This window comes from Lonchura striata, chromosome Z (assembly GCF_046129695.1).
Source record: "Lonchura striata isolate bLonStr1 chromosome Z, bLonStr1.mat, whole genome shotgun sequence".
Lineage (NCBI taxonomy): Eukaryota > Metazoa > Chordata > Aves > Passeriformes > Estrildidae > Lonchura > Lonchura striata.
In genome coordinates, this window is record NC_134642.1 from 48,806,359 (window position 1) to 48,950,537 (window position 144,179).

Genomic DNA, 144,179 nt, shown 5'->3' on the forward strand with positions numbered 1-144,179 from the left:
GAGATGTAGTTTCTTGGATATTCCCTTTGGCTAACTGCTCGTCCACGAGCTCCCGGAGCGCTTTTAATTTTTGTTTGTTGAGCGGCCATTGCTCCACCCACACTGGAGTATCTGTGAGCCAATTTAGTTTTTGGGTGGGACGCTCCTCAATGGTCGCTGCCCGAAAAACCTGGGGGGTCGGTATGTCAATTGTGACCCCCCATTGGGCCATTAGGTCTCTCCCCCACAAGGGCTCCGTACAGTCTAAAACGAATGGGCGTAAATATGCCGATTGCCCATTCGGCCCCTCAATTTTGACGATGTTCTTGGATTGTTTCGCTAATTGGGTGCCCCCTACTCCTTGAATTTTTCCCGCCACGTTTTGCAGCTCCCAACGCGACGGCCAATCCCGCTCGGGAATGACCGTGACGTCCGCCCCTGTGTCCAGGAGTCCATTGATGTGTTTGAACTCCTGACCCTTCCACATGTAGCATCCCAACTTCGGCCTTTCCTTCCCGATGACCTGGGCTCGGCACACCTGATAATCTTGCTTTGCTGACTTTTTCCATAAATCTTCTGGGTGTACCGGAGGCCCGGATATAGGAATCGCTTGGGCGATGATTTGGCCCTTGGGAAGGAAGACCGGAGGATGGGAGCAGTGGAGCCACAAAACTAACTGATCAGGGTCCCTTGATGTTAAACAGGGAGCGATGGTGATGTCCAATGGCGTGTATTTTGTGTCCCCAAGGACGATGTACTTACTGCGGATGTTCCTCCAGGTCCCTGGGTCCTTTGGGTTGACGGTGACAAAGTGCCAGTGGTCGTCTTTCAAAAGCAGAGCGTCGGTCAGGGCCAACCTATATGGGGAGAAGCCAGAAGAGGTGTTCAGAATTGGCTTAGGATGGTCGGGGTTCCGACCAAGCCAAGCCGCAGAGATAAAGCTGACATCTTCCCGCATATAGGTTGGTTCGTTCGTCCGGTGTCTAGATGTCCTGTCCTGCGAAAAAGAGTCCTCAGGTGGGGAGCAAAAGTTGTTATTGTCCCTCCCCTCCTCCGATGGTACATTCCCCACCTCACTCAGGTGGGGTGCAAAAGTTGTTATTGTCCCTCCCCTCCTCCGATGGTACATTCCCCACCTCACTTCTGTCCACACGCAGGGAGGGACTGCGCTCTTGAATCAGTTTTTTGGTCTAGCCGCCAGGTTGGGGGTAGACCTCCCCTGCTGCTGCTTATAACTTAAAAACTCCTCCCTCAGGGGACACTTAGTGGCCCAGTGTCCCCCTTGCCCGCAGAGATAACACTTTTCCGGCTGCGGGGGTCCTCTCGGGGAAGCTCCTGGCGGACGGCGGTTGGCTGATGGTGTAGCCGGCGGCGTCGGGGCAGCGGCGAAGGACACCCTCCTTGATGGTGCTTGAGGGGTCCTCCGCGGATCCTCTGCAGGGACCGTGACCTTCCTTGCACAGACCTGCAACATCGCCTGCAGGGTGGGCTCAGGCTCCAGAGGGAGGCTGAGGATTGCCTGCCGACAGGGCTCGTTAGCATTCTGCCTGGCCACTGTGGCAAGCATCCCCTCCCTCAGGCGCTCATCCGGAACCTGAGCTTCCATCGCCCTGTGCAGGCGGTCCACGAAGGCCACGAATGGTTCGACTGGTCCCTGCTTAATAGACAAAAAGTCAACGGCCGCCCCGCGCGATCTTAAGGTGACAAGCGCTTTTTCCGCCGCCCTTGCACTGACCTGCAGTGCGCCCCGTGGGATTTTCTCCGCTTGTTTGCCCCCCTCTTTCCACTCCCTTCCCCGCACAGATGGTCTAGGGATATAACCGCCCCATCCCCATCCCTGGAGGTCTCTGCAGAGGCCCAGAGGTCAGGGAGAACATCCCTTATCTCCCGCTTCCATTCAGACTCCCATATCAAGAACTCCCCATGCGAGATGAGGCATGATATGAGGGTCCGAATGTCTGCGGGGACATATTCGGCCGCGGAAAAGGTTGCTTTTAGCAAACCCCGAAAATATTCGCTTTCGCGGCCAAACTCCCTCTGAGCCTTGCAAAGCTCCTTGATAACATGCTGTGGGATGGGGGACCACTGCGCGAGGGGCTCGGCCCCCTGCCGCGGTGTATAGGTGACTGGCGCGGCAGAGAAGGCCGGAAGGGGTGGAGATGGTTCCGGGTTCCCACGCCCCCCCCCTCCGGAACCGATACCGTGGGAACCGGAAGTCGGAGAGTGGGAACCAGGGGGCGGGGCGGAAGGGGCGTGGCCAGGAGCGGGGGGAGTGGCTGGGTGGTAACTCCCCTCCCCGGAGGTGGAGTCAGGGGGCGGGGTAAACCCCGCGTCACCAGGGGCGTGGTTGGGGTAGGGTGGAGGAGGGACCTGGGCGGGGAGATCCGGGGAAGGAGCGGAGTTTCGGGAGGCGGGAAGGAAAGGGTTATGGGAGGGGGGAGCACAAGTGGCGGGAAAAGCCGCGCGGCCTCCGCCATCTTGTGTTCGCGGGAGAGAAGGAGAAGGGCGGCCATTTTGTGCCAGCCCAGGAGAAGGAACAGAGGAGGGATTTTTGGGGTCTGGGGACAAACGAACCTGAATAGAACTCCTACGGGACGGGGCTGTACATTTAGGGGAAGCAGGGGAACGGGAAGAGGCAGAGACGGCACCAGTCTCGCCCTGAGGGGAGTTAGGAGCAGAGGGAGAGGAAAGAGGTTTAGGATTGCTAAACCCACCCGCTGAACTGGGGATTTGTTTGTCAGTTGGCTGTGGCAGGTTTCCGTAATTGTTCTTAACGATGTCGCGAATTTGGAGAGCCAATAAAGTAAACTTCGCGAGAGAGAGATCCGACCTACGTAGAATCTCTCTCCCGACCTGGTCCCAAAAGGGGACTTGGTACAATTTAGCCGCCGAAACCTCGGGGAAAGCCTGCGACAACCATCTGACAAATTTTTTAACTTCATTCTTTTTAATCTTGACCCCACCCACTAAAAGGATACCCACAACTTGGATGTAAAGGCTTTTCTGGGGCACCGAGAGCTTAGCACCCATAGCTCGTTGGTAAGTGGTGCCCCAGGAGGTAAGATCCGAAAATTACAAAAGAACCGAGAAGACTACCCCCCCCGCTCTTCCCCTACCCCTGACGCACTCCCGCCCGGGAAGGGAGGCAAACCCAGTGAGGGCTAGGGGAGAGCCGGACCGTCCCTACACCGTCCGCACGGCGAGGGCCCACCAAGGGAGGGTAGAAAAGAAAAAGCAGACCTTACCTGTCCGCCGAGGTGGAGACCGACGCCGGTGGTGCCTCCGATGCTGCCGGCTCCGTCCCCCGGGAGCGCAGCTCTCTAAAACGGAGCGCGCTCGAACCAGGGGTGGTTGACGGCCACGAGGGTCAATCGCAGGGGTCTGGGAGACCCCCAACTCCTCTGCCGCAGGGTCCTGGATGCAATTCCAGGGCCCCACGTTGGGCGCCAACTTGCCGCGCTCCTCAGCCCCAAATGCCCACTGATCTCACGCTCAACCCCGGCTAGCTCTGCACCTGGGGTGAGGACGGGCAATGAGGCACCTCTCGCAGCTCCCTATCGGGGTTTGAGAGGTGTCCCCATGGGTCCTGAATCACACTAGCGATCCTGCGGCGGTGAAGGAAAAGCCGGAACCAGCTTGGGTAAAACCTTCTTTAATCCAGGGCCAACGTGGCCAACGCAAAGAAGAGACACTGACAAACTGGAACCCCCAAGCTGGAACCCCGAGTGGGGTTTGACACAGACTATTATAGGGTTTGGGAGGGGAATGGGAGTGGTAACCAGGGAGGGAAAACCAATGGGAGACGGGGAAGGGAGTGGCTCCACGGTGGGGTGATTTTGCCTGGTCCAATGGGGAAGGGACATGGGAGTGGCCCCCGGCCCTCGTCCAATCACTCGGTGTCCTGAGTGGAAGTTTCTGGAGAGAGGGGAAGGAACACCGAGTGACGGATAAGGTACCTGGGAGGGGACAGGGGAATACTGACAGGTATGGGGAAGGCGGGAAAGGGGGACCAGGCGGGAAAACAGAACAAAAGGATGTACCAATATATCAAATAGGGGGGAAACAGGGACAAACCATTGGGGAAATACAAAATTGTAAAACTGTACATAAAATAAATAGAAACGCACCACCACAACCTACTTGGTTCATGTGAGAAGCAAAGGGACTGACTCTAAATTATCCCGCTCAGAAGTGGATATATTTATTTTCCTAGCACATCATGATGGTGAGACACTGTATGCCACTAGCAGGATTGATCTTAATGTAAACCATATTTCTGGAAAAAGACTAAATACATTGTGTAAGATAAGAAAGAGTGAAAAGAAACTGATTATTGTTTATTAATGTCATTATTTGGGTTTAGAATTTTTTTTAAAGACTTAAAAGATCAGTTGCTTAAAAGAAGTAGCTGGCACTTTACAATTCCTACCTACTTCTTTGCACTTTTGTTGGTGGAAAAAACTTAGAATGAAGGCAATTCATGCAAAAACATCTCTACCATTGTCTGAATGAAGCATACTTTCTTGTCAGATGCTAAAGACAGATATCCATACTGGTTGTTTTGAGGATGCTGGAACCAGAAAGGAAGTAGAGTCCTCTGTTGGAAGATACATATATTTCTGTTGTAAGATCTCCTCAGTTGTCTAAGAATGTCTTCTTCCCCTTGCTGAAGTGAAAGCAGAAATTTATGGAGTCAGTACCTATTTTTCTTTCTAAATGTTAAAACTATCAGAAAGAAAGCTTACTTTTTTTTTTTTAAATTAGAAATGCTAGACAGTAATCACATGAGCATAAGTATATACCTTCAAAATAAGGATGAACTATCAATTACTAAAAAGAAAATGATATATTAGTGGAGAAATGTTACAAACTAAGGCAAACATTTTTGCCATTTGCTGCTACACAACGGGAAAGTGATTAACGAAGATAAATTCACAATCCTTGAAGTTCAGGAATATTTCTATTTTCTTTTGTCAGAATGAAAATTTAAGTTTCATTGGAGACATTAATTCTTTGTGACACCATAAGAAGCATGCTATCCACTGTTGCTGTGCGAGACCGGCTCCGGGCGGACACCTGCAGGACACGGCGGGAGGAGGGGAGAGGCAGCGGCCGCTTTTCCCCTTCGGCTCTGCGAGGCTCAGTTCTAGCGCGGGGACAGACGAAATGGTGACACGGGGCTCGGGTGCAGACACGTGTTTATTGTGGGAGCGTGTTCCCGAGACCCCGGGACACCGACCGCGGGTGGGTTATACCCCGTGCCGGGGCGGGGGGAACCTGAGCCACGGACAGTGGGATGGGAGGCAGGGGAGAGGGGCAGGGAAACCCTGGAAACCCCAGGGACAGCGATGGGAAAGGCGGGGGGCGGGGGGGTAGGGACAGACCGCGTGGCGAGGGGGAAGGACAAGGGCACAAAGGGTTGGGACAAGGGACCATGGGGGGAGGGGGAGTGATAAGGGAAAAAAGGGGGAACACGGGGGAAGGGGGGATGGGGGGGGGGAAGAAGATAAAATTACAAATCCCATAATCCACAAAATTCTTTATACAGATTGCTTGTAGAAGTGTCAGTCTGGAAAATCACCTGCAACATGAAACCTAAGAGGTGAAGAGCAGCCAACTGGCATTGTCAAGGATCAATGGCTCATGGAAATATATTGTCCAAATACTTACTTTTATTATGAGAAATAATAGCAAATTCTTGTCTCAAAAATCACACCTAATTGTCAAAGTCAAATAATTTCAGAAGAGTCAAGGATCTTGCTGACCAAAATATTTCATTGTTGTACATCTTGGTGTACTGATCCTAGATCTCATTTGCACTGGAGGCTTATTAAGATGTATTTATGCTTTTATCTACATCACACTTCCAAGCTAGTGAAGACAGAATTCATTCCAGGTTTACAACATTCCTAGGTTTGGCAATATAATTGTCTTTGACTGCTATACTTAATAGTGATTCTAAATATAAGTACAGGAATGTATTTGTACTGTAATCTTTCTTTCATTGGTAGAAAAAAACAAAATGCAGTTGAAACCTCAAGATAAAGATTTGGGAAAAACTAATTGCTTTAATCCATCTCAATCCAACAGATAACACATAAGGGTTAATACTGCTGTTGGAGTTTTCAGCAGTAGCTTCATCTGCTCATTACACATATTAATCTTAGTGGAAGTATATTAGCTTTTCCTAGCAGAAATACACTTTTACTGTTTCTAGTAAATTAAATTTTTTCACATTAAATCTGCCAGCACTTTTATTCTCTTTAGGAGAAAAATGAAAGTGTATATTTAGTGGGAGTTTTGATGGTGGAGCAGGGTGTTTTGAATTTTGTGTATTTTATTTGATATCTATAATTTCATTAGAAGAACATTTTCATTTATAAATTCATCAAACTTGATTTCTCTGAAGTCCAGTATTCATTTACAAATAGAAATTCATCATTACACAGGAAAAACCCCAAACTTATCCGTCTTCATACCAGAGGATAAATTGCATTAGGTAATCTTTAATAAAATGTGGAAGAAATTCAAAATTGTGATGCACCTTACAAGATATCAACACCTGATTTACAGTAAAACATTTTGTTGTCTACTCTGGTTTAGTAAAGCTGTTTCTATTTTGTACTTCTACAAGCAATGCTGAAGATTACCATAAAGAGGCCAAGTTAAAAAAAAAAAAAAAAAAAAAAGAAAAAAAAAGAGGCCTTCTATGAAAAAAATTGCAAATTCAAAAGAAAACAGAACAAAACTAAAATTTCATTGTTTCTGAAGGAAATAGGAAGAGGAGATAGGGTCTCAACTCACTACTACTTGCTGAGTTACATAAAATTACTTCCTGTATCTCCAGTTAATCACCAGATCCGAAACAACAGCACTCTGCAGTACTGATGTGACATCCATGTCACAAGTTTACAGGTAGAAAATTCAAACCTTGTGATAAAATATATCAAGGCATCTTTTTGTTTGGGACAGAGAATAAATAATAGATAGAACAGCTGGAGGACTGTAGAGCACAGTCTTTTGGCTGAATGATGATGGCTATGATGGTTATGAATGCTGGTTTTGCACCAGCATGTATCTTGGTGCTCAATGCTCAAGTGAAAATGGATTTATATTCTTTGAGTAACTGTAAAGCTTGCATTTCAATTTCTAAGATGTAACAAATTGCTCTTCCCATCCCCCAAAACCCCAAAGAAACATACTAAAATAAAATTTAAAAACCCACCAAAACCAAGCTGTAAGCATCTCTGTTTTATGATAGTAGGTAAATTTAGAAATCTAAATTTACTTCAAACACTAGACTTTGATTGATGGCTTCCAGCAGAAAAAAAAATATTGACAGCAGCTGTCACTGCTAACAGAAGAATCTAAAAACAAACAAGGAAGAGTTAGGAAAGATGTCAAGAGCATAATCTCTAGTGTAACAGTTTGATCATTTATCCTAGAGACAAAACAGTGTCACTGATTCATCTTTTAGTATAAGAATGAGCAGCACTGAGATATGAGGATGAAAAAACTAAAAGCAAACTTCGTATTAAATCCTTTCAATTGTGTTAGTGAAATCTCAGAATGTTTTAAATGACTGCAAACTGCTACCATGTCTGTTTTAACTGCCACTTACCATTTCTCCTTGGACATTCTATTAACATTTCTGACAACATTCCCAGATAATGAGAGATCTGTGTTTACCATTCCAGCCTAAGAGTAATAATAACAGTAATAACAGTCATATTTTTTATATATTTCCACTTTTTGTCCCTAGAATACAACAATTAAGAAACTGGACTTCATCAGAAAATTTAGATATTCAGAAGAGACAAAGCTCCAGTAGAGCTTTCCATATTTATTTTAGGAGGGTTTTAATTTCAAGTTTAAATTAACTTGTGTCTAAAAAGACTGTTCAGATCTTGTTTAATGCCAGTCACATTAAATATTAACTGTTTTCTGCAGCCAAACTAAATCTAGAGAAAAAATAACAAAAACATGCTGTGAAATACTAATGTGTAACTTCATATGTTACCCCAATCCCCAGATATCTGACAGTACTTAAAAAAAAAAAAAAAAAAAGTGAAAGCTTTCAATGAGAGGATTCTGATTTTTTTGAAGTTTTCTTTTTATTGGCAGATGCCTCTTGAAAGAAAGAGTTTTGTATTTAATTTATGTGCTTGGTTATATTTCATACTTTCTTTTCTTTTTCAAAAATCCACTAATCCATTTAACAAATTGTCCAACTGAAATGTGAAAATCCACCTCATTTATGCCTTTCATTTAAATATTGTTGACAAATAACTGCTATTTTAATGTTTGAGTCTTTCACTGGTCTGCATTTATATTAATTTATTCCAGTCAATATCTCCTCCATTTAGTGTCCTGTAGTTCCTAAAAGTTAGTGATCTTTATCAATGGGCTGGTATTAAGGATTTTAATGGTAGTTAGCATAACACCTGAAGTGTTATGGAAATATTTTTTTAAAAAAAGCTTAATTATCTACATATTTTATCTTCACACACTTTGGTACTTGAATTTTCTAAATATCTGAACTTTGCCTTAAGTATTAATTTTATTCATCCTTCCATCCATCCATCCATCCATCCATCCATCCATCCATCCATCCATCCAGGAGACATATTTGTGTAGTGATTCTAAAAGAATTTATACATGAAGCCCAGAAAGCAAACAATGTATGTGTTCACTTAAGTTTTCTTATGTTTTTTTGACAATATTTTTTCATGTTCTATTTATTTGAGTCTGTACAGAACATGCACATCAGAAATATCAACACAGAAAGAGTACAAAAATGTGAGTAAAAGCTGCAGTGTTACAAAAGCAAATTACTGACATGTTGTTTACCACTAACTTTGGTAGTTTATTTTTGCCAACAGAACAATGACAGTAATACTGTATGAAGTGCACTCAGACAATAAAAGCATTTGTATCAGGACCTGAACATCATTTAACTGTATCCACCAGTAACTTATTCTAAAATATAGACCACTAAGAAGCAGCCTAGAGCATAAAAGAAAAAACTATACTCTAAAACCTGCAATGCAGAAATATGATATGTAGAATATTATATTTCTGGAGGTGGTGACTTGACAGAGTATAGCACTGGCTTGTGGCAGGTAAAGAAAATGGACATCTGCTGTGTGCAGGAGGGGACCTACTACCAAAATTTGCTCAGAAAAGAACATGTATTTTTATGTTCAAGGTTAAGCACATTTTAATTCAAGATTATTCTCACAACTCTCCATAAACCAATGGATACTATAAAAATCAGTAAGTCACAAGCAAAAATATAAAACAAGGCATAAATTTCAGGCATAAATGGAATATTAACAAGAGGGGATTTCATTTAAAATGGCCTGACAACATAAGTCCAGCTTTTGTGCAGTCTGTGCTTGCCTATATCCAGACAATCCTCCTTAACATTGCCAGGGAGTAAAACACTGGTTCTGTTTGGAGAATGTGTGTTTCTCATTAAATTTTGCCAGGCCACATTTTCAACTGAAGTGAGCAGTGTAATACTAACATTATTAATTTTGCATATGACAGTAATAATTTTTCATGTTTCATCTTTGTTGTTTTTTTATTCATTGTGCACACACATCTTAGTGAAGCAAACTTCTGGAGAGGATGGCCTAATTATTCTGATTTTATAGCCTTAATTTGAAATGAAGTGTGTGCCAAAATGCACATGGATAAATAAGGTCTGAGAAAAGTTATTGGAGAGCTCACAACAGGTTTTCTGCTTTGCAAGATAATGAGCCTAATAAGGTACAAAACACTGAAAATATGTTTTAAAGTGTGGGGAAAATAAACTGAAATATTCGTAGTTACTTGAAAGGAAAGAAATTATTTCAGGAAAACACTACACTTCTCCGTATTAACTTAGGTGACTCATTCTTTTTAACAGATTGTCTTCCTGTATTGCATTAAACCTTTACAGAAGATGAAACAGTGCCTTAGAGTGCTTCTGTTAATATTGTGAAGAGGCATTTTATTTCAGCCACATACATTTGCCTCATCATAAGCACTGAAACTTGGAAGAACAAAACTAGTATAATATGATAGCACACTTTAAAATAGTGTTTGGAGGTTTAATGCTCTAGTGAGGAGACTTGAATGGTGATGTCATTGTATATAATTTCCTTATGAAAGGTCACATAGAAATATCTCTTCTCTCTGGTGTCTGGTAATCGGATGTGAGCTAATGTCATGAACCTGTGGGAAAGTTCAGCTTGGATATTAGGAAAAAGTTCTTCACTAGGAGGTTGGCCAAGCACTGGAAAAAGCTTCCCAGGAAAGTGGTCATGGCCCCATGCTTATTGCTGTTCAAAAGACTTTCAACAATGCCTTTATAATTTATCTTTTAAAGTTTATCTTTTAGGTTCCCCTGTGTAGAATCAGGAATTGGACTTAATGATCCTTGTGAGTCCATGCCAAGTCAGGATGTTCTATAAGCATTTAATCCAGCTGTTTGTTAAAGCATAAGATTACTGTATAAAATTGATTTTCATTAATTAATAATGAAAACTGTACTTAACAGGAAATTTAATATAGAAATTTATTTTGATTTGTAATTTCAGTAAATTGAAAAAAGTAAACTTAAACTTTTGGGGTTTTTTAAACATATATATTTATATGAAGAAAGATATTTCACCAAAGGCATTACAGATATACTCAATTTCAGAAGAAAAAATATATTCCTTTGAAGTTTTCAGTTTCAGGGCTTTGGAACACTCTTGTTTGTGTTTGGGGAACCTGCTTTCTGATTCTTGCCTAATAAAAGGACTTCATCACATGCGTGTGTACCTGTTATGCACATGGAGGATACTTAATTCTTCCCTTAATATGTCAGAAGTTGTAAAGGATAATTACCCTTTCTGTATGACCTCCACAGCTGCAGTATATACATGGGCAATATTATATTATGTGGCAGAAATTTGTTAAGTAGAATTATTTTTCTAAAATTTTTTGCCTTCCTATTTGCAATAGGTTGTAATCCTCAATTTAGTCTTTTTAGAATTTTTTTTTTCTGGATCAGAAAATGAAACTTACGATTGGTTTTACTCAGTGTTATCAAAATAAGAGCTTGTATAATAATATATCTAGAAAACAAAAACCTAATACAGACAATTATTTTTGATAGCCCAGAGTGTAAGCATTGCAATTCATGAAAAGTTCTTTGTTCTCCTTGCATGAAATTGAGATAATTTTTGTGAGTTTATATGATATTTAAGATTCTATGTCAACTCCCTATGTGGACCACAGTATGCTCTGGTTGTTGCTGTGCCATCACATTGGTGTGGGCTCCTAAATCAAGAGCCCAGACCAATGTGATAGCACAGCTATCACCAGAACACACTTTCAAAAATTAAGCTCAAAAGCATAACAAAAATATCAAATTTTTTATTATACACTTTCTCATTACAAAGTCTGACAGGGAGCTTGTTCTACTTTCAGATTCAGAAAGGATATATAAAAAGATGACATTTTTGAAGGTTCTGATAGATGTTTTTTAGTATTATTTGCTTATCGGGTGAATTTTGAATAATATGGAAGAACCTGGTTAGTTGTAACCAGCTGCTTGCAGCTATATCAGAAATATACTAATTACTAAGTTGAACAAAATAAGCACATTTAAATGCATAAGTCTTCACTTTAGGAAGAGGGTGTTCTCAAGCATAATAAAATAAAATGGACACACTAAAGAGTCTAAGACCTATGAAAACACCCTCTTAATAGGAAAAAACATTTAAAATATGAATAAAGTTTTGGTGGTTCAGGTACCGCCTCGTACAAACACTAATTTTAGTATTCTGATTTCTCAGGAGAAACGCTCTGTGTATGACTATGCAAATACCTGATATTTGCATGTCTAGACTGAACACACACCCCTGAAATCCTATGCTTTATTAATAGCTAGCTATTGAAATGAGACTGTCTATTTGATCATGGCATTTTCTTTAATACAGTTAAACAACAGCTATAAACAGCTATAGCTGTTGTCAAAAATGCAGTTCATGAAATTGAGAGCTGTAGCTAAGTTTTGAAAACAAACTTTTTTGAAAGATATAGATTTTGAGGGTTTTTTTTCAAGCATAAAAATCTTAACTAGACAGATTTTATGGGCAGTCTTCTTAGGAAATTAAAAGCTAATTTCAGCCTGAATTTGAAGTACAGTCACAAAGTTTTCTGTAAATTTATAGCTTGTTTATACTGCTTATGGTTATTGTATAGTATCTCTTAAAATTGATATGATTAAACTTATAACCAAAATGTTTCTGTCATATTTAAAACTTTATGAAATAATGCATCAGCTTTCCTCTTGCCCATGAAGTATAGGATATGCATTGACAATGAATGCACTGATGATTTTTGGTTGAATTTTAACATAACTAAGATAATTATGATAGACAAATACTTGCAGACTTAAAACCTTTTCTCATGCATAATTACATTTTTTCTGTGCTAAATGAACTACTTGTCATTATTCATAAAGCTACAATAAAAACTATTGCAGAAGAAAAGCATGGAAACAGATAAAATGCTGAAAGTAAAAAAAAGTTTAAAAAATAACAAAAAATCAACACCACAAAACCCACTGCCAGCATCAGTATTTGTCTGTTTAAACAGAAAAATTTTATCTGAAATAATATTGGTTCTAAGTTTACTTTTCATATACTTCTATCTGCCTCTTCCTTCCTTCCTTCCTTCCTTCCTTCCTTCCTTCCTTCCTTCCTTCCTTCCTTCCTTCCTTCCTTCCTTCCTTCCTTCCTTCCTTCCTTCCTTCCTTCCTCCCTCCCTTCCTCCCTCCCTTCCTCCCTCCCTTCCTTCCTCCCTTCCTTCCTTCCTTCCTTCCTTCCTTCCTTCCTTCCTTCCTGTAACAAGCGAGTTTTAGAAAAATCCTAAATGGACTTTTTAGAGTCTTTTTCTCTTTGATTGTAAAAGACTGAAGTGCCTTTACAAGACTTGCTCTGACTGTGCATTTGGAGAATGAAGTGAACTCAGAAATATAAAAAAAGAAAAGCTTGAAGTGTTTTTTTTTTTTTTTTTCTGAAACACTGCATTAATTTAAGAAAAATAAAATTCAGCCATATTTCATTCTAAAGTAATCATGCTAGTTGCAGCTGTCTAACATAAACTTCATCAAAAGCAAGATCCAGACAAAATGTACATAAGTGTAAATTCAGATTTCAGATGTTGGGTACCACCACAATGCACACAATTAAATCCTGTAATCAGTGAAGATATTGCTTATTGTTAAAAAAAAAAAAAACAGATAAGCCTTTTGTTAGTATTTTGGCCTTTTAATAGGGTTAGTTTCTCTCACTCTCTTTTTTTTTTTTTTTTTCGATCAATAATAAAAAAAACTTTCCAGTGCTAAAAATAAACAATTTTCTCTCTTTCTAGATTATCTTCCAATTTTGACTTCTGGAATGACCAAACTAGGGCAAGTTATTTTCAACATGAATAGAACATTAAACTATATATAGTCTCAGTAAAAAAAGGGTTTTGGGCAGAAAAAGAATCAAACCTTCAATGCATAGATGTAAAATAATGAGATGATTATTATTAGACATGTATTATACATACATAGACATGCATGGAAATAATTTTCAATTCCTTAAAGTAAAATAAAATGCTTTAGAATAGATTTTGGATAGAAAAGTTTCCATTATAGCTAATGGTGGGATTTCTAAAACTATGCAGCACTCTTACATAGTCAGCTACTCATATAAGTCATGAATCAAAATTGATGCTTTAATTTTATTACATAGTCTAGTATTGTAAGTCATTTTCTGTGACACCAGTTGGTTTACCCATACAGTGAGTATATGGGAAAGTGCAATTGGCCAGGAAAAATGACTTACAGCTGCTTTGAATTCTCAGGGACTTAAATTTGCCAAAAAATGCTGGATAATATAACCTTCAGTTTCTAAATACAGAAAAGTATCACTTTCATTTTGAAAAGATATATAGATCCATGTACGTTGTGAATACATATTCTGAATGAAATGTCATATTCAAATGACTTGGCCTAAAATATAAAGAAAAAATATGCAAGAACAGGACAAAGTAGCATAAATACTATACTAGTGAATTTTTTATTTTCAAAACCTAAAATCCATCCATAATATTAAAAAGGAAAGCTGCAGTGACAGACAAAATTATTATTGAAATAAGCAGTAGATAGTCTGATTTTATATCACACAAAGATTAAACTGATACACAGTGGAAAATAGCATAAATTTTGGATGTAGATTATACAGAAAAATTGCTAGTTGAAATAACATATTTGGAATCCAAGCACATCTTCTCAAATATGAAGAATAACAACAAAAATAATGATGAAAACTACTCTTCACAGCAATGTTGAAATAATTGAGATTCAGATCATAAAATTATGTGAGATACATCTGTTCATCTGAGGTTTTTGCATGTAAGTTTCAATGATTATTGAATGATTCAATGATTATTAATTTGCTGTCTCTAAACCTTTCACTCCTTAAGACACTTCTTGTATAGTAAGTTTCAAAGAGGTAGGTACCTACTATGATGAAAATTAAACCTTGCTGTATTATTGACAAAGTAGTTTTGTTAGTAGTTTTCCCCATAACACTTGATGGGAGAGACATACATATGTTTAAGCTAAAATTGAGCATGATTGGCTTTTCAAGAGATTATGGAGACCAGATGTCTTGTTGGAAGAACTGTTCAATGAACTTCAAATTAATTACCTTTATCAGAATTCTTTAAGGAAGGATTTGTACCTTTCAAATAAAGAGGGGGTGCTATTGTTTCCATTTCAGTGAGTAAAATGAAAAATTTTTAGAGCTTAATTCTTCAGTTAAGAGGTAATTTTTTCACTTTTTTTTTTTTTTTTTTTAACAGTAAAATGCGCCCTATCACTTCTCTGATGTGTGGATTTAATTAATGCATAACACAGATTTAACCTGGGATCTTGGCAATGGAAAGTGGTCAATTTAATTGGAAAATTTGACTCCTTATCCTTATATGAAATGAATAAAATGGTGCACATTGTTTTCACTAGTGAATCTTTGAATTTTTACTATATTTTATTTTTCAATATATATTTTTCTCAATGCAATTTGCATGACAAGAAGCAAAGTCTTAGATGACTTAATTATGATGGCCCAGTTGGAAAGGATAAAATGAGCTCAAGCCTATTTCAGTTCACAAAGGAAGCAGTACTACTTATTTAAACTGTGACAGTTATTATGATCATCATTTATATGGAAGAAAAACCCAACATAGTTTCAATATGACTGCCCAATCTAATTTCGGTGTAGTAAAATAACTTAGACACACTCTAAAATGAAAAATTGTATGTTTAAGGTACTGTTCATTTGAGCAATGATATGCCTTTAAAATAAATTATAAAACCTGTTAAATTATGAACTTCTGGATTTGGCTAATTAGTCAGAAGTTGCTACTTATTTATCCCACCAGCAATCAAAATTGTAGGCAATAAAATGAGAATACTTCTAACAGATAACATGGATAAAAGAACATGGATAACATAGTTAAAAGGGGCTGGTAGCTGTTAGTTTGTTAATTTTTCCTAGATAAATATCATGCTAAATGGGAGCTTCAGACAAACTTTGCTGGAAAAGTAATTCTGTCGAGTCACAAGGTACAGAAAGGGCCCTTTTGCTTTCTAATTTCCTTAGAGTGGAGACTGTGTCTAGGTCCAATCTTAGAGCCAGTTTTAATAATATCTAAAAGATATTATGGCAGTAACTGTGCCTTTATACAACTTTGTTCTTCAAGATTAAGGATGGTAAACAAAATGGCATTCATTATGATAATGAATAGACTAAAATATTTTAATTAGAATTGTTTACTACAGAGTATTACTATTATTACAACACTATGCAGTTATAACTACTATTTTTGAAGCAATATTGAAGCAATTAAATGAAAGGTTGCAAAACCAATTATTAAGTAGAACTGGATTCACCAAGCTATATCAATGACTGTGGGCAAATCTGTTTCTCTCAGCCTTGACAAGTAATGTTGAGGGACATCTCTACTGAAAGAAGGAAAGGAGGAATCTCCACAAATGCTCCAAAAAGAGGTGTGTTATGTTAGAGCTGTAATGAGGGATGCAGGACTCCAGGCAGCTCTTCAAAATGCAGTTTATTACATCCAATACGTTACAGCAGTCCAGGGTCATGGGCAACAGAGCCTGCACCTACAGCAGCTCCAGCTGCAGGCAAGCCTGAAGACAATTTAGTTTTGTTTACAATGCATTATACACTTTTCTTTTCTGAGCATCTTAATACAGAAGAATCAATCTGTACCTTAATCTTTTATCTATAGCCTATCATAACTACTATAATTACCATATTCTTGTTACCATTCTCCAGTCATTAAAAGTTAGTACATTACAGTTTAAGCTAGAAGTTGTTTTTCAGTTTTCTTGCAGTGGAAAATTCTGAGCCATTTTTCTACTTGCAACATGGCAGTCTTGTTTGCCTGTGCTATCCTTCTGCTTGGTAAAAACATCTTCTTGTTTGAAGTGGGTTTATCCTTTGCTCTAAGTCATAAAAATCCCCTTCTAACTAACATACCCTTTGCCTTCTTAGTTATCTAGTAAGACTGGCTCAGCAATTCTTTTCTTCTATATCAAAACTTGCTTCCATCTCTATTTCATTCTCAGGTCTACATTCAAATATCTTTCTGCCAAGCATTCATATCTGTGGGATTTTCTGGTCAAACTTTCATCCTTCCTAACAGTGTTAGAAGACCCTTTGTTTAGAAGAGTGATATTGGGCTTCTATAGAATAAAGTGATTGACTATCCATCCATCAGATGTCTCCAGGATGAAAGCTTTAGATCAGTCATTGGTACTATCACTTGTTGGTTCCTATATCAGCTACTTTATTAAGTACATTGTTCATACTCAGGATTTTAACTGTGCATTTGATGAGTCTGGCTGCCTTCAACACCACCAGCAGTAATCCATTCACCACTGATAGCTTTGCAAACAGAGCATTGATCAAGTTATTTTTCCCTGACTCTAGGCAGAATATGTTGTTATAATGTGCTTTAGAATTTATTTTATTTTATTTTATTTATTTTATTTTATTTTATTTTATTTTATTTTATTTTATTTTATTTTATTTTATTTTATTTTATTTTATTTTATTTTATTTTATTCTATTTTATTCTATTTATTTTATGATTTTTTTTTTCTCCTAGTTCAGCTGTTATATCATATTAGATTTGCAGGAATGGTTTATTACAATTAAGAAAACCAAACTTGATCTGTTTCAGGGAAACAAGCACAGTTTTTCATGGCTCTGTTAGCCATACTGGAAATGAGTCATGTGTAGTAAGGCTACTTAAAATTCATATTTCAAAGAAAGAATTTAGGGGTGTTCTTCAAACAGCTCTCATTAGTGAAAATATGCATCACTTCAAATGTTATTTCCTGAATAAACTCTCTAGCATTTTTAAGTGCTTTCCAACTTCTACATTTCCATGTCATTGTATAACACCACCTTTTTCACCAGTTTCTGTATTTGTGATAAATATTTGTAGATCAAAATAATGACTTATTTTATCCTCAAAAATATAAAATGAATAAATAAGGGATTTGAAGAGTAGTCTCATGTAAGCTTTCCCATGTGGCTAACATAGATTAATACCACTATTTGTTGGTTTTAGGAATTTAAGTTGATGTAATTGGTTTTGTGGTTAAAATGCCACATATTTCTGTGTAATAGTTGAATGTTTGTTTTTCTTAACAAAGCCTAATTTATGTTAATTAATTGTATTTTGAATTTCATTTCTTTTGAATAAAGTGAGTAGTCTGATAATTAGTTTCATTTTTTGGTGTTCTAGTTCTTAAGTGTGTGATTTTTTATTTCATTTGTGCCGCTCTTTACCACTAGAAATCATGGTCTGAGTGTGTATGAAAGATTAGGTAGGCTAGGAATATTAAATGGTGTGGTGGCCTTCACTCTACAGGAAAGAAAATTTCTCCCAAATTATTTTTTACATAGCATGTTTTTTCTGAGTAAAAATTTTGAATTTGACTACATTTTTAATGCAATTTTGGTAACCTTCATGTAAAAACCAACACATAAAAGTTGTAAAGGTGATTTTGCATTTGGAAAATGCTTTACAAATATGAACATTAAAGATATGGATGGATGAAAGATCACAGCTTACAACTGCAAAAATAACCCTACTTTGCATAAAACTAAAATCACACTATAATTACTACTCTGTTATATGTTCTTTTTTAAAAAAAGGTGGTGAAACAATTATTGGAAGTTTGCAAAACCTTCCAGTTTTAACACATCTCCCTGAATAGACGATAAAAAGTTGAAATTATACTAAAGCCAACCTACTCCATTGTGTCATCATGCACCAGCAAAAACCTTTCCTAAACAACTAACTGAGTAAATTAAACATAATTTAGCTGCATTTACTCATGGGTAGCACTACTACATTTATGTATTTAATGAAATTTACTATGTAGATCACAGAGATCAAACTGCTACAGAGGGACTTAGAAGTATACAACTGAGGGTTCAGGGGCAGTTGACATGCCCTGCTTCCATCAAAGACTGACATACATAGACAACATATATATATATATATGTATATATGTATGTCTATATATGTCTATATATGTCTATATATGTCTATGCCTTATATAAAAAATATATTACTGCTTAATCAACTGAGAATTGCACAAATTACTCAACAGCTTCAGGGAATGAAAAGCAGAATAAATATACTAGGTGCATCTGGCCCAAATATTGGCTTCATAAGCAGTACATTGACTAGTTACTAGCTTACGGACATGGTTTTTGTGATACTCATATATGATATTATTATCAAAATAGGGTTTTCAACATAAGTAAGATCAGATATCTGGTTCACCTAGGTCTTCTAGTCAGATTTGAAATGCAACATAAACCTAAGAATCACACATGTAGATACCAAGTCAACAAAGGTACACAGTAACACCAGTTAGAAGTATCAGAATTTTGCACATTTGTGTGAGAGCACATTTGTATTCTTAGAGGAAATAAAATGGGATAATACAGCAAGCACTAAAACCCAGATAAGAGTCTCCTCACATAATGGAAAATAAAAACTGTCCTGGGAATATTTTTTGAAGGCCTTATTATGTTTGGAAATCTTCTGAACCTTGTGATCTGAAGGCTGCTCTTTTTCTCTCTCATAAAGAGGGTGCAGCTTTGCCTGGTTTGATTTCCCAGAAATTATTTAAATTTCATTCTTACAGAGATTATCAATAGTTGGTTTATGAAACCTGTATTGGTGAAATGCCATCTGATCACTGATCTGAGAAATTAGTGTTTCTGATTTGATTTGATAGGACAAAAGGAACTATTTGAACCCCTTTAGGTGTCAACATGAATGTTATTTCAAGCAGTGGATATATTACGTAAAAGTTCTGGGTCTAAGCTGGAAGGAAATATTAGGAAGCTAAGCACAGCCTGCAAGTGTATGGAAAAGTATTTACATGTAAATGCTTAGCTGCACATGCCATAATTTCATTGCTGCTCATGCACTAGTCTCATGACTTTCCTCACAGTCAGTCAAATTTGGAAGATGTTTGTCCTTTATTTTGTCTGATAGGATAGACTTTGTAATGAGAAAGTCTAGAAAGATAAAATGAGGAATCTCATCTGGCCATAACTGCTATTTTTTACTGTGATGAAGCAGATCAAACATGTTTCAAGAAAAACCCACTTCAGACATAGGCAGCTGAATACAATTTTTACAGACTGTAAAGAGTTGCACTGAAGAGTGCCAAATTCATCACTGCAATTGCATATGTCAAGTAAATAAAACAAGAGTCACATTTCAAAGGGTAAATTTTTTTTAAAAATTGAAACACAGTTAAGCAGCTGCAATTAGCCTGTGAAAAAGAGCAATGCCTCCCAAAACAAAAGCCACAGAAAATGCTTTTTTTCAAGTGGTTATTGAAAAATTCAATCCTTGATGAAATCTCTAATCTGTACTACTTCTGCCTCTATAGGAGTTCCTAAACTGACAATTCTATGATTTCTGTTAGTGTCATGGTCCATATGCAAGGTTTATATTCCAATTACCCAAGAAGAAAGGGCTGAGAATGTATCAAATAATTCATTAATCCTTTCAGCTCCTTTTACTTCTCTGCCTTTAAATTAATCCAGCTGGTATGGATTTGTTAGTCTATATGTAATTTTGTGTTCCTCTATGTACATTTAAGGTAGAAAAAATTTCTAAATATACTTGGCAAGTAGGGCAGTTAGTTATTCCTCATCAATATGTAGCTCATTTAGATCTTGTTCATTTTTACATCTACCATCTTCTCTTGTATAGGTGAAACAAAAAAAAGAAAAAATTGTTTGTTTGTTTGGTTGGTAATCTGAAGTTCATACACAGCCTAACTGTTTGCCATTCACCAGACACAGAACTTTTTCTTATATTGTAATGTTTATTGATACACTTAAATGTTTTCCTGAAGGCACATGTTCACATGGATTCCTTGTGACTCTAGACTCATAATTGATAGAAGTTAGGAATGCTTTGAATAACTGACACAGATGCTAGAGATAAACTGTAGGGGTTAAAATATATTTGTAATAATTTCTTGAAATAATAATAGGAAATGGGGTACATAAGTGACCCCTTAGTAACAAGATCAGCTATTTTTAATTATAGTTAAAGAGAGGACTAATGAGGAAATTGTAAAAGCTCTTTATAGAATCATTATAACCAAAGGGAGAAAAGAGAGGTGTTGGGGTGTGTTTTAAGTTTCCCCCCAGTTATGGTTGCTCACTCTCCCTCTCTTTTTGTAAATGGTCCAGCCTCCCTTCTCCTCCCCCCTCTGTCTGCCTGTCATTCCTCCCTCCACCCAGTTCATTGTATTCCTGCTGAGTTATCCCCCCAACCCCACCCCAGAGCCTGTCTGTCTCTCGGAGACCTCTCCCTTCCACCTAGAAAGTTCCATCCAGGGCTTCGAGTGATAGGCTGGTCTCCGGGGTCCCCTCCCTCCCTCCTTCCTCATTGGAAGTTTCCCCTGCGTGTCACCCCTGTTACCACCCCAGGTGTTATCCCATTGGTTGGCTGCTGTTTCCTCCCCTTGGTACCACCCGCCTTTAACAAGCAGGGCACACGGTGCCCATCGCCTTTTGGAGCTTATGGTCTTTGAGCCCATAAACTTGGAACACAGGTACCCCCAGAAGGACGGCTCCTTGCTTTTGTCTGGGTCGCTCTGCGTGTCTTTCAGTCTGGTGGCTTCATCTTCCCACTGGCCGTACCTCGTGCCCACAGCGGCACATGAGAGTGGCCTTTGCTGCCGCAGTGCTACAGGTACTGGGCTGGCCGAGACGTGGTGACAGCAAGAGCCTGGTGGCTCTGTGGTAGAATTCCCATCTGTCACACTGGCAGCTTGGGTTCTAATTCCAGCAGGGGCACTGCCCTAGTGCTGGCTGAGACTGGGGTGGGCACAGTGACAGAGAGGCAAGGGGAAATAGCTATAGTAGTTAAATGTTGATGCTATGCCCTGAGAAAACTCTTAGAGAGTTCATCCCCTAGCATTCATTGATTTTGTTTGGCAGAGGCCTCCCAATTTCTGAACTATTTTTTGCCAATACACAGGTTTGCAATTTTGACTTAATGATTTTTTCCAAGACATACAATATAGCAATGGATCACATAATAAAAAATCTCTTTTGAAGGCTGTGAAGCCAATTAGATAGTTGGACCACATACCGAGGGATGATCTCAAGATGAAAAGGTAAAATATTAGGGTATCTATCCTTAGCCAAATTTTGTTCTATAAACAAGGTAAGTTACTTCACTTTTCTGCATTTTTTTTTTTTCTCTTTAGTATCCTGTAAGCATTTAATTTCTATTTCATTTTTTGGGGCAGAAATAGCGTTCTAGGTCAAGTTCATACTCCCTGAAACACAGCAAGATTTATCTAGGTGGATTCAGCACGTGCATAAAAGAGAGATCTGTCCCAGACTGAGCTAAGAAAGTGCAGTGTTTGAATATTCAGTCCCAAAGTATCTATACAAGATGCAGGTAGAGTGTGCACATACCCCTCAATTTGTTGTAAAATTTATTTGCTGCAATAGTGATAGAATCTGATTAATTAGTCTTTGTGTTGATTTATGTTTTAATGTTGGCAGCTTATTCACTTTGATTTATCAGTGTGTATATCAGAGTGTGTGGAGGTTGCTGTCTGATCACCTGTGACCTCTTCAGCTGTTTAGTATTGTAATGTTTGCTCTCAAGGTTAAAAATCTGCATCTCACATGTGATTGTACATGTTTTGCCTTTTTGTGAATTTTGGATTGGTATGTGTTTGGGTTTTTAAGCACTTCCTGGTTTATGGTCTAATATTACTGTAAACATCATTGGAACTTTAAATGAAAATTGGCCCGTGCCAGAATGCAATATACTGATTTAAAAAATATATAAGCAATTACAGCATATCAGTTTAATAAATGCTAGACATTAGCTGTCATTATGCATGGTTCTAAGTCACTCAAGGGTATACAATATTAGCACACTGATGTTGTCAGCTTGAAAACTGCTCTGGATCTGTCACTGCACTTACATCTGCTCCAACAGGTCCTTTCTATATCCAGCTTCTCCTAAAAGGGGACTGTTGATACTCCTTTGTTTTTCACAAATAGCCTTACAAATGAATTATTTAGAAAACTTACTTAATTACCATTTCTTCCTTTCTTTCTCCATTCATTATGATTAAGTACATGATATAGCCTACATTTATAGACATGAGGAGACTGGAGCTGTGAGAAATTTTGATAATTTATACTGATGTGTGTCTTAATTAAATCAAATCAACCTTTGGAATATTTAAGTGAGGGAGAAATGAATACCCATGCTCAGAATTCCACATCCTTTCTCTCCATACAACACTTTATTAAACTGATATACAGCAGCACCACCAAAGCTTAATCATGATCTTACATGTACAGAATACTCTCCTATAAAGTTGACTAAGAATTTGAGGTGGAAGCTCAAGTGGTATAGAATGGAGAAAAGACCTTTGAAAAATCGTCACAGTCATAGGAAGCTAACTGATGGATTTTAACTAAATGTGTAGTTTATTTCTGAAGGAGGGGAGCAAAAAGAGAAGAAAGCAGGTAAATACCAAATACAGTAGTTGTTAATTAAAAGCCATCAAAGAGACTTGAAACATGGGCTCTTTAAGGTCTATCTGTATTTTCCTCCATGTAATTCCTCCACTAGATAGGATGCAGCTTTCTGACCATGAGCTGTTCTTGGCTGGGTACATGAAGGCAATCTTGAGCCCACTGACTGGTCCTTAAGGAGTGAACTGATAGCACTGAATGATATGCCTAGACTGATATATCAGTCTGTCGTGCGCTTGACCAGCAAGATAGGACACCTTGGTTGAGGGATAGGTAACTTCTTTTTGGGTTTTGTGCTCACATAATCCTCCTACGAAAACCATTGCTGGAAAGGTCAAGAAGACAAGAAAACAATGTTGTGTGCCAGCACTGAGCCAAGACACAGATACCATCCATGTGGCCTGGGAAAATGGAATCTTTGCTGGGCTTAATATTGAGGTTTAGTTTAAATGAAATAGCACTGTTTTGGAGGTCAGGTACAATCTGCAAGGGATGCAGCTATGAATAACTTATTTTACTACACCTTACATTCTTAAAAGAAGGAAGATGAAGCACCTTTTGACTGGGAAAAAACATAATTTGGCTATTTCATAGCAAACTTATGACAAAATGAACATCAGCCAAGGAGCTGATGAACAGCCAGAGGTTTACTCAATAGCAGTAATTTCATGATGGTATTAACAAAGTTTGTGGTAAGAGTGAAGTCAGGCTGTAGATTGCTCATGTGATAGCAGTGATAGCAGTCATAGTAACATCTGGAATACAGTGTGCTGCTCCTGATTGTGGTCTCACAAGCTTGATTATGTCTTCATGGATTTTTGGCACTCCTTAACTATGTCTTCTAGACAGAAAGATTCCTTTCTTACTCTCTTTACATAAAAGACATGTACCTAAAAAATATTTATCTAAAAAAACATGCTCTGTGTGCTCTGTGTATGCTGTTTTTCATTTCCAAAACAAACCTTGAGAATTCTATCACTGCAAGAATTTGCCTGCAGTGAAAGGACAAGAGAAAATAGCCCTCGGCTGATACAAGGAAGATTTCAGATTAAATATAAGAAAAGATTTTCACTGTCATGGTGGTCAGACATTTGAATATGTTTCCCAGGGAAGTGGGGGAATGACCATCCCTGGAGGTGTTTAAGAGGCTTCTGAATATCTTTGGGTGATGTGGTCAAGTATTTTAGGGGTTTATTTACAGTGGCAGGCTCAGATGTGTAGTTGGATTGGAAAACCTTAAGGATCTCTTCCAATATTGATGATTCTTTGATTTTATGATTCTGTAATTATGACTCTGGGATCAGAGGTTTTTCTTTTTTTTTTTTAACCTCCAAATATGCTAATATTCATATAGTCTCACAAGACCATGTACAGAGCATTTTGCACATGCATGGTAGTTTTGTATTCTCATTTGCGTAGAGATTGAGCAAGTGAAAAAAGCATCCATCAGGCCATAAGATACATTATCCCCTTCTAAAATATTATTTAGGCTGTCTATTAACCTTTGCTAGGGAGTTTTAGTAAGAAAACCTGAGCCTTACAATACAGCATTTATCACATTTTCAAAGTTAGGTCTCTGGAAATATGGAAATACTGTTTTGGTCTATGACCTCTTCCTCTTATTTTATGTTTTTCATGAACTCTAGTGATATTCAAGCTCCAAGAGAATGCTATCCCAACAGAAGGTCCCCATTTATTCTGAAGTAGTTCATTGAAAGTATTTGTGTGCTTGAAGATATTCTTTTCCTTGTATGTACAAACCCTGTACATTATTAAAGGTATTCCTTTAAATATTTCTCCATAAGTGATGGAACTTCACAAGAAGCATTTCATTTTCATCAAGGAAAGAAGAGGAATTTTTTGACAATGCCCCACTAAAAACAAACAAGATAAATATTAATCAAGGAGATGCAGTTCAATTTTACTTTATTTAATATAAGGTCTCCAGCTCTTTTTATCATGTGTGAGGAATAAGCTGTAGTTTATTTTATAATATTCATGCTAACTATGAGAGTTCTAAACAACAAGAATAATTCAAATATCACATTTTCATTATTATTTTGCTGTAAATGTTTCTTAAATTAACAGCATGTGAAACACTTCAAAATGTACACCTCTTGTACACAAATGTACACAAAGTTTGTTGGAGGGTTTTTTTCATGTGTTAGATAAACAAAAGATTTATTATAGCCACTGGAAACCACAGCTCATTTGGCTCCCTTTTACTGTGGGTGGGTTTAAAAAACTCCTTGATTGAAATTTACTTTTCTGCTTCATAGATATTTTCATATAACAAACACTGTATAACAGAAACATTTAGTGAAATTAAATAGACTAATGTTGTCTGAATTTGAAATAGATTCAATCATGAGTGATGGAAACATTACCCAGTAGATTTCATAATACAAGTATCAAATCAAGTTATTAAGTAACTTGGTTATGCAGCACGTTTAGAGCTCCTTAAATACACCAGATTTTTATAATGAATAATTAATTTTTGGATCACACTGCCACAGGACACTCTGGAAACCAAAACTTTATTGCAATTCAAAATTAGATTAAATATTCTTATGGTATAAACATCTACCAGAGTAATGGAAGGGGGAGAATATGAATGAATGCCTAAGGACATATTTTCTTAATCTGAGAACATATCTTGTGCAAACATAACTCTGCTCTCACAGCTACTGTCAGAAGCTTGATATTTGCACTGAAAATCTTAACTTGGATCAAAAATTGCCTTTTTTTTCCTCTCCAAAATGGAAAAGACACAGCCAGTATTCTGTCATTTAGGTACTTCCTACACAACCTCGTAATGGCCATAACTTTGTATTTCTCATGTAATACACTACTAAAATTTTAATTTTCCTTTTTAAAGTCTCAAGATCAAGATTACTGTTTATAGTATACTGTCTAGACAATTACTTATTCTTTCTTTTACCTGTTTAAATTTTACAGGGGAGTATTATAAATTGCACTAACTTTATTGTATTAAATGATGAATTATTTCTAAATTACAGTGGGGATTAGTTTGTCTTATTTTTAGATGGAAAGAATTATTTTAAAAGTAAAGTTAAAATTAAAAAAGAATAAAATATCAGAGGAATTTTTTCATGTCTAGCACATATTCTAAGCAGATATCCTGATGGTCCTCCCAAATCTCCTTGACAGTTTCTGTCCCATTGCATGCCAAACCACAAAATGTCAGGAAGAAGAAACCTTCATGGAAGCCAGTATCAGTGTCGCAGAGACTTAATCAGATTGTTGAAGGTGGTTCATTGAACATCCACGGCCAGGTGGTTGCTAATGTGCTCCCACCATGGCGCTGTCTGTCTCAATGTCCTTCCCTCTGACCCTGACTTGACACTCTCACATCTGGACTCTATCCCACAGGCAAGCCCTTGACAGCTGAGCTCCTCCATCTACAAATGACTCCATCTTCCTCTTCCTCCCTGCCCACTCATACTGAAAAGCTTTTGCACAACTACTGGTCTCCATAGTTTTGCAAGCTATCTCACCGTCTCAGTTTTTGCACAGCTGCACAGCTCCCCTGTCTCTATCTTCTGAGGGCCTTGCTTGAATTTTAAATCAGTTCCGGAAACAAGCCCTCATTTCAGCTTTTTTTTTTTTTTTAATAAGGCTACCTAGATATAATTTAGCTATCTGGCTATTATTTAGCTATTTAAAGCTAACGTGCAACATTAAGTAACTTTACAATTACATTGTTTGGAAGAACACAGGCATGGTCTAGTCAATAGCGGTGTGTACGTGTGTCTGCTTAGCTGAAGGTTGTTTCCTGTGAGTATTTGCTGCAGGCATGTGGTCTCCTTTTCATTTCTACTCCCATCTGCACCAGTAACATCCTGATGAGTAAATAAAGAGAGAAAATTTTTCAGTTCTTGCAAGAATTTTCTGTGGAAACCAGCAGGTTATGAAACAGTACTATGTAAACAGCCCAGAGCATATGCACAAATTTTTCTAGTCTAATGGAATTACAAAACATCAGCTGCAAAGGATATTCTTGCTTCGCATGGGTCAACATAGGTATGATAAAAATCACTCTGACATCTTTGTCAGGATGGCTCTGTAACTATATTAAATCCTTTGACAGCTTTTCAGTGGAATCCAAATTAAAGATTTTAGTCTAGAGGAGGTAAAATGAAGAGAAGAGCAAGGAAAACCTGGCTGTTTCATACATCTCAAACAATATCACTACTGTTTCAATAGTGTATAACATACTCTGCTGTATTGCCATTTTCTTATTAATTTTATGACTCACCAGTAATATCAAGAACCTACATGAAGATAGAAGGGATGATTTCAGTTTGCAGCGAGAAAGATTTTAAGTATCACAGATTTTTTGTGGTACAAATTGGTCTTGAAGGTGATACTTGAGTAGCTGATTTGAATAAAACAACCCTTCTGTATTATGACCTTGTTTTATTTCACAGAAAATTCTGGCTTCCTGGTTTAGATTTAGTTTCAATTCTAAGTTCTTTACTCATTTTACTCTGAACCCATATAGACATTTTGCATCTACACATTCATATCTATTGCTCATTATGGGTTGAATGTGATATTTTTGTGTATTTCTACTATTTACATTGGTAGTCTCTGATTCTTACACCAGAAAAAAACATTAACAGTTAAGTCATTTTTCTACAGCCTCTATAACACTAGATTTTTGTAGAATTATGGCTGCAAAAGACCAAGTTCAAGACCAAGGATAAGTTCAGCTATTTTTTTAAAATTGCTCTCTAAGTAATTTTTAGAATTCCATAGTATGGGCAGGTATGCACATATACACATACTCAAGCATGGAAACATATTGTTCATGGGGACCATGTTCCTTCTTCTAGTGTTTTGAATAAGTAAAAGGCCACCATAAGGAAGTGTCTTTTTGTACATACAAGTCCTGTTTATTAGTTGCCTGTTAGTTGTTCTAAAAAGACATTTAGAAATGTTTGGAAATTATTTACATATAAATAAAAGAGCCTAAACTATCTGATAGGTTCATCTTGCTTCATGCCCAAAACTAGTTCACAAGCGTGAAAAGTTAAAACAGAGCTGGAGTTATCTGCTAAAACCCAAAACTTAAAACATGGTTTTTCTTCTTCTGTGACAAGAAATTTCCTCACGTACAAGAAAAGACAGCTGACATGAGAACAGTTTGAAATTTTTTTGCATGTTTATTGAGATGATTTTGTATTGTGATATGAAATCATAGAATATTAACTTGGTTGTGATTATGGCTTCAATTTGTCCTTCATCCATTTTAATAAGTATTTCCTCAAACTTCCTAAATCAATGCTAAAATGACTACACTAATAATTCATCTCAATAAAAGGGTTACTTTCAAGTTATGGTGTAAAGGTAGTTGACTGATGGTGGTCTTTATCAAGGAAATTTCTACTTATCTCACACCTATCTTCTACAGCTGAAACTGTACCAACACCAGAAATAAAGTTTAAAATACAGATTGTGTGTCTGAGACTAGTTCTTCTACATGAGCAAACTGACACTGCTGAAATTTCTGAATATCACCCTGGTGTTTGTTGTATGAGTCAGTGTGATAAACTGATCATAAAGTCATATTTTCCAGTTTCAGCCCATCAGTTTTAAATTCTACTGCCCTTCTTTTTTCTGAGTAGTGCTGTCATTTAGTTGAATTGTTCTTATTGTGATCATCAATTTAAATATTTTCACATGGTTTATAGGTCAAGAATTAGACAGCATGACTATGGCAGAGTTTGTTCTAGTTATGCTAAGCCCTCCAGATATTGTCCACATGTGAGAAAGCATGTGATAAAAGCTTTATCCTCAGAAGTTTCACCCAGCAATACCAATGCCTCTTTACTATCACAGGTCAAAATACACCAGACCTAGCTGGAGCATTAAACTCAAATATGGTAGTTTGAGCTAATTTCTCCAATTATAGCAGCTGCAGTTTTTCTCTACCATGCCTGTAGACTTTTGTTTTAATCCCTCAGAATTCTCCTGTACAGAAGTAAGCTATGTTTCTGTGCACCCCAACATCATCAGTATGTAAATAAGTTCTTCCAAAGGAAGACATGTTCACACTGAAATTTTCTTATTCATAATGTGTTAAATAAATAAATGTCTGTTGAAGATGTGAAATTTGATGGATTTATATAAATATGGAATATTCATTATTACAATGTCAGGATATAGGTATATTTAATTTATAAATATTAATTTATGATAGCCCTAAAAATTAATTAAAATGTAATTAATTTAACTGAGATAATTTACACTCTTTTAGAAAAAAATAAAGGAAGTAGAGCTATTTCAGTAATATTTTTATGGCAGCATAGTACATGATATTGTAATCAACCTTGTACATGAGTTTAAGTTCAGAAGTTTGGAACATGATTTGGAAGATAATTCTAGCAGCCTGAGATTCAGGTAAAAGATTTTAAAGAACCCTTTGGTCATGGAGTTAATTAAATTGAATTTTCACAGTCTTGTAATTCTCTCAGATACTTAGTGAGTCTAGTAATATTTCTTGTCATAGACCTTGTATTTAAAATAAAATAAATATCTAAAACAAATCAGCTTTTCTTTTTAACCTTTTTCTAACAAAGTTGCAATGCAAAGCTTGAAAAGATGAATCTTAAAAGACCACAAGAAATAAAAAAAATCCTCCTCTGACTACTTTTTAAAGCAAATCATAAGACTTTTTGATAATTTTGGATTAATTATTTCTAAATACTGAGGTATGACATTTATATTACAAATTTTGTCTCTAATAACATCATTAGATGATCTGTCAGACTTCTTTCTTTGTCAGAGACATAGTCTTTTTAATATCATTTGTGTAAAGGACAACAGCATTCTCAATGCAGTAATTTGATAACAATTGTCTGGTTTCTTGGAGGTAATGCATTTTATAGTTCAGAGAACGTACCAATCTACTGGAAAATCCATATATATGCAAACCTTTATGTACATTTCTCATATGGTTATAGGAAGTAGCAATGTTTAAAATAAATGAATTAATTGTCCTATTTATAGCTAAATTAAAAAGCAAAATCAGAATGACCATGAAATCATAGAATGGAAGGGACCTTAAGGGTCATCTAGTTCCAGTCCTTCCTACCCCTGCTGTAGGCACACACTGACTGGATCAGCTTGCTCAGAGATCCATCCAGCCTGGTCCTATTGCCAGGAATGGGGCATCCACAACATCTCTGGGCAGCTCATTGCAGTGCCTCACCACCTTCACAGTAAAGAATTTCTTCCTACAATCTAATCTAAATATCTACTCTTTTAGTTTAATACTATTCTTGTTTTCCCGTGACTAGATTTTACCTGTGTAAAAAGTTGCCATCTCTTGTTTTATAAGACATTTAAGTAAAGAAATCCCCAATATGGTCTATCTGGAAGTATTTCTTCTCCTTACTGAAAACTCCAATTCTGTCGGCATTTCTTAGCAGCAGAGGTGCTCAAGCCATCTTCAAGGACATTGTCTGGACTTGTACCAAGAAGTTCACATCTTACCTGTGCTGGATGCAGTGTTCCAGATATAGAGCAGAGGGGCAGAATCCCCTCCACTGACCTGCTTTGGGTGCAGCCCAGGATACCACTGGCTTTCTGGGCTGCCAATGCACATTTTTGTCTGATATCCGACTTCTCATAAATGAGAACTCCCAAGTGCTTCTCTGCAGGGCTGGTCCCAATGTCTTCTTCTTCCAGACTCTCTGGTATTGCCTCAAGCCAGGTGGCAGTACCTTGGACTTGCCCTTGCAGAACTTTGGGAGATTCTTGTGGACACACTTCTCAGGCTTGTCCAGGGTTCCTACTAGCTGGCATCCCTTCCTTCTCTTTTGTCCCCTACATCTCACAGTGTTATGTCATCTGCAAATGATCTCACTGTCTGTGTAAACGGTAAATATATTAGCCAGCACAAGTTCAAGACAGTCCTGAGGGACACCAACTCATCACCTTGAGGGACATCTATCATCACCAGCCTCCAACTGGACACAGAGCCACTGACCACAAATCTCAGATTTTTTTGATACAGTCATCCTGTTTAAACCACCAAGGAAAAGGGAGTCTTAAATATCATAGGTAATCTAACCATAGGAAAATTCTTCTTATAGAGGATGTATAGAAAAATAAGCAGACTGAGGTCAGGAGATCTATGGTGCTTTAAATGAAAATATTTAAAAGTTAAAGATGCTGTAATGTTTACTCACTAAACTAATTGCTGAACCCATTTTATCTATAGCTTTATTCCACAGACAGAGCATTTGTACCATGACATATGGCATGGAGACTCCATAGAGTAGCTGTTTCACTCAAAACTAAACAAACAGTATTTATCTTGAGAAATGTGGCAGTGCAGCTCAACTAGGAAAACCAGGTCTCAAGAAAGTGTTTACAAAGAGTATTTTTGTCTTTGAATTTCTGTGAAACAAATCAGTAAATTAAATAAGGAAAATTAAAAGTTTTTACTAGTCTTCAAAAGGAAGAAATAGCTGTGATCATTTAAACCTAAATAGCAGAAACAAGGACTGCCAGCAAATATAATCCATGTGCAAGCAGTGACTGTGCAAGCAGTGCATGAATGGTTTTTAGCCATTCAGAAAGAGAAGAAAGTTAAATCTGCTTCCCCAAAGGCTCATTAAAGTACATATGTGCTGAGGGCATTTCAGTCATTATGTGATAGGAATAACTTCTGTGATTCTACTACATAATGGCCACCTACAAACTTTTGGCATTAGAATAGTAGCAAAAGCACAGCCAGGGGAAGAAACTGAATGCTCTGAAAAAAAATCTTCTTTAGGTTATAAAATATTACAGGCAAGTAATCACTAGGATAAGTGTGTGTTTTCTTTTATTTCTAACATAGTCAGTAATTGCAATTTTGTTTTGATCTTACTTTCTCCTTTCCTTTCTTACTTTCCTACCGCTCCCTATTTTCCATTAGAATACAGCACCTAAAGCCTGTTAATGTTCGGCATTCCTCTAAAGGATACGTGAAAGATTATGTGATCTATAGCAAAAAAACCCACAAACAAACAAACAAACAAAAAAAACCCAAACAAACAAACAAACAAACAAAAAAAAAAAACCAAAAACCAAAAAACCCCAAAACAAAACAAAACAAAACAAAACCCAAACCAAACAAAAAAACCACTGTTCAAATTATATTTTGTAGCTCCATTTAGGATTGCTCTGATGGGAATTGCAAAATTATCTTGAACAGTGGGGATGATTCCTATTTTATCTTGGTTCGTACTTCTCATTTGGTTTAGTAATTCAAGAGAGGAGGCAAACACAAATTGTTCCTAACCATTTCATCAATTCTGTTCCTGCTGCTAATCACTCAATTACTGCATTTTGTAGAAATTACTTTCTAGTTTCAGGTCTATTGCTACCTCATATTCTTACAGATTTTAGCACTAGCAAGAGATTTCTGCTAGCAAGTAATCTCTTCACTGTAGGTGTTGTGATAGAATGTAGTTACCTTTAAAAGTAATGAAGCTTTTATATTTGTATATTATTCATAATTTTTTTTATGTAATATACCAAGGAAAGCTTTTGCATCTGGGCATTCTCTGACAACAGAATACTGCATAGAGACACCCAGAAAAACAGACATCAAACTTATTAGCATTTGTTTTTTTCTTTTACAAATCACTGCCAGAAAGATCTGTCTTGTTACAGTATTCAGCAAAACTTGCTGTGGCAGGTTGGATCCTTACTCTACAGAACCTCACCCATCTGACATTCAGATTAGGGAAAGCTCTCTGACCAAAGGGGACGTTACTAATACCCAACATTGCTGAGCCTCAAAAGGGAAGAGTCCTTGCCAAGACTACTTAGTTAACAGTTGTCTTCTGCAGGCTATATATACAAGGAATCAATTAATCTCAGAAGCTGTGATGCTATATTAATAGGTAAAATATTTTACACTGCTTCTCACTGACCTTAGTTCTTTGAATGTAGGAGGGTATAAAGCAAAACAAAGATAAATCACCTTTTCCTTATGTACATTAATATTGTTTGATGACCACTGCTAAAACTTAGTTATGTGATATGCAAATGTACAAAGTTTTTTCTGTGCCTTAAAGAAATTCAAAACAAATCTTTGGCTGGTAAGTCCTATTAATCACAGTTTACAGCTGAGCAAACACAGATTAAAGAAAATAAATTCCCACAGTCACATGAAAAATTTTTAAACAGGCAGGAAGGAGATGTAGATCTGCATCTGAAAGAGCACTATAAAACATATGTTCTACTCTGGCCAATCTTTAAAAAAGCCTGTTGTCAGAATTTCCTTCTACAAAACAAATAGTTTATAATTAAATAGTTTTTCATAAGATTCTTAAATTGAAATGAAAACTTACACTGGAATACAGAAAGAAGTAATGACCAACATTTTGGTACCTTTGATCCTTTCTGGATGGAGTAATTGAAAAGTTAAATTGACACTGTTGCCTATAATAGCTTTCCATTCTGTTCTTCCTGTCTTGCTGAGTTCTCCAGCCCAGATCTAATCTGAAAATCAGTCTGCAAATAGAAGCACGTGCCTAAACATTGACAGCAAGTTAGCCTTCATGAAGTCTTTTACTATTAACCTTTTGCAAAAATCTATGCTTTTTATTGCAACATATTTGAGCCATAATGCAGCTACAAAGCACACACAGTAACAGGCCAAACTGTGGATTGTGTTCAGAAGAATGTGGTCCAGTTGATATCCTTGCTTGAAATATTGAACTGTATGCAAACTCCATATATCTTGGTTAAATGTGGCAGAGTATATGGAAGCTATGTGTGAATGCAATTAAATTGAGGTCTATAAAGTGCCATGTTCTCACAGATTCCCTTCATCTGACTTCCACTAATTTAAGTGTGGTTGACATGTAATTGCCTTCTCCTAAAGCAAGCTACATTGTATAGGAATCTGAAAGAGAAACTTGTTTAATCAAAATAACATAAAATGTTGGTTTGCATCAAATCTCACTGAGAAATCAAAGCACTACAGAGTTAAGTAATTTCCTACCTAAGATAACATTTTAATTGAGTTTACATGTGTGACTAAAGTATATTCATGTACTAAAGAATAGTTACATGCTTGAAAAAATCCTTTTCTGAGTTACACTGAATGCAAATAACATTGGATGGGTTTCTTTCCAGTAAGCAGATGTAGAGCCATTTAAATTTGTTTCAGTTTAAGATATAAAATCAAGTGTGCAATTTCCTTCCTAACTGTAGTGATATGTTCATAATTAAATATTTAGGAGGAAATTTATCTGAATATCTTGAAAAAACTCAGACAAAACAAAAAAAATTCAGTCTTGCAGTTTTTAAAATTAATTAATCCCAAAGCTCCCTCAAAGTCCTAGTAAATAGCCATAAAATAAAACAGTAAAATAGCTAAATTAGTATGTGATCTATTTGATGACACAGCATATTGCAGGAATGAACAATCTGTTCTTTGTTTTGAATTCTCACAGAAAGAAGGTCAAGAGGGAAGAAACCAATAGTGTAATTAAATAAATTCTATTTTTGTTGAACTGTTTTACTAGTCTTCTTATTTTACTGTTTTTCTATAATTATTACCAAGAATGATGAAAACACTTATTGGTTTTGACTGGAATAGAATTAATTTCATTCACAGTAGCTGTTTTGGATTTGTGCTGGAATGAGGGATGTTTTTGCTACAGAGCAGGGCTTACTCAGAGCCAAAGCCTTTACTGTTCCTCACCTCATTCCACCAGTGAGAGGGCTGGGGATGCACAAGGATTGGAAGGGGACAGAGCGAGGATAGCTGACTGCAAGCGACTCAAGAGATACACTGCAGGACACCATCCTCAGCATATAGATGTGGAGGAAGGTTGGTGCCAGGCTGCTGCTTGGGGACTGGCTGTTCAGTAGGCAGTTGGTGAGCAACTGTTTTCATGTACATTGCTTGTCTTTTTTGAATTTTATTTCTCCCTGTTATTTTCTTTTAAAATAAATTACTGGTTTTTATAACTACTATTATAATTATTAGCATCCTCATTATTAGGTTCTATATCAGTTTTTAAGCTGCTTTTATCTCAAATAATAAGCTTTGAAACTTTCACCCTTTTTAAATTTTAAACTTTCACCCTTTTGTTCCTCCACAACCAACTGGGAAGGAGTGAGAGAATGGCTGTGTGTGAATTAGCTGCTGGCTGGAGTTAAACAGTATTGAGAATATTAAAGAAAGAAATGTATTATATGGAAAACAAATAGGAATAGCTGTTTTAAAAAAAATCCTCTATAACCAGAAGAAACTTCTTACTAACATGGCAGTAAAGTGACAGAAGGACTCAGAAGAGATTTTTTTTGTTGTTGTTGTTGTTATGTTTCCGAAAGTATTTCCTGCTATTTATTTTTGCTGTTTTAAAAGACTTGTAAGCCCTATGCATAGTGTTGAAAACAAAAGAAATGGGGAAATTAAAAGTCTGTCATTTTAAAATTTCTTGTCCAAAGAATATACAGCTAAGCCGAGAACTTAAATATTTTTATATTGTGTGATACAAATGTGGGGTGGAAAATAAATCCCCCCAGCAAAGGGATTCTTAGCAACTGTGCAAATAAAAGTAATGTGGGAAAATACACTTCCAAATCTTGAGAAGAAGATGTTGGTCAGCAATTTCTTCTTGAAGGTGCTCCCAGCATGTTAAACCAGAACAGACAGTTTTGAAATGAAAATAAATAAATAAAGCAAGCAAACACTTGTTTTCAAACAACACCACAGTGGGGAAGTAATTACGTTAATAGTAACTGTGGGCTCCAGGCAGAGACGTATAGGAATAATTACTGTTTCCTGTGGAGCTGATATGGATTGCAGGCAGCAATCAGACAGAGCTAAAAAAGTGAGTCACTTGAAAATGCCACACAGAGAAGGCTGTACCCTCACAGGGCAAATTATTAGAAGATAATTTATTGACTTTTTAGAGAAGCTAAATATTCCTTGAACTGAAAGCATTTTAGCCTTGTATGTCATAGTTCACCCACTTTTTCACTTTTTTCTCTGTGGTAAGACAAGTCCCATGTCATGATACTATGAAACTAGAGAATGGAAAACAATATTTTTAGATAAGAACAAAGTTATAGAATGAAACTTTACATACATAAACTATGCAGATTTTATCTAGTAATTTATGGAAACTGTTGAGAATATGAATACATAATTAAAAAAATGTATGTGGTTAGAAGCTGATAATGAGCAGTAGACTTTTCTTGACAATGACCTAAGTCCATATGAAAATGGCAAAACTCCATTATGTTATTACCACTTCTGTTGTAGCAGATTTTCTGATGATTTTAATGTAGAAATTACCATTACTAACACTAATGGATTGTTTTGTTATAAACACACATAAATAAATGGGCAGGGAAAGGGATGGAGTTTGTTTTTTGCTTTCACAAACATTTAATGTGCAGTGCAGTCCTGTATAATAAAAGTTTCAGAATCCAAGTAGGTACCCATTGGACATATCCCTCAGAGCAACACACTGCAGCAGCAATAACCAAGCTAGCTGGTGTAAAAATATCCCAATAATGTGTACATAAGTTACACATTGGGTTATTTTAGATAAACCTAATCCCTTTATTTATATTATTTATATTTATATTTATATTTATATTTATATTTATATTTATATTTATATTTATATTTATATTTATATTTATATTTATATTTATTTATATTTATATTATGTGGATACAGGAAGCAAAACATTTTTTAAAGTGTATAATCCCTAGCAACAAAATCTCCCAAAAAGTAATACAATAAAATCAGAATACGTGATTTATTATCTTCTTTTAAGTCTGCATCTTATGTAGAACCAGTTCAAGAATTATCAAATAAAAATTCAATGGGAAGATTCAACACCAATTCAAAAGCTTTAACACTACATTTCCCAACAGGAATATGAGAAGTATGAGGCTACAGACTGAGATCATAAGGATGGATTGCTTATATATTACAGAACTCACAAGAATTATATTCTTTTTACTTGTATTTAGTGCTAAATGAAAAGGTTGCAACTGGTGATGACAGTGACCATAAACTATGAGTTATAGTCCAAAGTTTTCTTGTTCATCCATTCTCATGTTTTCAGGATGGTACTCTCTCCACAGCTGCAGGTGGCTATATATATATCCTTGCCATAAAATGTCAGGAAATATATGATCAGTTCAACCAGAGCCATGGGTTGACGGCACTCTGCCAGTACAACACAGACATAAATGCCTGTCTGCTAGGCTGTTTTATATCCTAAAAGCTGATAACTCTACCTGAAGGAAACCAACAGTTTTGGTTTTAGCAGTAGAAGTCTTTGACAGAAAAGATGGGCTAAACGTAAGAATTTTTAATTTAATATAACAAATCAATAGTTAGTAAGTGATTTGACATGTTTTAGAAAGTCTCTCTATATAGTGTCTTACTTTCTGTATACCAGATGGTTTGAGCTGCTCTTTTTTGTTGTTGCTGTTGTTCTGACCAATGTTTTGCAAGCTTGCTTGAACATTGGAGTTTCATACAAATTTTAGTTAGTCTCTTTACACACATTTTTTTCTTTGATCCAGACGCCTAGTGATGTAAATAGATATAGCTCAACCCCAGCTAATAAAGCCCTGTGGATTTACATCAGCTAAATGTCTGTAACTTAGGTTTTAGCAAGAGTTTATAATGAAACATTCCAAAACTGCACAGGGTGGAATATTGAAACATGAACAAAAACTACTACAAGGCTTTCAACTACTACCAGCTTTCAAATGTTACTACAAGGCCACTGAGAGGCAATAGTAGACTCTGTTCATTTAGAGTCGTCTCATACTGTAAAGTAAAATAAATTAATTTGATGGAGATTCCTGGTGTTCCTTGAAATTGAAGTGCCTAACAATGTGGATATTTTCTGTACTGCACCACAGCTAAATATGCTGATTTCTTTCCACCAGGTAAGTCATCATTTCTCTTTGCTTGAACGAACTTCACAGGTTAAACTTATATGTAAAAGGGGTTTAGAGTCAAATCACTGAACCTATTGTCCATTGTTGGGAAGGATGGATAAATATAATTATTCATAAATAATAATTATTCATAAATAATACAGACAGGATGAGAACAGTCCTCTCTGCTAGACAGAAAATGCCCTTGCCTATGGATGGGTCCAGGGGTCAAATGGACTGTTCCATCTCACCCCCAAAATGTGTGGTTCACCCCACATCTGTATCCCTCCCCTAAAACATCAAGTGCCTGTAACCCCATTGGCCCAAGCCTTGTTCCAGCCCACCTTGAATCCCCCTGATAAGGGGCTCTGAGGGGCCAGACGCTCTCTTGGAACTTCCCCTCCTCTTGGAACTTCCCCTCCTCTTGGAATTTCCCCTCTGTTGCATCTTCCCCCCTCATAGGACCTCCACCCTCTCCTAGAGCATCCTCTTGTCTCTCCCCTCCCCCATCCCCTCAAGCCTCACCACGTGCTGCATCTGGCAGCTCAAGGCAGGACCTTTCTCCATCCCTAATAAACCTTGTACCCCAAGAGCAGCCTTCAGAGATCGCTTGTCTCCATTCACCTAAACCGTCCTGGAGCACAGCCCACCCTACAGTCCATCTCATCCTTCTTTAACCAATCTTTTCTCTGAATCAAGGGCAGATAGACCATACAGGAGATTGATGGCAAACTCCCAGAGTCTGGAGCATGGTGTGTATTGGAACCTGAACTGACATAATATTAAGTGAAAAAAATGTTAATCTGCAGCATCGCAGTAAAGTAATCCTCTGCCTCCACTTTCAGTGGGAGACCTATCAGAACTAGGATGGTCTCTGGGATCCCTGTGAGTTTCTCTGTCCATAATCTGAAGATTAAGGTGGTGGATACCCCCTTCTGCTACCTGTGTGGTCTAGCTGAAATCAAATAGCTTATGTTAATAAGCCATTTAGACAATCACATTGAAATCATCCAGAAAATACCTCTGCAGAAGAATGACTTTCACTGGATCTAAGATTTTCCAAAGAGAAAGATTTATGCTATCAGAAACATTTAGAGAAATTTCAAAAGTCAATAATGTGAACTCTCATGTGTCATTGGGTTCAACTAAATGATCTTGAAGGTCTCTTCCAACCTAGTGATTCTGTGATTTTTATTTATATGTGGCATCTTCAAGTTTATATTCAGTTTCCAAACAAGTTAGCAATACTAGTTTTTTATTTTCTTAATTTTACAACCAAGTTTCACAACACTTTATATAACTGGGGGAGTACTGTGATTTTTTTTTCCAGAACATTTGATTTATATACTCAGAATCTGCAATTTTCCATTACTTGTTTTAAAGAAATGTATTACCCATGATAGTCAAAACTGAAACAGGTGAGAATCCATGTAGAATTGGCGAAAAACACAGAAAGATTTCAAAGCATAACACAATAAAAATGTTTCAGGGATTCCAAAATTTTGTGAGTCGTTCTACTCAAGTACAAGATGTATAAAATAATCCCAATAGGGAAGACAAGCTGTATAAATTCAACTTTACTTACATGGGGGAAAATAAATTAAGCTGACCAAGAGCCTTACCAAAGGTACTATTGATTTATTTGCTTGAGGTTTTGAAGTAGACAGTGTTCTCGGACTTTTTTTTGCCAGTTTGTCATTCTAGCCCATGCCCAATGTCACAGGGCTTTTCAGTTGAATGTGAATGTTTCAGCTCTCATTTATACTCCTATCATTTCAACCTCCCCAGCTGATATAAAAGGCTTCTTATAAAAGGTAAGCAGATTATATTAACCTATGCCTCTATTAATCTAACAACTTATTCAGTGACTGAATAAGGTTTTGGGTTAATATTCATCTAAGAACCCCTCAGTATACTCTCTGTTTTGTACTTGGAAGACAAGTTAGATTCAGGCAGGACACACAGACATGATAAAGTGTGTATTTCTATGGCTGACATAGAAATCAAAAGCTGTGAATGTGTAGAAAATGCTTCCTGTGAGAGTCATGCAGATTCATCTGTAGTTCTGGCTCCATGTTCTATGACTGTAGATGCAACCATATGGTCTCTCTTCAACAGGCACCTGAGGTCTTTTAACTATAAAGCTCTCATGGCCCAATTATGCTCATTTATTTCTCCATTTATGTTGTATTCATTGTTCTGATTTCAAAGTAAGCATTTTTGTTACTAAATATATATGTATTTACCCATCAGAGAGTCAGAAATTACAGATGGTGATCATGCTGACATGTAATTGATCATAATCACTGCATATACAAAACTGTCCTTACCACTGATATCTTAAATCAGATGTCTACATGCAGTTCCATGGAGCTAGTCCATGTGGTTAGGATTGACATCTGTGCCCCTGATGGTCTCAGTCAGAGATCAGGCTTACCCCTAGTCCTGGCTAGCTGGGTTCCAGACAAGTGGAGGTTGGACAATGTGCAACTACAGGGAGGGTGGTAAGGAAGATCTGGGGAATTACAGGCCTGTCAGCTTGACCTTGGTGCCAAAGTCATGAAACACTGCCCTAAAGGTTGAAGGCAAGGACTTGGATGTTGTCTACCTGGAGTTCAGCAAAGCCTTCGACACCATCTCTCACAGCAATTTTCTGGGAAAGCTGGCAGCCCACAGCTAGGACAGGAGCACTCTTTCCTGGATTAGAAACTGTGGTAATCACATATTCTCTGAAGAGAGAGAGACTGCTTTCCCAAGGTTTTCCTGGGAAGCTGTGAGAAGCTGTGAGAAAGTTCAGAGAAAAGAATGAGAAACTATATCTTCACCTGTTGCACCTACTGTTGTGCACATGTGGAATGTGTTATGGAGATTTGTTTACTAAAGGGTGATTTCTTAATTGGCCAAGGGTGATGATGTTTGGATTTCAATTAACCAATTTGGTCTGTCTGTTCGGACTGTCTGTAAGAGCAAAGTATGTTTCTTAGTAGTATAGTCTAGCACAGTATAATAAAGCAATTGATCAGCCTTCTGCAATCATGGAGTCAATTCAATTATTAGCCAACAGGTAACCCTGCTATAATAAGAAACTGCCTATAGAGCCAGGCCAGAGAGTGGGGGTGAATGGGGCTGCATCCAGGTGTGCTCCTCTCACCAGTGGTGTCTTCCAGGAATCAGCACTGGGATGAGTAATGTTTTATTGATGATCTGGATGACAGAATTGAGTGTACCATCTCTAGGTTCATGGATGTGGAGGACTGTGAATCTGCTGGAGGATTGGAGAGCTCAGCACAAAGTTCTGGAAAGGCTGGATCAATTGGCTAACATTCAACAAAGCCAAGTGCTAGGTCCTACACTTGGGTCTCAAGAACCCCATTCAGAGCTGCAGGCTGGAGCCAGAGTGTTTTGGACTCCGCCCAGCAGAAAAGGACCCAGTGGAGCTGGTCAACAGTGCCTGAATATGAGTCAGGAGTGTGTGCCAGCAGACCAGTGGCATCCTGGCCTGTATCAGCAATATTGTGTCCATCAGGGCCAGGGCAGTGACTGTCCTTTTGTACTTGGCACTGCTGAGGCCATACCTCGAGTTCTGCATCTTGCTCTGGGCCCGTCATGACAAAAAACATATTGAGGTGCTAAAGCAAGTCCAGAGCAGGTGAAGGGTCTAGATGGTAATTCCTATGAGGAATGGCTGAGGAAGCACTAGTAGGCTGGAGAAAAGGAAGCTCAGAGGAGACCTTGTCACTCCCTATAATTCCCTGAAAGGAAGCTGTAACCATATGGGGGTCAATCTCTTCTTCCAGGCAGCTAGAGACATAAGAAGAGGACACAGCCCCAGCCTGCACCAAGGGATCTGGCTTTCTTTCGACCTACTTATCATAGTTTTGCTTCTTACTTCCTATGCATTTCCTCCATATTTAGAGTTACTTGTGCTTATTTTGCTCTTCTTTCTCTTGTAAAGTTTGCTGTTTAGCCTGTTTCTTATCACTGTTTCAGTATAAATGTACAAGTTATTTACTCTCCTAGTGGTAAAATTGCTCTTATAACTAAACACATGGTGTATTTACAGGGTATTTGACTATGCTATTGCAGTGTACATATTACTGTTAGCGCTAGTATAGCACTTTGCTTTCAAAGCAAGTGATTGTATTGACAATGGTGAGAAAGGTACTTACAGTTTTTAAGTTTCACAGGCTACATTTGTGTTGCCATGTGAAGGCATCCACAGTCTAGCCTTCCCTATTCTGTCTCCTGTAATTTTATCTCCACATTTTCATCTTCAGTAGAGATGCAGAAAATTAGTGTAGCAGATAATATTCTAGTCCCCTACCCCATTTCCATTTTAACCAGATAATCTTACATATTCATCCTTTTCCCCAAAGAACCACATCGCACTGTAGATTTCAAGAACTTCCATCTGTTGCTCCAGAGTTCATTTAAAGGTTACTGCTGCTTGCTATGCAAGAGTTTGAATGAAAATGTGTTCTTAAAGAATTTGTCAATTTTGGCCTATATTCTTATGGTCAGCATCTGCCATAGGTGTTGCCATGCCAATGAATGCTTGATGCCTAAGTAATCACCTCTTACTTATCACTGGAAAAACGATGACATCCCTGTAAACCATGTCTTGTATCATTGCTGTTGTATTCTTGTATCATTGCTGTTTTGTTTTTTTTTAATGTGCATTTGTAACAGATGAGACTGACATTGCCCAATGTTCTGTCTTTACTCTATGTGTCTTTGCAAACTGGTTTCTGATGCTTTGAAGGGAGCTACTATATAAAATAATAATGAAGTGCATATTCATCTTAAGATATTAAGTTCAATTCAGCAAGTATCTCAAAGAAATCTTGTATAAGTGAAAATCTTACTTTCATTTGGATAATTACCAAAATCACATCAGCTCTTCTGTCTGGTCATGCTTATTCTATACAATTCTGTCATCTCAAGCATCTTTATTTATGATCAATCACATAAGATTTTATTACATTGTGTTGTAAGACTCATGCAATGACTTGAATTAAGTCTCATTCTGAAGACATGTTATAAATAATTCTGAGGAAGATAATTTTACAAAATGGATACACCTCTAGAAGCATGAGTGGGGCTTGGTTAAAACTAAAAAAAAAATAAGTGTGAGATCAAGTCTCTTTTTTCTACGAAGTTACCCTTGCAATTTTTCATCAAGTGAGTTTTATTGATAGGATATAGAGGAGTGTATTCAGGTGGTTTAGGCAAATCTCCAGTAGTCTTGTAATAACACAAAGTCCAAATCCAAAAAAGGACAGAAAAAGAGGATTAGAAACATTATTCTATGGAGGAGAAGATGACAAAATGGAAAGGGAGAATGTAAGATATAATACTTTATGCCCAGATGCACAGGGGTGAGAGAGGCTGCTGAGTGAAATAACAGCAAAAGCAAGTTCAGCCAGCCCAGGAAGCATTCCTGTGGTCATTGTTGCTTATATGCTTGAGTTCACGTTTGAGGTTTTTCAAGGATTCAACGTGGGTTCAAGCATAGAAAAACATAGGTGACAGTAATTAAATGTCATCAGTCCATTTAATTGCTTGCTCATTAGCTTCTCCTTTGGTGCATCCCCTATTCTTTCTTTCTGGTAATAAAGGAATGATGTAAATTAATTAGATATTAAAAACCAACTCCCTGCTTAGAGGCTCCAAATAACCTATCAAAATAGAAAAGCTAATAATATGATTCCACATAAGGCTTATTCTTATCCTGAAATACGAAATGAGTCTGGATTCAGTGTCAGTGAACTCACTATAATCAATAAATAACACTTCATAGTGACACAAAACCTTTCACACAGAAATAAGAATTATGAGAGTCAAAATATACAACTGTGTGTAAAGTATCCTTTATATTTGCTGACTGCTCACAGAGATGCACATCAGCAAGAAAAATAATATTTCTCCTTTGGAAAATTGCAAAAAAAATTAAAATAAAGCATTCTGCTTCGCTCTCTCTCTTCCTTCCTATTCTTCCTTCCCCTCCCCCAACCCCCCACCTGAATTTAGAAGGATGGAGTCCATCCAATCGTAATTATTATGGAAACAGTGGCACACACAAAACATTTGGTGATATTTGCAGAAAATGCCTGTGACATTTTCAGTTTGTTAAAATCAATGAAACAAGGAAAAATATTGCCAAACTGGGAGAAAATGAGTCCTTGGAGAACTAAATTCTTAAAATGTGATATAATGTCTCTATTTGTCTGTGGTAATATGCTAACAAGATAAAGCAATCTCCTTTAGGCTCTCACAAACAAGATGTGTGTTATAAGTTGAAGATCAACAATGGCGTATAGTTCATCCAATCTCCCACCCGTTTCAGAGACTTTCAATTTCCTTCAGTTACCCCTCTACTGACTCTTACATTTTGTCAAAAGTAAAATTCTGTAAGAGGCTCCAGTTTGACCAGAATTTGCAAGAAACGGAGTTCAATATTTCTTTTGATATTTTGTTTCCAAGGTTAATTATCATTACTTTAAAAAAGTTGTTCTTCAAGTCTAATTTGAAGCATTGCTTTTCTGGTTGATCAAGGGTCCTACAAGCCCTCTGTATTCTTATTATGAGGATAGTCAGTCTTTTTCTAACACTTACCAACAAGTTTCATTTTAATAGAAATGGACATATAAAAGTCTTTCAGCATACTGAGAGCTTTAAAGGCTTTTGCATCCCTTCTCTTTCTCAGTTTCTATTAATATGCAGCTACCTGAACAACATTTAATTACACAGAATGCCTTACTTGGAAGCAAGGTCTGTTCCTAAACTCTAGTGTTCTTCTGCTTGTGTCACTTTTTGTCACAACAGTTTATCCAGAGAACCTGCTGTGCTGTATAAGGTGTAAACCCTTGGACTCCTTTCAGACTCATTATTTTCTGAATATGGTCACTGCTTCCACAGATATTGCATACTAGACAGTCAAACAAAAGAAATTTTGCACATATGTAAATATTTTTTTTCACTGTTTATTAGACAGAATTGACCTTCTTCTTGAAAACTAGAACTTTATTGTTTATAATTCTGAAAAACCTTTCTACCTTTCTTTTCCTTCTGCAAATTTATATTATCTTTTTAACAATTGAAGGAAATTATTCAGATATAGTATCAAGTTTTATAAAAACTCATATTTGGTCACCACTAGTCCTTGCTTATTTCACCCATAATACCTATCTACCCTTCACACTGTGCAAAAGTCTTGCTTCAGCATGATTGGCCTCATGGCAATGAAGTGTGTATCACAGTATTTTTACTATCCACATATCTGAAAAAGACCTTGGTGCAGAAAACACCCTTAACAAAAAAACTTGTTGCAACAGCATTTTGAAAAGCAAAATGCTAAAAGTAAGAATAATGAACTACATTCAAAAGCAGAGGAAAAAAAGACAATAAACGACTCCAATAGTGATATTCCACATGTTTCCAGAGGCATCTTCTCATAGTGTATTCATTAAAGCGATAAGAATTTTGTGAATGTCACTATTTCAACTACCACTTACAGGGATGTTCTAAATCCAGTCTGAAAATGATGTCATTCATATTTTGCATTATGAGCATATATTCAGTCAGTTGTGTGGCCTGCAAATGTGTATTTGAAGCCAGATACTTCTTTCCTCATTCCACATGAATTTTATTACAGTTGCCAATGTAACACACTTTATTTGATGCATATTCTTAAATTTTGTCAATTTTTCAATTGTTATTAAGTGTTCCTCAACAACTGTAGCTTTTTCTTTTTCACTAATTAACATGGTGGGACAGTATATGGATTTAAATTATCTTTGAAGGAATAAGTTTGCACTTCGCCACATGTCCAGGTGTCAGATTCCGCAGTACTGTAGTACCATAGATGGAGAATTTCTGAGCTGGCTAATGAAGTTTGTCTTAATATCAATGTCTGTGACATTGATAACGAAATTAATATTTTCTTAATGCCATATCAGAGCCTACATATACAAAATAATTACTGTGTTAGAAGAAAGTTATTTTAACCTGACACCTTTTCTCTCTTAGACCTTTGCTTTCCCATTATTTCATTTGTCAAGAGTTTTGCTGCAAGCATTCTTTTTCAGCTTCTGAAATATTTCCCATCAGTCTTTCTGTTACTATAGCCAGAGTCCCTAGGTGATTTATTATACTCTGGAATCACTGTCATATTTATCTTTCAAATTTTTTGATGTTTAATCCAAGTGCTTTTACTGTATCTCTTTTCTACACTATTTTACCATTATATATAAAAAAAAAAAATATTTTGGTGATAGTCTGGTAGATTGGAGCTCAGTTGAATGCTTGGTATGTAAAAAGCTGTAGATTCCATCTGTTAACTCTATCTTCAAGAGTGTTATTTTCTCTACTTGTGTTCTGGCTAAACCAGAACTCACAAAAATATTGCTATGATTTTCGTACACTATGAACAATATCTGGGGTTTTTTTATTAATACTGTTTAGCTTTCCCCCAGCCCTCAAGTATCATGTATTTCCATACAAATTAGTTTTATGAAGGAAAAAACTCTACAATGAGGACATATGTTCACAAAATCATGTGCTCACAAACATTATCTCTCAGAAAAAATATCTCTCAGAAACAGGATGAGCTTAAAAAAATCTTTCACTTAAGAATGGGACTCAATTTGGATGATGTTCAAGTTTCTAACAGTGAAACAGACTAAAAAATCAACCTGAATTCTCAAACTAGAGAATCCAGACATCTGTGAGTTCTGATTGCCCATGAGCTGTGGCCTAAGACTGTGCAGTCACCTTTGTGTGTTAATAATATCAGTAAAATACCTGTACTTCACAGGGCTTTGTTTTCAACTTCACAGCAGATTTGCACTCACAGATGCATCAAAGCAGTAGCAGAGCTGATCTTCACCTCCTATAAAACAATATTGTCTGATCCAGGATTGAGCTCTGTTGAGTCCATATATTTTTGGGGGTACAATATACTGGTAGGGGGATTTGGGCTTTGCTTGTTTTTCAGTTTCAAAATCACTTTCATTAGTTTCATCATTTTTCCTCCATATATTCCAATCAATTAATTTTTAAACCTTGGAATAATTTCTAGCATGTCCAGCAAGGCAGTTGCATGTTACAGTAATAACTTTTATCATGCTTCATTACACAGCTGACAGAAATCATTGTTACAAATTTGGAAAGCCCACCCAAAGTGTCTCTCTCTGTCTTTAGGAATAGAAATGTAATCACAAATCTAGTTTATAATCTCTATGCCTTTGGCTTTCCCAAGATTTGGGAAATACTGTGAGGGAGAATATCACTACTATGACTACTACTACTACTACTATAATTGCTACAGAAATATAAGAATGCAGAAAAAAAAAAAAAAAGAGCCATTAATGTTTGAAAGCTTGGTCAATGAAATTTTGATACACTTTTACCTTGTTGTTTCCTTTCCTTACTCTCCTTGCACCTTTGCTATTCAAGGAGAAATCAGGAAGATGCCAGTTTATCATCAAGGTAACAGCAAACACAGAATTTCCACTCTGTTCTCTTGCATGCTCAACACCTCTTCCATTCAGAAAGCATTGTGTACTTGCACTTGCACCAGAACAGAACTGGTTATCTTTTGCCCTCACTGTATCATCCTTCAGTAAACATCAAGTAACAAAACACATTCTTTCTTTTCATGAGAAACATACTCTGAAGCAGAGCAGCTAATATATACTCATTCTAAAATGATCTGTAACAATATTTAGGGGTTTAATTAACATAATATGGAGAGGAACCAATCAGACCGTATCTTTATATTTTGCTATATAATAATTTGTTGCTCTTTTGAAACAATTATGTTGTCACTCAAGGCTCAGGACTCCCTGGTTTAAGTAATAATCTTAATCACTATACCATGGCTAATAATTCTGGAATAGAATTTGCAGAACTTGAAGGTAGGAGAAATGAATATGTTACTTTTGGTATTTTTAATGACTTCCTGCAAAATGTCCAGCTTTACAGAGAGGAATATGAGGCATGCTGCCTTAGAAAATTTAGATCACTGTGCAGATAACTTTTACTTACAGTAAAAAGAAAATTTTGAAAATGGGGAGAACAGGGATTATGAGAGGTTTTTATCAGACAGGGTTACTGTAGTGGTTTTTGGGCATGTGGTACATATTCCACTTTTACCTGATGTGTTTCTGAATAAAGCTCTTCATGTTTGAAAAAGAGACTAGTAATATCAGAGTATTGTATGGCTCAGGTGAAACTGACAATGCAGAGGTCAAGAGATTTATCTACATTTGCCCAGTGTCCAGTGACATAAAATAGGATCTGTACTAAGAATTAGATTTTTTGTACTATGCAGTCACTTGAATAAAACACTAAAAATATTGCTATTTTTGCAGACTTAACAATGGATTTTGCTTCAAGTATACTGACAGAAGCTGAATTGAAGCACATAAAGTCAATGCAGGTTTAATGCTGAAGATCATTGGATAAAGTTCATTTCTTCAATATCAGCAAAATGTGCAGGTCTTTTACCAGGTTGCAGTCATTATTTGTCTGTCTGTCTGTCTGTTTTATGAAACAGACAGATAGTATAAGGATTTTTCAAGAAGGTTTAAGCCGTAGCAAATTCAAATCCATTAATACATTTTGCAGAGGTGGTATACACACCTTGTCAAAATTGAAACACTTATGATAGATGGTCTGGGAAAATTGTCACTAACAAGGTGAGGGCAAGCTCTTAGTATTTTCTTCTGAGGTGATCCAAAGGGATGCAATCTAACTGCATTTAAGTGGATGTTTTAGTTACACTATAAGGTAGTCTGGAAGGGCAACAGTCAGTATTGATGTTTTCCCACTGTTATTAGTTTCTACCAGGAAGAAGCACACCTGAGGTAGCTTCAATAAAGTCAAGACAAAAATTAGCCTCTAAAAATATGTCACAGGTCAGATTAAGGCTAGTCCAGTCTTCTTTTACATATGGCAATCAAGTGTTTGCAACTGGAAGCAGAAAAATCAACATCAATATAATCCAGCTATCAAATTCTTCAAGATCAATCTACTAATTTTTCTATGCAAAATAAATTGCATGATATATGTATTTTCCCTGTTAGCTCTGGGCACTCCTTTGGTTATTTCAATATGGAAAGAAACAGCAAATTCCAATAAACCTGTTCATTTATTGGATCTTCTATCACTCCTACCCTCTTATAATAGATGTTTACCTAAGTCCTTTGCACTGCAGATTTGGGAATGTATACATTTTTTTCAGATGACATCAGAATTCAGGTTTCTCATTGCCTCAGTAATTTGGAAAGATCTACCTGTCAAAACTTAGTTTTAATTTGCTAATTCATTTGTCATGGGGTGACGTTATGATGCTGGTATCCCCAGTAGTCTGTTCTGTTTGTGTTTGATATTATGTTCTGTGCTTTCAGAACTTACTCTGAAAGTGAAGGTTTGTTTTGCCTTGTTATCAGCCGGTTCACCTCCCCCCATGGTCTGTTGTCTAGAAGAGGCTGGTGCTGGCTGGCTTGCTTTGCTTTGCTTGCTTGCTTCTGCTTTTGCCTTTGCTTCCTAGTTAGTTTAGCTAAGCAGTCCAATTCTTTCCCTGGACTGTTTTTTTCTTTCCCTTTCCTGAATATCACTCCAACCTGCTCCAGACTGGGACCTGGGAAACACCGAGGAGCACCGAGAGCCTGTGTTTTGTGATCTGCAGCAGCTATTCCCAGTGCCCAGAGCAATCCCCAGCGTCCAGACCTGGGCAACCACTCCCAGGAAAGACTTTCTGGATTTGTCATGTCTTCAGAGTGGTGAAAGAGTTTTGTTGTCATCTGGTGTTCATTTTTTTTGGTGCTGGGGAGTGCTTTCTTTGTTAAATAAACAGGTTCTTTTCCACTTCTCCCTGAGAAAGTTCTTCCCAAACTGGGTGGGTGGGGAGGGGCTGTGGGGGTTTGTTTTCTAGGGCCTCCTCCCAGAGGTTTTTCTCCCAAATTTGCCCTAAACTAGGACAGCATTTTATACTCTTCAATAACAGTCAAACAGAAAATATCGGACCGAAGTCACTTTACTTACTTGCCTATGGGTTGGGCTGTCTAAACAGTCTTCATCCCCTGCCCAAGTGTGCCTCAAGCCTCGAAACCTAAGAAGACTATTGATACACAAATGAGTCCAATTTATACACTATGGAAATTTAGGAAAGTCCTAAGATTAGTTATTAATAATTTTGATAACTCAATGACCAGAGGACAAATGTCACATCAATCTACAAGAAGCACAAAAAAGGGGACTCAGGAAATTATAGACTCATTGGTTTTATAGCAGTCCCTGGGAAAGTAATGAAATGTATCCTTCTAAAAACTATTACAAACAAAACCAAAGGCCTTGATGGAGAAATACCAGCATGTATTTAGATATGGGTATTGTAAATCACATTCTACCACAAAATAATGTCTTTCATGGACACAGGGACAGTACTGGATGAATAAGTTTATGTGGACCCCAGCAAAGTGTTTGGTGCACTTTCCTACAGTCTTAACTGGACAAACTGTCAAATTACAGATCGGATGTTTGGCCTAGGAGATGGGGGGTGAATTCATACATGACCTGGATGATGGAAATAAAAGCATCTTCAACAAATTTACTGATGACACTAAAGTGACTGGTGGGATAGACATATCTGAAGGATGAATTATCTTACAGATAGACCTGGACAAGTTGGAAGAGCGGGCTAACAAAAACTGTATGAAGTTTAGCAAAGAAAAGTGAAGAATCTTGAGGCTGGGAAAAAGAAGATAAAGAGCCCAGTACAAAGTAGGAGCTGTGTGGCTGGAAAGCAGTATTACTGACTGGGACACAGGTATCCTGATTAATCACAGGCATCAAGCTGAATATTAGTCAGCAGCATGCCACAGCAACAACAAAGGGAAGTCATATCCTGCTCTGCATCCAGAGGGACATTATAAGCAGAAATAGAGAAGTGTTCATCCTACTCCCCTCAGTGCTGTTCAGGCTGCATTTGGAGCACTGTCTCCAGTTCTGGTTCTCATAATTCAGGGAAGACATAGACAGAATGCACATCCAAGGGGAGGCCATAAACATAATCAAAAGTCCATAAAACATATTCTGTAAGGAAAGACGGGAGGAGGCTGATCTCTTCTCCCTAGAGTCTAGTAAACTTAGTGGGAACTCAGCATAGTATTCCCATATATAAGACACAGCTACAAAGAGATCAAAGGCTCCTTCTACACAAGGAACCATGTGGAGAAGACAAGTCTCGATACAGCTTATCTCAGGAGATGCTTCAACTCATCATAAAAAGGAAATATTTTACCGTAAGAACAGTCATTCCCTGAAAGAACCTTCCAAGGCATGTGGCAGAGTCCCTACTACTGGAAGTTTGCAAAATAAAAATGGAATGCATACTAGAAAATGTCATCCATTCTTTCTTTGCCACAGAATGTTTGACCAGATGACCTTTTGAGATCTCTTCCAATTTGGCCTGTTCTGTGATTCTATAATTGTATGAATATTACCTGTTCCCTGAGCTAGAACGGACATATTAGACCTGGTTAAGGAGAATAAATAAGTGAATGCAGCAGAAGCACAGTTAAATTTAAGCACATTCTTAATTTTAAGAACAGGAATTGCAAAGTGGAAAATAATGATGATGGGTTCTGCCTTGAAATGATGCTCTTTAATATCTTTATGAATAAGATAGTGAGATTAAGTCCACCCTCAGTAAATTTGCAGAGGACACGAACCTGAGTGGTGCAGTTAATACAAGAAAAGGAAGGGATGACATCAAGGGGGACCTGGACATCCTTGAGAAGTGGGTCAACAAGAATGTAATGTGTGTGTGTGTGTGTGTGGAAATGCTCCTGCTCCTAAGAGACTGGAATTTGATCCTACCCCTCTTGTGTTACTAATAACTTGTCCCTTGACCCAAAACCTAACACCACCACTGTGATACCTTATAAAAACCCCACGACCCTGCCTTTGCCTGGTCTTTTCTCTCCATCCCACCCCTCCTCCCCAGGGGTAATAAATGGATTCTCAAGCTTTCTGAAACAAAGACCTGTCTCGTTTATTCCTACACCTGGCACTGGCAGCTGCACCCTCCCTGGATGCAATGAACCCAGTTGCAGCACACACTGCAACCCTAACCCTAATCTCAACATAATTAAAACAAATGTACACCTTTCTTATTTGTTCTGATGAGGTACAGAAAGCCATGAAATTATCCTGAAAAGAAAGACCTGGTACAGTAATTTTATGAAACAAATGGCAAAAAAAAAAAAAATGGAGAAAAATATTTCCTTTTTTACTGGTTTATTCACAATAGCTCAAATTCATTTGAAAAAATGTTTCAAAGAACCAAACCAGTTAAAAGCAAATGGAAATATCCCCAGAGCTCAGGGAATTTGCTGTATATTAAGAATAATTCCTTTGCAAATGCTCACATGTTTTTATCTCAGAAATTTTTCTCACTTATCTCACAGGATTGTAGTATTTTTTAATTCTAACTACAATTTCTACAAAACTGCTGGTCCTCAGTGGGTAAAACAAAGAGTTGGTGTTCTGAACCCACCTTCTTTCTCTCTCAAAAAGAGAATTTATTTTTCTTTTATTAAAGGATCTGTAATCACTTCTCCTGAAAGATAGAAATATAGCATAGCAGTAACTTAAAGATCACAAAAAATCCTTCATTTTCTTTGACCTTTTCCTTAAATGCCATCACACAGCTCTTTTTACTGCTATATTTCAAAAGGCAAGATAATTCTTAGGAAGATTTCTCACAATTCTTGGGGAAAATAACTTCCTTATGTAGCTATTCATGATAGAATTTTATTATTATAGTTAATTTTATAATTATAATAGTCATCTTTGTGTGTGTTGTTATTTTACTACTATAGTTAATATAATGTAAGACAGTACTATTACAGAATTTTTTCATGGGATTGTAATATTATGTCACAAAACATGATCGAGTACTTGTAATGAGCAGTTAAATCAGCATGTGGAAAATCTGGCCATCCTTTCCTGCCTTTTCCTTTTCTGGGGCTGAATGGGAACCCTCTGATCCCAAAACTGGAAGAAACCAGAGTAAAGACTTTTTGTCTAGATAGATTAATCTTTATACAATCTTTTTTTCCTCCTCTTCTCTTTGAATTATATAAAGATACTTTTCAAAATAGAATGGGAAGATAAATATTAGGAAATCATCTTAAGACAGTCTGGAATTGAGGGAGGCTGAAGCAAAACAGTACCAATGAAATATACAAGATGCTTGACTTCCTTTTTTTTTGTACTATTAATTTGAACTTTTTTAGGGAGTATTCTGGAATATGTAAAGTACAGAGAGTCAGTGGAAAGGTAAGAAAAAGAGAAGCAATGTTTTTAATTTTTAACTTATCTTTCTTTCTCTTTTGTACTATGAATTTCTGTAAAATAAGACAGACAACACCCACAGCTCTGTGAAATGTCAGGTGCAGCATTCTCTTAGCACTCATCCTGGATAATGTTGATTACCTTTAGGGGTTGACATAGGTTGTAAGGGGGCTCCCTTGGAGATGCTTTTCTCAAACACCTATGAAGAGATGCAATAAAAGTATGGAATTTATTTGAAATAAAAACTTTTCCTAACTATTGTAACTTTTAAACTTATGGCTGAAATTCTTGCCACAAAGGATTATATTCAGAAAACAGAATAAAACCAGCACAGGCTTGATTGCAGAGCCTGCATTGATTGCCTAAAGGTTTACATTAGCAAAGAAGCAGTAAGAAACAAAGGTCAGATATGTCATGCTATCTTTAACTGTTCTATTTGTCACAAGGAAGTATAGACATTTGTTTTGCACAAAGATCAAAAGCAATAGAAAATCTCTTATTCACATGGAAAATGTTGTGCTTCTGAAAATACCTAAATGCTCTCAAATGTCTCTTTGGAGTGGTATTTAATATTTTTGATGGATGTAAACCACAGAAATTTTTCTAAGTAGTACTGAATCAATTTACAACAGACATGATTTTTTACTATTCTCCTTAATTCCATCCAAGACACATTCATATACCCTGTCCTTCCGCTTCATTTTTCCTATGCCTTATCTGTACTTCAGCTGTCTGTTCAATGTGTGTTTTAGACAAAGTATTTCAAGGAGACATCGATGTGCAGAATGGGTATGAAGTATTTGACATTAGTTCATATTTTCTTTAGAACAGACCTAATTATTTACCTCAAAGTGTTCTATACATGTCAGTAAATTATAATACTCACAGTACTTTCATATGCCTCTATTTTACACACAGTCAAGCTTATTTAAAGGAAAGGTTATGAAACTAACCTTTGTTATGAAGCACATCACCTGCCCAAAATGAAAGTGCAATGTAATAATTCTTCTGGTTCACAAATGCTTTCTTTTTTTCTTTCTTTCTTTCTTTCTTTCTTTTTTTTTTTATTTTGTTTTGGTTTTGTTTTTGGGTTTTTGTTTGTTTTTGTTTGGTTTTTTGTTTTGTTTTCTCTTCTTCTTTGTTGGTTTGTTTGGTTGGTTTTTGGTTGTTTTTTTTTTTAAATTTTTAATTTTTTTTCCTCCTGTTAATTTCTTTATTTCAGCACATCTTTTTCTTCCCTCTCTTCTCTAAAGTAGCTCAGAGAGGTGAACAGATAAGTCAGGAAAATGGCAGAAAGCAGGGAGGAAAATCCAAGATGACTTCTTAGACATGAGGATGACATCCTGTATGTGCAGATATAAATGCAATATTTGGATGTTGACAAGCAGAGTGCAATAACTTTGGTATACTAAAAAAAGTCCAGTGTTTTTTAGTGAAAGAGGATTTAGTTGGGGTTTTTAAAAATTATTTCTGATTTTTTTCTTATTTTTTTGTTTCTTTAACTGATTTAAAAACTAAACTTCTGAATTAAATTTTCCCCTTTTCAGTATGTTTATACACACTAACTTTTTTTTGGGCCTGAAGAGTAAATAAAAGAATTTTAAATACATGTTAATTAGATAATTCTGTAGCTGATCCCTAGATATAAATATATTGCTCTAGTAACAAAAACAATAAAGCTGAAATTCCATTAGAAAAGACAATGCGTAATATAAATATTTTTAAAGAAAAGAATGTTTAATTTTGTTTCATAAAATGTGAACTGCCTTGAAAAATGATTGGAATATACTATACAGAACAGTTTCTCAGGATTAAGAAAACTAGTTCAAAGTCTTCTGTCTAGAACAAAATAATTTATTTTAATTATAGCTTAATTTTTAATTATGTTAAAACATTCTTGGCTTAAGGCATAAAAAATTGTGTAAAGGGGAATAGACCCTTCAACAAACCTTTAACACTGATGACACATGCTACATGCTTTCCATCTGATGTTTTCCAATTATGTTAACTCTGATAGAATCTTAAAGTTGAGGTGCTGAAATAAAGATTTGTGGAAAGTTGCAAAATAGAAAAAAGTGTTTGGGGGAGAATTATATACATCCTGAGCTTCATTCATGAAGGATAAAAAAGGCTTTCAACTTGGCCTGAGATTGGGATTTTAAATACTTGATCAAAACCTGTTCTCAAATGCCACTCTTCACTATACAGATCTGCATGTCCTTGTCCCCGTTTTGAATAAATTACAATGAAAATATCTTCTGCTATGAAGAGCTAACAACTTTGAGCTCTACCTTTAGCTAACAAAATAAAAGGTTATGTTTAAGGTCAGGGAATAGATGAAGAACAGTCTCCAGTGTGAGATACTTCTGGTATTCTCTGTCATAATCTGGTTTTTAACATGTACATAGGCTTGATCGAGTCTATCCAAACATCATGATGAAAAGATAATTCCAGAATGAATTTAGAGACCACGCATGTGAACTTTATTGTACATGATTTGAACTAAATTCAGGGAATGTAGGAAATCCAGAAATTATTTTCTTCTGATGACAGGACCTTCAATCACATCTGCCAAAATATATGTGTGTGTGTGTGTGTGTGAATATATATGAGATGAACTAGGAATGTCTTTCAGATAGCAATGGCTGTTGCATGACACATCTATTTTCAGCTCTCCCGTAATTGCTGTCTGCCTTTAGTTAATCTCAGACCTGCATTTTGTCTGACAGTTTCTCTTCAGAAATATGAGCCTGAAATGACAAAGTAATATATTTCTAGTATGTGTGAAGAGTTCATCTTGGCCAGAGTAGCCAGAAGGTGTCAGGGCAGGAGCTTTTCCCTTCATTTGGAAGTGACCATGATAAAGGGCACTTACAGGACCATCCAGGAGAATAAGATTTGTTCTTAGGTGGGAGAGTATGTGCTTCAGTGGCGTCCTTACTGCAAGTAGGCAACTTCATATTTCTCATGTGGAACAGATATACTTTAGAGCCCTTCAACCTAGTAAATTGGTTCATTTCAGTTTGGGGAAAATCTCAAACAAAAGACAAAGCAGAAATACAAGATTAATTCGTTAGCCTCTGTCATTTTCTCAAAGGTAGTATAATTTACTGGGGAATTATATAACCAGGAGAAGTAAAGGTTATTACATGTCAGAAACAGAAAGGCACTGAATGACTAATGGGTATGCTAATAGGTATTTATGGTTCCTCATAGTCTATTTAATATGAAAATATCTAAAGGAGGTGAAATTCCAGCTACATCTTCTGTTGTAGTGTGGTTTTATTTAGTCAGTTGTTTTTACTAATGTTAGTTATCCTTTGTACTTTCCCATTTGTCCCCTCACAGCTGGTTTCATCCAAGTTGTTTACCCTGAAAATTCCCACCACCTGGCTCCCCAGTTCTCTCCCAATCTTCTCACCTCTCCCTGATTTCTCCTTATTTGGTTCCATCAATCAGAGTTTGTTCACACCCTTTTGGTTGTCAATCCTGTAACCACCCCCAGTTTCTTCTAGAAAGTTCTGTATCAATCACCCCAGTTTAGCTTTTCTATTTATCCCCTGACTTTGTACCCACCTTTCTTATCATTGTTTTTTACAGTTGCTATCGTCTCTCTGGTGTATCCTCACTGGGTGAAACAGATTTACACCCCTGTCCACCCGCTCCCTATTTAAGTTGCTGTAACCTTTGATTTCTTGGGCATTTGTTCCTGCACCCACTCAGAGAACACCTTTGTTCTTGCCCCACCTGGGGAAATAAAGACTCTTTGGGCTGGCAGACAAGTGTCCTTCTCTCATCCCTTCACCTCCTCTCAGTGTGCAGAGCTACCCAAGCTGCACAACCCACGCCGCAGCACTCAGCACCACCAGGGTGGCAGATGCCGTTCCCCTGGGGTGCCTCTCTCGTGGTGGCCACACGGCCTCACACGGGCAGTGCCGGCCGGCTCATCCCATCTGCCTGAGGCCGTGGCAGGTACTCACTGCAATCTTCTGACACCCAGATGAAACACAGGTTCAACATTTTATTTTCTATTAGGCCAAGCAGTAACCTGACTTTGTATCCAGTGCAAAGGATGTCAGAAAGTAGCAAAGAATATAACTTATCAGTAATTAATTAGTCTCATCTCTTTAGATATATATAAAAATTCTCAAAATGGTCTTACCTCTCTTTAGCAGATGCATTTAGCCAGTAGAGCCTACAAACCTTGCATAGGTATGACTCAAAAAACTTGCAACTGCAGAGGAATTCTTATTGGGACTTTCTGCATAGAATCTTGAAAAAAAATTTTGTGTAACTTTAGACTAACTGTTTTGCAGAGACATCAGAAGCTGGTACAATCTCTTCAGTCTGGTTTAGACCACTGACAATTTTTCTAAATCTGTGACAACTCACTCCACACTGACTCAGATGCTTTGTCCACTACCCCATTCCTGGGATAAACCACCCTCTAGGCTAGGATGTAAGAAGGAATACCTGGAAAGCAAACTATCTTCCAGAACACACTGAAGGTATTTTCAGCTACATGAATATTCAGTTTAACACTCCCACTCCCACAATGTCCCCTTCAGCTTCCTTCTTTTTTACAAGTATTTGACTTCAGCTTTCATTTATTTTGTTTTGAAGAAAACAGTGTATCTGCAGGGATTGCTGTTCCTCTGTGCTGTCAGCTGGTGGTCAGACACTCTTTCTGAAACTCTAACTCTACCTGTCCTGCCTGTGATGTAAAGCCAGAAACATCATTGACACAATCACCAGGGAGATGTGCCAATACATAATAAATATATACTGCGCTAGCTCTGCTGCTGTCAGTCTTGGTATTGTGCACTCTCAGCACTCTGATACACTTTGACTGAAAAAAGCCCATCTTCTCAGGTAAACTATAAGGTTTTTAAAAATACAATAAAAGTTCTTGAAAATTTTGATAGGAATTCCCCTTTTGGTGAGTCTTTCAAGCAAAGACATATTGCCTTGCATGTAGTTCTCAGTCAGGAACCTCATTACTTTCAGCAGTCTGTTAAATGCTGTATTAATATTTTCTGATATGCTGAAGTCCTGGGGTTTGGGTTTTTAGTAAACACAGGGTTGATAATATAGAGATGTTTTAGTTATTGCTGAGCATATTACACAGAGCCAAAGCCTCTTCTACTTTTCAGATTGAAAACCTCATGAGGAAGTGCATGGGAAGCTGGGAGGAGACACAGCTAGGAAGGTGACCCCAGCTGACCGAAGGAATATTCCAGCAGGTATGACATTGATTTGGGGAGAGAAAAACTGGGGAATGTTTGAAATTATGGAGCTTACATTACTAGCAACTATTATGCAGGATGGAACACAGTTTTTCTGGAGATGGCTGAACATTTACCAGTCTATGTGAAATGGTGAATGAATTTATTTTACTATTTTTACATTTACCTGTTTTATTATTATTATTATTGTGTGTGCAGCTTTTGGTTTCCTAATATACTGTCTTTGGCTCAAATTATAAATTTTCTCATTTTACTCTTCTGATTCTCCCTCTGGTCCTGCTGGTGGGGGAGTGAGTAAGAAGTTGTGTGGGTTTGGTTGCTGGATGCAGTGAAACCACAACACCTTCCCTTTTCCATGACAGCCCCATGGAGCCTTTTGACTACCTAACAATGGAAGGATACACCTGCCTTGCAGAGAAGGCTTTGGCATTTGTGGTTGGTTCAGGGAATACCAGAGGCTGCACTGTCACATAGAAGACTCCAGTGCTGGGATCATGGGTCCTGCAGCTCCATGGCTCACTCAGAGCTTCTTTCATATTCACCCCAGATATGGTGATATGACACAGAGAATTTTACCCAAGAAACAACAGATGTTGCAAGAAAGAGAAAACCTGGGGCAGTCCTGAACTTGCTCTCAGAACAAGAAATTCCTAGTACAAATGGAAATATATTTGCTGAAAAGCAATGTTCCTGGTTTGCCATACATCCCATCTCTCTCCCTTTGTCTGGGAAAATCCCAAAGGTGTAATCTGCCCACAACAGGAGCAATTTTTCAGTTAGGAAAGGTGAAAATCCTGGATGTATCTGCTGAGGACACATCCAACTATTTTTAATGCAGCATTGCTTGGGAAAGAGGTAGATGATCTCCAACATTAAGACATAATTAAGAATTTTAGGGGACATTCATTCCTTAGCTAAAGTATTTGTGATGTCTTAGGCTTTTGGAGAGTTTATTTAGTAGAAATTGTATAGGCAACTAGTATGTAAGTCATTGTAAGAGAAACTGGGAAATCCTCAGCTCATTTTTATCCCCTAATTTCACTGATTTATTAATAATTAATAATATCCAGCATTTTTATCCTGATCTTCAATCACAGAATTCAAAATTGAGCTGCAAACACTAACTGAGTTTCAGGGTACCCTTAAAACAGAACCTAGAGTAATCAAACTTTAAATTCTGTACTTGTATAAGCATATGTATGTGAACTGTACTTGTATAAACATATATATGTGAACTGACAAGACAAGAAAAATTTTGTATCACTTCCCTGTTTCTTCTTTTGTGACAAAGAGTTGAAATTTAGCCATGACAAGGCATTATATGTTTTATTATTAAAAAACCAATAGGACACACTTGAATAATAGTTGTGCTAATATTTTATCTAATTGTTGTGTTACTGTAATAGTTTGGCTGTTATCCATGAACTGAAAGACAGAGTCCTTTTTAAATAATCATGTGATAACCTGTCAAACATCTGTTTGTAGATACCTTATATTATCTCTCTAAGTACAGCTTCTAACCCAAAAGAGAGCAGCTGTCAATAGGAAATCTAAGAGCTTGAAACATGGAGAACATGAAAAAGCAATCCCTACAATGAAAGAGGTGCAAAAAGCCCAGGAGAGAGCCCTTCAGGAAAAGAGTAACTTATTGACATAATAAGAAAGTTACTGAGGGGGAAGTTTTGAGAGCAAAAGGTAATGGTAGAGGTGGCTGGGAGAAGAAAAGAGGTTATAAAATGAATGTTTGAGGTTTTTCCTTTAAGTATTCAGGAAAATGGTTTCTGCTCAAAATAGAGCAGAATTTGTACTGCGAAACATCTTGAGAAAAAAGGAAACTGAGTTTTGATTCTCCATTACTAAACTATGAGCTCCTTTATGTATGTGATACATTCATCTTATTTCCTTCAATTTTTTATTAGACACCCTAATTTACAATAAATGCTTCCTATGTGCCAGTGTACCATGTGTTTGTAGTAACAATGCTATCTTATATTTGAAGGTACTGGTGTGTCAAGTACATTCATATCTACTTATGTTTAAATTTTTCAAAGTTTTTTTTCTTTTCTTTTCTGTTTTGATTTCTTCAAGAAACATCTCTAAGAAATTTCATGTAAGTTTTTGGGCAGGGACTTACTTTATTTGACCTAATCTTGAGGTACCAAGAGAACAAGTCACAGTGACGCAAGGTGCTCTCATAGGATTGGACAGGGCTCACCCATAACTTAAAGCATTTGAAGTGCATTTGCTTTTTTATAATTATCTTTCCTTTTCAACTCATGCCTTGTCAAAAATGAGCCTTTTTGACTACCATAGATGAAATAAGTGCCTCTTCTGTGACTCCTTTTCAAATATTTTGGAAACAATAAAATTTGATAATATTGTTTTCCTTTCCTTTAGAAACATGAATGGCAAATGCTTTCTTTCCAAGAGGTGTTATAACAGACATGCTTTGATGAAACAAATTTTATTACAGTAGCCCTTCAAAAGGCAGAGATAGAATGAAAAGTACATTTTGAGCATGAAACCTGGATCCATCAAGTATATAAAACAAGGAAGAAATTGAATTAATTATAGTGAACGCAAATTTCACAAAATACAAAGAGGATCATGTTATTTTAATAATTTGTGATAGTCATGAAGCATAGAGTTTTAAGAATATGCTTTCTCTGTGTTGGTGGTAGGTTTTAGCACCACTTTTAAAGAAGCTTAACTAATTGCTCATGCATCTGTTTGAAATATAGTCCTCTTTAAGAAGTACCACGTAGCCACAGGTGAAGTTGTAGCTGAGAAGCAGACTGCTTTGTGCTACCTCTTTATAATCACCTCTTTGGGGAGATCAGCTGTGAATCAAGTAGTCTACTTCTCTCATTTGCTGAGAGCTCTAAATGCCCTTGTTGTAAAGGAAAAGGAGAGAAGATAAAAGCCAGATGGATGTTTTTGTACCACATCTGTAAGTAATACTCATTCACATTGTATATGTTACATTATATAGAATTGATTACGTATACAGGCAATATTCAACACAAGTCTACAGTGATACATGACAGATGTAGGAATAAACCCAATACATATGTTTCCTAAGAAGTTCAGATCATCAGGACATTTTGACTCCTTCAATAAAAAAGCTGAGCTGACCAAACCAGTCTTGATTTGGAAAAGAAATATTCTACCAGTCTATATGTTTGAATGTGAAGGTTTTGAGATAACTTATGTACTAGTTTAAATATGCAAACAACTAACACAATTTTTTTTGATTCTCATAAGTACACCTGGCATGCAAGGAACCAGTAAGTATTTTTTATATAGATAAAAGGAAATGTGAATAGGAGAGGGAATATATAAGAGGACAAGCTATTCTGAATGCTGGCATGGTTTTGATTTTTCTAGCCAGATGAAAATGAATCTGGTACAATTTCTAGCAAAACAGTGATGAAACTGAATTTGATGGAGCAGGAAAATATTTCACTTGCTGTTATGCTGTTACAGCTAAGCACTATTAGAAAAATTAGTGTAAAATGGAAGTTAAAGTCACCTTTCCCAAAACTATTAGTATAAAGAAGTGTAAGTTATGTATTCTGCAATGATGAAGATTTATTAATAACATGAGCTGCTGTACTTTGCTCTTAAAGATCTGCTATTTATTAATATTTAAAAAGGACATACAAATTAAAAGGTCTGCTATAATAACCCCTGCATCTCCTCATGTGTATTGAGTGACAGAGCAAGTTAAGCTTGAATATGTGTGAGAATGTCCTTGATAGCTGTTCACTTTTATCCTGTGTAGAGTCTTCACATCCTTTGTACTCCTTTTGAAGGCTGCTTAGAGGTAGGCAAACTGGATCTCAGCCATGAATGTTCACACAAATATGTGTCTACAGAAAGAGCTAAAGAAAAAAATAAAAAAGAAGTTCAAAAATATTTTCTCCAGTGTAAATCAAAGTATCTTTACATGATAGTTTCACAGCTATGTGTTTAGAAATTAACCACTTAAAAGGTTACCATATAAGTAGTTATACAGTGCAGACCCTGATACAGTGAGAGAATCTCCAAGACTACTAAAGACTATATTTTGTGCTATATAGTAAAAACTCCTATCCTCTGTGTTTTATGATTTGGAGTCTGAACACAACATGAAGCTATGTGATAACTTATTTAATTCTGCATCTAGTGCTTTTCAGAAGAAAGTCCTTGTCTTTATAATGTAAAACACATCAGGAAGACAGGAAAAATATAGCTCACTAAAAGATGTATTTGACTAAACTTTTATTAAAACATTTCTTTCAAAAAAAAACCAAAGCCTCTTCTTCTGGATATATTTTCATGACAAAATTACATGTGATGGGGTGCAGAGTGTAGTGTATTGACAGATGCCTAGAAATATATTTTTCACTGTCTTCTCTCTTTTCAACTGAAACTTAGACTCAATTACTCTTGACAGTTATGGATGTATGAGTGCAAACTAAAACCAGGACCAACTGATACTTATCCTTTACTGCCAAGTTTTTTTTCATTTCCTATGATCAATCTTTCTCCACCATTATGTCCAAGAATAAGAGCCCAATACAGAGCATAAGGAAGCCAACACTCCATGAGGTTTAATATTCTTCAACAAATAGGTAGAATACAAGTGGTTACTTTTCTGGTGGAAGATTTAATTCTTTAACACAAAGTAAACAGATTAATGCATTTTAGTATAGAGGATACTATTAATCCAAGCTGACTTGCAGACCAATATAGTCAATTACAATTATATGACTCTTTCATGCTCTAACATTTCTTTCTCTGCTATTTTCTTGCCATTTGAAGAGGGGAGAAGAGCTAAACTGGAGCCTTCCTTTCAGCGCCTTACTTTGAAAACTATAAGGTACTTCTGCCCACAAACTCCATAGTATTTCTATTGCCAGGAAGATCTACTCTTGAAGCTGAGAATTCCATGCACCTAAAAAATCACAGCTTGGTACCTCAAACATATGTATCAGAACACTGAGGTGAATTCTGACAAAGAAGCAGGAAAGCAGGCAGGAATAAACACATCTCAGTAAGGTTTCCACACTGTAGGAAACATTTATGAGTTGCAACAGCAAAAATCTATTTGAACTCCTACAAAGTTAGAGTTTGTAATGAAACAGGTAAACCAAAAACACTAGACAGTAGACTGGGTACTTCTTTCTTACCAGTTGAAAAACTGAATGTTCCCAACCACAGAACTTGACACAATTAATGGTTTAGCTCTTAAATCAAAAATCTGTGTATAAAATCCATCACTCTTTATCCAGATCTAGACTTGTTGTCATTGCTGCTGTCCTTAAGGATCTAGAAAACACTTGAAAAATCAATAAAATGTGAAATTCTTATTAAGGCTTTAATTTATTCTTTAATTTTCTCTACAGTTTCAGGCTGTCACATAGAGAAACTATTTCCTATTTTGTCTTTTTGTTGTTGTTGCCTATTTGTTTGCATACAGGAAATCACTATTGCATTTAGAGGAGGTTTTTTGTATCTAATTATTTTAATACAAAGTATAAATCAGAAATAACTAAGACCTCTTGTCTGCAAAGCCAGTATTGTGTGATATAACACAATCAGAGCCCACATATATGTCTCTACCTTCTGACCACATCTGTTGTTTGGTGTACAGTGTCTTTTGACAGTATGTTGTAATACTGTTCCACCCACTCTTTGCACCATAGTGAAGCTGAACCTTCAAAGCTTAGTACACAACACCTAAATCCACAGGGGAAACAGAGAGCAAGGGCTACAGTTTGCATATCCTAAAATATTCCTTAAATAAACTCATAATGGACTATATGAGACACAAGTCATGAGGCACAACACCTATTTTATTCCAGTGTTACAGCAGAGCCAGAACTCCCATTGTTTAAATAGATTTTAAAAAATTATACAAGAAATTTGAAAAGCACTTGCACAAACAAGGTATTTTTTAATGGACAAGGGTATTTTTTAAGACTTGGAACACTTGCACATTTTAAACCAAGTTTGGTGAAATTTTTTCTGTTTTCAGTTCTGTCTTGTAAAAGTACCTTTGAAATATACTATTGCCATTGCAATGTCATTTACTTGAGAAGTTAGATGCAAAGTACAGCAGCTCAGTGATGAGTAGATAAAAATTCATTTGCTCACTAGGAAAGATAATACTATGTCCTTTTCAAGAATTAGATGTTAAGCTTGGGAAAAAAAAATAAAAATTTCATGTTCTTTGTTTAAAATTTGAAAAGCTGACAGAAACTTCAGATTTCATATTTTTAAAAATCTCAGCAGTTTTTTATTGTTTTCAGTATAAACATTTCCAAACCTTAGTCTGACAATCTTGTCTTTTTGGCAAAAAAGTCATATTAGTTTGAAGGGACCTCAGGTACCTTGGATGTGGGTACACAGTGTTTCAAGTACATATCTATGGAAAATCTACTATAAGATTTCTCATATCTTTCTAATCAACAAGAATAGTTGTGGATTGACTGTGAAGCAGCTTCGCTTATGCTGTACATTTGAAATCTGTCAAAATCTCTTGTCTAGTTTAATGAAAACTAATTATGCTGTAATACCACTAGAGCAGCAGGGATGTTTTCTACTAAAAATATTAAGTACTATTAAGTAAAAATATTAAATAATACCAGAACTGAGGTATTAGCAGAAAACACAATCAGCTCTGTATGAGAAGATTCATAAAAGACTGCCATAGCATCACATACATGAAAAGAAATTGCCATCAGAAAGTTGTGGGTCTAATTTCAAAACCAACAGCTTGTTTTGAACAGATTTTATTATATTAAGTGTTAGATAAACAATGTGAAAAAGACCCATACAAGAACTGCTAATTTTTTCTTCAAACTTTTGTAAACCTTTATCCAGAAAGCTTCATAAAGCTAGTTGTTTTACAAACACTTCCAGGTGAGCTTTCCTCTTTAATATAGTCACAGAGTTTTCACTATGACTGAATATTAGTTCTTCTGTATCATTTTGTCATTGGACTTCACCTGGCTTGTCACACTCACTCTATATGCACTTATGAGGGTCATGAAAGACAGTAGGGTCCTTGTGTTTGTGTCTGGTCCCTCTCCCCACTCCAACAGTCTCTGATGGGCAATGTGGTTTGTGCTAGGACAGAAACATCAGGCTGGTATTGCTGGAGGAACTGTGCAGATGTTTACACAATTACTGCATTCCAGAGATAGAGAAGCTGAGGAGTTTTCAATTGACTTTGTTGCACATAAACCTGCAAAGGGGTATAAAAGGCTAGTGGAGATTGAGTCAACAGTGAAAATCCATCTCTCAGAGGATGCAGATACGTTCTAAGTGAATATCCACCCTGATGAAGACACCTGCAGTGTACATCCGGTCCAAATACAGAACTTTAGTCACTTTTGCATAGGTGAGTAAAAAGTGTTAAGACCCAGTCAAATATGGAGATAAAATACTTAAGTAGCTCCATGGGTGCTTTTTTACTTCCTTTGTAATTATAAAGTCTTCAGAGCCAAATAATGTAAACTTGTATGCTTCTAGATGAGCCTGCTTGTATTATAATCCTTAAGACAGATTGTTGAGGAAGTCTTAGACTATGTGAACCCAGGCACAGGCAGGTGTCTCAGAAGTTTAGAGAACAAGGGGGTCTTACTGAAGTTTGTGACTCAACAGGAGAGACTATGTCCTAATGTTACTATAACACATACTAACAATAGACATAATAGTTAGATAATGAATTGACATCATTTAGATTCTCTTTTAGCAATAACTCTAATAATAATCATCCACATAGTCACTGTGTTCTACTTTCTGCACCTGTCTGAACCTTACCTATAGGTAGGGTTCAGCATGACAGCTCCCTATGCTTCAGTATTTGGTGAGGCCAACAAATACTAAGAGAGCTAAAGAACTATAAAAACTTCTTTTCAAATTATTCAAGAGCTTTCTAAAGTATTTAGGCTAGGAAGAGAGGAATGACAGAATAATTTCCAAGAACAAAAAGAAAACGAGCCAAGATATGTTATTTTGTTTTGGCTAAAAATGCAAAATTACCTATTTTTTAGCTGCTTTCATTTCCAGGTTAAACATAAAATGCATAAAATGAACTAGCACTGGAAGATTCATTCTTGTCTTTTAGCAGGAAAAAGTCAGTGAGTTTTCAGGGTTTTCTAAATGAGTTTAGGCATGTTATTCATGGGTGTCTGAACTGATTTCCAGCTCAATTCAAATAGGATCTCACATGATGAGTGAAAAATCATAATCCTATACTAGTTCAAATGTAGTGGAATAAAATGGATGCATGACAAAAAAAATGAATAGGGTAATAATTAGAAAACTACATTGTAAGGAGCAAATGGGTGGGCAAGACTGCCAGTTGTAGGTCTCATAAGGTATGTTCACATACAGATTTATATTAGTACTAGATGGCATCTACCAATGGGCTTCACTCCTTGCAAAGAGTGGAGAAAGAGGGACACTTCAGTGTCAGCTTCTCTAGTTTTTATTTTTTCACATTTAAAACATCATATCCTACTCACATCCTCCAAATTAAAGATAGGATTTACAATTTAAGATGCAATCATAGATATTTTGTTAGGTCACATCAAAAGCAAAGTAAATTAGGAATCTCTGGGTATCAAACAACATTTAGCTCTGCCCATATCTTTGCAGAAGAGAACACATCTGTGTTCAGTGTGGCCCTTGAACACATCTTGACTGGATGCCAGGTACCCACCAAAGTCACTCTTACCATCTTTACTCCTGTAGGGCCCAAATAGCTTGTTCAATGAGACTTTTAAAATGACTTATGGATCTTCATGTAAATTCTGAGTTAGATGCTGCCACTACCCACTGAAGTACAGGCCAGCTCTCTGATGTTCCAGAGCAGTGACGAGAGTAGGGAACTACCTGGCTGGGATAAAGCCATGGGCAGATCCTTAGAGCTGTTGCAGCTCTAACCCAAGAAGCAATGCTCCAAGGCAGCAAGGCAGGGACTGCATAAAGAAGGCAGAGGAGACTTTCCAGGTCTTGAAGTTCCAACTGGCTTATTGAAGCTGAAGAAGTCAGGACACAGAGAGAAGACCAAGCACCCCTGTGCATGGGATTATAAAGCATCACAAAATAGGAGGGGGATACAACAGGACAGACAATGGGGTCATATTTGAGATGGAGTTTAGGGGCAGAAACCAACCAGGACAAACGTAGAAGAGAGAACTCAGTTAGGAATTGGATCAGGGGATGAATGACACCGGAACTTTTCAGAACAAGGGGCAGGGCTACCTTGAAAGGCAGGGAAGGGTCTGAAACAAGGGGAGGGGTTACCTTGAAGGACAGATGGAAGGGAGGGCACAAATTAGGAAGATACCACCTTGGGGAAAACATGGAGGAGAGCAGAACAGAACATTTAGCAATAACTTAGTAAAATAAACATAAACTGCAACAAGATGCAAAGGAGAGATAACAAGAAGATAGTCTGAAGAAGTCAAAACAACAAAAATAACTTTACTAGCAACTTTAGAAAATCAGAGAATTCTGGGAAAAGTTTAGTGCCACATTCAATCAACGACAAACACTTCTCAAGGCCAAATTAATACTTGGCCCGTTTAATTTAGCAAACTATAAGACCATTCAAATTTATGTTAAAAATGACAGGTGGGAATTATAAAAGAAGAAAGAGAAAGAAAGTCAGACAGAAAAGACATGGAAAAGCACACATAGACCTACTAACTCCTGGATTCCAGCAGTTTTCAGATAGAAATTTCAAAAGGAGATGAATTGAAGACATCTAATTCCCTTGTGTTTGGCCTTAAATAACCCTTGAGTTTTCTGGGCCCTTCCTTCAGGTAGGATTTCTGGTCATTTGGCAACTCAGGATCTGGACTGGGGTTCTAGGGGTGGGGTGCAGAGAATTGCCTCTGGTGTGCCAGGGATAGGCAGCTGCTGTGGGGCTACTGGCTCTAAGGATGGGGTATACACTAGAGCTCAGATCCACACATGTGCTTCCCAAAATGCCTTGAAACATCTTTGCAGTCTCTCACAGCTCCTTAGCTGGGCAAGGGAGAGAAAAGATAAGGAAAGATGAGTTAAGAACAGGGAAAGATCACTCATCAATTATTGCCATGGGCATGACTCAGGAGAAATTAGTTTAGTTTTTTAGCCATCAAATCAGAACAGGATAAGGAGAAATAAACCCAAATCTTAGAAGTCCTTTCTCCCTACACCTCCATTCTTCTCCACTGAACTGCACAATTTTCTCTTCCTCCTTCCCTGCAGTAGTGCAGGGAGATGAGAAATGGGGGCTGCATCAGTTCATCAGAAATTGTGTCTACCACACCTTCCTCCACCAGGCAGGGACTCCTCACACACTTCACTTCCAGCATGAGGTCCTTTCCCACATGATGCAAATCTTCATTAACTTCTTCATCATGGATACCCCATGGGCTTACAAATTCTGCCAGCAAACCTGTTCCAGCACAAATTCCTCTTGCCACAGGTCTTCCCAGAAGCCTCCTCCAGTATATGATTCCCACATAGTCACAGTCTCCTTCCTGCCAGGTGCATCCACCAGCTGCAGCATGGGGACATCTGTAGGCTGCAGGTGAGTCTCTACTTCATCATAGACCTCCATGGGATGCAGACCACAGCCTGTCTTATTGTGATCTGCACCACAGGCTTCAGGGGAATTTCTGTTTCACTGCCTGAAGCACCTCTTCTTCCTCTTTCTCTGTTAATCTTTGTGTCTGCAGGACTGCTGCTTTCACATGTTTTCATTCCTCTTTTTCCTGATTAAAAAAGTAATTTGACAGTAATTGTTCCCCTTAAACTTATTATCCCAGAAGTGCTGCCATTATATCTGATGGACTCAGTCTTGGCCAGGGGCAAGTCTGACTTGAAGCCAGAATCTTTTGGGTGGCACTGAATCTTTTGGACATGGATGAAGCTTCTAGCAGCTTCTCACAGAAACCACCCCTGTAGCCTCCCCATTGTCAAAATCTCGCAATGCAAATTCACTATAATTTCTCCACTAGTGAAGTATTCAGATTCAGGCTGAAACAAAAGCTTTCTTTTGTTAGAAGCCAGCTTTTCCCTTTGCATTTCCCCAAAGTGGTCTCCAGGTCCCTGAATGAGGCTTTAGCATGATTAGTGGAAAAAGCTGATGCAGCTTCTTTTAAATGAGCCTTTAGGACAAAAGAGGATAGTACAGATTAAACCAAACCACAGACTTATGGCAGCTAGATGTTTGCTTATTTACATACCTATAACTTCCTAAGCAAACAGGTTGGCACTCCATTACTGTATTATATGACTGAAAATAAGCTGAATAATCTAACCCAGCTCCAGGAATACTTTATGTTACCACCTGAGACTCATTCTTCATGCAAAGAGTGTGCCATGCTGGAGGAGAAATAAAGTTAACAAATGCAGTTAGTATCTCTTCTTGCTCAGAAGATGCCACTAAGGCAAAATGCTGATCTTTTTATACTTGACAGGGATTTTGCTATTGACTTAAATAAGTCCCATGTTTACATGTAATTTAGCAAGCTTTATTATATATATTTCCTTGAAGGCACCACTGACATTTTTTAAAGATCTGTGAATTAATGTCATTTATATACCTATAGCAATTGTTAACAGAATAAAAAAATAAAAAGGAAACCTAGTCAACAAACCTAATCTACTTTGTCCTTCTAAATGCTGTCTTCTGCTACATTAAAATCTTGGTTAATTTACTAGTACAGTGTATTGCACTTGACAATAGTGAGACTTTTCATGCTCTCAAAACAGTGACTGTTTAAAAACTGAATTTATGTACTTAAAAGGAAACTTGAGGGTAGGTGTTAATTTTTTTCTGTTAAAATTACTTATGTGAATTAAACAGCTGCAAACTGTTAATGAGATATTTGCTGCTGACCTTCTTGAGCTTCCCTAGGTTTTCAAAATTTACTTTTTTTTTTTTTTTTTTTTTTTTTTTTTTTTTTTTTTGATGGTCACCTCCTTCACTACAACCTTCTTTCAGGGAGCAGTAGAGACATGAGGTCTCCCCTGAGACTCCTTTTACACCATGCTAAACAACCCTCAGCCAATCCTCATAGGTCTTAGACTCCAGACCATTCACCTGCCTTGTTGCTCTTCTCTGGCATCTCAATGTGTTTCTTGTAGTAAGTGACCCAAAACTCAGCACTAAACAAGGTTCTGCCTCACCCTTGCCAAGTACAGAGGGACAATCACTCCCTGGTCATACTCTCCACACTATTGCTGATACAAGCAAGGATGCCCTGGGTCTTCTTATCCACCTGGGCACCCTCCTAGCTCATGTTCAGCTACTGCCAACCAGCGCTCCCAGGTAATTTCTCAAGGGGCAGCTTTCTAGTCACTCTTCCCCCAGCCTGCAGTGCTGTGGGGGGCTGTTGTGACCCAGCTGCAAGAAACTCACTTTGTCTTGTTGAACCTCATGGAATTGGCTTCTATCCATCAATGCAGCCTGTCTAGATCCCTTTAAAGAACCTTCTTAACCCCCAGTGATCAACATTCACGCCCAAATTGGTGTCATGGGCAAACTGACCAATCACCTTGTCCAGATCATTGATAAAGACATTAAACAGGACTGGGGAGCATTACCTGTGACCAGCCACCAGTGGGGCCTGGCCATCCATCCAGGCTTCTGCCTAGTCAGGACAACACCCTTTCAAGCTGTGACAAACCAGTTCTTCTAGTAGAATGCTGTGGGAAATGGTATCAAAGGCTTTACTAAAGACAACATGCACAGCCTTTCTCGCATCCATTAAGTGGGTGACCTTGTAATAAAAAGAGATCAAGTTGGATGGGCAGGACCTACCTTTTATAAAACCATGTTTGCTGGGCCCGATCCCCTGGTTGTCCAGCATGTGCTGTGTGATCACACAATGTGATCTGTTCCATAGCTTTTGCCAGCACTGAGGCTAGGCTGACAGATCTGTAATTCCCTGGATACTCCTTCCAGCACTTTTTGGGAGTGGGTGTCATATTGGCCAGCCTACAGTTAGCTTGGTCCTCCCCAGCTATCTAGGATGGCTGATAAGTGCTGCAAAGTAGCTCACTGAGCTCTTCACACAGGTCCCTCAGTGCCCTTGGGTCAATTCCACACAGCCCTATAGATCTGGGCCTGTCTAAGTGGTATAGCAGGGTGTTAAATAGTCCCCTTGTTTTTGATAACAGGGCATAAGTTGACAGCCTCAGCAACATTTCCAAGCTAGATGAAACATGATTATTTTTGAGCTACACATGGAGATCCTCATAGCAATTATGCAAGGGCCCCTGGGAAGGTGGGATAGTCACAGAGGAGCGAGCTGCACCTGCTCCTACAGGGGGTAACTTTTTGCCATTGATTCCTATCCCTTTAATCAGTCCCTTTCCCAGTGAAGCAAGGGTGCAATTCCAGTAGTCTCTCTACAGAACTCCCATCATCTGCATGTTGATGTTGGTGTTGATTTATAATGCTACAATATCCTTATGGATGTTGGAAAGTACCCATGAAGATTGTTGAATTGAATTCCTGACTCCAAGCTGGGCAACCTAAAATTAAATTATATATCTAAGAGCATTGCTTATTTGCATCTTGAATACCCACAGAATTGGGGTGATAATAGTTTCTTTGGGGGAGTTTGTTCCACTGCTGGATCATCCTCTTAGGGAAGAACTTAGTAATTTTCTTAAGCTATTTTTTCATGTCCTAGCCCTGACCCCAGAGGAAAATGATCAGTACAACCCTAACAAATTGTATTAATCAACAGCAAAGTCAGTTTATACTTTGCATTAAATTATTGAAAATGCATAGTCAATACAAAGTTCCCTAGTCATCCATGAAGTAATTTTAAATCCAGGAAAAACTCAAGGAAAAAATAAGGAGAGGTGTTTTTAAAAATTTACACCACTGTAGCTGAATGTAGAAAAAGTAGAAATGGGGATTTAAAACTGAAGGAAAGAAGATGTATCATCATCTATCTCAGGAAGACATGGATCAACAAAATAAAATAAGAATAACCTTCTGCCTCTGAATACCTGGTTTAAAAATGCATAAGTAAAAAATTGTGTTCTATGGCTTCCCTGTTTAGCTAGCATTTGTACTGTTAAATGTAAAACAAAAAAAAGCAAAACAAAGAAACAGCAACAACAATAAAAGACATAATTACTTAACATGACTGTCAGGAAGAAGAGAGTTATCAATAGCAGGGTAGCAGACTAGGAAGAATATGGCAGGGCAAAATTGAAGTATACTGGCACCTGTCTGCAGTGAGTTGAGCTCTATTAGTGCTATTAGTTTCTCATTTTTAGCAATCAGACATCCAGTACACAATCGTGCACTATGAAACCTGTAAAGCTGCTGCACAGGAATTGGAGAGGTCCTATGGTGGCTCCTGCTGAGAATGGCCTGTGGCCAGCAGGGATGCTGGTAAGATTTCTGGCTGCTTGCCTGTGAAACAAAAGTGGCTGTGTTGAGTTACTTTGTCTGTTCACTATAGGTGAGATTGCCATGGCACCGCCTTGAAGTTAGAAAGACAGGGACCTTCTGATGATGGCTCCTGGGTGGCTTTTACTGAGCCTTAGAACCAGTGGGGATGGTAGTACCAATTTCCACTGCTGTGCAAAGAGAATAGGTTAAAATTCTTTTGCACTGGATTCTTCAGACCACAAATTATGGTAAAAAGAATTATACAATTTTAAAGATACTATAGCAATATGCCTCTTCATAAAATTCCATTACAGAAACTCCACACTGGGCAGCTTTTTGTTTTTTACATTCTAGCATTAGAAATGACACTGAAAGTGAAGGAAAGCTTTTGTTATATTTTCACTATTTGACCATTGTCACTTTGTCCAAAGGAGAGCTAGTGTTGGCTTAAATTTTCTTGCCTTCAAGCAAAAGGTTAGTGTATGGATGCATCTATTGCTATGGCAAACTGCAGGTCAGGGGAAAGTACTTGAGTAGTAATTAACTTTGGAGAGTTGAAAAGGAGTTGCTAAGCACCTACTTATTTGTTAGAAAACAGTATATATAATAATTCAGGGTCTGAGGGGGTCAGCTGATAAAGGGCAGAATATGGTGTATAGTAATTAGAGAAATTGAAATAAATTTACAGATTTTTTTTTTTTAAGATGCAAGTGTACATAATCATAAGTTTCTAACCATATATAAGGGTCAAGCCAAGAAACAAGGAGATGTGTATTATAAATTGAAAATGGGTATAGTGGGGCATTTCCAAAGTGACACATGGAGAATTTATCTGGCCTAGAACTTTATAGCAATAAATGGTTCAAGAAAATACTCATCCTGCAGGGAAGCTGGAAATTATAATTGGAATTAGTTGTATTGTTTCAGGTGAATGCACTGCATGTACAGAATAAGTAGGCTAACTCAGCTGACCTGAAGATTGAAAACAATTCAGTTGCCCTATAGCTGTCCAGCAGGTCACATAACCAATGAGTGATGAATGGCAGGGTTTTTGTGTTTGTTTTTTTTTTGTGGGGGGATGGGGTTGGGGCTTTTTTGTTTTGCTTTTTTTTAATTATGGTTTTAATCTTCTTTTTATGCACAGGAGGCTGGATCATACAGGGAAGTGAAGATTTTAATAAACAAATTATATTTCAATTTCTACAGACTATGTCTCTTCAAATGGTTGGATGCTCTCCGTGAGGCACTACATCTGGTTCCAGTGGGAATTCCGTAAATGTTTCGTTGACACAGTGCCTCTTCATCCCTGCTGTCTTCCTCTTCTGGACCCACTAGGAATTCCACATGGGGTATTTCTTCTCTGACACAACCTCCTTCTCTTCCACCTGTCTTACTCTTGCCATAAGATTTGAGATGGAAAAGACACAGGTAGAAAAATCAGACTGTAAAAGCTTTGGAATTGGCTCACCTCAGAAACACAAAAATAAATAATTTCCAGCTAAAATTAATCAATAACTATAATTTTCCATATATTTCCAAGGTACAATGACCACAAGAAAAATTCTTGAACAGGCACTTACAGGCAATTAACTATACAAGAAATACCAAGAAATACTGCTACAGCTATCATGCTAAGTCAATTAAATTAAAAGACAAAACTGAAATAATTCTAAAATTTATGCTTAAAAAAGTTAATTTTTAAACCAAGAGTGAAACCCATGTAAGACAATACATACATTTTAGTTTTTATTTTATGAGGTTTGATACAGCTATGATTAAGGCATGATGACATGGATTTATTAATTACTTTCTGCACATATTTTTTTTGTCAGATTTTTGTTATCATATTGCCATACAATAGTGCCCTATTCTGTGTTTTTGTTAGGAAATGAGTCTCCCTGTCAGTGGTGTACACATGCTGTGAAGCATTTTCTTAGCAATATCATGGGTTTTGAGACTCCTTGCCTGTCCTTTAAAACATTATTTGTTGCAATTAATCGTTTGCATTTCAGAATGAATCCTTCAACATAAGCATAATTTGTAATCCAATGTTCTTGCTCTGACAAGGGTATTTTCTGCTTACTCTGATGGCATATTTTCTTGCAGTCTTACGTCTTGCACATTTTGAGACAGTGCATACTGCTTGAGAGAACTGCATTTGCAATGTGCAAGTGGAGCTCTGCACAATGAAGGATCGATTTACAACAGAAAATCTAGTAAAATAATTTATGGAACTCATTATTTGTTTTCATCATTATGAGATACAAAAATGTAACAGGGTGAACTAAATAGCTCCTTCCTTAAATAACCAGTTTAATGATAAAAAATGTAGAATTAAATAAGGAAATTAATTCTATATCTAGCAGTAGTTTAACTATTCCTCTGTCAAAAGTAGATGATAACCTTCTCTACAAAGGTATTTAAAAAGAGATTAATTTTTCTTTTAAGATTAACCAAGGTAAAGATTCTATTTAAGAATTACACCACATATGGACATATGAGATCAAATAGCTTTGCAAACACCACAAGAAAAAATAAAGATACAGCTGAGATTTCAAATCCTAGTAAATGTATTCTGGAATATCTTGTCACAATGTCAAAATTAGAAAACCTTCAAGTTGTGGAAAAATACTTGTAAAGATGGAAGCATAACACCTTTTCATAAGTTAAAACAAGCCAAGCAATTTTATGAAGGTGATGAGAAAATGAAAGGATGACTGTCACATATACTTTAAATTGGGCAAGCCATGACAAAAATATGTTTTCCTCTTTCCAGAAGAAAAGAAAATAAAATGCTCAGCAACGAACAAGCAATAAAATGCTTTGATCCCATCACTCAACCTACAGTACAGCTCTTTCCTGTTCATCTCTGGCAGCAAGCCACTAACAGCAATCAGAGTGAACAAACAGAAGATGAGAGGAACATCAAGAAAAAGAAGCCTTCCACTTCAGTGACACAAAATGAATTTTGCAATATTGGTGATAGCAAATGAAATTAATATTTTAATTGTAATCAATTTTATTTGATACTGAATTGTTTATAGTATACTGATGGCTTATTCTGTTAGTAAACTGCCTTTGATTTACTTTTGTGAATGGGGAGGATTATGCTAAATTTAGCAAACAGAAAAATCATAAGATTCATTTCAGTGCAATATTCCTGATATTTATTTCTGTCTCAAGGTTTGACCTTTAAATATTCCTTCTGAGAAAGTAGGATGGATCATGTCCCTCAGCCTTAAAGACTTAAAATTTATGCTGCTAATTCTGAGTCTCTTTTGATTCTGGGAATAACATTCTTGAATTTTTCCAAAAGACAGTTCATTAAAATAGTGCAGTCTCTACTGAAGTCTTCCACACAAGAAGACATTAGAAACATTGTAACTAAACTATTCTGTGCCTAGTAATTTTTTTTTATTTTACTTTCTTCTTTAATAAGCATTAAGTCATTATTAAGATTAAGGACCACTTTTGGTTTTTTCTATCTTTTCTTTTAGGTGCATTGTCTGCTAAAACTTGATAGAGGCCTTCTTGCACAAGTCACTCCCTAAATGCAGCTTTTAATGTTTTTCTTCCTTTACATTATGAATTATATTTGGTCTTTTAAGATAAAAACATTGTCTTGTCAGACTGCCATGTTTCATAGATCATGCTGATGTTACATTAACTTTGTTTTAGTAATAGAGTCAACTGATATAAGTCTATGGAAAGAACATAAGCAGCTGTCTTGTATCTACAACAATACCCTTGGCATAATAACAATAAAAACCACCCAATTTAATTATAATTTGATAGTTCTAGGTACTGCATCTGATTTCTGATCTTTTGCAGGTTACCAAAAAAAACAATGCTTTTGCATTGCATGCTTTAGGCTGAATTCTTCAGATGATTGCACCTGAGTAGGAATAATATGTAGATACATTATCAGGCTCTATCCTAGCATAGATGAAAGCAAGAATATTAAAATAACACTGGTGACTTCATGTTCTTTGGCAGGCACAGTGTCTTCTGCTACCAATAATATGCATTTAACTTACTATCTGGTATTGACCTAAAAAGATGTCTGTGAATTGCTCCCTGCTTTAAGGTTTTTTAGGTATCATAAAATTTTAAATTCATGCCACTCGTGTTCTCAATGCTTTCATAGGCTACGTACAGCATACTGAATCCATAAGTGTCATAAAGTAAAAGCAACCATTATTTGCTCTATTGTTAAAACTGACTGAGCAGAAAGGTTTGTGCATGTTATTGCAGTCACATTCACAAAAGCCATTCTCATTATTTTCTAAAGCACACAAAGATAAAGGAAAACTAGAATGCAACCAATTAAACATACCTGATAATAATAAATTTGCTTTGAATATAAGTAGCTTTTGTTTGTCTGCCCCCATTAATAGTTTATTTTCTGGTCAGGTTCATTATTGATTGTTCTTCACTGAAACACTTTTTTCCTCATTAGCTTTCCAAACTTTCTTGCCTCATTTTTTGTCAGATACAAAAACTGAGCAAGATTATGTGAGACTTGTTGCTTAGCAACAGTCTTATTCCTAAAACGATAGTGGCTGAGCACTTGATGTCATCTTCTCTTGAAAGAAGTCAGATATTTGTCCATTTGTGTCACAGCATTTCAAGGCTTCTCTCCCTCTTTCCCTCCCCTCCTCAAGTAAAAAACAAAGTCTAATTATTAATGAACTCACAGTTTATATAATGCACATGCAACTTACATGCTCTTTATATTTGGTGCATCTGTATTTTTCCATGGAAAACCAAGTGCTTATATTTCATCTTTCTACAGTGCAGGAAGAAGAATATAAAACTGGTAGTAGCAAAATTAAGGGAAGGATGGGAGAAGGGAGAAGAGAAAGGAAGAGGAAGGGAGAAGAGAAAAGAGGAGGATGGTTTTGGAGGAAAGAAAACCCATCCTGAGAAAACCCTCAAAAATAATTTCACCCTTCAAAGATTTTTGGCCCTTCTAGGATGCCTGGCCCTTTAAGTCCTAGAGAATTCAAGAGTGTGGAGGCCTGCAGAAAAATAAATTCACTCTGTAGCTGAGAAAAGTTAACATTTTTTTGTTTGTTGTTTTTTTGGATTTTTTTTTTAAGAGCCAGTAATTCATTCTTAGTGAATCTTTATCTCTTTATAAAACCAGTCCATTTACATTTTTGCTATAATTAAATAAAATATAATTAAATAAAAATACTTCTACATTAATAAAATTAAGCTGCTACTTAGGGGATGAATGTACACACTGTACAGAACAGATGACAGGTCCTACAGGAGAACCATTTTAACAAACACTGAGAGAATATGAGCAATAAGTAAACTAAATAGAAACAGAAGAATGATGTCTTGTAATCACACAGCCTGCTGTTTAGTGGGATCAGGAGGAAGAAAACTCATGGGATAAAATAAAGATACTTTAAAAGGGGGAAAAAACCCTGCATGCACCAGGAAAGCAAAAAAAGAATTCAGTCATTACTTCCCATTGTCAGGCAGGAATTCAGCCATCTCAAGGAAATCCAGGATCCGTTGCATTTAGTGTTTACTTAGGAAGACAAACACCATCACTTGTTCCCTTTTCTATCTTCTCCAACTTTACATGCTGAATATGATGACATGGTGTCATCATATGGTATGGGATATTTGCATCAGTTGAGGTCACCTGCCCCAGTTCTAGATCTTCACCAGCTTCTCAAGAATCTAAAGCTGGAGAAAGATCAGGAGGGGATCGATGTTCAGGGTGATGGTGCCTTTCTGCCCAAGTTAACTCTAGACATGATGGAATCTTGCTTTCCTAAGGATGTGGTAGGGGACTTGGGAAAAGCCCCCCCGAATATGCCCTGGGAAGAGGCTGTTGTATAGATTCCCACCTCCAAGCTGCCCATCAAATCTACCACTCCCCTTATGTTATGTAACTGTCAGTTATGTCCATCTTTATGTCAATCATTTTTGTACTTGCCTTTAGTTCCAGAATGTTCCTAAGTTCTCTGTCTGTAATTGGTTCTTCCCCGGTTATCGCCCCCTTCCCTCATCCCCATTTGCTGTACCCCAATTATTCCATCCCAACTCCTCCTCCGAACCCCATTCCTATTGGACCCTTTGTACCCTCCTACTTGCCACCTGTTATAAGCCCCTTATTCGGGGCTCTCGGAGCCTGCTCCCTTGCCGAGCGGACGGGTTGCGGATCCTCCCTGACACCCAGCCCTCAGTGAATAAAGCAGCGCCTGAGAGACAACCTGCCGTGGTGCACGCATTCTTATTACCACCGTATCGGCGGAGCCTCCATACCGGAGAGCCGCGACCCGATACATAAGGATGCCCACAGGAAGCAGGGAATTAAAGCCTTGTTTTTCTTTGCTTGTATGCAAAATTTTTATGTTTCAAATTAAATCTGTCTGTATCTCAACCCATAGTATTTTACCCTTAGGATTCTTGCACCCATTATGCTAGGCAGAGTGAAAAAGTGTCTGTATGGGACTTAGTTGCCAGCTGGGGTTAAACCACGATGGAACTTCAGAGTAAGGGACATCTCTGAAAAGCAGAGAAAAGTTCATTTCTGCAAATGAACTTCCACCAGAAATTTTCTGGTTTAAAGAGAGGAAATATTGGCTCCAATATTTCCAGTAGAATCCAGTAGAATAAAGGGTTTCTTAAATCTGTTTCAGTCAGTGGTTTGTCTAGTGGATTGATGACCCTCTTTTCATGGAAGGTTTGGTTTACAGAGTAAAGGAGGATGGAATTACTAGTGTGACATAGATGTTGAACTTGTGATCATCTGGGGCTTGTATTTTAGCTCAGAAGGCACAGGTGATATTCCTGATGGTTACTCCACCTCAAATCCTTGCTCTCAACTATTCACTGAGATGCCAGATGAGAGATGGCTGGAGGCAAGATATGCTCATCAGCCTCAGTGTTTCTGTGAAAGGTTTAAGTAATCTGCCCCTCCTACTGGCTTTCCATGCATATGCCTGAGTGCATTCCATCTTGCAGTGACATTATGCATAGCTGTCACAGGCAAGTAATATATGAAATGGAAGGAATTCAATGTTCACTTGAACTCTGTTCAGTCTTCAAAAGCTGGGCTGTGATTTTTCAGGCAGGGCATTTGACCCAAGGGACCAGACAATATTCAAATTCACTATAACATCAGAGAGGTATCTTCAAGCCAGGTTAGCTGGGAGCAATGCAAGGACCAAATATTGAAGACAAAGGCTTGAGTGCTTACTAGATATGTTGAGGCCTTTATAATGTTCTTGCTTACAAGCAAAGGTATCCTGATGACATAAGAACAATTTGCTATCATGGTAGTATTTTGCTGGGTGTTCCCCCCTTTTCTACCTGATATAAATAATTATTAATCGTATCAGCCATGATTTTTATTTCTTTTCTCTATGGGTATAGGAAAGTGGAGTTCTGCCTGACCAACTGGACCTCCTTTTATGATCAGATATTTTGCCTGGTGGATGAAGGGAAGGCTGTCGATGTTGTCTTCTTTGACTCCAATAAAGCCTGGGAAAAGCTGTCAACCCAATGGCTTAGATGGTGCACTCTTTGCTGGGCTAAGAACTGTCTGCATGGTTGGAGATGGAGAGTAGAAGTGAATGGTGCTGCATTCATGTGGTGGATGGTGACTAGTGCTGTCCCCCAGGGATCAGTGTTTGATAGGTCCTGTCCTGTTCAATATCTTCTTGGATGAGGGGATTGGATGAGAGGATTGAATCTACCACTAGCAAATTCAGGGATGACACCAAGCTGGGTGGAGTGTTGATCAAGCTGGGTGGAGGGCAGAAAGGTTCTGCAGAGGGACATGGACAGGGAAGACAGATGTGCTGAGGCAGACAATCAGCAAGATGTTCAACAAAGCCAAGTACCAGGTCCCTCACCTGGGTGACACCAAGCCCATGCAGTTATATAGGTTGAGGGCAGAATGACTGGGAAAGCTGCCCAGTGAAAAAGGACCTGAGGGTGCTGGTTGACAGCTGGCTGCGAAGACAGCCAGTGGCAGCTCTTCCTGTTCTGGGCCCCGAACTTTGAAAAGGACATGAAGAAACAGGAATATGTCCAGTGAAGGGCAGCAAGTGAAAGGTCTAGAAAAAAATGCCTTATGAGGGATCTATGGTTGTTCCGTCTCAAGAAAAGGAGGCTCAAAGGGGAGCCTCGTCTCTCTCTTACAGCTGTGACCCTGAGCACGATGCTCTATCAGTTTAACACCACGGCTGTGGGTTCAATCCTCATGTGGACCATTCATTTGAAAGTTGGACCTGCTGAGTTGGACCTGTTGAGTTGGACCTTTTCCAACTAAGAATATTATGTGATTTACCTGAAATGAGGTTGTAGTGAGGTGGGGACTGGTCATTCACTGTGCTTGCAGACAGAAGGAGATGACCTTAAGCTAAGACAGGGGAGATTCAGATTAGATATTAGAAAAACTATCTCTCTGTCAATGTAGTTAGGCATTGGAGAAGGTTGCCCAGGGAGGCTGTGGAGTCTGCATCCCTGGAGATCTTTAAGAAGCCTCTGGATCTGGCACTAGGTGATGTGGTGTAGTGGTTTAGGGGTTACAGTGGCAGTGCTGCAGGGAAAGTTGGACTGGATGATCTCAAAAGTCTTTACCAGTCTTGCTGGTTCTGTGATTTTATGATTCTTACAGAAAACCTGCTTTCTGTTCTACATCTGTGCCTTCATACAGAACCTAGTTTGTGTTCCTCACTATCAAAATAATGAATATATCTGTGTGATACACAACTGTGATAATTGTGTGAATATAGACGTGTGATACATCTCTTAGAGTCTCATGTAGCCCCAAAATTATCTATTTAGGAAATCTAACAGGAAAAAACAAAAAAAGAAAAAGGCCTTTTAAAAATGTCTTCCACCTTTCTGAAAGACAGAAACATGTACATTTCATGGTTTGGTCTCCCAGTTTGTAACAGTCAGTCCAAGCTGAATGCTCTTTTCCAGAATACATTATCTGCTGCAACACACACCAGGAATGAGGACTTAATAGGAGTGATGGAGTGATGTGATGATGCCTGTATACTGTGTTAAATAAAGGATGTCTCTCTAATATTAAAATCACTGCTTGTATAAGAATCTTTGTATCTAGACAGAATTTATAATGTACAAAGTAAAACAAGAATATGTAATTTAACAAATGCTTTTTAGCTGCTCAAATGAGCCACTGAAAAATACAAAGCAGTTTTTAATTCAGAGGCAGTAGAAGAAACCATTTCCCTTTACTTGTCCGTCTCTTCCTCTTGTTGTGCTCTGTATTTTATTTTCTTGTTACTATTACCATGGCCTTTCCTGAAGAGCTTTCACAGGTATTGATTTCATTTTGGCTATCTGCAATCACAACTTGTCATTATCTGTATTTACTCAGTCTCCTGTTCCTAAAATTAACATCGTCTGCTATATTTTAAATGAGGTTGTAGATTTACAATATAACTGACAGTATCATTAGCGGTTAATATCACAATGTCTCCCTTCTTCCACTGACCTCTTCCTCACTGTTGCTTTTCTTTTAACACTATTACCACATCATTCATTTGAGACAGTTAATCATTCAGCTGTACCAAGAAATTGCATATCATCTTGCACAAAAAATAAAGTTAAGAAAATAAAGCAAAAAAAAAAAAAAAAGAAAAAAAAAAAAAAAGAAAAAAAGGAGTGGGTTAAGAATTGGAAGCAAACAATCAACGTTTCTGCTGTCTGTGTGTTGCTTCCTGAGTCTGCAGTTGGTTTATATGCATAATGTAAATACATTTAAGAAGTCATATCATCCCTCTCTTATTTCCCCAGAGTCAGTACATATTGAATTGAGTATTGAATAAACTTATCATGACACTGTCAAAACTCTTGTGCAAGAACAGAACATGAATTAGTGCAGTGGTCAAATAAGTTAGAGGGAGAAGCAAGGACAGATGATACTTGCTGTCAAAAGGTTATTTGTAAAACAGCACTTAAAGAACTAAACTTTCTAATTTTGAAGTCAGTTTAAGTCTGGCAGATATCATAAGGTATCCAGTCCACTGGTTAGAAACTCTACAGTATTCAAAATAATTACAAATTAAGAGAATGCTTGGATTTCACTTGAACTTGCACCAACTTTTGAACCAAAGTCCATCTGTACTAAAATAACAAACTTTTTTTTCTATGAAACTTTTGCTGTTGCCTTGCGACAGTAATTTTTTTTGTCTTCTGGACAGCAAAAGGATTTGGAGGGGAAAAGTCATTCCACATGCATTTTACTCCACCTTCCCAACACTTACTGCCAGATTGCAAGAACAAGATTTGATTGTTATGGCAAATAAGGCACTCACTCCAACTTTAGACACTTATAAAACCAACAAGAACACTACTTTTGCCAAAAGCTATCGAAACTATTTGGCTGCTCTTGCTCCTGCATATGAAACCATGAAAAATTTATGGTGCTGGTTTTGATATGGCGCTTTCTGCCTCTCTGTTTCTCCCCTTAATCCATTTATACCTGTGAAAATGAAGCTGAACAAGGTGTTCTTGGTGTAAAAAGAGACAGTGATCATGTTGATAATATACTTGAGAATTTCTGTTCAGCCTTAATAATTTAATTTCTTTTCATTTTAAATCAATTATTTTGGTCTTGGTGATATTATATTAGTATCACTGCAATCATTATTTCTTAACACATTTTATATAGCTTCCAGTAGATTTCAGGAAATATCTTAGTTTTCCTTTGTTTTGTTAAAATTTTATTTAACTATTGAAAGTTCAGTCTATTTTTTATTTTTATTTTTTTTCTTCCTTCAGATTTGTTTTACTAGAAGTTTTGCTTTATCTTTTCCTTTATAATCTTTTTTTTCCCACCTTTTATAATGATAATTTTAGTTTCATGCTTTCAAGGTTACTTGATTCATTGTTTTCCTGAGAGTATTTTTGCATGGTTCATTCATCAGTATATCTTCCATATACATTCTTTGCTTTTAATATTCCCTCTCTGTTCTTATTCTGTTAATATTTCTCTCTTTCTTATCAGTCAAAATGTTAATGCTTTCCCCACTGGGATGGTCCTGCTGGTATCTCATTAAACCACAGATCACATTTATTGCAGAAATACAAATAGTTGGCCATTAACTCTCCTATTTAGAAACATATCCCCTTTTCCTTCCACTTCCCCTTCCCCTTTTCCTTCCCTTCACTTCCCTTCATCCACATCCCTTTTCCTAGCACAGCTGTCTTTGTAAAATTTATCATGTTCTGAAAGGTGCCATCCTTATCTTTCTCCCAGGTTAGCTATTGAACCAGAATTGGGTTTTCTGGAGATGAGTAAATTAGGTAGACAATCCAACAGGCAATGAGTCTGACTTCTGTGATGAGCCCTGGAAAACATGCTGCTAAATTGCAGTGGTTGTGAGTCTCAGTTTGACTGATAGATCTAGGAGCTGAAACACCATAGCTGAAGATCACCGTGATTTACAAGGGAGCGCTCTGGCTTACTGAGTCATTTTGCCAACCATATGTAACATTCTCACTAAATGGGTAATATGGTTTATTGGCTTTTCATCCTTCAGTGCATGTGGCTGTAAATGGTTTACAGTGCATTAATTTTAGTTTGCCATAGAATACAGTTCTCATCCTCCTATTGCTCAGACCAGGCACGTATATATGAATTAGATGTACATCACAATCATACTGTAGAGCAATGTCACATGTACACTGTAAATCTTCATGTGATATTCTGTTATTTTTTGTTATTTTACCAATACACAGCCATTTAGTTAAATAATGTATTTAAACTGTATACATTTTACTTAAACCCAGTCATGTTTTGTTTTTTTTTTTTTTCAGAATGCACACCATACTGCACTCAGGTGTATTTTTTTAAGGCTCTCAAGACTGAAACTGTTTTCAAAATACAAAATAGCAAGAGACTGTCAAATTATAAGAAAGAGAAGTATTATTATGGAAAAAATGGGTGTCCATAATGATGGTAACACTTAATGATAAATAAATAACTGTTTACAGTTTTGAGAAGCTTATGGGATTCTTCTATTAACAGTTTTTGTCAGAAAATTAGTATGTCTCAGTATGAAGTTCTAGCACTCATGCAAATGCATATATATTGTGTCAGTGTGCTGGGTCTTTCCATAAAATACAGACTTATAGTACAGACATTACTGAAAAGAAATTTTTATCTCTGAAAACCCTTATGCTTTTGCATTCTTGAAAATAGGCAGCTAATAGAAAAAAAAAAATAGAACCCAGTCTTCATGAACACCTCTAAGGTCTCTGTGTTTAATAAAAAGAGTGTTTAAAGAAAAGAAGGACCAGCAGTAGTCATGGGTTCAAATATTACTTATACAAACTCAATCCATGCAGTTCTCTGGGACCTTGGCAGGGGGCCTGAGACATCTGGGAATATTTTTGTAAAGACACTGTCAAATATCTTTGAACGTTTGTGGAGATTAGGATAGCTTATTAACAATTTGAGAAAGGCAAAATTTTGAAACTTTGTGCCCAGTTTCAAAAAGGACAAAAAATGTGGTGCAAGAAATGACCAACACTTCATTTTGATCCCTGAAAGAGTAATGAAGTGGATCTCCTTGGGGAATATTCCTAGGCATATATGGGATAAGCAGGTGAACAGTCACTGTGGCTTGGACAGAAGCTGATGCCAAACCTTGCTACTTTCAGTAATAAAAACAGATTTGTGGAAAAGTAGGGAACAGGGGATGTTAGCAGAGATTTTAAAATCTCCTAAAATGTCCTTGAAGCCAAGCTGGAAACTAAGTTGACTGGATGGCTTTCCTGTCAGGTGATTGGGCATTTAGGCTCAAAGATGGTGAGAACCATGTTATGTCTGCTTGGAGGCTGGTATCTCACAGGGTCTCACAGGACTTCTTCTGGGGCCTGTCCTTCTTATGATCTCTGTCCTCTACCTGGGGAGGTCATGAAGTGCAACCTGTCAAGATGCCAAGGGCATAGGCCAGTTGATGACCACACATTTTCAAATCTCTCTCTGATCAAGAATTGGAGAAAATCAGTTTATTTATTTATTTATTTATTTATTTTTACAATATATATTTTAACTGCTACAAGCAACCCTTGTTGGCTGTGTTCAATACTCTAGGAGAATACACTAAGAAAATCAGTGTCATGAATCTTAAAAATAAATTAGAAAAACCCTTCAGGTGATGAGTCCTTTTCATACCTCCTTATTAGTTCAATATTCCTTTTTCGGTGGTCTGACCAATTCTTTTACTTTTCTCTTGTTTCCTTTAGATGCAATATTCTATGCTTTAGAATGACATGTCAAGTGCAGTGATGTTTACATTACTAAAAGAGTTTTTAAAGATAATTTATTGATTTTTGGACACTATTTTCAAAATTTTTACCTAGATAAAAAGTAAATACTTTCCTTATTTTTTAATTAAAATGTTAATTCAGTGGAAAATTTAGTAACAAAGAAAGATGCCTTATCTACTACAAAGATGTATTTATCCACATGCCTATTCAAGTGTAATGTTAAGGGAAAATTTAAGTAGTCAACAAACTTTTCTCTTGGAGAAAAATCAGTTCTACACAAACTACCACGGTTTTGAACAGTGTTATTTTAAAAATTATGAGTTTAATTGTATTAAAATTAAGCAGATAGGAGTTCAAAGCTGAAAGCCATTTTCTCTGTAGAAAATGATCTGATTTATGCTTGAATCCAGTTAAAATGCATGAGTGTTAGGCCCTTAGAGTAAAAGGACAATCTTAGCAATAGAATACTAAGAAATTCTAATAAATTTTTTTGAGTCTCACTCATATTCATTTAGGATCCACCCTGGCACCTTGTACATGTACCTGGCACCTCTTCCATGCTACTTGGCATTATCTTAATTCTACATGTGGAGATAACTAGTTAGCTCATTGTTGGATTTACCCTCCATGGCCATAAGGCAGTTATCCAAATAATTAGATTCTTTGACCTCTTAAATTTGCTTTGGCATAATTTTTCCATCTGTACTGACCCTCTTCTTCACCTTAGCCTAAAATAAAACTAGAGACAGAAAATTTAAATTAACATAATATTTATTTGAAAAGTACCATGTATAATGCAGATCTGTACTGCCTAACCCTTGCCTTTCAGAGATCCCAAGAGTACTTTATACACATGTTCTAAATAATTTATTACCAGCCCGGATTTCAAAAATGCCTAAAGTACAGCACTCTTCACTTCTATTTTGAATTATCAACATTTAGATATGAGTAATGTCTTTTAGATGGAGCCTTGTGTTGTGATCTGATTACTGAGAGATGTGTCTTCATGAATTGAGATGAGAGATATATATGAAACCAAATGCTGAAGTAAATAATACAGATTTTATTCAACAATAAATGTAAGGTAGAGAGATAGAAAGAAAAAGAAAGAAAAGAAAAAGAAAAAAAGAGAAAGAAAAATAAAAATAAAAATAAAGGAAAAAAAGAAAAAGAAAAAGAAAAAGAAAAAGAAAAAGAAAAAGAAAAAGAAAAAGAAAAAGAAAAAGAAAAAGAAAAAGAAAAAGAAAAAGAAAAAGAAAAAGAAAAAGAAAGAAAAAGAAAAGAAAAAGAAAAAGAAAAAGAAAAAGAAAAAGAAAAAGAAAAAGAAAAAGAAAAAGAAAAAGAAAAAGAAAAAGAAAAAGAGGAGGTTGGGAGGGGAACAGAGAGAGGTCAAGTCAGCACCTGTGGATCCAGTGACTTCTCACTGATCCTTCTTCACCATGGACCTCTCAGCTGGGCGTGTCCTGGAGTCATTCTTCTGAGGGTACCACCTTCATGCAGGTCAGGTTCCAGGTATCCGTAAGGGTGGATGCTCCCAAGAGATAGATGTTCCCATGACTTGGGGTGGCAAGTGTTTGAACAGTTGTTTACTTTCACACAGTTTGCCACAGTGGGAATTCTTTGTCAGGATCCATTGACTAGGATGTGCTAACCAGATCTCACATTTGTCAGCAAGTGCATTGTAACATTTCATTTAAAAAGGATCTTAAACTTTTCATGACCTCAGATCTTCAAAAGGAATTGATCAATCTTGATGAAATAAGACCATATATTGGCAGGATCCATATACCTTGTCTCAAAAGATCTCATTTATGAGGAAGAGAACAAAATAATTCATTAGAAACAAATCTTTTGGGATCATGATGGGTCCATGGCTTTCTATATATGTGATGCTCAAATGACCAATAACTGGCATTTATTTCTTAATTGAAAGAGAGAAAAAAAGACAGTTTTATACTGGATATTAATAACTTAGTACAAGAACGAAGGAGAGGAATTTTTTCAAAGTTGAGTGAGGACCAACATCAAAAGCTTTGTATTCTTTTGCCCAAAGAATGATACAATCACTTGATCTGTTACACTGCAGGCACAGAGCAATGCTGCAAGGGAAGGGTTACTCAAAACCAAACATATTATAGCTACAGTAGCAGTCAGTCCTTCCCATAAAATATAAAATTCTTCATAGTTTGTACATAGGTGTAAGATTTTCATAAAGGATATTTACAGGCAAAATAATTTTAAGCAAAGGAACAAAATAGTTGAAGCTGAACCTTCAGAACTGATTTGATGTGCCTATAAGCAAGCCTGTTTTTTTTAGTTCTAAGGCCAAAAGAATGCAATGTTATTTAAATTGAACATTGACTAGAAAGTGCTGTGGCTCTTATTTCATTAAAAATATAGCTATGGGTCAAGTCTCCCTGGTAAGACAATAATCTTTTTCACTGGGCAGTTTTGATTTGTAAATTGCTCTTTGTCTCTAATCTAATTAAGCAGAGAAGAAAGCAATTTTCTTTCTTGTGAGACAAAGGATTACTATTTGTGAGATAAAACAGAATAGGATAGAGCTGTTTCATCATAAAATTTCCAACTCCTAATTATTAATAAATTCAAAAGAAACTTCACTATTCATTCATTGTTTCACCAACTATTTTTCTGAGATCTTTGTTTGCTGGACCTCCATGTTACCTCAACTCAATCTCTCTCAGTAGTGGATGGACACTGAATTCCCCTGTGTGTCAATCAATTGAGGTTCAACTGTAGTGGAGAGAACTTATAAACAAAAAGCAGAAAACCCTTGGGTTAAGATAAAGACAGTCTGATTGTAAAAAAACACCATCACAACAACAACAAAAACAAAAATCCCAAACCAAAATAACCAGCCAAACAAAAAACCCAGATCAAAAATAACCCGACATTAAAAAAACAAGCCAAGGTGAGGGGGAGGAAATGAGAAAAAAAAGCCCTTTAATTTCTCACTGCCAGCTAACTGGTTCATATCAGTAATAGTCCTGACATACTTGCTCTTCTCCAGGTTTTTGTGATTGTATGGGATAATGTATTTGGACAGTTGGGGTCAGCTGCTCTTCCCATTTTATGCCTCAGCCTGCTCACTCATGAGATTGGGTGAGGAGCAGAAAACTGTGCTCAGTGTAAGCCCTGTTCAACTGCAATTACAGCATTGTTGTGGTATCAAGGTTGTTTTCAACACAAATCCAAAAGTGAGCTACAAGAAAAACTAATTTTATCCCAGAAAAATAAGTATGAAATTTTCAAAAATCCCACCTGCCAGAATTAAGTACAATAGTATCAAAAGGCTTAATTATTTGCTTATTTATTTATCTTACGAAGGGTATGATCAGATGACTGCAATTTTACCTTTTCCCACTTCTGTCTATACAGGAAGTGTGATTTCCTCCTCTAGAATTCTTGTGTGAGGAACAAATTTAATTTTAATTTTTATCTCAACATTTTTTGACCAGAGGTAGGATGGGCTGCACAAATCATATATGCAGGAGGCAGCCAGGAGAAAATGGAGAGAAGCTCTGTCTCTGGAGTCACTTAGCCTAACAACCATTTCACATGTCACATGGCCTATTGGCAGTCAGATTCCATCAGGAGGAGGAGACCACCAAGGACACTGTGCTCTCTAGAAAAGTTCTGCACCTGGGGGGTAAAAAGTATCCACCAATGGACTGCAGTCAAAAGCTTGACTGACCAATGGTCACTGGCCAGTGAGCAAGCTTTGGCAGGAGCCAGGCATAAAAAAAGCAACTGCATCAAAAACTGTGGAGAGGGATGCTTAGGGGGATGCTTCGCTTGATGCTTGGCTCTGCTGTTGGTTTGGCTTGCTGACTTCCCTTCACTGACCGACCACCTGAGACCACCTCTGAGCCTCATCCTGCCTTACCACTTCTTGTCCTACTGCCCTGTGGTCTTGTAAGATGCCCTGCCTGCTTTGTTCTGCCTGCCTCATTCCTGTCTGAGCCAGTGCTTTCAGCCCTGCTTCACCAGACTGCTGCTGCAATCTCTGCCACAGCCCTGTGCAGGGTTCTGCACCTCCTGACAAGTGCCCACTGGCTCACTCTGTGTCCAGCCGCCCTTCTCTGTGGGAGCCGTGCCTGTGGAGCTGCACCTCTACAGGAGCTGTGCAGACTGCTCGGCAGACAGCCAACACTTCCTCACTGTATAGACATCGACAGCACAACCAGACCTTCTGGTGGTAACTCCCACTTTTTCTCTCTCCTCTCTCTCTCTTCCCCTCTATTCTTTTTCATTTTCCTTCCTTTTTTTCTGCATTTTCTGTTCTACCTTATTAGGGCAAAACTTTTGGTTACCCCTACATGGTTCTTAGATCTAATATTTGTCTCGTTTGGCTTAATTCTGTCCTAGAATATCTGTTCAAAAGAACTCCCCGCAGTGTCCCCACATGACACCTTGTCCATGTGTTGTTTCAGGACCAATGTGAACAGATTTGACAATAATCAGAACTCAAGACGGGAAGAATCTGGCTTGTGTAAAATCAGAATACTGAAATATTTGTGTGTAACATACCAAAATGTCTCATACATAAAGACCATACCTCTTATACATAGGCTTATTTTAATTTATATCACTTCTTTTAATTTATGCTAGAAATATTGTTTTCCTTTTCATCTTCATTCTCTCAAATTCTCTTTATTTTCCAGATTTTAAGGCTCACCTTCTGAAATTATACCTTTAACAATTTTCCAATCTTGATATCTTTTTTATCTTCAACAGACTCAGTATATTAATCGTATTTTACCACAAAAGGTCTTCCCACCTGCAACCTTCTTTGCCACACATTGCCATCTACGATCAGGAGTTGAGATAATTCACCAGTTTTCTCTCTCCAGCAAAAGTATGCCATGTACAGCTGATAAGGAAACACAATCCTATAGGCCAGAATTAAGCAACAACATTTAAAATAAATCCCATCTTAACAACAGAGATGCAATTTTCTAGAAAAAACACCAAAACCCGAAAAACAATACAAAGCAACACAACCAACCAACCAACCAACCAACCAACCAACCAACCAACCAAAGCAACAGTAAAATGGACAAAAAAAAAAAAAAGACAACAGCCCCTAGAGGACATAACATCACTGTTTTATTATTGAGACCAGCTCTCTAATTGTGGGCCTGACCATATATTATCTGTTGCTCTATTTCTGTCTCAAAACAGAGCTTTATTCATCTGTTGATACAATGATGGAGAACAAATACATGATATTTTATTTCCAATATAGCAGTACATACACAACAAATGATGTGTATATTTCAAGAGAGCATCCAAAATTTTCATTATTCCTTTTTTATAAAAAAATGTACTTGGTGTATCTAAAGAAAATAAAATCTTTACAAAATATGTAGCATCTACTTTCCTTTTTTTAAGAAGGATAAACTGAATTTTATGGAAGAGTAAAAAAATTAAAATTATCTTGCCACACAAAAATGCCACTTGGAGTTTATTTTATCCTGTGTTTCTAAAGAGTTACTCATAATCTGTACTAATCAAACTCACTCTTTCTCTGTTCAAACTCACTCTTTCTATTTGGGAACATTTTTTTTATTTTCCCCTCAGTTTACTAGAGACTTTGTATTGAAAAAAAGGCAGCTTTTGATTTACCTGGTTTAGTGAGGTTCAGCCTCTGGGTGTGGGTCTCTAACTGTTTCACACAATTCCAAGTTAAATGAAATCTCTCCTAAAAGGTAGCGGAGCAGAAGACCTACTAGTAGAGTATTGGAAACCATATGAGTAAAGCCTCCTACGTTTCCTTTTACATGGCAGTCATTGGGCATGAAATGTAACCACATTTAACATGGAAGAAATTAAAGCAAATCTGTTTGTTTGATATGAAATAACATAAGCATATTTCCAACCCTGAAACCATCAAAGAATATGGAAGGTAGGGGGCATTGAGCTCCTGTAATGTATGGTACAATTAATTTTCACTATTTTTCTTTTTTTTTTTTTTTTTTAATATCTTTTCTGTTGCTATTGCTGTATGGCCTGGGGTTTTGGGTCTTTTGTTTGATTTTGTCTTTTTGTTTTTTTTTTTTTTTTCATTTTACTACAGGACTAAATGTAGAAGAACTACAGGAAATTCAATAACAATTCCCTCTGTGATGGAAAGTTAACAGGCAGTACTCAAGAAGTTTCCCACAAGCTGTACTCATCAGAGAAAGGTTTTCATTGTAAATTTAAAAAATACACATAAAATCATTTTAATCGAAGGCTTTTAGCAGTATGCACAAAGGCAACAGTAAGCAAAAACATGTTAGTAATTTGTAATTAAAGTTCGTAGATTGCTGTTTCTAGTTCACACAGGTAATGAAATCAAACAGAAAAAATTGTTATGTATTTTTTATATCTTTCTAGGACTTAAATATATATGTGTGTGTGTATAAAAATATTCTTATAAAAATATTTTTATAGAAAAAATATATTATTTTGATATCCTGATAGGATATCAGAGGAGCTGAATATATTTGTCAGACTTTTTCCCTAGCACTGACATTCATAAGAGCTTTGTCTGCAAGGAATAGGATCTGTTCAGATACAAGTAAAACTAATTAAAGGCCTAGGCCACCTTCTAAATAAGAGAAGCTGTGAGAAATGTTTTCTCCAGCAAATCACTCCATAATATGTGAGGCCCAAGATATGCTTAACATATATCAGGTTGATTTGATAGCTGTCAGAAATTTCCGACTTCCAGTAAGCCTACATCCCAATATCGTAATTGTCCAATATCGTGCCATTGCCCAGGGAATTTGCTTTACAGTCCATCAGATTTAATGGATGCCTCTCAGAATTTATTTTTATTTTTTTAATCTTGATGTTTCTGAAATTACATTATATAAAAATATTTTGCACTATGTTTCTTGTATACTTAAAACTTCTATGCCTATCAAGTCACAAGCCCCCCTGCAAAAAACTCAAATACAGAACCCCAAACCAAGCCCAGATGTTTACAGTTTAGAGTCAACTTGTGTTAAGTTCAGGTAAAATCCCTCTAGTCAGACCAGTAATTTGGAGGTTTCTTCACATTACAGTGGGGAAGGTCTAGCAAATAACTGATAGAAATTAAGACAAGACTGAGCTCACCCTAATACTGCATGGCCCAACTTAATAAAAAAATATAAAATAAAAATTAAACTTATTATTAAAAAATCTATTTTGGCTGACCCTGACATACTGCTCACAAAAGCCACTTTATCACACCCTTTTAGAAACAGAGATAGAAAGTGGAAAAAAAGTCTTATGGGTTAAGATAAGGACAGAGAGCGATCTCTCACTCATTACCATTATGGGCAAAACAGACTTGACCTGGAGAATTAATTTAATTTATTGTCAGTCAAATAACAGTAGTAATGAGGGTAATGAGAAATAAACCAAAATTTTAAGACCCTTTTCTAACTCCTCTCTTGTTCCTGGTCACAATTTCATTAGTGACCTCTCTACCTTCTCCCCAGCAGTGTCACAGAGGAACAGGGACCAGGAGCTGCTATCAGTTCATTCCATATTGATGGTTTTTTTCTTGCTTCTCATGCTCTCTCCCTGCTCTAATGTGGAGTTCCATCCACAGAAGAAGACAGTCCTTTAGGAAATTCTCCAACATGGATACTTCTACGAGCTGCAGTTCTTCACAAATCTCTCTATTGTGGGTCCTCTACCAGGCCACAGGTCCTGAGAGAAAACCTACTGCACAGCTTTCTCTCCACAGGGCTGTGATTTTCTTCAGAAACCTGCTCCAGGGTGTACTCTTCATGGACTGCAGCTTCTATCATTGAACATTTTCTGGAGTAGAGTCCTCCATGGGCTTCAGGGTGGGTATGCATTTCATTGCCAACCTCCACAGGCTGTAGGAAAATTTCTACTTTTGTTTGGAAAAACACATAATCACAGATAGATTATATTCATGTGCTTTATAAAGGCACACAGGAAAATGGGGTGTTGGCAACCCAAATCTAGCTCTGTCGTTTTATTCGAAGTGCACATATTTATACAATTTCAGCTGTGGCACTAATCATCATAATAACCTTATCGATATTGCTTCATTAGAGCTTAGCCCAAGCTTGTACAAACATATGCAAATCTTATCTATAGGTATCCTAGAAACTCCAAATACTGATCCCTGTTACTATAAACATTCTAGCTTGCTAAACTACCCCAACTACCAAGCATTCTTTTGGCCTAGTTATATATGATTTTCAGAAACATTTAACCCAGTACTAACACTTTGGCACCTGAAATGCCTCCTCCCCTTCCTTCTTCAATGACCTTGGTGTCTGCAGATTGGTTTTATCACATTCTTTCCCACCTCTCCCCATCTGCTGCTACACAGAGGTTATTTATCCTTTCCAAAATATATTAACCCAAAGGTGCTTCCACTGTTTGTGATGGGATAAGGGTTTGGTAAGTCATGAATCTATCTTGGAGCCTCACTGACTCCATTGGACATGTAGACGCAGCTTCTGCTGTCTTCTAACAGAAACTACAATGGCAGCCAACGCCTCGTCTCCATAGCCCCAGCCCCACTTACACTAACAAAATCTTGCCATGTAACTCAATACAACAACATGATAAGACCCAGGAATTAATTTACACTCAGATGAAACCCTGGTAGTACAACGTGATATTTCTCAGCACATCACCTTGCTGGGAGGCCTGATGTAGAAGAAAAGAATCAAACTCTGAAGATCTCTGTGAAATTGCCTTCTGATTTCTGGAAGAAACATGACACAGTACTTCTACAGAATAAAGGAAATTTTTTGAAGTGAAATCAAATATTTGCACGTAATATTTTACTTTTTTTTTTTTTTTTTGAAGTTTGTATAACAGTAGTGATTTTAATTGGTTTTCCCCTGGATGAAAATATTGCAGCTTTTTTACTCTTTCTTAGCAGATGTTGTCTATGTTGAACATCAAAAACAGGCTGGGAAGCAGATGAGATAGGCATTGAATAGGCTGGTGAATACATCCATTCTTTAGAATCTTTTGACTGAAAACACAATCCAAGTGCCAAAAAAGAGTGTATTGGGAAATTATGTACATTAGCTGTGTTAAGTATTTTAATCCAGGATAGGCAAACATGATAGTAAACTCAGTCAAAATTATCTAATTTATGCTCTTTTTCATTTTCTCTCTCTCTTTCTTTTTTTTTTTTTTAATAAGAATATTGCTGATCAAAGTGCAAAGTGCAGAAGTACAGCATTATATGACACCTATGAGACATGAATGAAAATAGAGATTGGTTAAATGAAAGCCTTGTTTGAATTAAAATTAAGTACTATATATAACTAAAGTAATGGTGGTAGATGGTTGTGTAGAGTGGACTCAGTAGGTCTGATATGACTGCATTCAAATATTCTTTCATGAAAATTAACAAACTGAAAGTATATTTCCCATTATAATCTACTCAGTGACCTCTGTTATTTCAAGATATATGGTTCTTGATTAATTGCAAAATCAATAGTGATAGCTAACTTTGACAAGCAGAAATCTTCTCATTAAACTATTGAGAATAGTACTATGGCTGTAACAGAGAAGCTTATACAATATCAAGATAGGCTGGTGTTCACACACCCGTATAGCCTGTGCACCCTTGAGCCTTGTAGCCTCTGCTTTCTCCCCCACGGAAGCACACTTCTGCATCTTTCTGACTGTCAGGGAATTGGCTGTCTGGAAAACCTTTCTCTAATACCAGTAATGATAAGCATTTCATTACAGAATGGTGAACATCATCCCCTCAGACCTGAACCCTTATCCTAACTCTACCCAGGGTAGTTTCTACCTTGGAAAGCTTAGGTCCTAGAAGAGCTAAATGGGAGTTTTAGGCTGAGGGTAGACAGTTTGGCTGGAGCCAGATGGCAGTTTGGTGGTAGTGCCAGGGCAAAGAATCAGTCAGTGAATGCTGCTCAGCAGGCATAGGTTCACCCTTTGCAAAATATAGAACTTACATGCTGACAAAATTTATATGTATGCATATACAATTATTTTGAGAAAACATGAGTTTAGAAAAAAAAATCTGTTTCTATAATTTTTGATTAAATAAATCTATATCTAGATTCCTTGGAGGATACAGTAAGTGCTATTTCTTCCAGGGTCCATTGCAGGGTAAACTGCAAAAGCTGCATTTCAATTTTGCTCAGCTTTCTAATCTAACCTTCAGATGAATTCTGCCTTGAAAAAAAATTAAAATTTCCTTATGGTTAGAGACTTTTACTATAGAATAATATCTACAGTGCCTAGCACTTCTTTCTTACTTGTAAGTTTATACCTGAAACCTAAATGTGGCGGCTACCTGCCACGACCTCGGGCAGGTGGGATGAGCCGGCTGGCACTGCCCGTGTGAGGCCGTGTGGCCACCACGAGAGAGGCACCCCAGGGGAACGGCATCTGCCACCCTGGTGGTGCTGAGTGCTGCGGCGTGGGTTGTGCAGCTTGGGTAGCTCTGCACACTGAGAGGAGGTGAAGGGATGAGAGAAGGACACTTGTCTGCCAGCCCAAAGAGTCTTTATTTCCCCAGGTGGGGCAAGAACAAAGGTGTTCTCTGAGTGGGGGCAGGAACAAATGCCCAAGAAATCAAAGGTTACAGCAACTTAAATAGGGAGCGGGCGGACAGGGGTGTAAATCTGTTTCACCCAGTGAGGATACACCAGAGAGGGTGTATTATAAAAACCAATGATAACATAAAAGGGGTGGGCAAAGAGTCAGAGGACAAATAAAAAAGCTAAACTGGGGTGATTGATACAGAACTTTCTAGAAGAAACTGGGGGTGGTTACAGGATTGACAACCAAAAGGGTGTGAACAAACTCTGATGGAACCAAATAAGGAGAAATCAGGGAGAGGTGAGAAGATTGGGAGAGAACTGGGGAGCCAAGAGGTGGGAATTTTCAGGGTAAACAACTTGGATGAAACCAGCTGTGAGGGGACAAATGGGAAAGTACAAAGGATAACTAACATTAATAAAAACAACTGACTAAATAAAACCACACTGCAACACCTAAATATCTTTAGCAGTATTAAATTCTGCATAAGACTAATTGTTTACTACCTGTATATTTTATGTGTATATTTACATGTGTCTATGGCACACACTGGCCTAAAAACATTTAAATTCTTGTGGCTGTAACAATATATTTTTCTCCCTAAACAAATTAATTTGTGCTATATATATGACAGTACGCTCAGTTCATAGTGAGATCCTTTTCAAGTCTGGAATTTTTTGCATTGTTCTTATAGAATCAATATTTCCATATTTATAGAAAAAGTTAACAGCAGAAGTGTCACCATAGCATATAGACAGCATAAAGGCTATAAAGACTCTAATTATAATCTAGAATGCTTCATTGCATACCAAAGGAAAGGAAAATTTTCTTCTGTTAGCAAAGAAACACAGGGGGTTTGGGTTTTTTACAGTGAATTATTTTTATTTTTATTAAGATATTAGAAAATATTTAGCCTGGTGTAAGCCATTAATTTTAATGATTATGGTGTATCTTAAGCTCAAGGAATATTATTTCAAAAATAATAATTTATGCTGTTGTTTAGGGTTTAGTTGTTTTGGGGGTTTTTTTACATAATATAAATTGAGGAAGCTTGCTGCCTTTTTTTTTCCTGTATAAATATCTAAGGCTGCTTCAAGTATTTATAAAACATGGAATCAAATTATGACAATGAATATATTTTATTAAGTTATTTTTGCTATTGTATACATTAGAAATGCAGTCAGACATGGCTTTGCTGTATAAATTTGAGCATAAAACTGGGAGCAAAATTTAAACTTCTGGTCTGAGTTTCTTTGCAAATTCTGATGACAGCTTTTTGCAAGCAGAACTCTGGGGAAAAAAAAAAACAAAACCAAAACCAAAAAAAAAAAAAAAAAACACCCAAAAACCCCAACCATCCTGCTTTATCTCTCACTGATGAAAATCAATCTAAGAAACCATGTTATCGACCATGAAGATGGCACCATAGTAACTCTACAGGGCTCAATGGATAAAGAGATCCAACCCACATCCTGCCAATTCCTACTCTGTTCTTTCCCACCTGGATGGGTTTCTACATTCCAGGGTAGACTGGTGTATTACTCTATCTACAATATGTATATTATGATAATATATGATTAATATTATTTGTATATTTTCTAGAATTAATGTAATCAATACAAATATTATTTAGGTTATACAGTAGTCTTCCTGTTTTTGTACTGAGTGTAACCAGCCCAGAGAAGGATGTGTCATTATGACTCGGTCTGCACTGGCAGAAGGCATGTTCTGCAGTGGTAGCCTCATGGGAACAGAGGGGATATTTTTGATGATGTTTAGCTTGTTTTCTTTCAATGCAGTACTTGGCTGCAAGGTAAACCTACCTACAAGCTGGTGTTTTCTTCAGACTGGAAGTTCAAATTATTTACTCAAATACTTGAGCATATACCTTGCAATATCCCAAAAATACATGGCTGTATTGAAGTAAAACCCAAGTTATTCAAGGTTCAAAATTTAGTTTTGTGTCCTTGTTTCTTCTTGTGGATTCCAAAATTCCCATGGAAATTTCATTGGTACTTCCCAAGGTTTCTGGAGAAAAATTATTGTGTCAGTTATAAAAATTGTAGATAAACCATTAAAAATCTCAAAAAATAAAACCAATATAAGTTGCTGTTGCAACTTTTTTCCTTAAGAGAAAATATCACCTAAGATATGACTGACTGAAGATTGTATGCATAATAGAAAGTGGTCATACCACTTTGTTTTCTTTCATATTCCTGCATGTTTGCATGTTTTGATTAGGTTTAACACCTGAAGTGTAGTGCTGAGTTTTAAATGTATTTTGTTTAAGTATTTTTCTTGCAAAAATAATTTTACCTTCATAGATTCTATCTGTTTCTTTACCTCACTCTAAATTAAAATTTAGTTATTTTGCTTATTGCTCTTCTGCAATGATGGAGAGGGTGGTTTTAAGATTACGTCTTCCCCATTTGGTTTTCCTGACTCCATGTTTGAAACTTGCTATTAGTCTGATATTGAAGCAGGATTGCATCACAGAATTAAGCATCAAACCCTTTGTGTTGGAAGGGACTTTTAAAGATTATATTGTTCCAATCCTACAATGAGCAGAAACTTCTTTAACTAGATCAAGTTCTTTCCAATCTGGTCTGGAATATTCCCTTATCCACCATATCTCTGGGCAACGTTCCACCACAACAATCTTTATTTTAAAAAAATTCTACATTATATCTAGTCTGAATAACCCACTTTTAGTTTAAAACAATAAAATCTTTAAACCCATTAATCCTATCACAATAGTCCCTGATAAAAAAAAATCTGTCTCCATCTTTCTTTCAAACCCTCTTTTAGCACTGGAAGGTCACCATAAGGTCTCCCCAGAGCCTGACTTACTCCACACTGAACAATTTTAAGTCTCTTATCCCATCTTCATAGGAGAGGTACTCCAGACCTCTGGTTATTTTTGTGTCCCTCCTTCGGACCTGCTCCAACAGGTCCATTTGTCCCTTGTACTGAGGACTCTAGAACTGGACATAATATTCTAGGTAATATACAGGAATATACAGGATAATAATATACAGGATCAAAGCATCCCAGGTTGCCTTCAATCCTGATGTGACTGACTAGGCAACATGCATTGGAAACCAAAATCCCCTTTTACAGAGCTATCTATTACCTGACTTAAGAAGTTACCTTCAGTGCAGTCCCAGAGTCTCCTGGATTGTCTGCTGCGGTTACTCTGAGTGAATATTCTTGCTGACACATTACATATCCTACAAGTTTGATTGAGGCAGCATATACTAAGTACATTTCACGTTTGAAGACTATGGTTAGTGCAGAGAGAGCAGAACATGAAAGGATCAGAAGTAAATGGTCAAAACTAAATAAGGTAACATCAAATTCTGCTAATTTTAAAAATTATTTGATTTGAAATTAGCCACATTGGGTATTTTTTTAAATCATGATAGCTTAAACTGCTTTAGCATGTTTATGTATGGTTTAGACTGAATTACCTAACGCTTGCTTTCAGATAATTAAAAGATGTAATAGAGATCAAATTCTGAAAACTTAGCTATTGTCAATGAAAAACATTAAGATTTTCCCAAAACCTATTTTTGCTTAGAAAAAGCATTTTTCCATTCAGCATGAGGGACTATTTGTTTTTGAAAATACTTTCTCTGTAAAAATGTTTTGTAGCACCGAAGAAATGTTTTCATTGTTTCATATAAGCCTGTATATTTCAGTTTACTAAAATATACATGTAGTCAAGAGCTTAGGGATGTTCTGATACTGATACATCCCTGTTTTCTCTGAATTTGGTAAGGAAGAAACTGGCTTATACATTTTTTAAAGGTTTAAAAAATGCATGGTCCTCCAGTGGCCATCTCGGAAATAAAAGCCTATTATACCCTAGCTGAAAATGTACAAAGAACTTCAGGCATTAATGGAGAAGTTGCTTGTCCTTTCAAAAGACAGAATGCTCTTTGAGAAGGGTGCTCACCAGTTAAACACTTCAAAAAGAAGCATTATCCATAAAATTCAAAACTCATGGCCTTAGTTTCCTTTTTAGCACCTCTGAATTTGATCTGAATCAGATCCCAAGTAATTTGAAGTTATCAAATAACTGCAATGAGGGCAAACTGAAGGGTCAGGGAAATATTTTGAGGACAAAAGAAAGATCAGAAGCAAGCCCTTCAGAAATCAATAAGCCTTGAGAATAGTAGTAAGTTCTTCCATGTATCTGACTTAGGGAACGAACACAATATTTCTAGATCAGAGTAACAAAGCAGATGAACTAAAGTGCAGTGACTACAAACAAGCAAAATATCGATACTTTGATTATAGAACCAAAAAAGTATTTCTTTATAATAATTGTATTCCCTCTATTCTATTTATGACCAGCAACATGAGGGGTGATAAGAGAGCCTATACCAAGTGAAGTAATTAGGTAATCCTTAATTTTCTATTGATGAAGAGACCACAAGCTGTCAACAAGTAATATTCTCATATGGAAAACCAGCGAACTTTCATAGGGTCAGTCAAGTGAAAAGCCATAAATAATATTAATGACCTAAGCACAGACTTAACAATTACATTACAAGTTTTCTAGAATGTTTTGGGTAACAAGTTTCTTAAAACTTAAACCTTCATCTTCAATTTTACTTGATTTACATCATGATCAATTGTTACATATGACTTCACTTTACTGTTGTAAAGTCTTGTATGGTCAAGACTTGGGGGTAGTGGTTACTCTTTTCAGAGAATGATTAGTGTGCAAAGGCCCCAAATGTCTTATCTATTGCATGTATAAGTGGTCCATAAGCAAAGAAGGGTTCAACAATATTATCCATTCAAAAACTGCTTAACAATGTAGACAGTTAAAAATCCTAAATATCTGGCTCTTGCCTTATAGAAGCACAAAAGGATATGAATATATCCTTTTGGACATTCTCAAAGAATTGTCTATGATACAAATCATCAGGGAAAAGGCAGATAGATAGATCTTATTATATTTATATGAAGTACCTAAATATTATTATTAATCTTCCTGGCCTCTATAAGGTACTAAGCAATTTAATGTTCTTCTAAAATTAAGAGCAGAGATTTTCAGTCTTATCTTCTCAATACTGACCCCCTAAACTATTTTAGAAACTCTAAAGAATGATACCTGCTTTATTAATTGCATAGCCCTTCAAGTATGTAAGTATTTGAATTTTCAAGTGACTTTTTCTCAGGCTCACCATGGCAGTCCATGGCTGTTAGAAATTGCTAACAATCTGACAAAAAGCATTTTACATGGATATACAGTAAGTTTGAGAAGTGCACTGCTCAGACCAGCTCTACTCCTGTATCTGACTTTAGAGTGCTTCTAGGAGGGATTATGAGATTACTGAATACACTATCAGGGGACTATAATAGGAAAATGAACAACTGCAGTGACTCATATATCCAAATGAGTACTTTGGTCACAGAATCTACAGTGTCAACTACATGACCTTTAGGACACTGCAGCAGTGAAGGTTATGGTTTTTTTAACAAAAAAAAAATAAACAATCCCAAAGAAAGCCTAAAATAAAATGAAGGAAATCTGTTTGGTTAAACAAAAACATGACCCTTCTAATGGATGTCTATAGAATACATTGGTGTTTCTCCCCATTGTTATTGACCCAAGTTACTTCCCCACAGCAAGAATGAATCCTGCTACGATTTGTTTCCCAGAATTTTTTCTTTGTCTTGCAGCTGAAGTTAGGAGAAATCAGTTTCATGGCTTCATTGAAACTTTCTGGAAATTTGACCATACCTTCGAAGAAACCTGTGGTTCCAAGGTTTGATGCATTCTGAGATGTCTGTACCTATTTACTTTATTCAGCAATCAAATAATTAAATATTATATTGCAATAAACAAGTTGCAAAGTAACCACACAGTAGACTAATTAATAATGCAGCAGTAGTTGTGTCTTCTAGTCTTCAACCACTGTTTAATCCTGGTGTAACTTTCAAAGCTTCCTGAGAAAAAGCAATACATATGTATTTGAACATGTTGAGAGTTAACTATATACTAAGTTTCAAAAAGACAGTGTTGCTTCCTTTCATATTCTTTCTATATTGTGTAGTTTCTCTGCCTTGTCATAAATGCAAAAAGCAGAAAATGAAAAATGGGTAGTTGACTTCTGAACTTCTTATTGTAATGAAATGAACCAACTTGTTCCTGTGAAGAAGGTATTAGTATCATATAGTGTTAATGCATGTGAGTCTATAAGGTTTATAACCTTTAGAAAGATATAAAAATGTATAAATAATAAAAAATCATTAAGGTTAAAGTGAGTCTCTAAGTACTTGAAAATATATAGTGTATTATTTTTTCTTGTCCCATATGCTCCCAGCATATGGATTCGATAGAGTATTTTTAAGGCAAAAGATAGTTGTCACCAAATATGATTGTCTCTTAAAGAGTATTTCATGGTTGTGGGAAGTAATGGATTCTCTGTTTCTGATAATTTTGTATTATAGTATATAGACCCTTCCTTTTCTTTTCAAACCTACAGTCTCCTATGAAAACCTATTATGAGAGGAAAATTTAAATGTTGGAAAAAACATTTTAAATTGAGAAAAACAGTGAGCTGCATGTCACAAAAGATAGAAAAGATAGATGATGTCCTTGATAAGTGACTCAAATGCTAATATCTGTGTAATTTTTGCTAATAGAATTACAAACCAAAACATAATTTCCACACTCCAAGGAGACCTTTGATTCTTTGCATCTCAGACTAAACATAGAAAAAAAAATTGTAAATATGACACATGTAATTCCCTGTTTAAATAAAATTTTAAGGGAAGAAATGAAATCATAGTTTTAAGATTTTGAATTTATAAGTTATTGTTCTATTTCTGTTAATGAAGTAGAAAAAATTAACAGTAGAAAAAATTAAAATGTGTAATTAAAACAGAAAATATTGCTTTGTCATTAGCTGTAAGCAAACATTCATTACCTCTGATAAGGGGAATTGTGACATTATTCAATTATCCTATCAGCAGAGAATGAGAAATTTCACATGCCTATGCTGAGAATGACCATTATATATTTCCTTGTTCTGTCAAGAATTTTTTGATCTCATGTGGGAATAAAGGCTATTATTTAAGACATTCCTGTGCTGCCAGACAGGACACAAATAATGTCATCTTCACATTTCTTTTCATTTTGTATAAAAATGATATGTCATCAAAAATACTGCCAAAGCAGACAAAAGGCAAGTTCTGGCTTTGCCTCATTTCCAGACAGGTCTTTGATAAATATTTCAGGTTTGTGAGTACAGTATCTTGCTGAAAAACTGTCTTTTTGCCAAGTACCTTTAGCATTGCATTAACTTCAAATACCTTTTTTAATTATGCATATCTTTAAGTACATATATGTATTTGTGTACCTAGATAGCTGGATAGATTGCTAGTCACTGGGAATATAGTTTTTCTGGCAAAAGTGATATTTCAAAATGCTGGATGATTAATAAATTTCTTTGTGGCTAAGAACTATGTTGATTTTCTTAACAGGATATTAAATACACTATTTAAGATTACATAGTGGTAACTCACAATAGGTGGGAACAGTTTTGTGTAATTTCAAGAGTCAAAATAGAATCTCAGATATAAAATGGGCAATTTTGCAACAGCTTTCTTTGTCTTTTCTACAGGATATATCCTGAGGACCCTTTTATTTGAATACTTGTAGAGGTTCTTAGCTGAAGTTTAATTCTTTTCCATGTTCAACAATTTAGGCACATGTCGATTGTATAAACATGAATAGAAAATACTGGACTTGTAGTATTTTGCAGGTGTTCTTGTGTGTTTTACCTGTAGGTTTAATTTTTATCTCTCTCTTTAATTGTGCATAGTTACTAGAACAGTCTGAGCATTTCAATGCATTTTCCTTGTCCTTCAGTAGGCTTGTTCCATGTAAGAAAGGCTTTGCTTAGTTCACCACTGCATGAGAGTATTTTTCTGTGCCTCAGAAGCCTGGGGTATTCTGAATTTAAATGTGATAATGTTGAGACATATTCTCTGAGTATCCTGTGGCACAGGTTATGAGGTAAATATTGTCATATCCTCAGGTAAATAATCTCTGTTGTAAATAAGAAAACAGTGAAAAGGATCATGCTTCCTCAAATTCTGATTATTTTGTTTGGAAACATTGAAAAATTCATCTTTCTTGATACTGAGTCTTTGTGAGTTTGAGCAGGGTGGGTTCTTGGTAACTCATATCAACATTTTTAATATTCTTTAATATATACTGAGGGTGGATAGACGCAGGCTCCATTGCGAATTTTTGAAAAACAGCAATAAATTACCTTGTATGCTTTTAGTCCAGAGCAACTAAATCACAGTATCCCAGAATCACAGAATCTTCTGAGTTGGAAGGGACCTTCAAGGATCAGTGAGTCCAGTTCCTTGCTCTGCACAGGACATTCCTAAGAATCACATGTGCCTGAGAGTATTGCCGAAGAAATTCGTGAACTCTCTCAGGTTTGGTGCTGTGACCACTTCTCTGGGAAGCCTGCTCTCTGGATGAGGAATATTTCTCTAATAAACTCCAAAGTGTTTCACAGTTTTCTATGTCAGATATTTCTCATTTTAAAATACAATGTATTTTGAAGACATAATTTTATTTCAATCTCTGGAACAATATCTGATGACAAACATCTGTCCATATTTGTCTTGATTATATGCTTTTTAGGAGGTATATTTTATTTTCAAAGTGGTTTGTAAGGATCTGCTCCAGCAAGATGCCCTATCGTGTTTAACCGTAAGTTTAAATATTTCTGTTATTTCTTATATTATGAGCACAAATTAATGAAGTATTTTGCTTAGCCCTGGATAAAATGATTAATTCACCTCACTGACCAGTTAACAATACCCTTAATAACTTCCCATGTTATATATTTCAAAGCTTGTTCAAATATTTGCAGGGGTTTTTGCCAGTCTAATGGCTACAGTAAAATGAGGACTCTGTTGTCTGATGTTGTCTTAACTGTCTTTCCTGCATTGAAAACATTCAAATGATGTATAATTTAGCAGTATGTGAATAAATATTGCAAGTGCAAAAACTTTCTATATGTCTTTGCTTAAAATTTCTTCATATCCTTCCATATCAAAGTCCTCCATTACCTTTCTTTCAAATATTCTTACCAACACTTTAATAAGTTTTTTTTTAATAAATTTTGGGTAGGTTGTTTGCTTGTTTTTTTCTGTTTGGGTGGGTTGTTTTGGGTTTTTTGTTCTGAAAATGTTTAGACAAAGAAGAATAAATTATTTTGGATTTTGGTTGTTCGCTATTGTGTAAGCTAACCTTGGCTCAGAATAGCAGCCCACATTAGATATTCAGATAGAACAAAGGTTTAGACTGAAAGTAAAATGAGTTCAGTAACAGATTAGGCTGTTCAAACAAGAAAAAGAAACAACCAGCCAAAATTTGCAGATACTAATCACTCCTGAATCCAGTGGAAGTCAGCAAAAGAGCTGTCAGACTCAATTAAGAAAGTCTGTCTCTGTTTAAAAAGTATATTTGAATAGTTATTTTTAAGCTGTGTGCCAGTGGAGCATTTTCACAAGGCTAGCAAAGCATAAGCATTCAGTTGTAGCCTGATTGAACATAGAAAACATGTTAGGATGAAGGGTAAAACCAAAATTGCTTGCACAGGCTGGGCAGGCATGGGGGTTGAGAGCAAGAAAATGGAGGTAATGGTTGTTTTTCAGAGCAGGCTTTTCCTATAGATGAACGATGAAAAAAAATTCTGAATATTGGGCATGCATTCAGACCAGTACAATCACATTTTTTCATATCAGAAATATTAAATTATGCTAAACATTGTACATTCATTTCTTCCAGCTAAATACTTTACAGAACAAGACAGATATTGAAATCGCTTATTCCATAGAGTACCTTCTAAGGTGTCATAATCATATTTTAAAAACTAACGCTGTTTCAAAAGTATGGTATAAAGGAGACCTGTCACATTACAAATTTAATTCAGAATCAGTTTTCCTATGGCAATGTAAATTTGTTATAATCTACAAATCAGACCTGAAACAAAAAGGGAATACTCAGGAACAAAATTTTATAGAGCCTATCTACAGGCTGTTACAATCGTAAAAGTAATTGCATACTTTCAATAATGTAAGCAGGACATGAAGCATTCTTGTTAGGAAAGATTCTGGAGGATTGTCCAGTAAGAAGCAATTATCTGTACATGAGTGTTTGTGTCTGTGTAAACTGCTTCCTTCAAATTCTTCCTGCCTGGATAACTGTTTCTTTTGGTTAATTGTCAATCAAAATGCATGAGTGGGTCAGAAGTCTAAAAGTGTGTTGTGGGTTTGACATAATAGCAGACTGCACTGAGACCACTTGCCTCTGGAGAGAGAACAAATTGCTGCAAAACTGCCCTGGATTCCTAGGTGTGCAAAGTCCACCCAGTCAATGAGCACATCACTCCCTCTCCTGCCCTTCTGACAAGCAGGTACGTAGTGTGGGTGGAGTGGTCATCCTGAATGTTATTACACCTCCCACAGATCCCTACAATGCCTGGATTTATTCTTTATGTTGTTCTGTACAACTTTAATAAATTATAGATGATGTGGCAGTAAACGGACTGCATGAGTTCTTTCAATTATTTTGATTCAGTTAGTTTCTTTCCACGTCAGGCTCATCTGTGTGCTAGCATAGTAATATCGATGTGCTAGTACCAGTAAAGCTAAGTAGGAGTTTGAAGTAAAATTTTAACAACTTTATGGATTTTAAAACCCTATCCACAAAACCCTGCATTTTTTTCACCCTGTTAAGTAACAGAATAATTAAAGGATTTTCACTAATACTTCACTGGTAGTTGGTTTTTAAAAGTGCAATGAATTAGATTTCAAAAACATTCAAAATCTTTGTTGTCTTTGAAGATGGAGATCTATGCAAATGGAAAATCTCATTAATGAGGCATTATGTGTACAAACAAAATATTTATTTTTCTGAGCAAATTCATCTATGAAATGGTAACTTACAGCAAGCCTCAATAACACTGTTATTAATATTAGTAAAAATCTCATTCTTCTGAATAGAATTATTTGAAACCAGCGTACAATATGTCAAATTTCTTCTTTAAAGATTTCTAAGTACAGGAAGTACCAATAAGCTGTGTTTGCCATGTTTTCCATTTTAAAGCCCCATTCGGACTTTAAAAATCTCATTGATTTAAGTGCAGAAAGAATCATTATAAATGCTGCTGCATTTATCAGCAAATGCATTAACAGACACCAGTTTCTAATTCATGAATAAAATATCCGGATTTATTTTCTTTTCGTATGGGAGGAGAAGAGGGAGAAGGAAAGATTACTTTTCATGCACCTCAAGAAAATGCTTAAACACTTTTAGAAAGAAAATTTGTTGCTCAAACCTTTCAGTGAAAAAATAAGTGAATTATTATTGTAATAAGAAGAAAAATGAGGGAAGCGGATGAGATTTTATGGGTGGAGAGAAGACTATTCCAGCTATAAAATGTTTTGTGTTACAAGCACTGGATGTGCAAGCCTTGGAGAACTTGTTACGCTTTTTGCAACATATATCGTATCAGAAACCACTGCCTCATGGGCCATGCACCTGAAGTCACAGCAATCATTGCTCTGCTCTATGCTGATACCACAACCTATTCTTGGTATGGCAGCTTTTTACCTTCATGAGCAATCTATGACCTCAGTGAAAGAAATCAAGCTTGTGAAGAAAATGTTTGGATTTTTTCTTCTTCTTCTCTTTTTTTCCTTATGACAGTAAGCAATCTGCTGTCAGTGCAATTTTACCAGTACTATCCTTGTACTCTGAGGGAAAGAACTGTTGCCTCTACGTATATGCTGTGCATTCATTTTTCTCAATATCTTTATCATCTATGTTAGAGAGGCTTTATTGCCTATGCAGAAATGTATGTTTTCCTGAGCAGGGGTTAAAAGTAACGAACCTGCAGTTTTGTGAGCATACTGTACTTTGAACAAAATTAATTTTTAAATGGTTAAAAATGCACAGGTTCTAGAGGCCAAGTACATATTAAGTAAATTATGGCCTAAAAAAAAAAAAGAGAAAAGAAGGTCACAAAAAGTTATACCATTTCTATAGCAAAACCTATTCCCATGCAAGCTGCTGAAGTACCTTAATTTGAATTATAAACCTAAATGAAATTATGTGCAAAAGAATTATCAAGATTTCATCTTTTCTCTTGATCAGCAAGTCTACAAAAGGTTGCCATTTTTTATTCCTAACTTCTGATCCCTGATTGCAGTTTTGCATAAACTCATTGGCATCTTGGAAATTATATCTTTTATGTATACAGTGAGAGGACAAATGTTGTGGAAATAAGGCAGACAGTTTTAATTTCACTTCTCCATTACTTCTGTTTCCAAGAAAACAGAGAGCAATAAATTATAAAAATTTTCTCTGACTTTGATTGGTGCCAGTTATCATAGGATAACATAGGTTAAAATATTCTAATTAATCTAGAGTCACATTTGAGAAGACTTATTGGTATGTATGGTTCTTACTCAGGATGGACAAATATGTCTGAAAATTGGATCAGCCTAGAAATTGTCATCTTCAGGATAGAAAATGAAAATGTCATCTTCTAAATACGTTTTTCTTCAGGAGAGCTAAACATTTCTTTCCTTCCTGATTCTCCAGATGACTGATTTTGACTTTATCATCTTTATAGTAGTGTAGGACTTGTTCTACTTTTAGCAGATGAAGTAGTTTCTTGACCTTTGGGAAAATGCTGACACTCTGGTCTTGTAAGGGTTTCAGTTTGCACAGGTGTGTGAGTGATTGTGCCTGTCACACCTGTGCTCTCTGTGGTCAGACTCTAGTTACCTGTCCATCTGCTGCTCACTGTGCTGGTTTGGGTTTATTCTCCTGTGCGCAAATTTGGGCAGTTTGAAGAAACCTGAATATGTGATAGGGGTGAGGAAGGTCCATTTACCTCACTGTTGCTGTGTTCAGAGAAATATTAAGTTGCTACCAGGGAAATGATGATAGCACATAAATTAAAAATATTAAAAATGAGAAATATTTCTCCTTCCTGCATGAAACCCTGTGTCAATGAAAGTATTTACTGATACCCCTAAGGAACGGAAAAAAAAATAAATTGGGAGGAGGAAAAAAGGATTGAAGACACAGCTAGAGACACTAGTGGTGAAAGCCCTTCCTAGTCCTTTGGAAATACAGCAGAAGACTTATTCTGGCTGTGATTAAGGCATGTTTGAGATTTCCCTGTGATGAGGATAGGGATTTGCATCCAGGCTAGACAGTCACTCTTTTTATGGTGTTTACTCCATTTAAATGAGCCCTTGGGATGAAGTAGGCAACTCAGAGCCCTGCAGATTTGACTAGCACAAGAACACTGTACATAGTTTAGGAGAAACCCAAGATGTCTGAAAAGAGAGCTAAATCCAAGACAAAAAACAAAAACAAAAACAAAAACAAAAACAAAAACAAACAAAAAACCCCAAAAAAACCAAAAAACTGTTTCTTCTGTTAATTGTACCATATCTTTTGCTTTAAAAAATTTAAAAATTTTTTTGTGTTTTGTTTCTTTGTGCCTTTTATTTTGTTTTGATGTTTTCCTTTGAATAAGAGATTTTTTGGGTTTTATCATATTATTAACATAAATTCTGAAACTTTTAAAAAAAAAAAGTGTTCCAAAACTTTCTTCTTTATTTCCAAAAATACCGTCTTTATCAGAAGATATGTTTTTGGCTTTTGTAATTAAATTGTAAATAAAATTGTGGATTATTCTGCTTTTCAGACAATCATATAGACTTACAGTGGCAAAATAAGTCTAATAATGATATTCTATAAATACATTCAGTGATTTTTTTCACAGAGTAGATAACTGATCAGCAAGTTTGTGTGTCTGTGCACAAAACTTGTGTATGAGCTGGAAAGCCATAGGCAAGAAATGCTGAATTTGAATAGTATTTCTCTGGATTAGTCTTGAAAATCTCCCATGAGAGCCTTTGCCACAGACTCTTAGAATTACCCTGGGATTTTACATTACTCAGGTGTGTGTAGTGATTCCATTAATATGAACCTTAAATGGCTTTCTACAACCTGGCTCTTCATATATTTTTGAATGTCCCCATTATATTGCACATGTAGTTTGTTTTAAACCTGGCTCTTCATATATTTTTGAATGTCCCCATTATATTGCACATGTAGTTTGTTTTAAACCTTTCCAAAAATGAAATTGCAGAATTTTTGTGAGTACTTGCATTATTCCTTTACTGAAACATAGCTGATGCATGAAGCAGATGTTAGCAGCGATGGCAGCAGCAGCACATGCTGTGTGCTGGGAGGTGTGTGAGGCTTGTGAGGTCCACCAGGAGTATCTGAGGGGATTTCTGAGTTCCTAGTTCTCTTAATTTGTGTGTGTGAAGGGCCAAATTGGCATCTGACCTTTCAGGTCTCAGAAGAGTTGTGGGTGACAGATAGGCAGTGTCCCCATTACCAGTTTAAATGGTGAGAAGCTGCATATAAACTGCCCAAAGGGATTACCAGCAAACAGGGCAGGCACAGAAAATGGAAGTGGCACAGCATGTTCATGGCAACTCTCATGGAAAGGTGTGGAGAAAGGGCTGTGGGCTCTGAGACTTGCCATGTGCACTGCTCACCCACTGGTTTAAGCTGCAAACTCAGCAGTCAACTCAACTAACTGTGACTGTGCAAATCTATCCAGCAGCCTTAAGTCCTAGATAATAAAGGGCTTCTTAATCTGTTATGTTAAAATCATGGTGGTAGAGATGATTTGTTAGTGTCTGTAGCTAACAGGAACCAGTTACCTAGCCAGGTTAGCCTGTAATGGGTGGAGGTGTACCTGGACAAACTTACTAGGGAAGCTGCTGCTTAGGTGCAGGGCCATAAAAACTGTATTGCTGTCCATGGATAGAAGAAAATGGAAGATCCACCTGCACAAGATGTCATACGGTGAGGTCACTCAAGCAGTGGGAGAAAGAGCTGCAGAAGGAAGTAATCAGGTTAAACTGTACAAAGGAAGGAGGATCAAGGCAGATTCACAGGCAGAAACTGTGCCTTCAGCTCATTGAAATTTCAAAAGGAGGTGGTGAGTGCTGGGTGACTTTTGATGGGCACAGAGACACTCATCTGCAGACCTGATGTACATTTAAGGGAAATCTACAACTTGCCAGGACACAGGATCCAATTTGCTGTACAGAGACTGCCACAATTGGTTAAAAGCCTCTCCTCTACATCTTTCCATGTGGGCACAAATGCAAGCAAAATTTATGGAAAAGTCACCAGGACATCAGAGCCCTCAAGGCCCAAGTGAAGGGACAGATGTTCAAGTGATCTTGCACCCTATTTTGCCCTATGTCTCAAAGTCAGTTAAATAGATGTTTAATAGAATGAATATGGAGGAATCAATACAAGAATCCATATTAATGGAGCCCCTCCTCATTGGTTTGGTGAGTTTTTTAGAAGATAGGAACATGTGTATTTGTCTCAATGATTAAACTTCTGAAGACTTTGATAAAATAGAATTTAACACTTATTTTTATATGTGTTCTTTCATTAGCTGAAATAGTCATGAACAGAAATAATCAGGCTTATTCCAGCATATCCAGTAACGCTTCCCCCATATTACAGAGAAAAAATTCTTGCTCATTGGGAAATGGAGTAATCTATACTTATGTTTTCCATCTACAGCTCACCAATCTAAATACACCTATTCCTGTCTAGGAAGAAGTACAAATGTCATTTAGGCATACATGCCCAACTATCTACAAATGATTAATATTTTTTCTTCTATTCAATATATTCTTGCTCAATATGCATGATACATTTCTGAATATATATGAACATAACAATTCCTCACACACTGGAACATTTACAACATCATCTGGTGAAAAATGCAACAAATACATAGTACTAAAAAATTTCACTTGGAAACTAAAAAGTTATAAGCACATGAATCTGCTGTGGATATTGCTGCAATTAGCATTTTCCTGTAAAAGCTGTAACCCAGGGAAGTTAATTAGAAATTATGCATATTCACCCTTATAAATATTTAAAGAAAGGAAGATTATGAAACAGTTTCATTGCTTTTGGAAAAATTAATTTTTATATCCATAAATAAGAAATATATGTAGCAGCATTTTCAACACCAGCAAAATTCTTATACTTAGTACTTTCCCAGAAGTTTACTGGATTTGTGATGATGGTCCCTTGCAAGACATGAGAAATTTTAGATTTCAGTCACATTTTTATCAAAACAGCAACATAAGATACTCCTGGTTCATTTCTTCATAAGCTCAATTATTATTTTTATGTTCAGACTTAATAATTAAGGTTACAAATTGAAGCACTCAGAATTCTGAAAATGAAGGACTTGGCAGCTGAGAAGCAGTACCATATATCTTACTTGTGCAGTCTTTAAACACACAGTCCAGCAATGGATGGGGTCCTTTACTGTATCCAGACTGCCCTGGAATAAAAATATATCAGAATTGCTGAATCCAGGAGGATATTTCCTATATGCTTCAGGTAAGCTTGTTGAATAACTCAGAGTTTATGAATGAATGTGCCAAACATCGATTCAGTCTGATGGGAGAAACAAGAAGAAAAATATTATCTTTCAACTGAAGCAGCTGAGCAATTTTTGGTGGCAGTTCTGCTACAGGGCGTCTATGAGATCCTTGACAAATGATTAAAACTGGGCTTTGCAGCATACATCATGTGTAGTTTGCTCTGCTCCAGGAAATGCTTTGTAGAAGTGTTTACTAAGGAAAACCACAAAGTGGCTAAAATTACGAGTAAGCTGAAAAATCAAAGCACAGATCTTCAAAAGATGAAAGGTACATTAAACCATTCTGAGCTTTACACAGCTGAGCAGAGACCCCTACCAATATTATAACATAAACACCCTGCAATTTCAATATGCACCTGTCTGTCAGCATTCTGTTCATTTTTAGTTTGGAAGCCAAATGAATTTTTTTCACCCTGAGAACAAAAATTAAATGTAGGTGCTCAACAGCTATCAAGAGACTTTCATTGCTTAGAGAAGTAGGCAAATCAAAGCAGAATAATTTTTGAAGCCTTGGTTCATAAAGTTGTGGAAGTTGAAAACATCCACCAAATTCTTACTGGAATCAGTCTCAGTTGTTCAGAGTCCCAATTTTTTTTTTTTTTTTCATTCCCTTAAAGTTCAAGTGAGTATAAATAATGTATAATGTATAATGTATAAACATCTTCGGGATTAAATATGGATTTCCCCTAATCCGATTTCCAAATGTAATTATTGTGCAAAGTTTCATGCCCAGGCACACTTAAACAGCAGCTTTATATCATCTAAAATCCAATCATGGATTTTTTTCTAAATTTGGGAGAATGTCCTCTTTTGTTGCAAAGACAGCATTATGCATCTTTAAAGTCTCAGAACAGCCAATTTGCTACACCTGAGTAGTAATTTGTGTTTATTTAAAACACTGAAAGCCAGAAAATACTGGTTCTGTGGGGACACCTCACTCTAATTTAAAAAGAAGTAAAATAACTGTATCCCCTTGAAAGGCCAGTCACTGTATAACCTCACAATATCTCTGAGTTCGATCACCTCCCCATCCCAACTGTATTTCTTCACCGAGCTCAATTTTTTATTGCTCTATGTGGAAGAAACATTGATCTCACATTTCTGTAAGACCGATCCAGTTTTGACCAATACAATTTTAACCTCTCTTTACATTCAGCTTCAGTTGAAACCAAGATGTTCAACTGTGCCATAGCACATGCATGACAAGCCCTCATCTAACTGCATTAGTTCCAGTCATTTGTGATTTGAACATTATTATTGATCTGTTCTGACATTTCATGCACAGCAGCCAGAAGGGTAATGGGAAGGCCATTTCAGTGTTATTGCTCAGATTCTAGATAGCAGACTTTATATTCAGTGTTATTTCAACACCAAGGAGCTCATTCCACTGTGATGCAACATGCTATTTCTAAATTCACCAAAGCTGTATATTGCAGTAAATAATATTTCCTTAAAGGTTAAAAAAAATAGTTAAGCTCTCAGATGGGTGGGTCTATTCCCTTAATAAATAGCAACACTAACTTCTCAAATATAACAGTAAGATCAATACTTAATATGGAAAATTAGATCTCAAATTATATAAAAATGAAGGGGAAATAATGAAATATCACCATGGTGCTATCTCATGCTTGTTCAAGTGTTGAAAAGAATGTGAAAGGAATGTGTTCTGATCATGTACTATACCTTAGAAGTAGGTATCCACTAAATGCTTCATTTTGTTTATCATCTATCAATGTTGCACCATAAAGCAATCATGAGGCTTATCTAATGGATGATAATTACTTTCTTATTGAAAAATAGTAAATCTGTATGTCATCAATTAAACTAAGATAACTTAATCCACAATTAATTTAATTAACATTATAATTTAAGACAGAGTTGGAAATTATATAAGTTGAAAATCTCATGTTGTAAATATATAGTGCAATCCTAATGAACAATTAGTGTGTGATAGAGTTTGATTAGGGTGATTAAAATCAATCTATAGTCACAGCACAGAAGTTTAATTGAGGATGAATATAGTTGAAGATAGAATAATTAACACACAGGTAGAAAGGTTTGCCAGCTATCTTTAATCTGTCTGCACTAGAAAATATGTAATCATCAGTAAATTTGCAGCACTCCTCATCTGTGAATTTCTCCATTCTAGGAACGTATGGCATATTAAAAGCATTGAAGTGAAACCCTAAAAGCCATCCAGGTGTAGCTTGTTGATTCAGCTTACACAAAATAAAAGTGTGAGTGGGTACAAATTATTTATGCACATACTGATGCATTTGGTTCATACAGATGCATGCTAGAGAAACTGAAATTTAACCTTTTTTAAGTAGACCAGGCTCAGAACCCAAAATGGAAGGTATTTTACATCCTATATTACACATCAGTGTTTCAATGTTTCTGTTATTTCTTATCTAGGAAAACACAACTCATACACACATTTTTTTCCCCATTAAAGGCTATCATCCTTATTATGAGATAAATTTAGAAAGGAAAATCAATTAAATCTGTTGTTCAGTGCCATTCAAAATAGCATATTTTATGGGCTGTAAAGTGTGTGAAATAGCAGGCTCCAGCATGGTGTGGGTAGAGGGAGGCAGAGATCTCTGAGGTTTGCTCTTGGGGAAAGAGGTTTATTGGGGGTGCAGGAAGGTCCTGCCTCATTCTCCCAGGCGCAGCACATGGCCAGGCCTGAGAGGGTGGGGCAGGGGAGAGACAAAAGGAGGGTTTGGGACAGGGGAAGCCCCAGGAGGGGAGGAAGTTCCAGGAGGGGGGAAGAGGTTCCAAGAGACCATGTGGCCCCTCAAAGTCCCCTTATCAGGAGAGCTTTGAGGTGGGTTGGGATGAGGCATATCCAATGGGGTTACATGCACTAATGTTTCAGGGAAGGGTACAGAGGTTTGGGATGAGCCATACATCTTTTGGGAGGTGGGATGGAACAGTCCATTTCACTCCAAGACTCATCCGAAGGCAGAGGTGTTGTCCGGCTAGCTGGGAGAACTGTTCTCATCCTAGCTGTATTATTTATGAACAATCATATTTATCTATCATCTGCAACAGTAAAGGATAAAGGAACAAAACAAACTTACTGCAATGGTGACAAAAAGGTAAACAGGCAGGCCACAGTTAGAATATAAACATTGTAATCTCTAACAAATATGCTCACTTAGTGCCAATGGAATCTAATATGACATCTTAAAACTTGGCCATGAGAATAATAAGAATTGTGCAGCCATATTTGACCTTGGACTGTGCAGGTGTCTAACTTTTCACCTTTTCCAAGATGGAAAGTATAGCACCATTTTGAATTCTGCTCAGCCAAGCACTTCAGCCTGTACTTCTCCTCCAAGAAGATGAAACTGGAAGAGTAAGAGTTAGAGAATTCCGCCTAAAGTTCCTTTCCCCAGGAACAGGTAAAAATCCAGATTCAAAGTCCATTGATACTCAAAAATGTTTCCTTCAGTCTCATGGTTTCAATGCTTTTTTACTGCTCTCTACTACTGTTTCAGCTTTCTAATTGAACCTACAAGTTCAAGCAGAGGGCACATTGTTTCCAACAAAGTAGTTTACCATCTCCTTTTATCCACTCTCTTAATATCTTATTTTTTTCTTTCATCATAGCACCCTGCAATTTATTATCAGAATTTAGTGTAGTAAAGGGCAGATTCAGGTTCACATTAGTTGAAATTGAAAAGCTGCAGCTGCCAGCTCCATGTTTGAAAAATTGGTGTTCCCAAGTTTCCCAAAGCCATGTGCGAGGCAAGGCAAAACTGGAGCTGATCCAGTGACAATAACATTTTGTGTAATGTCCTTACCGCAACTAGCCTTTCAGTACTACATAGCTATACTATGCTTTCCAGGAAGCAAAAGAGTTGGGAAAATGGGAATTAACTCAGTCTTTTTTCCTGTTTTGTTTGAGTATCTTCTTACCTTTTCCTGTTTATCTACCCTTTCCTGCCCCACAGATCATCTGTGCAGAACTTTTTCTGCTGTGATGCCTGTGTCAAGAAGAAATAACTACATGGAAAGGCAGAGTTTCAGGGAAAAGTTTGGACTGAATTTAATAAACATTCATGGATATAAAAAAAACCAGGAAAAAAGTCTTTAAAAATGCATCTTATTAATTGTCTACTATAATAATAATAACAGTAGAAGTTTTAGTAATAATAGCAGTAATAACAGTAGTAGTAGTTGTAGTAGTAGTAGCAGTAATACCATTACCACTCCCTGAAAGAAATTTGTGTTTAGTTATTTTTTTTTTGCTGTTTCACAACTGATATTTTGCATGGTATTTAATTCTCCTAAGTGGCCATAGGTGATAGCAGAGAAACTACCTTCTTTTTGTACTCTGCAATAGCTTTGTGTTCACAAAACCTAAAACATGTCAGTCTTCAAAGTTAGTATGCTGCCTTGTTTTCTAAATAATTAGATGTACATGGGCTTTATGTCTTGACCTACATGCTGCTATATTTGCATAATATCAGTATTTGAGGAACAAGAACATCTGTTAAATCACAACCATACAAACTGAATTGTCACTTGCAATCCAGGTTTGCCGGTCTGTCTAACCGTGAAAAGCATAATTTCAGGTTATTACACTTCAATCCGATATAGCCATCCTGATATATTAATGTATCACAAGATTTGTTTTAAGAATTGAGAGTGTGGCAGCAGAAGTGTTTGTAAACTAGGTTTTTATGATTTTCCTAGGATTATAGAGGTCACAAGACATTAGGAAACTATTTTAGTGGTATCTTTAATTTTAAATGACATATGCTAATGATAAAATATTTATATATGCCATCGTATTTTGATAGATTAAAAGACCTTGAGATTCCACAGCTTGAAAGTTTATGCAAAGAACAGCCACTAATTTTCATTTATTTTTCAAAGGTAGAAGTGATCAAACTTATGGTGAAGCCTTTGCTTACATATCATACATAAAGATATAAATAAGAAAGAAGAAAGCAGCTCTGAAGAGGCTTTTTTTATAATTATCCTAAAAAAATATCTGAAGTTCAGGGCTCCTTCAGATCCTGAAAGCGATTAAAATATGACCTTAAATCTCAAAAGTTTGCTTTACTACCTAAATTTTGAAAATAAAACTTTCCACTTGGTAATCCACCATTAAGAAGGAACCAGAGTTATGAGAATTTTGGAGTCTTCTTACTTGCAGTAATAGTAATTCCTATATTTTCATTTCAGAAAAAGCAGTAAATCTCAGAAATCAGGGTGACACTTAGATAAGATTAGGGACTTCTAAAACTTGGATGTCAGCTGCTATTAAAGATTAGTTATTTGATATTTAGACATTTAATGATAAAAAGAAGTTACTCTTCCTGTTTTAGATCTAAGAACACAGGCTTTCTCTTATTTTATGCTACAATTTTTTCCCATGTCAACATTTTTAAATCATCTTTATCAATATATATCGATCTACTAGAATTTGCAGAAAGAGGGAGTATTATTTGTAGTGGAGCATTATTTGGTTTGATAGATAAATAAAACCTACATCAATCTTCATATATATTTTGGTGACAGCAAGCAATTCTGCATGACTAAATACTCTTAATGTGCTCTCTCTAATAGCAGGTTTTCAAAATGTTTTAATTTATTTAGTTCCCATACTTCACTTCTTAAAAATTATTTGTCTTTTGTATTATTTGTATTTTGCTATTATTATTTCAGTTCTAAAATTCCTTTAAAAGGTATCTTAACAAAAATCCTAAATAAGAAGAAATAGTCATGCATTTATCAACAAGACGAATTGTGATACATGTACATGAGACATTTGTCTACTTTAAATGTCTTATGTACATGGAGTACAATGTGAAAGAAATTTTTGCATTAAGAGTGTAATTATTCAATGAAATACTGTACCCACAGGATGTGATAAAATCCCCATTACTGGAGGTTTTCAAGATGGAACTTGCCAGAATTCTAGATGAATTTAATCTAGGATCCCTTTCTCATGGAGGTCTGGACGAGATGATCTTTCAGGCTTCTTCAAACCTGAACTATTTTACTGCTATGATATGACTCTATGAAGTAATATTTAAATGAAGGAGAGTTTTGCAGGTCTGGACCTCGAATATAGGTGAAGATGCATGCAACCAACACATGAATACACAGTTTTGTACAGAATGTATATGTCATGCTCTACTGTTACTCTGTGTTGAATCTTTCACTCTTTCCCCATCCATCTTCATACATGTACCTAATTCAACATACTTGCCTGTAACATCTATTTCTTTTTCCTCTCAACACCTGGTGTAGTTTTATTGATAGGAATATTCTTCATGAATATGGTGTAATGAAAAATCATTATGATAATACTTCAAGAAGAATAGCTTTTTCTCATTATTTAAAGCAGCCTTTGTCAAGTTCTATTCACAGCCTTTGTGATTAGATGCTTATAGTCTGAATTAACCATCAATGTTGTGGACATTCTAATGCTTGGATATACATGCATCCATCTCCTTGTATCAGGAGATTTGTGATTATGCTGTCAGTTTAGCTACATTTTTGTGGTAGAATGTCAGAAATTACCTGTGTTTTTATGGGGAAGCAAATCACAATGAACCCTCAAGCCTAATGGGACTGTTTTCAACTTTGACCATTTGCCATTAGGTTTTGTAAGTGGACACAATGTAGCATGTCAATGCATCACAATACCACAGTTCTATCCAGCACAAAAGCAAGTGGTGGGTTGAAGCAGTACAGAAGTAGCCACTTCAGGCTCACAAGACTGTAAATAAGTTTCTGTAGAAAGCTGCTTTGATCAACTCTGGTTGTGACAAAAAGATAAAGGATGGCTGTGAAAGGTTATTTGTGCTCTTTAGTTAAATCTACCTGCATTATCCAAAATTAGAAAAATCAAATTAATCTGTTTTTAATAATCATAGTTTCCAGTAAACAATAAATATTATGCTGTGATCAATCTAAAATAAGGATTTATACTTGTCTGCCTTTGTAGTCCTTAATTTAATTTCTTGAAAATTAATTCAACAAAGTCTGAAATAAAATATTTTTCAAATATCTTGATTTTTTTTTTTACTTTAGATAAAAAATAAACAGCATTAAAACCAGAGTGTTAAAAGAAATCTTATAGACAAGAATTTAGTGTTTAGATTAAAACCCCAGCATTTCAGTACATGAGTGCATGAAGTATGGAAGATGTGCTTTAGAAAGAGGTAAAATGTTGCCATAAGGCAAGAAAAAGGGAGTGTGAAGGATTTTATTTATTCAGTTACTGGTCATAGACATCCAGAAATATGATAATAAAAAATTCAGCCTTAATTCTGTCTGTCTCATACTCCTTCTGCAAACTGAGTAATTCACAATAAAGACAGTCACAAGGAGTCTGCTTTACATCTAATTGGATTTATAGATTTGACAAAAGAAATATATGTGAAGTAACACAAGGAAAAATATATGATTTTTCCCTTTTTTGATTCAAGTACTAATGGGAAACAGTGATTCCCTACGTCAGGTTTTCACTCTAGGGACACTCACATGTGAATCCAATGCACTGGATTCTTCTCTTCCAATCGTATTCATATTATCCTTTCTTCAGACTCTAAATATTACTTATAAACTAGGAGTAACTCTGAGTTCACGTTTCAGCAAGCAAGACACATGTTCACAGTTTTGGCAAGGATAAATCCTTAGGAATGCTTACCTTACCTTAATTTGCTTAAATTTTAAGTGTTAGTGTAGACTTCTAAAATCTTCTAAATTGCCTGGTTCACAAAGAGTTTGGAGGAGAAAAGAGAGGGAAGAAAGGGGAGAGGGGTATGCAATAATGGCAGCTAAGGGCCCAAGTTGTTGACAAATACAAATGCTCTCATTCCCAATTCTACCCCTGCTCTCCTACATGATTAGACTTAAGACACCTTTTGGAAGGACTCTGCACTCTCAACACATTAGAAAAGACATTGCATTGTAGACATTGTAGAAAAGACATTGCATTATATTTCAAACAGGCCTGTTATATTGTTCTTTCGGAGTACTGTTGAACCCTGCATACCTTGAACAAAACATGCTGTAATTGAGGCTGGATAAAGAACACATAAACAGAGGGGAAAAGAAAATAAATAATTAGTGGCAGGAAAAGCCAGGGGCCTCAGAAAATCGGGGGAGCTGGCCAGACAGAACGCACATCTGGTTAATATGATTAATGCAATGTTCTCCATTTATTCGAGAGAAGATGGCAGTTTTTGTACACTTCTACATAGTTTACAGGTTAAAAAGGCACTCTGATTGGCACACTAACATTGTTTACCTTTGCCTTAAGGTGGTCAGACTTTTGACACTGCAGCTCTACTCTAATTCATGCTCGGATAGCTGATTACTTTGTAGTTACCTTAACACAATTTCTGACTGCGCCACTACTGAATTCTCACTGCATCAAAGGCTTCGAGGCCCCATCAAGCCGCTTATCAGTCCTAGTCTGACTGGGTAGCTCAAATCTCATTCCAAACATAAATCATGCTCTCTGTCTCTCAGAAATTCTGTAACAAGCAGGAATTTATTTGTTAAACATGCTCCTTTAAAGATCCTTATGTGAGAAGGTTAAAATCTTACAAAATATGGGTGATAACTACCATCTCCTTGTCAATGTAAGACTTTTACCCTTCTGTTTTATTTGCCATACAGAAACCAGTGTACAACAGGTTTGAAGGTGTGTCCCATGAAGTAGCAACCAAAATAAGGGTCATGATCAGCTATGAATGGGCTGTTCTTGGGAAGCAATTTTTCTATTAGTGTCAGAAAAATAATCACTTCCAGGGAATGTAATAGTTCTGACAATCTAGTCTACAAGAACCAGAGACTCACTTTTACCCCCTCTTTTTCATCCCTTCTCTCTTCTTACAAGAAACTGAACATATGTCTGGACAGCATCTCTTACTTAGATGGTTCAGTTTAGAAGGTAGCTAACCAGTTAGCAGCAGAGCCTGCATTTTAGTGCATGTATATTTTCATTTTCAGTTACAGCTCTTGACTAATAGATGATTCAACTCCTAAGTTTTAGGAATGTGTTAATGAATAACATAACAAACTAATGTGAACTAAAGAGAATGAGAAAACAATCAAGTCTTTGAAATTAAACAGAAATAAGCTATTTTCTCCTAAATAATGTATTTTCACAAGCTACAGTCTATGTGTAAATTATTAAAATCTAATAACAATCATAGGACACTTCAATTTTCAGTATAAAACTTTACGCTGAATGCAGACAAAATTAGAGTTGCAGCATAAATTATTTTGTGAAATAAGCAGCACCTACATAGAAAACCTCCTTTTCTCCAGCTGTGCAAGATGCACTGTATTTCTGCATGTAGCAGTCAGGTGACATAAAATGATTAAATTTCTAGGATGACTGCAAACTTCTGTAAAACTACCTCTCTTCAGCCAGGGTCTGGGACTGGGTTTGTCCTGGATACAGCACATAATAGGTTCCTTAAATAGATCATCCCTTACTTTATAAGAATAGGACTTGTTCATAACACCTATCTGCTAAAATGCTCCATTTACCAGCATTTTGGATCTACAGACCAATGGATTTTTGTATTCATTTGCTAAAAGCATATGTATAATTCTACCACTAATGACCTCTGAGTTCCAGATGGTTAGTAAAAAGAATGCTGTCATATGTGTTTACTACAACAAATGAAAAATGTTTGAATTTTTATTCTATTTTAATCACAAGCGTAACATACTGATAACAAGCCAGTGAATTAGATGATTTCCAGAGAATGAAAATGAGTAAGATGATTTCACATGAAACGATTTCCAGACCACTAGACTGCCCATAAATTAATTCTAGTTCTATGTGTGCTGAGATTAAATTAAAAATTTTGAACTATTAAACTTGTCCATATCACTGAAGATAGTAGATAAGGAGTGCAGGTTCATGTCTTATTTGCAAGTCAGCAAACACATGAGGTGAGGAGCGTCTGACCTTATTAGCATCTGGCAGGTTCATTTCTTTCCTTTCTAAAAGCAGTAATGAAAAAAAAAAAAGGAGGGACATATTTGTCTTTTGACAGAGAATCATCTGATTTTACACTAAAATATGCCGTGATTTAAAACCTAGATGCCACCCTTGTCAAAAACCTTCATACTGTCACAAAAATTAACATGAAAGCTTCAGCTCTCACTGAGTCATCAAATATTTTTCATTTATTCTCTAGTCTCTAGAGCCTCTCTGTCTCATTCTACAACCTTTTGCTAAGTGATTTTATATAAGAAGAAAACATAAAATTGTACTGTGGAAGTGAAACATTGTATTGCAGGCTCTCGTTGTAGACTAAAACTTTATTGTAATGAGTTCATGTGGCAAGATTGGGTTTTCTATTTCTGCTTTCTTCAACATTGTTGACCAGAAATTCATAATATTTTACTCTTCTTTGTGTTATCTTTTCTATTTGGGAATTTTTTTTCCCCCTTATTCCTTTTCTGGGATACTTGCTCTCTGCATTTTTTCTTCTGGAGAATTTTTACTTACTTGTAACTTGTGAATAATTGAGAAAATCTTTTCTCTAAATGTTTTAAGAGTTATTTTATACCAGAGACTTCTTATTATTCAACAGTTTTGTTTACAAAGACATTTATGTATAAGGAAGTTGGTTTTGGTTGCTTGTAAACTTATGAAATAATATACATGCCACATGAAAAATATAAATAAAGAAAAAAACAGATTATATTTAAACATATTTAAACATCTCATGTTTTAAGTCATATAGTTGTATATAAAGAATATAATAGTATATATTTCTTTCAATGTAGAACAATATTTCATTACTATCTGGTAAATTTGGCATAATCTGAAGCACTTGAATGATGAGTTAATGACAGTGACCTAAGTCATATGTTACTCTGAAAAACATAAGTCACAATGAAAAGTGAACTGTTTGTATGAACTAGAAAATAGTTAATCAGTGAATAGAAATGGGTCATAGCTGTTTGCAGTTTCCAAGTAATTTGAAAAGCAATCTACAGTGATAACTATGCATATGGTCCTAATGAAAGTACCTCCAATGTGAATAAATAATTCCCCATTAATTTCATGAATTTAGCAATTATGCTACAGCCTGACCTGAAATCATTGATGAACACTGGCACTATTTACAGTAAGCTACATTTTGTATCTTACTCTAAAGATAAGAAAAGGGTAGCACATGAGAGGACAGTTAAATTGAATTAGTGCCATCTACAACTTCTGAGCAAGTCACAAATCATAAAAGCAAACTAAATATTATTGTGGTGCCAGCTCTGTGGTAACAAAGCTAATCCAACTAGTGCTGTACAACTAGTGAGTCTCTGCAGGTCTTTCTGTCATGAATCAAGAATCCTTTGTGAATATATCTGGAAACTTCTGCATTGCATTGAATGTGGGCCCCCAAATGGAAAAAACGGTGGTTTAGGTGCCTGTGTTAGCAATGAGGTGTTTTACCATCAAAGATATTACTGAGGAGAGCAACTGGGACTGTGGTGTCTGTTTCAGCAGTGCTCCCATATGGTCAGCTGCAGCCTGGCCTTCATATCAGCTTTCCCAGCTTGCTAAGTCACTCCACCTACTTACTGTTGCTGAAAATGCCAACTCAGGATAAAAACCAGCCATCTGGAACAATCAGATGCCTTCCTTTTTTGTTATTTTACATTGAAAAAACCCAACAAACAATACAACAGCAACAAAGTACAATGGATTAATGGAATTATACTGCATATTTTGAATTTTATGCAGATATTTGGGTTAAAGTAGATTTGTTCAGAAATCTCCATCTAGGAAGTTTATCTTCAAAAACTTTTGTAACAATCTGACTTCCTGTTTCTAGAAATAAAATCTGTTCTGAGATTTGACACTGAGGAGTGATCTAGTCCTGTGCTGATTTGTGAGCAATTAAATGTACGAGACTGAGTGGGAACATACAGTTCTACTGAATTGTGGAAGTCAGCAATTCATGCACACTGAAGAAATTACTACATGAGGGTTGGATGAGTACTTTACAACTTTACAAAATAGGTTTATATACATTGATTGTTATTGCAACAATGTTAGTGATAGTGCCTTGTGCACTTCACTATACATGGCAAATGATGAACAAAACCACCAGGATTGAACATATATTTTACATTTAATACATTGAAAATACTTCCCAACAAGTAGTACTCAGATATACAAAGTTACACATAAATGTATGTGCATGTATATACACAATTGCACACACACTTCCAAAATGGTAACATTCAGTTTAGGGTGTGCCTAAATTTAGACAGGATTTCCATAATTGTTTGCATGTAATAAAATGGTTCTCTGTCTTCTGTGGCTCTCAGGATGCAATCAACTGAATATTTTTAATTAATGTAAAAAATTTTTTAATGGTCAGACATGTCACACACAGGACCTTGTACAGCTATTGGAGTTCGCTCCCCTGTAAATTTCTGACTATGTGCATATGGAGAAAATGCTCAATTTTACACATTTTGTATTAAACACACAGGAATTTACCCACAAAAAATGTTATACTGATGGAATTGATTTAAGGAAATAGGAATCCTTGAAATATGAATATACTTTTAAAAGAAATCTCAAATTGTATCATATTTTATTCAAAACAGTACTTTTACAATATTATAGGGATGAAAAACCTAAAGAAAAGACCTAAACTTTCTGTGACAAATTTTTGCAAAATATTTATTACTGTAACATTCTGAAAATTGAGAGAATAATACACAAAGAAAGACGTATCTAAGGGGAGGTGAAAGGTTTTATAATGAAGATAGTAAAACAAGATATGGTAAAAGTCAATCTAGTTCTGCATTTTTAATGCAAAGCTCAAGCTTATGAAGGGCTAATCTATCTAGACAATATCTACTGGATACTGTCTGCCTATCTAGAATACATGGAAGTTATGGCAATGAATTATTCTCATGTCTGTTCTAATGTCAATAAAATTAGTTGTTTAAACACTAAGATTCTTCTCCTGTTCTAAGGATGTTTTAAAGAAATTTTCAACAGAAAAGTAATTGTTATTGATATTTTTGAAAGGCATCAAGACATCTTAGTAAAAGTAAATACCTTTTTTTTCCTTTTGTCCACCTGAGACAGTAAGATAAAGCAGATCAGCTTTTAGAACAACATCAGTAATATTTCTTTAACTACAAAATAAATTTAACTGACTTTATGAACTGGTCTTTTGGCCAGACTCATGAAATGTCAAAATAGTTAATGATTGGTAATTGCAGTTATCATCAGTAAAATTGTTCATTCTTTCCATCTTTTAAGAGAAACAGAGTGATAGCATTAAACCTATTGCTTTCTTTGATTAATTTTGAATCTACTTCTTCCCTTTGCACAGAAATATTCCTCTGAAAAATTAGGCCAAACTTTTTAGATGCTATATGCCATATTAAGCTATAAATTTGGGTGGTTATATGTCAGGCAAAAATCCTCAAATGTTTTCATCTTTTGTTTCATCTATTCTCAAAATATTTTGACTTCTAAGGATTAATTAAATGGGTTATAAAAATCATGGCCTGAATTTATATGTAGAAAAAATAAGAATAATATAGTTATCAAGTATGGAGTCTTTTAGGATAGGATAAAGGTATGTATTTTCAAAACTTCCAACACACATTTTTAAGAAATGTGCTAAAAATGTTTGGTTGCAATATTCCTTAAGTATTTTTTGTCTAGCTCTTTGCTTGTTCTTTTTAGACTCCTTAAACAATCTTCTGCTAGTGTCAACAAAGTAAGTATTCAGCAACTTTGCTCAGTGTGGATAAGTGTAGTGGAAAGGATTGTCTCTTCTTTTTACATATGTTTTCAGTTGTTCTCTAGGTGTCAAAACAGATTTTCCTCCCAAGGCATTTACCATACTAGAAATTAGGAAGAAAAACCTTATGTGATATTAATGAATGACTTGTGCTTGATTCAAATCAACATTAACATACACCAAAGTAAGGCATTTTGGACATGTAGAGAAAAAAAAAGGGAAGCACACACTTCAGGTAAAATGGCAAACACACATGAATTGGGGAACAGAGATCAACAATTTAATGAGAAAGGAAATTGATTTTGAAAAAAGGAAATTGTTTCTGTCTTGCAACTAGGGCAGCAAAGAGGAGGAGATGGAAGCCACTGTGCTGCTGGATAGTTATGACCTTGTTTTCACTCCTAAAACTCAGTGGGATGGATCCTATGACTGGAGCGTGTCTAACAACAGCCCAGGTTGCTCAGCAGGCACATGGGGATAAAGAGACACAGAGAGATTGCCCTCAACATCAAGAACTGGATCAAGTGTGAAGAATCTTTGAAGAACAGCCATGAGCAAGTGTAAAGCTAGAGGGTGACAGTCCCAGCTGAGGCAGCAAAGGGAGCCTTTGGTCGGTGTCTGTGACCGGCTCCTGACCAAGCAGAGACTGCTGATGGAGCCTTCTTGCTCCAGCTGCAGGAGGCAGCCTGCTCACAGGCTCTGGTGCTGCTGGGGGACTTCAACAACCCCTGCATATGCTGGAAAAGTAGCTGTAGGCAATCCTTGAGATTCCTGGAGTGCATGGAGCATACATTCCTCACCCAGGAAACAGCCCTACAATAGGGGAGGTGTTACTGGATCTGCTGGTCACCAACAAAGGAGTCTAATAGGGAACATCAAGCTAGGAGGCAGTGATCATGCCTTGGTGGAATTCACAGTCCTGAGGGATATGGGTTGGTACCCTGAACTTTAGGAAAGCAGACTTTCAGATTTTCAGGGAGACTGCCCTTAGAAGCAGAGAAAAGGAGCAGGGCTGGTAGAGCTAAAAGAAAACCTTCACTTGAGCAGAATCTATCAATCTTCCAGAGCAAGAAATTAGGCAAGGCCACAGTCAGGAGAAAGGCATGGCTGATAGAACTAGAGAAGGAAGCCAGTGCACAGACAGTGGTGGCAAGGACAGGTGTCTGGGGAAGTGTATAGAGGTGAAGTCTCTTTATGCAGGGATGGGGTGAAGAAGGCCAAGGTGAAGCCAGAACTGAACTTGGTAAGGGAATTAAATGGCTTCTACAGAAGTTAACCAGAAAAGGAAGGTTAAAGAAGGTGTGTCTCCAATAAACCTTGAATAGCGTGCCCAGGAGAATATCAAGGGGTTAAACAAGAACAAGTACAGGCTGCTGCATCTGGCAGATAAACTCAGAGAGCAGCCCTGCCATGAGGAACTTAGGGATGCCAGTGGGTGAGAGGCTGGACATAACCCAGCCATGGGCACTCCTAACCCAGAAAGTGGAACATGTCCTGGGCTGCACCAAAAGCAGTGTGGGCAGCAGTGGAGGGAGGGAATTCTGTCTCTCTGCTCTGCTCTGCCCTGCATCCAGCTCTGGGGTCCCAGCATAGGAAGGATCTGTTGTATTGTGTCCAGAGGAGGGAGGCCAAGATGATCTCCTTGAGCAAAGGCTGAGACAGTTGAGATTGCTCAGCATGGAAGAGATGCCTTATGGATAATCTAATTCTGGCCATCCAGTAGACAAATGAAAACCTACAGGGCAGATGGAGAAGTATTTTATTGCCAGAACATGTAGTGGCTAGACAAGGGTGAGTGGCTTCAAACTGAAAGAAATCAGACTTCCCATTCCGGGAAGTGTAGAAGGCCAGGCTGAAAGGAATCTGAGCAATCTAGTCTAGTTGAAGGTGTCTCTTTCCATATCAGGGGATTAGAACTAGATGAGCCCAAACTATTCTATGATTCTATGATATTCCTCATGACTTGCCATTGAATATGTCTCAGGATGAAGTGTACTTCAAATCACAGCTGTACTGTTTAAACTGGTGAGATTATTAGATTAATACAGTAGTATCAGACTGTCACTGCTGTTAATGTCACAAGTACTATAACAGATCTGAGCAAACACACTTGAGAACTGCTAGGGGCCTTTGACTTGGAAAAAGCCAAAGAGGTAGGGTAGGACTCCACAATTAATGGAGACTCATGTTTTTCTGATTATCTAGTTTTAAAACCTGTACAAAGGGAAAAAAGTAGTCCCTTGAAAAGGGACACAGGTGGTGAACTACAGGCCTGTCAGTCTGACTTTGGTGCCCGGGAAGGTTATGGAAAAGGATAACTTTGCTATCATTGGCACATGCAGGATAACCAAGGGAAGAGTCCCAGTCAGCATGGGTTTAGGAAAGGCAGGTCCTGCTTGCCAAAGTTGATCTCCTTCCATGAGCAGGTGATCTGCCTAGTGGATGAAGGAAAGCAACTGAGGGAGTGGGAAGAGAAGGAGGCTCAAGGGTGACCTTATTGTTCTCTGCAACCACCTGAAAGGAGGCTCTCCCAGGCAACTACTGACAGAATAAGAGGAAATGGCCTCAAGATGCACCAGAGGAATTTCAGGTTGGACATCAAGAAGAATTTCTTCACAGAAAGAGTGGTCAAGCATTGGAATGGGGTGCCCAGGGAAGGGGTGGAGTCACAATCCCTGAAAGTTCAAGAAGTGATTGCACATGGCATTTAGTGCTGCAGTCTAGTTGTCATGATGGTGATTTGTCAAAAGTTGGACTTGATGATCTTAGAGATGTTTTACAACCTTAATTATTCTATGATTCTATGTAGACCTTCAAGACCATGCAGAGAGTTGAGCCTGAGAAGGAATTGCTAGGGCCACAAGCCAGAGACTGGATTGGTGGGAGCAAGCATCTGAGGTTCAGGTTTGTATGGGTACATTATGTGGGTGTTTTTCAGGATAGAAATTTCTGTCTACATGTTCATTCCCACTCAGTGGGAAAAAAATAAAATCATATATGTTACATCTTGGTTTAGTTGTGGCCTTGTGGCTCTGTACCAGCCAATTCCATTCTTTTAAAAGTTAAGGGTAAGAGAGTGGAGAATAAAATCAAACCCAGGAAAAGGATGATCCTGAACTATGTCAAGAAGCATCACAAGGCCCTGAAAAAAAAGCAGGCACCCAAACTTCTCTGCATAGAAGATCTGATCACTCTCTCTTAACACATTGTTAATGTAGTATTCTTAGTGTGTGGTGTTTGTAAGTATATTTAGTGTATCCTATAATATTCAGTAGTAAAGACATGTACACAATAACAAAGTGTGATGAGTGATGTGATGTGATGTCTCACTTTATTTTGCACTAAACATGAGCATCTATTTGCCAACAGCATGAGGCTTCCTTGCTTGCCATCTGCATGAGATGGTGGCAGCTCCAAGATGCTAGTTGATGGGTGGCAGCTGCCCTCACACATGGCATCACATCATGTCCTGGAACCCAGCACCTGTGCACAAATGAAGGGCAGCCAGTGGTCTCATTTCTGCTGAAGCAGACAGCACATTGGTCTAACTAAATTAACTAATTACCATAAATAAATTACATTGAATTCTTATTGGAAAACTTATCAGACAGTACTGTTGTGGCCTTTCTGTTTGGGCCTGAGAACCTTATCTACATAGACCATGCTTCTGAAGTATAATGTACATTTTTGGGTGGAAAGAAACTCATTCCAGGGTTTGAATGAGAATTAGATTCACAGGAATAATACCAATATTGTGTAATTCTTGAATATGAAAAATGATTTTATTATTTCATGAATCATGGTACAGAGAGTAAAAATACACATACCAGTAAAAAAATCTCTTATTACTCTACTTCAATATAAAATATTTTAAAATAAAAAATATGGCTCCTGAAAGATGGTTGCAAATTTTCCATCATTAGACTAGAATGCAAATAGTCCTGTGCAGGAGTCTTAAAATTAGAGTGCTGTTTCAGAGAACAACATGAACATTATTGTTCATTAAGATCTACACATTAATCAGCAAAACATTGCTCTATGTTGCAAAAATAATGCATCACAGGGCTCACAAAATGCTTAACTTTATTAATGTTTTAATATTATATTTATTATTATAGTTTTATTTTTTCTAGGATATTTTCTGTGTAGATAATACAAAAATAATAATGATGATCTATACATGATCCATAAAAAGAACAAAATGCTGTTTCAAGAGGTTCACTTTCTCCTTACTACTGATACGTTGGCCAAATGTTCTGCCAGTGCCAATGGGCACATTAAGAAGTAGGGAACAGTATAATATAATGCTCCAAATTTAGCTCATTGCTTTCTGATTATGGTTTCCATTACATTTAATTTTTTGGAAATAATGGGATTAGTTTTAATTCACACAGAACTGTCCTGTTCTCTTGGATTTATTTCCTAGTTATCTGTATACTGCAGCCTTTTACCAAACAATATTCTTTATGTAATAGAAGTGGTGCAGTAAAGGGAATTGTCCTCTTCATCATAAAATATGCAGTGCCTTCCAATTAAACAACTTGCAATTTATAGAAGCCAGATGCTCAGTCCCTATAAATCAGCCCAACTTTACTTAAAATGGAGATACAATAGTTTGTTTTCACTCAGGAATTTGCTAGCCACATATCTAAATAACCCATGAGGCCTAGATTACAGAAATATTGACATTTAAATTATAGTAGGAGAATTAATTTAACAGTTTAGTTCTCCATATTCAAATAAAAATAAAGGTAGACAGGGTCACTAGGGCATTTCTGTTTAATAGCTGAAGATTATAAAATCTTTACCCAAGTAATCATGCTAGAAATATCTCAGTAGAGCTGTCCTTGTATTCCTCTAAATGTTTGCAATCTTGAAGGTGATTAACAGGCACCTGGGTCATGAATAACCCTATTTGTCTGCTATGTGCATAATAATATTGTTCATGCAATTATTGGGCATGCACCTGATACAAAGCAATTTCAGTGGGTTATCCTTATGGGTAAGAGTTGGTGTACCTGTTGAGAGCGTAAATCCAAGGACAAAGAAAAGTATTGTTATGTAGTTGGACAAAACATTCAGAATGCTGAAGCAGGATAAGGCCAAGAATAATGAAAAGCCTCATTTTTTTTTTCTGTCTAAAGAGAAATAATGAGCTATGCTCTGCTTTTTAAGCTTCTTTTAAGTCCTACTGAAAAACAGATAAAACCCCAAGGTTCACAATGCTGCCTTCACCACAGTTATTCTGGTCCTTAGAAATACTAAGGCTACTATGAGAGTATATGAAAAATCTGAAGCAAGGAAGACTTTACTGTTAGTGGAAGAGGATCAGGTTTGAGGGCATTTAAACAAACTGGAGCTACATAAATCTGTGGGCTCTGTTGGGATGCATCCACATGTGCTGAGGGAGGTGTCCCATATCATTGTGAAACCCCTCTCTATAATTGAAAGGCAGTGGTGATGGTTTCTAAGGTTTTTAAGGACTGGAAGAGAGCAAGCGGTACCACTCTCTTTGAGTAAGGCAACAAGGAGAATCCAAAGAACTACAGGCCAAGAAGCCTCATTTTAGTTATGAGGAGTAGATAAAGCATCTTATTCTAGGAAAAACATGTCCAAATATAATTAAGCACTAGATAGGGATTTGGAATAGTGGACCTAGATTTCCAAAGAAGAATTCATGCTTGACCAAACTGATAGACCTTTATAATGACTTTATTAACTTAGGGATGAAAGAGGAGCTGTAGATGCTGTTTATCTTTACTTTATAAAGAAATTTGACTGTGCCCCACAAGATCCGCATGAAAAGAAGTACAGTTTAGATAAAGCACAGTGAGGTAGATCTAAAACTTCTAGTTGCCAGGTTTGAAGGACTGTGATCAAGAGCAGCAAAGTCCAGCTGAAGACTAGTCAGTAGTAGTATGTCTAAGGAGCACATTTGTAACCAAAAATTTTTAAGTAATAAACTAGATGGGTAGGCTGAAGAGCCCATTGAGAAACTGGTGGATATTTGATTTACCAACCCAAAATTTGGTAGTCTCCATAGGTACCTTCTAAACTCAGTGATCCCATGATTATACCTTAAAGATATATTGCTATAGGAAAAGCTCTCTAAATAAAATAAAATAAAAATCTAACACCACATAAAAAGTTAGGTCTAAAAGGTCTTGAGTATCTAGAAATCAGAATTAAAAAGGAGAATTTATAGCAACATGAGAGAAATTCCAGATTACCTTTTTCATTAAAGAATTAAAGTGATAACAACATGGGTACAAAAAGTAAACTTCATATGACTGTTACCTGTTAAATCAAGCCAATAGCACAACTGCCACTGGCAGAAGCTACAGGTCACTAATAAAACCACAAAAAATCTTTTCACTTGAATACTTGTAGTAACACTATAGGAGTTCCACTTCTTAAATATTATGGTTTGTAAATCTTATTTTCCTCACAGATTTTTATTTTTCCATCTATGCATTCATTCATTAGTGTTCAAAAGAGCAAGTATACTAGTTCTGATGGTTTGTCTGGAGCAAGTATACAACATGTCTTAGGGAACTCCACACTCTATTACTCTGTTACTGTTTACTCAGACCATGTTGCTTGGATACACAAATTGCCTGACTATAGACAAGTCAATCAGTTAGTAGTCACATTTCCTATGCAGTTACTCCTATATCGACCCCTTCACTTTAGAAGAGATGAACCACATCTGAAAAGGATTTTGACCCTTCATATGTAGAGACTTGAGGGTGAGGAAAAAAGTTATGATGCAAGATAATCTGAGATAAATATCTATGATTTCAGAATAAGAAATTATCTGATATTTCAGAATCTTACTACTCATTTTTAAATCTGAAAACAAACATTCATATCAAATCTTATGAATCCATCTTTAAATTGCATAATAAGTTAGATAATTAGATAAAGATATTTGTCCAGAAGTACCAGACTGTGTTTATATGTAGGTGAACACAACCTCAAAGACAACAGAATTATGCAGAAAAATTTCTGTCACCTTGCTTTTGACAAGAAAAAATTAGAATGTAGGTTTCTAAACTTCTGTTGGATATCTTTCAAAAATTATCAGAATCACAAAGTGGGTGACTGGTTTGGAGGTCAGCAAGTAATTGGATTTACAATGTTAATTAAAAATCTAACATGTTGCCATGAAAACAATTTTGTATGATTATCAACCATAGGCTTGTGAAAGACATACACAGCTGATCTGATATTTTCCTTTATTATGCTCTGAATAGTAGAACTTGTTCTACATGGCAATATTAGAAGGAGTTTAATTAAACCTAATGTTCTGCCCAAAAGTAAATGTGTGTGGAAATGGAATTAATGAAATTCCTAGTACATTTGCTCTTATTATAATCACTTAATACATAGATGTGACTATTAGAAATAACTTGCCCAAGAGCAAGAATATTACTTACAGAAAAGATTTACCTCTGTGTGTCATTGATGAATTTATTTGACTTCAAATTGCAAACAAAATAAAAATATCTGTAAATTACAATTGTATGGGCCATTTTTGTTTTGTTTCTAGCTATAATGTTTTTTTCTGATAATAATGCAGTATTTTAAAGCATAGTGGCTTTTCTGTTATTCTAACCAGTAACTCTAGTAAACATGATATGGGTTTACATACAGTTTTATTATTTACAGACTTCTAAGGATATATGTATCTGATTTATAAGTGAAAAAATGAGATTTTTTTTTGTCTTCTTCCCTCTTCTCACATGAGTCACATCCTCCTCTAGCTGTCCTGTATAGAGAAAGTAACTTTTGCAGAGTAAACTGGTAGGATGTAATGATGGCTTGGATGTTTTCTCTGCGGAGTGGTCCTTAAACTAGCAGGAGCACATTTTTCTTCCACAGTGGTTTTTCTGCTTTTCCACTGTCTGCACTTCTCCCCAGAACATTTCATATTTTGGGAGATCAGATTATACAAAAGCCACTCAGCAGCATCCCAATATGAAAGCTAGACGTTTTGTGCTTCTAAGTAGGATGTTATCTTTGTTTGTGCTTATTATTTATCAAGAAAGAGCAAAGGGAAGGTTTTCAAGAACGTTAAATAATGACTGAGACCTCAACCTATACCACAGGTCTAATATGAATATGTTAGGAAAGCAAATTAACTCTTATAAAAAAGGCAGTTGTTCCTAAAGCAATAGTTTACTCTATATTTCATTTACTCCATACACCTATCTCTCTTTTTTTAATTTTTTTTGCTTATTTTCTTTTCTTTTACTTGTTGATTTCAGTTCACAAAATATAATGATGTCCTAGATTTTTCATTTTAGCTCCTTCTGTTAGTTTGAATTCTGCCAGTGTAAAGCAGGTAACAAATCTTTTAGGTATGATTTACCGTCTGTGCATTTTCCCTGTTTTGTTAAACAGATCCAGCTTGACTAATGTTCCCTCAACTGTGATTCTGATCATTTTTGAAAGATATCCAACAGAAATTTGGAAACTTTCTACATTCAAATTTTTTCTTGTCAAAAGCACAGGTGACAGAAATTTTTCTGCATAATTCTGTTGTCTTTGAGCTTGTGTTCACCTACATATAAAGACAGCCTGGTACTTCTGGACAAAGAAAGTCCATATAACTTATTTTTTTATAAGTATTGTTGCTGGTTAGAACCAGCAGAGACAGATAGTTATGGTGCTCACACAGTCTCTGGAGTTGAAAGTTTTGACCTCGTATTTACAGCATTATTGCTAAGAAAGGGAAGCAGCAAATACTTGAAAATTTGGATGTGCTAAATATAAGACCTATAAAATGAGTGTTAGGATCCAATTAGTGAGAGATACCTCTGATGGAATTAGGATACAAATAAGACCATATGCTGAAATCAGAAGTAAAGATTTTATTTAACAATGAATATGATGCGGAGAAACACAAAGTAGAAAAGAGACAAGACAGGGCAGAAAGACAGAGAGAAAGATATCAAGCAGAAGATATTCACCACCCATGGACTCACTGGTTTCTTGTTCTTTGTTCACCCTGAGTGGAGAATGGTCTACAACCTGTAGACACCCATTCTCGCCAATGTGGGTCTACAGGTTGTTCAAAATTGTTCACTATTTATACATCTTAGCAAACAAAAGAATTAATGCTTACTGGCTTCACAGCTGTAGTATTATATTGGTTAAGTGAATCCCTTGTTCCTTATGCTGATTAGTCCTATGCACAGTCTTTTTTGAGTTGATGAGTTTCTTGGGTTGCTGGGCCGCAACCTCTCCCTGCCAGAATTTCCCAGTCAGAGCTGATTTCAACAAAACTGTCTTTCTTTGTGGCCTGCAAATTGTGTATTCTTTGTGTCTATTATCAGCGATGCGTTCTTCTCCCCCAACATTGCTCACCTCCCCTTAGGTCTGAGATAACATCTGGACAACAATACCACTTCTATTTTCTCTCAAGTTCTCATCATTGTGGTTTAACTTACACGTACACATGGAGAGTGTACCCATTCAGGGAGGCTCTGGAGGTCATTGGTGGTCACAGATGTTATTTCTACCCTAACTTGGGGTGATCTTTGAGCAGTGATATGCCTATGAGCAGTTTCTTCTTCACACAATTTTTCACAGTGGCAATTTTTGACTGGATGCCTTACCCAGGATCTAGTAACCAGCTCTCACCTCTGATAGGCCCAAAGTTTGTACCATACTTCCACTTCCTTCTCTTCCTATTTCATGGCAAATTCCTTTTGTGGTTTTAACAGTGTTTGAGATGGGCAACTGTGCTATTTAAGTCCTTACAATGACCTATTCTAGTCATAAGATTCCAAATGGATTTCTTTTCAAGTAATTTTGTGTGTTTGGGGAAGAGTTAATCAAAAAGATTTTATCTGAAGAAGTTGAAAGGTGGGATTAATTTAACCTGTTTAAAATGACTGACTCCTTTCCTGATTAGCAATTGCCTGCCCTAAGTAGTCCTCTATCTTTCTGCAGTTAATGGATTTTTCAAGACACCACATAGGCTTAAAATAGGTAGGACTCATTCTTTGTGAAGGATGCCTTTCTATAGTGGAATAATTTATGACCTAAAGTGGTAATCATTTCTGAAAAGAAAATTATGATGTTTTTAAAGATAAAAATCCAAGAACTTCATAAAGAAATACTCCTGAGAAGGAACCAGAATAGGTAGTTTTTTCTGACCCAAAATCTTGTATAAAGTCATTTGTATCGCAAGACAAGGCAAGCTATGTTGACCTAGATAAAAGATAACACTCTATTTGTTGTGTTTTGTATTTTAAAAACTGAAATAATTTGACAGTAATTTTTGACATATTTTTACTAGTAATCAACAATAAATTACTCCTTACAGCACAATTCCATTTTTTGGAATATAAATAAATGCCAAAAAAATGGTGATTTTGGGTGCTACATAAACATGTTGGACAATATGCCTCTCCTGAAATTTAGGGGAATCTTTATCTTTTTTTAATTCTGTCTTTTTGATGTTAGAGAAACAATTTATAATAGTCACAGACAGTGATTAGCTCATCAGAGATGACTGAGAACCCTTCTGCAACAAATGAAGAGAATTATCTAAGAAATAAATTATTTCAAGGAGGTTATTGTTTACAGGGAATACATGTTCAGTAGCCTTGGAATTAGTCTTTTTTGATTCATGTTTGACTGAAACTGAAATAGAAGGTCAGTTATGTAAGTATAGAGTTCAATGCTGAACATTCTATGGAAGTAATGAGATCTTCTGGAAAGATTGCCATTTAGTGTAGGGCTCTTGCTAAAAAGGGACTCCTTACCATAGAAGAATGATAAGCTGTTAATTAAGCTACATCAAATAGATTAACTAATGATGAAAATAAAGAAAAAAAGGGGCTGAAAGAATACTGCTTGCCTTCTTTTGAAGGAAAATGGATGATACACAGAATTTCTCCAATATATTTATATGTAGGAATGAAAGGAAAGTCATTAAGCTTAACCAATCTGTGCTAAATTTGCAACAAGTTAGCAGTTTTTGCTTTGAGAGTAATGGGCACATCACTTTTAGTTATGTGATATCTTTAGATGATGAAAGATAATTTGAGTAAAAATTCATTGTTTGCTTGTTAGAAATTTCAGGGTTACAGAAAAACTCCTCCAATTTATATTCTTCCTTTAAGAGTAGTTTAAAAAGATGAGGAGATGGATGGAAAAGGCCTTTCAACTTGAGATAATTTCCTCTTGTCCTATCATATTATGTGGGAGAAGATATCAACCCTCTCACCTTGCAAAAACCTTCTTTCAGGTAGCTGTAGAGCACAATAAGGTGCTTCGTCAGCCTCTTTTTCTCTGGGCTTAACAACCTCAGTTTCCTCAGTTGCTCCTCATAAGACTTGTGCTCTTTCCCAACTGCATTGCCCTTTTTATCAGTTTCTTTGGATGTATCATGCACTCTCCAAATAAGACTGCTGTATAAAGTGCCTTCCAGCTAACACACCAAGTTTATTTTATCCCTGCAAAATGCCAACTTTTTTTTGCTGTCATTCTTTTTCTTTCTTCCTTTCCTAGCCTTTAAAGCGCTAAAAGCCCATCCAGACAATTCCTTATCCACTAGTCAACTCTTCAAATCTATGTTTCTGCAGTTTGAAGATAGCATTTGTGGGATCAGGTCAAAAGCCTGACAGAAGTATCATGTAAATAACATTGATCTTTTCTTCTTAACATTTGCAGTTGCTCCATGATAGAGGGCCACAGGACTGGTCAGGCATGATTTGCCCTTTTTAAATCCATGATAGCAGTCTTTTATCACTGCCTTGACCTGTGTGTGCCTTAACATTGTTTCCATGAGGATCTGCTGCATGATCTTCTCAAAGCATAGAGATGAGGTTCATTGGTCTCTAGTTCCCCATGTGTAATCTTTTCCCCTTTTCTAAAAATAGGAGTGATTCCCTTCCTCAGCTCACCAGGGGTTGTTCCTGACCTCCATGACTTTTCAAATGTGATGTAGACTGTCTCTTAGCTTGGTCCCAGCCAGGCGGCAGGCCTTCCTATAGGTTGTGTTGCGTCAGCATATAGGGCCCTCTATTCCTGGCAGAAAAGAGTCACTGATGGCACACTTATTTCATCTCTTGACTGCAGTGGTTGTGACTGTGAGGTGGTAGACTGACTCACTCTAGGCAATATCTCCAAACTAGGTGTATCTTTGGCATTATCTCATTCCTGGTCCTCAAGTTCTAAAGCCTCATATTTATTATATAAGGTCAAGATGAGATAGATCAGGAGAGGATTTGCCCATGAACAAAACCATGAAATTATTTCCATTCCTTCCCCTGCCTCCCCCTCACCCCTCTCCAAGATCATGTTTTCTACCTGTTGGTGAATATTATACAGTACTATATATCATGTAGTACTTTATGTAGTCTATGTAATAGACGCCTATTTATACTTAAAAGTATGTGTATATAAAATCCCACTGAAAAAACATATTTTGCCTTCAGAATTGTTATGAGTGTAGTTCTCCTTTTCACTCCACTTGTAGTGTAATGAGTCATGTTCTTCTGTTTTTCAAACATTTAGTAAAATCATACTTCCTTATGCTTTGTTAAGACATCCCACATTTGAGTATTGGTGTTAAATTAATTTTGCTGGAAGATTAATTGAAATTAGTACAGTTTGGGGGTTTCCAGTTTTACAGATGAATCGTGGGGACAGAAGAAACATGTGTGGGAGAAAATGGAAAGATGCACACATTATCCAAATACAGACAGAGGGTTGAAGCTGCTGTATGGATGCAAGCATTATTTTGGGTCACAGCATAGAACATACTTCTCCCATTCTGTCACCAACACAACTCCAGGGAAATTGCTAATATTTCGTCTAGCCAATTCTGAAGAATTGTGTCTATTCCCAGTAGCTGTAGACTTTTACTGTGTGCTGTGACGACTTAATATCTGTGAATTTATTCCTTCTCTCTAACTCATGTTTCTTTGAGGGACCAAAGTGTTTTACAGCCATAAAATCAGTAACTGAAAAGTGCCCCCATAGAACCAGAAAACAGTATGATATCACAGTAGAAAAACCCACTATATACTGATTGTTCATTTATATTTAGTAGGGAAAGGCTACATAAATAAATTCTTTAGATACATATTATCACTCTCAATCATGATATTGGACACTTCAGTAACAGGAAAATAACATTTTTCCCAGGAGAAAGTTAGATGTTTCAGAATCTTACAGTAGAAAGATCTTTCTTTCTGCCTACACTACAAAGACTTAACATCTTTAATTTTGGCCATACTTCAGAGTGACTCAGGAAAAGAAGTTACACAACCTCTGGTAAATAAGTAACAGTAATATTTTCTAGTTAGTTCTGCAATATTTCTTATATTACAATTTCTAATATTACAATTTTGGATTTTTTAATTGATGATATAGTGCATTGCACAATAACTATTAAATTTTTCTTCCCATCAGGGCAAAGACAAATCATCACAGATGTATAGTTAATCCACTTCATGCTTTCATAGCCACAGGTGGTGAAATTTAAAGTCATACATCCAGTTCTGGGCCCCTCATGACAACAAAGACATTGAGATGATGGAATGACTCCAGAGAAGAGCAACAAAGCAGGGAAAACCTCTAGAGTGCAAGTCCGATAAGAAGCAGTTGAGGGAACTGGGTTTGCTTAGCCTGGAGAAAAGGAGAGTCAGAGGTGATCTTATCACTCTCTTCAACCCCCTGAAAGGGGTGTGTAGCCAGGTGGGGATTGGCCTCTTCTCCCAGGCAACCAGTGGCAGGACAAGAGGATGTGGCCTGAAGCTGAACAAGTCTCAGATATTATCCAGGACATGGAAAGGGTTGTCAAGCATTGGAACAGGCTGCCCTGGGAGGTGGAGGAGTCAGGAGACCTGAAGATGTTCAAGAAAGATCAGGACATGGCACTTAGTTCTATGGGCTAGTTGCCGTGGTGGTCAGTCAGAGGTTTGACTTATTGATGGAGGTCTTCCTAAATGATTTTATGATTCTGTGAAATAAGATTTTTTCAGACAAAGGAAACTATATTAAATCAAATCGAGTGTCAAATGTATTTACCAGAAAGAAGCAGCATTCAGTAAAATTTCAAGACAAATATTTAAGGATGAGTCTTCAGTTATGATCATGATAAAATTAATTCTAACAGAGGCATCCTGTAAAGGCTGAAATGCATGTTTTCAGCACTTCTCCTTTCACTAGTTGCCTCTGCAGTTGTTATCTTGCATCAAGAAGATACTGTGAAAAACAAGATGTCTAGAAGTGTGTCTTGTAGCCTAGTAAAGGCATGCTGTCATCATACTCTGTCTCCCATATATTTTTTCTGGTTTTCTATTATATCAAAAAGTAAACATAACTATGAGTTGTAGCACAGATCCACCCTCTACACTCTTATAGTCATGTAAAGAAATTCTGCCTTCAGATTTATTTACAAGCCATTGTATTCAATCCTATTCTGTCTTTCAGCATAACACAGATTTGTTCTTCTACAAGGAAATAAGGAGGAGAATGAAAGGGAAAGCTTTACTGTAGGGTTTTTTCCTTGTATATGAAGTATGTTGAGGAACACTGGGGTGATACATTTTTCCTTCATTTCCCAATGGGATAAACTATTTTATCTCATGGAAAGAAAAAGAAGTAAATACAGTTTTTTTCTACTAAGTTATTTCCTACTCATATCAATCAAGCAAACTAATAAACAAAGAAACCAACCAAAGGAAACACAAATGAAAAATAACAAGAGAAAAAGTTTCTACTTAGTCTCACTTAGAAATTTTAGTATCTAAACCCTGGTGACCATGATAATCTGCATGTGAACCTTCTTTGGCAGGCACTGTGTCTATTCAGAAAGCTCTGTGATATAAGCTACCTCAAAGCTTCATGACACAACTAACGACTAGAGGAAGTTTATTTAGAGATGTTGTTTTGCATTTGATTTTCAATATTTGGGTTTGGAAACCTAAATGTCTCAGGTTTGAGCTAAATGATCTAAAAATGTTACTCGAAGTCTGAAGGTTAAAGTAGAAATGTTCAGAAATCACTCAAGTTGCTAAGGGAGTATTTAAGACTACCAGAGGCACAGATGGTCTGTACACCAGCTGAGGAAGAGAAAAATGTAAACCATCATGAAGAATTAAACAGACCTAAACCAGTTTATCTTCAAAATAGTGAGCTCTGGCCATGTGTCATGGTTTGACAATGGCACAATGCCAGTGCCCCCATGAAAATGCAATCTCTCAATTGAATGCTGTGAAATGCAATCAAGATCAGAGTAAAGCAGGCCCAAGCTTAATAACAGGAAAAAAACTTTATTAAGCTACTACTATTAAAGGAAAACGAAAGAAAAAAAAAAAAAAACAAAAAAACCCCACACACAAAGATCAAAACTAAAACCTTCAAAACATTCCTCCTCACACCACTCAACTTTAACAAACCACAGTGAGACACAATCTGGACTCCAATCAGGTTTCCACCCTCCAAACAATCAATACTCAGTCCATTGAGGGAACAGAGTCTCTCCTGTGCCACAGACCCCCCAAGAAACACAGCTCCACATCCTGTATTTCCTTGTCACACATGGCACCGCCCGGAGAAAAAGTTTGCCATGGTGACCCTTCTCCTTTCCATGCACAGTGCTCTCACCACCAATGCATGGATGGACAGACTGTTTTTAGAATTTCCTTTCAAGGATGCCTTGCCAAGAGGGGGAAAAAAACAACAGTTCAGTTTTTCATTTTTTGGGACCACAGCCCCCCCCCATTTTCCCCCTGGGGCCAAGGGTCCAAGAACAGAGATCTTCTCTTCTCCTTCTTTGAGGACAGGGGGCACCACCACAAACCCCCTAACTTTTCTCTGTTTACTCCACTTCTGTCTTTTCCCAGATGAAGCAGGTCTCTTGACTCACTGGCATCCTCCTAAAATACAGTCTCTCTTGGAGGAGAAAATTTGATTTAGTCTATGGCTACCAAGGAAAAAAGTCCAGCCAAAAAAGCCACTCTGTCGTCCCTTCCCATCTAGAATTCTTCCTTCTAACATCCCAGGGTCCAAGCTCTCTCTCTCTTCTACTCTTTCAAACCAAGGAGGAGTGAAATTTCACAAAACTTTCATTTCTCAGGAAGGGTTAAAAGTCCTGACTCCCTGGCTCTCTGCCTGGATTCTCCGGCTCCCACAGGCAGCTGGGCACCTTGCAGTCCCCCCAGCTCTTCTCCTTCCCCGCGATGAACTGCTGATAAAAACTGCTGCTGCCTCTTTCTCTCTCTCTCTCTCTCTCTCTCGACTCTGGCGGGGGGGACGGAGACATCCCAGATTTCTCCACCCTTCCATCTGCAGGGGCCAGCCCGGTTCCAGTCCCTCCACCCTTTGGCCCACCTCAGCCAGGCCATGGGCCTTCCCCTCCCTACCCAGCCATGGCCGGGCAGGGGAGAGGCTGCACTGCGGGCTGAGCGGAACCAAAGAGAGCGAGTTCCCCTGGGAATTCTGCTTTTAACTCCTCTGTGTTCTCAGAGGCGTGTACACCTTCAATTGGTCAATATCTAAATTGACCTCTTCTTTCCAGAAAAATTATTTTTCTGTGTCAAACCACGACACCATGCCAAGTCTAATGAAAATATGGCATATTGTAAATAAAATGCTTACCAAGTAAACAGATGAGATATACAGTTACTTAGAAATTCTGATGCATGTTGTAATTATGATTTGATAGATTATTGCAGACTTCCTATAGTACTGAGAGGATAAAAAAGAAATGGAAGTGATGAATAATCTTCTAAGGTACACTTGCTCTATTCTGCTTTAAGGACACAATATAGTAGCCCACAATGGGTTCTCTTACATTGCCCTCA